At 37.6% G+C, this 108,769-nt stretch overlaps 1 protein-coding gene across 1 annotated transcript; it reads right to left on the reverse strand.

Moving 5' to 3' along the window:
• Positions 1-40,181: 40,181 nt before the first annotated feature.
• Pex5 (peroxisomal biogenesis factor 5) lies at positions 40,182-95,572 on the reverse strand. The gene is made up of 14 exons (XM_083135447.1): positions 95,461-95,572; positions 90,525-90,743; positions 88,792-88,998; positions 85,491-85,621; positions 82,146-82,281; positions 80,134-80,329; positions 77,183-77,337; positions 76,700-76,885; positions 74,646-74,774; positions 71,611-71,708; positions 67,801-67,969; positions 65,428-65,585; positions 63,708-63,872; positions 40,182-49,442 (listed from the first exon to the last, which is right to left on the reverse strand). The coding sequence occupies exons 2-14, from the start codon at positions 90,678-90,680 to the stop codon at positions 49,403-49,405; spliced, it is 1,926 nt and encodes a 641-aa protein (XP_082991573.1). The 5' UTR covers positions 90,681-90,743; positions 95,461-95,572; the 3' UTR covers positions 40,182-49,402.
• Between the last annotated feature and the right edge of the window lie 13,197 nt (positions 95,573-108,769).

Genomic DNA, 108,769 nt, shown 5'->3' on the forward strand with positions numbered 1-108,769 from the left:
TCGCTTGAACTTATTTCTACGCACAAAGACAAAAATCGGGAATATGTGTGGCATTTTCGCAAGCAAATTATGACAAAACACCATGGTTGACAGGAAGTATAAGTGTTAATAAGCTTTGCTTTTTTGTTGGCCGTGCTTACTTTTCGGGGCTGAAAAGAATGTATGGACGCGTGGCGGATACTGTAATCTTTGCAACGCTTGTGTCAAATATGAAAAATCCAAAAGTCACATAAGTTCCTTTGTTAAGCTGCAATCTTTCGCACAGACACGTATTGACGTGCAACTGGACAAACAGCATGCTTTGGATGTGGTACGGTACAAGTAATCGGGTCTTAGAGTAAGTTGAATTTTGCACTTAAATTAATATTGCGGGTTTTTATTTCACTAGTGCACGTCTTTCATTTTATATTTCACAAGTTGTTTTTTTATAGCTTTATAATACTGTCTTGTTTTATTATTTGAAATTCTACACGTATATTAAACTGCAATAACGAGAATTAATTGATTGTGGTCGTAGCAATAACAAACATTACGACACAACATTCCTAAATCCAATATGGATCCTGACATAAATTGCACGGAATTTTTAGGAGTTTGAGGATCAAGGGTCGGAGATTACCCACTCTTTAGAACCAGCATACGCCACTGTAAAAGAAAGAAAAAAAGTGCTACCCTGAGCAGTGCCCCACTTGCCAGGGCTCTAAGGGCGGCCCATCCACGACATGCTTTCACCTTGAAAGTTTGAATCTCCTTGAAACGGATGTTGCTTGCAGATGTTCTGTTCTCCCATGAATACCAAGCGACAGAGGAGCGGTAGGGAGGAACCTTGCTTCAGCAGGTGAGCAGTATCTAGGAAAACTCTGCCTAATTAACTCCCAGTACGGGTTGCTAATGAAGAAAAGGTAAGCTCCTGTGCTAATGCTTGCAGCGGAATTCTTCCCCACTTCCTGGATGCACGAGCAAGCAACGGACTGCTAACTCGTTCTTTCAAGTGGCTAAGCCAAATCATTTTTCCTGTCATGTCCAGCCTTTTTCGCTGATCAAGATATTGATTGCAGGAGTCCCAAACCAACATCGCTCTCTTGCATTGTCGAGCAGTAGTGCACGTTTTTATTTCTTGAGATTACTCAAGCTATTGTGTTTGTCATTGCATTTCTGTGATTGAGGACCACAATGGATGACAGGGTTCAGTCTACGGTGAATTGAGCCTTGTATTTTTGTATTTTCATTATTTAATGTATCTTTTCTGTCATTTTAGGCTGACAACCATGATGATAATAATACAAGATGTTCACAAAGATGCACAGATGCACATTTAAAATTTGATAGCACTGTCCTAAATACGTGGTGGGGGACACATTTCATGTTGTTTTGGTTCCGCTCAGTCTATTTGTGACAAAAAGTAAAATTTTATATGCACATTTCTAGAGGTTATAAAATCACAAAACAGATTAATGCATTGTCAAACATGTCATGTATGAAGATATATGGCGTCAGTTATCTGGCGAACAGCGTATCACGTTACATCAGAAGTTTCGGATTATAATCAGGGCCCTACGTAGAGGCAACTCGGGCGCTGCAAAGCCCCACTCTTCAGGGGGCCCAGTGCCAGATAAAAGTAATTGTTTTTCTATCGTATATTACGAGTTTATAGGGCACTGGTGCTTCCAATTAAGCAACTAATCTGATTTTTCATATATGCATGGATTGTTTTGACATACTTAAAAATATCAGAAATTAGTGAAAATCTAAACAAGATAATGCATAAAATAAAAATCATGTTCAAATATTTCAAGCAAGAATAATTAATATACACTATATATTTAGTTATAGAATGAAATCATGAATTGCATATACTTTAAACGATACAATGCGAATTCACCACAGCGTCAAGATTCAATAAATAGATAAAAGAGAATTGTGATTATAATAAAATAATTCGTCTTTGTAAGAGCGGCAGTGTTTCGGCCTCGAGAGCATGTTATTGGATACGATTTAAAATTCCCACTTGATAGGTGCAACAATAGTTTGATATTGAACACACTCAGTTTTGTAATACAATTTAATAAACGTCGTGCCAGTGGCACATCGGAAATGAAAAGAAACAATAATTTAGTAACTTTTATTAGCATCCCATAATTCTTGATTTTAATCTTCAAAGATATTTTTCTTGTTGCTTTAACACAATTAATTGTTTATTAAATGCAATAAAGTTTATATTGTGATTATATGGGTCACCTGTACTTCAGACTAAGCAACAAAAATCTATGATTTCTTCAGTTTCATGAAAAATTTTGCTTACAAGCTTATATTTTATGACCCAGATAGGGCCGACCCTGATTACAACCCTGAATAACCACGACAGTATTTTCATTTTGTTTTTGTTTCTTTTCACTATTCAATCATCCATTTCTATCGTCGCAGTACAGTTAGCAACCCTTGTAGAATTACCCACAATCCCCTGGGCACGTTACTATGCAGACTGTTATGTACCGTAAACCTGACCCCAGCACATACACAAATACTGTCTCTGTATGATCTATCATCATTCATCCATTCTTTCCGTCACAGCTGACCAAGTACAAATCGTGAATTAATAAGGATAGCCGGAATAAGAGTACCGTTGTCTTATTTATTCAGGATGTGGCTATTGGTAATAGTGGCAACACTGAAAGCAGTCGGTGCATAGATCAGGACAGAGAAAGAGAGAGTGAAGCATGACGTAACAGCTTTTGGCGCCGTTAAGTGAGTGATGTGTATGTATCCTTTAGCACACGCGCATGACTCACAATACGATATGTGTAATCTGGAAACTTCCTAAGTAAATTTAGTCAACGAAGAAGGACTTGACATGGAATAAGATGTATTGCCAGCTGTGCCATTGTGTATACGTATAAATAAGGCACTAGGCCCCAGAATGATGTTGGAAAATTAACTTTGCACTTTTCAGGACCTACAAAGGCTACCGAAGCCTGGTGCTGGCCACATAGCTATCGACTGTGTCTACAGAGAAATGGATCGAATCTTGTCTCCACACTACTACTTTGGCGACAGAAAACGTTGTTAGGATGTACACGTTCGTTTAGGACCAAAAGCATTCCTTGGGGAGCTTCCAGACCGAAGCGGCAAGCGACACGTGTCTGTTGGAAACAAAGCCTCAGTAATAAATACTACATTTCGAACCGAAGTGACACGACAAGCTGCACGTGTCGCTAGGAGTGGGCAATTTTCTCAACAGCGTACATCGTATCACCTTTGTCTGTTAATGGTTCGTGTCGCCCGTCGCTTCGGTCTGAAAGCTCCTTCAGGGAGCGACAAGCTATGCACGATGCACGATATTGAGGAAACAGCCCAGTCCGAGCGACACGTGCCGATTGTTGTGTTGCTACGATTCGAAAGGTAGCATTTATTTCTGATGGTTGGTTTCCAAGCGACACGTGTCACTTGCCGTCTGTCGCTTGGATCTAAAAGCTTCCTAAGAGCATATTACTGCTATGGTTTCTATGAAGCATACGTATATGCTTCTGTGTTTTCTCTATTTCTTTAAAATCTTCTAGGTGGTATCCCCATTAATTGACAGAAGCGGCGTCAAGATTGGACCAGAGTGGCCAGGTCTCATAATACCATCTAGTTAGAAAAACATTTTTGTCGCTGACTCAATAGTGGCCACCCTGAATCATCCAAACGCAAAGACGATGTAATAGAATATATAGAATATAACAGGTAAAACAGCGGAAGCGAAAAATCAGGCGAAGCCAGGCCGGCTCGGTAGCTCAGTGGTAGAGCAATGGCACGGAATGCCAGAGACACGGGTTCGAGTCCTGGTCGAGCCTACATTTTTTGCTAACAGTACCACGTAGTACATCTCCTGTGTGTGCCTAATTTAGTGAATAGAACACTTGGTTTGAGAGTAGGGAAAATACAGAGTGTGTAAAATAAAATTATGTAGCTAGTACTACAGCATGCCTCGAACAAGGAAAGTGCAAATAAAAATAAAATAAATATTGCCCTACTAGTTTTGCTATTAACTTATACGTTTTGTTCCCGTTAACTCAGGATAAATATACAGCGTAAAATAATGTAAGAACATACATTAGAACGTGAACGACTCGTCGCGAATCAGGTTATTCAATGTGATTTTTTGGTAATAGTGCAAGGATTCCGTACACTAAAGAAAATCTAATTTGGAGCAAGTTTTCCTTCGTAGAATTAAAAAAATGAGAGAGAGAGAAATTCGTGATTCTAGGAGTCCCAAAAGAGCCAGATTCGGTCTAAAAAAGGATCAAGTTGGCAACAATGACTACGTAATGAGGAAGACACGTACTTTTCGACTCCACCTCGTATGAAGGTCATTACTGTTCCATTTGCAAGTAAATTATTTTCTTGCACGCTATTCCCTGCGTAACAAGTGCCACTGTATTCCTTCTTTTCCAATGAAATAGTTATCTGGGGATGCAACGAAACTTTCCTGATGCCGTTTAGGAAACGTACTCAGAATCTTAACTACGTCTGGAAACAAACTGAAGAATCTTTAGGAAAAGATTTCTGGTTCGTCTTGTGAATAACTTCTGCGACGTTCAGGGAAAGTAACGGAAACCTCGTCCTTTTTTCTTCTTCACTCTCTCTTTTTCTAGCATGTTTTCCTCTGCAACCAATGATATTCCTCCTGGCTTCTTTGGCAGGTTTTCTCTTCAAGTGGAAGAGCTGCCAGCTGTTTGCTCTGACCGAAAACATAGCCTTTTCCCGCTGATGTAGTCTGTCTGGATGCGACGATGATTTCTTTACAGTCTGCATCTCTCAAATGTTCTGCGGATGTTTGTCAGGGAAATGACGTAATTTCTTCCTTGTACTATTTTACAATATTTTCCTCTTTCTAAATGTACTAAATGTATGTTAGATCTCAAGTACAGCCGAATAGTTAGATCTTTGTTACGAGCGAAAGAAAAAAAACCCTTTAATGTCTGTAAGTGCAAATTATTGCCTACCTGCTTTTGTTTTTCATATTTGATTTTTAAAAAGAAATCAGTTCCTCAAAGCGAAATGTTAATTAAGGTTGAAATATTTTATGTATCTTATTTCATTTTGCCTGTTTTCAGTTAATTTTTCCTTCTGTGCGTTTTAAAATGCTACCAAATCTTTACATGTCTGTTTTAGGTACACCTTCCCGACTCTTTTAGTACAATTAACGGCCTTCTTGCTGTAATTTTAGTACTTTTAAAGTTGTTTAGTCCATGAACCCTCTCCTTCATAATTATCTCTTCTACTAGCTAGGGATGGAAATTTGAAATCGCGATATATCGTCACAGACGATACGATACGATATTTTTTCCGTATCGTGATATCGACGATATACGTCTCCACGATATAGATTGCCAAAATATCGTGATGATATATCGCCGACAAGATATATATCGTCAAAATATTGTGACGCTATATCGTCGATACCATATATATCGTCAAAATATCGTGACAATATATCGTGTAGTTGAAATCGCCTGGTCGATATTTTTTTCAAAGACAATATATCGCCCAACACTACTACAGTACTAGCCCTTTGCTGAAAGCAGTACCTCAAATAAATGTGAGAACACAGGCTGATAATTTGATTAGAGAGAGAGAGAGTGTGTGTTTAACATTAGTTCTTTATTTTTATGTGCCAATTTAAACAATTATACTTTTTATTAGAGCATTGTCTGCGATGGTCAAGTCAGTAACCCGTCCGAAAGCAAGACGGAGAACTGGGTTCATTTCCCGGGGAAGAACATTTCCAGTTGGCGTCCCTGCATAAGCTGTTCGGGGGTTCATTCTGCATCTAGGCAATGACGGCCGGAGCATGGTGGTGATCACACCACTTCCGACACGGCTGTTCTTTCTATGTGCTTTCACGGTGCAGTGAAATGCGCGGAAGTTAACTTTTGTGCTGATGGTAAATTTGTTGCGAAAATTCGTATCAGGTTTACAGGGAAGTTTGGCTGACGCTCACATATTTGGGTTCCAACGGAAAGTTCGGACTCGTAGCCAAGTCGGCCACAGCTGACGGCGGCTGCAGGGAATGAATGGGAAACCCCGTCTCAGGACAAAAAAAAAACCTCACACACAATACTTCCTCGCAAAACGGAAATTCCCGTGGGTGATTGCGTGCATACGGAGACGTCACAGGAAGACAAGGACCATTCTGATCATGTAGAGGACGCGCGGTGCCTCTGAAGAAAGGATGAAACATCCCTTGATTTGCTTGGCCGCTCACGTCTTGTCGCGGATACGTAGCCAGCACCCATGTTCCCGCCGCCCCCCACCGACACACGTGACTGAAATGAAACTCCTCTTGCCGAAGCTGACATCAAGCTGTTACGAGTGTGGTCAGCAGCAATAAAACATTCATGTGTTCTAATATGCAAGCATTACGGTATGTACTACAACGGTAAGTAGGAATCTTGTATGTATCGCCAGGTCTCACGACGGTATTCAATGGGAAGGAATCCAGGGTTCGGATCTTCCCCAACAACAATGAATTAAATGGCTATCAATTGCATAGCATAACGCTTTACAATTTGTGAACGACTTATTTTAAAAATTAATTGTAACCTTCCCGGAGTATTTTGAACTGACCTCCGTGTTTGACGGTTTATAACTGTAACTACACGTACCAAACTAATCAGGAGTCCCAGTAGGACACCAGAAAGAAAATAGAAGGGCAGGAGGTGGCAGGGGGAGGGGTTGCAAAGTGGCAGATGGGGTACACAAAACTTTAAAGAAGTTCGGAAAGTTAATACAAATATACGTAGTTTGTTAATATAATGATGCCATTATATATCGACTGTCAAAATATGTTTCTACAAACTAGGGACCTCGACGGAGACAGCCGATTTACTGGGGAGCCTTAGCCCACCCTTGACCCCCTCTTTAGCATCGCCACTGAGGACTTCTATGTTTGTATACATTACACTACATTACACTGTACTTTGTTGTCTTATATATATTTTGTCTCCCATTCGTCTAGAGAGTCGTTTGTAATTTTGTTTTATTTGTTTTTGGTTCTCTTTGCTAATCGCGATGATTAGAATGAGTGATGACTTGAAAAAAATGTTGGAGGGACAAAGATAACTCAGGCTGAGACTCGAACCCGGAAACTTCTGTGGCGAGTTAGAAAGTGGTGTGGAAAGAAGCAATTGATGAAAGCAAAATGGATAACACAAGGGTGGAATAGGAGAGAAATCAGATATTTATGGATTTTAATGTAGGCTACGTACAGTCACCGGCAATATAAATGGGACATCTAGATCCTGATATGCTCGCTTCCCTGAAAGGCGTTATGTGTGTTGCCTAACTCTAGGGCGATAAGTGAATTTTAATAGCAAATTTCAATGGCAACCTCTACCTCCTCCACTGCACTCAAAAATACGTACATTTATCCACATGATGTTTCAAACATGAAATATTTAACTTTGACTTACACTTACTATAAATTCAGCGATTTCGATCTTATTTTCTCATTACTTTTGGGGGTGGGAGTCGGTACCTCCTTTGTTGTCCTCAAATTCCGTCCATGGAAAGGGGAGAATTTTCTTGGAATGAGAATGAGATTTGTTAGCGAGGGGTTCGTCACACTCAAAGGGATGTCAAGCCAAGGGGTTTACATCAGAGATTGAAATGAAACGTCAGTGGTTTCTCAGAATGGAGAAGTGGTTGGGTTGTAAGATCATGTCAACGTGAGTTCAATTCAAGCTTGCAGAGATGTCAGAAGGAGCTAGATTTCTGCTAAATTTCTCTGCTCCCTTGAGCACCACAATGTTAGAAATTGAGTATAAAATATCCCCTGAAGCAATAGTAGAATCTGCGCGTGTGTGCTGCATTCGTTGTTTACATATTTGCAGTGGACATGTTTATGAAGGTTCGAAAGTAACAGGATTGCACTCTACGTCACCAACAACCTTTCACACCGTGCTCGAATAACGGATTTTTCTATCCAGTGTGTATGCAACCAGAGACAGACAGATAGACAGACAGAAAGATAGAGAGTGAACGACAGAGAGAGAGAGAGAGAGAGAGGTTGTGGCGTCACCAAAGAATTTAGTTCGACTGAGCACAAGAGTGGACGAAATACTTTACGGTTAACTTGATTCGGCTAACTAAAAATTCCCCTTTCTTTCATCCGCTCTTCTCTTTCTTCTTATTTTCCATCTGTTTCGTTTCTTTTTCCTTATCCATTTCTCTCTCTTTCGTTCCTTCTCTTATTTTCTCTCTCTTTCCCTATGCTTTTCTTCCTCTGTTTTCTCTTTCCTTCGGTCTCTTCACTTCTTCCCTGTTTCTCTCCTTTTCCAGTTTCTCTCTTGATTTTCACCGTTTCACTCTTTTTTTATTTTTATTTTCTGTTTTCTTCTCCTCCTTTTCCTCTCTCTTCTTTGCTCGATTATCCGCTTCTATCTTTTTCTCTCCCTTTCATCTTCTGTTTCTCCGTCACTTCATTGTGTTTCTCTATTTCTCTCTATAAATTCTTGTCTTTCTCTTTTTGTATACCTCTGTGTGCGCGTTTGATTCTTGCTCTACTATAAATTATTCTGAATAAGTGTAGGGTGTTCGTAAAAAAGCATTTAACTCAAAAATGAAACTTTACAGCAGTCAGTTATTTATGTATATTATTTTAATATGAAACATTACAGACATACTATACATGTTGGATCATCACCATTTAGATGATTTACACATTATAAAATTGTACTTATAATATTTTCTTTAATTGATTCAATGTGACAAATGAAAGCAAAAGCAACAGAAAATCGGGGTTTGTGACTTCCCGAACCCCTAGAATTTTCCCACGTATGCTACATGGTTGGGTAGCCGGTGACGACGAACCTAATCCGCAGTCTGGAAACGAGGTCTGAAGATCAACGAACAAGACGTTAGATATCTACGATAGAAAATAGGCTTACGGTACCACAAAACTTTTGCAGATATCTAGACAACAACAAAAGCAAACCACACGAAGTTTCACTGGAATGTGTTCAAAGGAATTCTAAATAGATGCATTTTTTAGGACTTGTAGCATCATAGCGGTTTTTCGAAAGGAGAAGGATTTTCCAACTAGTTTTTGTTGACGCACGACAAAATGGTCCAGCGACGCCTTGATGTCTACACGCTGCGAAAGTTTTTAGGTGGTGTACACTACAACCCGCATACATGTGAAATCCATACTAGGATTCTTACTATACACACAGAAAACTAAATGCACCATATCGATCGATGTACTAATGTGTGTTTTATGGTTTCTTCAAAGAATCAGATTCACATTTGATGCATTTGGGTGCATTTTTGTATGTCGTGAAACAAACACAAAAGTGCATCATTTGATTCGGGTGGGGATTTCTTTCAGTCGAAATGCATTTCAGTGCATCAGTTGATGTTCCTTGATGCACCGTCCTGCATCTTTTTGGATGATGTACTTAAACGTTTGGTCTGAGCTACAGAGTTTATGTAGCTCAGACGAAACGTTTAAGTGCATCATCAAAAAAGGTGCATTCTGGTGTATCAAAGCGCATCAAGGTGCATCAAAACGCAACAACTGATGCATTGAAGTGCATCTCGACTGTAAGGAATCCTCACTTGAATCAAATGATGCACTTTGGTGTTTCTTTCACGACATACAAAAATGCATCCAAATGCATCAAATGTGAATCTGATTCTCTGAAGAAGTCATAAAACACACTTTAGTGCATCAATCGATGCATTCTGGTGCATCAATCGATATGATGCATTTAGTTTTCTGTGTGATGTCGCTTTTGGCCACTTCTAGCTAATGGTGATTACGAGAAGAAATAATCATTCCAAGGACAGGACTCGAACTTGAAACCTTGAGGTGGCGAGTCAACTGCTCAGGGCACTCAGCTACGAGGGCAACTGGGTTCTTTACGGGTCTGGTGCGGGGCACACCCAGCTTACAACAAACACCAAAACTAAATTTGGCCCTCCTAACCTAACAGTTCGTATCCTACAATGCCACTTAGGTATAATAATGCAGGACGGCCAGGAGAATTTAGTTTTGGCGTTGTTGCAAGCTGGGTGCCCCGTACCAGACCCGATTCTCTTTACACTTGGCTCACATTGGTGGCCGAGGTGAGTCGCGACGTGCCCAAAGGGGGGGGGGGTCATAACCACCTTTGGCCCAGTATTTCTAAAAAAAACTTCAAAGGCAGGAGAAGATGGCAGAATGAGGGCTGACTACTAAAAAAAAATATGCCTAACCACTTCCTTTCGAAAATCATGAGCACGCCACTGTTGAAATTAGACAGTAGGAAAACAGTGCCTATTGTGAAGAAAAAACCTCTTGGCATATGTTTAACTTCTCATTGGCATATTTGGTAGGAGAGATTATACGTTTCCAGTTCACGTGGAGGAGGACAGCGTCTGGGAGTTTAGCTTCCAGCGAGTCGCTCCACCGCATGTGCTGGACTTCCTTTTAAAGCACTGGACGCGTAACAGAAGGACTGATTAGGTCATCATTCCCTAAAATCGCTTCCAAGCACCGTGATGGACGCTTGAATGTCTATCGACATGTCTCAGATGAAAGCGTTGCGAATTGCATTGAGCGCACAGTCAGCGCACTTGAATTTCTGACGAGTGGATTTCGCGAACATGGCAGAAAGCTCTTTTCACTCTGTGTTTCTGGGAATTGCTGCGAAGCCGCAGGCTGTCGTTGCAGACCTACTTGGTGGCTTACAAGATTATGCCGAGTTCCACTTGGTGACCTAAGAGAGGCGGGAGGAGGGAGTTTCGGGCATAAACCTGTCTCTCAGGGTCAAACTGCGAGATTGGCGGGCAAGTGCAGTTGACTAACAAGTTGAAAAGAGAGTTGTTGCTTTCAGCTTTGCATCTGCGCAGCATCACGAACAGGTTCTGGCTCAAATGGCCTCCTTTCCTCTCTCTTTGTATTTGGTGTTGCTTGTGCGCAGGCGCCCTCAGGTAAATCAAAGAGGTGTAAGTAGAACATTCTGTACTTGCTAGCATCCTCTGGATTTATCTTCTTCAGGAGTAAAGTTGCTTCTTTGGCTGTGTTTGTTTCCATATGCTACAAGAACAAGGTCCTCATGGATGTCTGCAGGAGTTTTCCCAGAGAGGGACATGTAAGGTCATTTCTTCCCCGGACGGGGGCAAACGAAGCATATCCCCCCGTAGTAGTGTTGTCCTATCATAAAACACACATTCACTTTGAGGTTGTCATGTTTCCTGCAAGACCCTTCCAATAATTAACACAAATTACTGTGGCTGAAATGAAATATATGTGTGTAATATAACATTTTATGGAAACATTCATTTTCCGGGGGGCGTACCCCCTTGCCACCCTTCCGGACGTCCATGGATCCATACATTTTAATACATGAAATAGGCACGTGTGAGGGATGCATTTCAATTTCTTAGTTTACACAGAAAATAACTGCCCGATTCAAATTAACCAAAAATGTTGGGTGGAATGTATTTAGTAGCCACATAAACAACAGCAACAAAACTAAATTTCATAATTTTTATTGAATTTTTGTTATTTAGCCTCGCTTTTCTTCCAATTTTGGTTAATCGCGATGATGAGGATGAGAAGATGATGATGAAGGGGGGCTCACAAGAAACACCCATTTATGTGACACTAACTTTCTAAGGCGAAACGGGACATCCCATTTCGCCTTACACACAAAAAATTTCCCACCAGGGAATATTATCGACATGAAGGGTCATTATTATTAATGTAATAAAACACCATGCTACATTGATATAATGTAAATTTATCGCGTGTTTCTTGGACTCATACTACAAGTATAATTTATTTCAATTTTCTAGGTGGATGCAGTATGATGCAGCATCTAAATACGCCATTAGGTGTCTCCTCTTGTAAACAATTCTTTCAAACGCTGAAGTCTCTGGTTGAGACGCCTCCACTTCATCTTCTGTGTAGGTCGTGCATGTCCAATTTCCAGCATCACCATATGACTCTCATTTTCTTCCTGCTCTGATTTTATTAATTCAACAAAGGTAAAAACGTTTGGATGATCTTAACCTAACCTAACCTAAACTAACCTAACCGCACGGAGGGAGATTGGCCGTGGTAGGCAACATCACAAGCTCTGCGCTCCCATTATGAATTACCCTTCAAGTCGATGATATTCCCAGGTGGGAAATTTTTTTGTGCGTAAGGCGAAATGGGATGTCCCCAGGCACGTATTCAGAAATTTATTTCGGAGGGGGGGGGGTCCGAGCCAAGTGTCTCAGATATAATAATAATAATAATAACAACAACAACATTGCAATTACAATATAATTATATTAAATTAAAATAATATTGGGCCTGCCTGATGGCTCAGTGGTAGCGTTGTTGCCTTGTAATCAAGGGGTCCCGGGTTCGATTCCCGGTGGAGACACATAGTGGTTCGGATCCCACTTTAAACTGTATGTCCAGTCCCTATTAGCCTTACTGTGCATAAAGTGGACTTAAAACACTAACTCAAACAAAAACAAAATTAAAATAATATTAATTAATAAATATTAAATTCATATAGTATTGCTATTATTACATTAATAGGTAAAAACGGTATAAGAATAGATATAAAAGCATGTATTCATTATCTAGCATGTAGTTATGATCGTTAAAAATTGTATGAAAGCAACTGCCCTGGCAAGTATATCAGTGCCAAATAGATAAAGCATTGAATATTTATTAAATAACAAGAAAGAATGTTAGATCCAGTTGACGAAAATTAGTTTGATTAATATCTTTGGTACTGTCATTCAAAGTTCGCCGGAAATAAATAATCCTCGATTATACAGCAAATACTAAACACGTATACTTTCATTGTTCAACTAATGTTACCACTTAGTAAGTCTTTCAGGGGAAGGGAAGGGGGTCCGAATCCTTGGGCCTCGCCCCAAAATACGTCCCTGACAGTGCGGTAGGATAGTTTAGTCTCAAGCGTCTCCCAATAGAATAATTATGTTGTTGCTATGCACCAAAGGAGTGATTGTACTACGTTAGCTTTTGTTTAGACATACACATATATCAAATTATTGTTAAATAAAGCTATTATAATAACTAAATACTTACTGCCTTGAAATAAGTTGAAATAAAAAAAAACATCGATTATACAACAAAAACAAAGCATATATTTTTTAAATTTTTGTACTTGGTAAGTCTTTCGGGGGGAGGGGGGTCCGGACCCCCTGGTCCCCACCCAATTATATTCTTGGATGTCCCGTTTCGCCTTAGGAAGTTCGTGTCACATAAATCATTTAAAATTGTATTGGGGGAGTTGAAAACGCAATAAGGCGAAATGGGATAAGCCGAAACGGGAGGACACTGCCCTAGCCATGCAAGTTCAATTAAAACTTACGTATCTCTACATTGAATTCTTTGGCAAGAAGAATTGCTCCTTGTTTTTTATGTGATAGATTTGTTACCCACTATTTGGTCTATTCTTTTGCATGGATGTTTTTCGATCATTTAAACATGGCAACCTCTCATTGGCAACTGCAGCCCATACACCCCTCTAGATTCCAAATTCTGGCACAACACATGAATTCTAGACAAACTGCAAATTCTTCCTTCCTCCACCGTGACTGATGCTGCTTCAATCGACATCTCATACCGTCAATGACGTAAGGATCGCAAAGAAGAATTTTCTCGTTATATCTTTCGATGACATTATCTATTCTATTGCCGTTACTTTCGCTTTTGTTACATAGAAGAGGTCGCTGAAATGTGACCCAACTGAGTTATTATTTCGTTTGCTTCGTTGTTCTTCCGCCTCATCGACTGCGTCGCGTTTCATTTGTTCGTAATTATAATGGTAACATCGTTATCCATGGTCTAACGAACATCAAACGCCTCTGGCGGGCGGGATGTTTATTTCGTGCACCGCTTTGCGAAATGTTTGAAAAGAGCGACATAAAATGTTTGCGTAGCTGTCCGCGCTAATTGGAATGATTCAGCAACGTTTGTTGCAAAGTCATTGGGACTTTGTCCTTTTGCAGCGCAAGATGTAAAAAAAAAGTTAAAATGAACACCGCAGGGAAAGGAAGGATACTGAGACCTAATAGTGTACACGATCTGCCAACGCACACGGACCCCTGTATAAACCCTAAGAAAGCAATGAACAAAACACTTCCCAGCCCATTAATGTAGCACAGCATCGATGTGAGTTTAATCTTTTCAAAATAAATTATTGTGTGAACTGTAAGTTGGAGAGGCTTAATTTGATACAATGCCTGTCAAGTGCAGTAGGAGTTAATCTCTCTGACTAGAAAATGCTGATTTTGGGCCGAGCCCAAACTTAACATACCTATATCATATTTTCCCCTTTCTCGTGTAGAGTTTAATTATTGTTAATTGACACATGGGAACCTGCTGTAGTTTATATGATACTATAACTCAAAGCTTTTGCTATTGGGTTTAGTCAACTTCGACATTTACTAGCTAGCTAATGTTTCGTGGACTTTTGGTGAGGTTAATAAATCAAAGATCAAGTGTATTAAACTTGTACGAATAATATTGATGATTTGAAAACCAAAATAACGAATGCTATTTCCACTTTTGACGGGAATATGCCACGTCGAGTATGCACAGAGTTGAAATATTAATTAGATGATGTATGCGAAACCCCTTTTTGAGTTAGTGTATCACATAAGTCACAATATGTGTTTGTATTTCAATTACAAAAATAAATGTTATTATGTTGTGAAGTTGTGTAGACACCGTATACATTTCCTTCATTATTGATGTCCATCGCCAATGTGAACTTATATTTCTTTTCTAACAAAACTTGTAGAACCAATGGAATAAAATATATTATGGCATTTGACAAGGGATCATAAGCTTTGTATCGCAGAAAAAATAAAATAAAGCTGGAAGATGATATGTGATTTGTGTGAGAAGACTACAGAGACTGGCACTCTTTCAAGCACTCTTCCACGTAGTATACCCTGGACTGAATTTTGAAGACTAGCGAGGCCCTGGCGTCTGTACTCACATCCACAGTATAGTATTCTGTGGAGCTCGTGTTTTGTCGTTCATGTTTGTGATTGTCACTTTATCCATCTCATCTTTTCACTTTTCATCCTGTTCGTCATATTCTTATCGAGTGGCCCGATTTTAATCCAAACCTTGAACCTTCTCAACTGTTTATCTTCCATGTTGGCAGATGATGACAGTGTTTTAATAAATGTGTTTAGCTTTCTGAGAAGTACAGGCATTTTAAACTCTATCTGAGGATGTTTTTAGTAGTAGCTTATCTTTTTTAATGCACTTTTAACCCTTCTCAAGGGGCTCTTTACACCTCCCCCTCTTTTAACTCTAAGGTAACGATTTTAGATAAGGGTTCCCCCCCATATATTCTGAAGGGTGGGTGTGTCTGCACACTTGGCCATTTCGCAAAATCTTTAATTCATTCCTTTATTTATCTTCGCGATTAGCCAAAAGTGGCAGAAAATACAAGTAAAATTAAGCAAATGAATCAATCAATATTATCGATTTAAAATACGAAGAGGATGGAGTGAGTGTCTGTGAGATGGAAAGGAAAATTCTATTAAATAATTATTTGTGCCCTCAGAGAATTTATAGATGTGTGAACAAATCACGATTTTCAGCATCTCTTTATACGAGGGTTGGAAAGAATGTAGTGGCAACACTGTCGTCCCGTCGCACATGATCAAGAGAGGGCGTTGCTATTCTCAGTACGTCTAGAGGAAAGGCATAACTGTTCAACGCACTCATTGTCGCTATATAGTGCAGTGTGTGCAGACGGACGAATACGGAGCTGTGAAGTGGTGTTGTGAAATTGGACCGCTCTAAAGCGATATTTTCGAGGAATGAGCAGCGACCATGGATTATGATTGAAGAGGTCGTGGCAAAAAGCAACGGAATGTCATGCGAAGTTCACGCGTTTCTTTACAGAATCATACACAAAACGAAACGTTGGGTCGCTCCGACGCCTCACTGAACTGTGATCCTGAACTGAGACATCAGTTCATTGTCCCCGCAGCCCAAAACCGGGGAACGAGAAAGTGATGCTGATAGTGGCGTATGATGTGGAGGGTACTCCATCATGCAGTTCCTCTAGGCCAGACTGTGTATGTTGAGTACTACCACAGGTTGTTGGAACTGGAACATCATCTTCGTATTGCTCTGCGGAGGAAACGGCAGCATTTCCAAACACATCCTTCATGACAACGCTCGCTGTAACAATGCTGCTCGTGTAATAAGGGAATTTCTCCCATGGTGGGGGTGGGAGGTACTGGAACATCCTCCATATTCCTCCGACATGAACCCCTGCAACTTCGATCTCTTTCCCAATGTCAAGGAACTACTGAGAGGACAGCATTTCTTCATCAGGGACGCCATCTTGCAAGCAATAGGTCGCTCGTTCATGGACATGAGTAGAAACTTCACTGCTACTGGTGTTCAGCGTCTTCCAGCGATGTGCCAGAGTCATAAATATAGCTGGGGATTACATCGAGGCAATGTGAAATTCTGCAGGTTCTGCAATAAATCGTTTGTCATGTATGGATGTGTTTCCACTACTTTTTACCAACCCGTATTTTCAACAATAATCTGCAGTAATAAATAATAATAGTATAATTAAAATAAAAATGTAAATTTTCACTATTAAATTCACTTTTTCAAGCCTCTCCAAATATACACAGGGTACTGTTTATATAAAGGATAACGAGAAACTCTGCCAAAGGGTTTTGACTAGGTTCGTAATAGGGCTGACCCCAAAACAGAAAATGAGAAGAAGATCTATGAATAGACGCAGCTGTCTGGCACTTCCGCGTTGAAGCACGCACAGGGAAGATAGATGTGGCGCTTCGCCGCGTGTACGCCATTTGTCATGCACAGATCGAGAGTAGCGAAAAAGTGTTCTCGGAAATTTGAAAGGAGAATTTTCGTCTTACCTAAAATTTCCAGCAAATCAAAACCAACAGGTTTGTCTACTGGCAGAGTTTGTTTTAAGTCCACTTAATGTTAAGATAGGAACGCTAACTGCACGGAAATGTGCCCGCAACTGAAATCAAACCCATAACCCCTTCATTGCAAGCCGATAGCATTATCCAGTAACCTGTTTTGCGTCCTGGAATATACGTATTTCTTATACCGACGGTTCGGATTACTTATTCGAAAAAAAGTTGCCAGTTTGAAAATAAATTAAGTAATATTAAGAATAGCATTCCACATTAATTTTGATTTAAATTCAAAGTGAGTACGTGATGAGTTGGAAATGTCCAGGTTGGAATTTTAATATCTTCAGTAAAGAAGCTACTTACAAGTCGAAGAAAGATGAATTCAAAACTTCAAACATTTCATGGACCTTGAGTAAAGGATGCATGTGTGATGTGTGGAGCTGTTCGATTTGTATAGTTGAATTTACTCTCTCTCTCTCTCTCTCTCTCTCTCTCTCTCTCTCTCTTCCCTTTCTATCTGTTTCTCTCCTCCCCTCTGTAACTCTCATTCTTTGTCGATTCCTATCTCCTTCTAATCTAATTGTATTAGATTGTATTCCGCCTTACGCTTTATTTTTCTTTTGTTCTACATCTCCCTCTCTCAATTCTCTCTTTCATTTTGTTAATTCATATCCTGTTCTACCCCTCGATTTTGTACTCTCTCCTTATTTTCGTCAATTTCTCCTCGGTACAGGTAACTGTTCAGCATGTCAATTCATTAGTGATTGTGGACAACCTAAAGAAACATGTCCCTTGAAACTAATTCCTGCTGCGGGAGCAGCAGGTAGGTACTTGGAATCCAACTGTAAACTAGATTCAGTCCCGTTTAGCCTACATGCATAAACTTCACTTTTGTAAGAAGCTTTTGTCGGGACGTAATAAACTCATTAAAATAACTTCCTTTTGTATGTCGTAGTATCTGAATTATTAACGTTTCCCTCTGCTTTGCTCTTATTTTTTCTTGACAACCTCAAAAGTTTTTTTTTGAGTTCGTTTAAGTCTACTTTTATGCTCAGAGCCTACATCTGCAGTTTAAAGTGAAACCCGAAACACTTTGTTTTGTTTGCTTGATCGATTTTCTTTATTTTACATCGCTTTTCTGCCACTTTTGGCTAATCGCGACGATGAGGATGAGTGATGGTGTGATGAAGGAACAATTACAAAGAACACCCATGTCCAGACCGGGATTCCTGGTGTCTGCTAACCACCCGGAACACTTTGTAATGCGCCTCCACTACGAATCGAACTCGGGACCCTTTGATTACAAGGCGAATGAATTACCACTACGCTATGAGGGAGGCCGCAGCGTTCACTCACGGATGTAGCTTCTGTTATATAATTTTTTTACTCATAACTTTGCAGTTATGTCCCTTCCCCTTCAACGCCTTTTCCGAATATTGAATCTTTACCCAAAGTTCACCCTGCATTAGACGCTAAACCTTGTAGATATGCACGGAATAAGTTGTGTAAAATGAATATTTAATTAGTTTTCGGTCCCTACCATTACTCGAAGTGGAGGGGATGTTTTCCTACTAGTTAAGAAAATTTTAATAAAGCATCTTCCAGTTGGGATAATTTGCATAAGCATCCCTCACCCCACCCACTGCACTGCCTCCATGTTGATCCATACAAGGACCCCTTCCCGACATTCCCCAAACTCGACCAAGCTTCCTTCCAGCTAGGAATTTCTACTTCAAGCACAGGTCTCCATAAAATATTGGATATTGAAATCAGTTATTAAAGTACGAACCTATATCATAGTGGAGAGTGGAGACTGAAATAAGTTAATAAAGTATCAAACTGAAATAAGTTAGTACGTACAACCTTATAAAATATTGGACTGATTGATTGAGTTTTTTTAAGTCCACTTTATGCACATATAGTTTAATCGGGACTGGGCCTTACAGTTTAAAGTGAAATCCGAACCACTGTGCAATGTGCCTCCACCGTGTATCGAATCAAGGACCCCTTGATTATATGGCGACACGTTATCACTACGACATCAGGGAGGACCTATAACATATTGCAGATCGAAATAGGTTTTAAGTACAGCAAAATACTGACAACAGTGCCATTCGAATTACAAACGGTATTTTTTTCTTAAAAATGAACAATGATCTATTTTACCCCTTTCCGCAACAAACTGTTTTCCCACACTACTAGCATGTTCCCGTCATGTGAGAGCATTGGTATCGAGCATCCCCCCCCCTCACTCTCTCCCTCTGTGGTTATGTCGAACAGCCATGCGGAGGGCGCAGGCGACATGTTAAAAAAGACCCATCCCGCGTGCTTACGTCGACTGTCTCCACGCAACAAATGACGTACATTTGCTAGGCATGGGAAGGACGGAGCTGTGTGTTCGGGAAATTAGCGAGTTTTAGGTAAACACACGTCCGAGATTAATGCTAAGCGCAAACAGATGAGGAGTACAGTGACGTGCAAACCGCAGATTGAATTTGCGAAAGCCTCTTCCCTTTTTTCCTCCCGACAGCGTTGTTTATTTGCTTTCTACGTCGTGAATTTCTGCGTCGTACGTCGGGAAAAAGAGTCCGAGTGGATCAGCGCATCGGGATGACAGATTTAACGATACGCTCCATTTGAAAGTATAGAATTCCTGATACGTAACTGTAGTACACTTTTCGAAACTAGCTGAAACTAGAATGGATTTGCTGAAAAATTTACGTTTGGAAGTTCCTCAAAAAATTGAACATGTTCTAGTTCAAATTCATTCTCATGAAAAAGATACCAGTTCAAGCTCATGGTCCCTAAAAGAATGGATAAATCTAAATCCAGTTTTCTAGTTCAACACGTGTATTTATAGTACAGCAAAGTGGCAAAGATAATAGTAGGCAATTGTCCATTGCTATATTCATCCATTTATTGATCTTGTTGTTTTAAGCAATGTTGTCCTCTGCTTATTGACATATTGACGCTTTCATTACAATGCATGATCATCACATTGCGAAAAACAGATTGAATGTCGTTTGCTGTACGTCCCAAGGTGGTGGCATACTAATCTGTAACATTTGCTCACATTTTTCATTCCTTCACCACCTCAACTGTAAACGAAGTCACTCGGATGATGATAATAATAGTAATAATAACATTTTAAATAAATATAAATTGCAAATAAGAATGAGAAGAAATTGAAATTGCTTTCAATCAAACAAGTTCCATGTGTAACTTTATCTGCATACAAGCTTCCGTTGAAAGATAATATATCTGCACAGTCAACTCTTTCAAATTGCAGTTAGAAAACACTACACTACACTACACTACACTTCACATACACCTTGCCGTTCTTAAATATGTCCATAATATCACCCTATTTGTGTATTTTCTACAGGAAATCGAAAATACACTATTGAGGCAACCCAGGACCACGTTTTATGCACCGATCTCGAGTAACGATGTATGTTACGGTTACGTACATCCTATTTCGCCGGCAAGTACCGTGCTTCCAGCTGCTACACAGGCTGCGTTCGAACGGCACAATAACCAAATGAAAACACTGCACTTTTGCAACTTTTGGCCATTTTTGAAATATTTGAAGCTCTGAGTAGGATACGCTTTTTTAACTTGAGATTCGCAACTCATCGGGTTGCTACGTCATCAGTTACTACACAACTCGAAAACAAAAACTTAGAAATATTTAGGAGGGGCGGGGGACAAATGTTCTTAAACCGATAACTGCCATAAATGATGTGTGATTTAGCTGAAATTATCACTGGAGTCAGATATCGCGAATGACTGTAATGGCATTTCATTTGATGAAAATAGGATCGCTAGTTTTGAAATAGCGAACGAAAAACCTATTTTTTTCCTGTTCCGGGCACTCTACCGTGGTGTTGAATTTTCTTCAAAACTTCGTCGACAAAACATTTTTTACGTGAAGGGACCTAAACTCACAGTAATATTAGGGTATGTATTGCGACCATAGCAAAAGATAACATTTTACCAATATGTTACGTAATTTAGGAGGGGAGTGGGGGCTAAATTTTCAATTTTCAGTTGAGGTAAATTATTTAAACTGCTAGATATCATGGAATATTTATTTAATTTTGTACGTCAGTAAAACTGATGTACAGGTTTTTCCTAACTTGTGAAAGATTAGTATTTTTTCTCATATTTTTGTAGACTACCTTTCTACCGGTTACGGAACCAATAGCGTGCCCAAGGGGGTTGGTGGGGGTCATAACCCGACTTTGGTCCAGTATTGATGATATGATAGGATTTATTTGCATCCAAGGACTACAATTTTGTACAAGTAGGTCAAATAGAAATACATAATACTAAAGTTTGGTAATTTTAACATAAGATACACATAAAGTAGGTACATCTGTAGTATAGGACATGTCAAATAGAAATACATGATAATAAAGTTTGATAATGTTAACATAAGATACACATATATTAGTGTATCATAACCCTTGCATATTATACTTGACAATTTCAGTTTCATGTGCAACAGCAAGCTCTGCATGTATGGTAACTAACCATACCTTTTAACATTTATTCTGATTACACATACACAAGACGTCGAGTCCTTCACACCCACAATGAGAACGTCAAAGCCAGGAAAAGATAGCAAAACAAGGGATGACTACTAGAGAAAGCATACCGTAACCCCCCATTTCTTAAATCCTGGGCACGCCACTGTTCGGAGCTACTGTTGTAACGAAGATATTCGTCTGCTATAGTGGGACAATTTGTCCTTTAAAAGTTTACGTGCTTGTTCCTAGTTATACCGCGTTTGTTACAACCTGCCCCGGTTCCCGCGCTAGCTGGTCGCTGGCTTTTCTCCGTGCTGGGGAAAGTCAAAGCCAGGCAGCCAATTAAAATACGCAACGTCGCAACAGCGTCTACGTAAGCGCCTCTCTTGTGTCTCCCATTCGCTCCTCGCTGCCCAGCAGACGATTGTTTCCTCGTTTCTCATTGGCACCGAAACTGTCGAGCGATCGCTAGCGCGGGAAACGGGACAGGTTGTAACAAACGCGGTATAGGAAAATCCAAAACGATTCTTTTTCTGTATTGTGGATGTTCGCAGTTCATTAACCCTCAACCAATTAATTAGTTTCATCAAGGTCAAAGTGAAGTTCAATCGGAAATCTATCCTGTAACATTTTAAGGGATTCCGTAACGATCATGAAGCCATTGAAGAGGCAACTATTGTTCTTCCAATTTGTTTCGTGGAGAACAGAATGGTTGAAATCTCTCTCCATCACTCAACTGAACAATGAAGGACGCCAGGGGCACTGCTTTCCATAGCGACAATTTCGAATCTCGACAAACGCACGAGGAGAAAATGTCTCATCCGGAAATAACATTTTCCGGGAATCCATAGGGGGCGGATTTTAAATGTGGCGCCCTGGGACAATGTCAGAAAGCCACCACTCCAACAATTCCATTTGGTGGATTGTAATGTTCTGCATCACACTACTAACCCTCACTTTACCCATACTTACTACCAGATCTAAATGTACTTACTTCATAGGCATCGAATAATTTTCCAATCTGACGTCATTGTCAAAATTACAGTAACTCATTTTCTTTTTTTTACCTTGGTTCTTCACGCAATAATTTATTTTAAAATTATATTGAATACTTCTTACCGATTAGAAATTTCACTCCGAATAGCTAATATTGTTTTCTCTGCCGTTTACCTAGTTCGAACTCTGTGAACACACTCAACTCAATTGCACCGTGACGAAAAGACAGACATCTTATTTTCTGTTGTGTGTGTTAAAAAATTGAAAATCTCTACAGATCTTACATCTTTCTGTATTTTCGCGTCGAAAATTACTCGTACCAGTAGCGACAAGACTCATGGGACAGGATATTGAGTAAATAACACATTATGTAATATTATTATTTATAATGCTCCTATAAATTGTTTATTCCAAAGTATATACGTGGTGTTTCAATTTTCGTTAAAGTTTTTTTCGTCACCTTGTAATCAAGGGATCACTACTAATAGCTACTACTATTAGTATAGTGACTGTTCAAGCAAACTTCTTATCGTCTGAGTGTTGGATCTTGAACTTCTTAAATTTTTCTCGGCACTTCTTAATTTACTGCGGGGAAAGTCGTGCAGGGTCCCTCCCCGCTTAACCAAATAGTTAGCGTTTTCATTATTGACCCTGGGTTCTATCCCAGATATCCCAAATTGTCCGTGTTGACCATTGTTGCATTGTCATAAGGACAATTGGGATGAAACCTACTTGCAAGCGATAGTTGCGATCTTATCTTGAGAGACAGATATAGAGCGGCGGTGGACTCGATTCACTGACCACTGTCACTCAATGAGGATTGTTTGGAAAAATTTAGATCCCCATTCAGTGATTTATCCACACCCCCCTAACACCTCCCCAACACCCTCCCAAATTTTGGTGAACACCCCCCCAAGCAGAAAAGTGGAACACCCCCCTACAGGGGGGGTGTAAATATGGATGTTTATATCAACAATACAATGACAATACTTCAACATTAACAGAAATAAATCATTTGTAGCTGAAGAAGCGTAGTCCAATGGACTTTTCGATCAACTAAAACCAAAGTATCAAGGAAGGAGTGTGGAATGTGCAGCATGGCCATTTCTTGGAAACAGGAGCTCCCTTGACAAGACTTCGGTCAGCTCTAGGGAAGGGACATTGCCATCTGGAAAATGTCAAACTGACCTCTCGCCCTCCTTCCAGGGAGCACATTCCGCGCACAGTGTTGACAGTTCAGCGTTTGAATACCTTTATATTTCCTAAATACGTTACAGATTCATAAATTCAATTATTCAACCCCTGAGTCAATGAAATTTACATTTTGTTGCATTTTCCTTTCGATTCTTTCATGTGAAAAATGTACGATAAAAGTAAGGGAAGAAATTCAAAGATACAGGTTCGACTCCTTGTAGTGAATTCTGTTACTATGGTTAGCAACACTATTTTCTGTAACTTGGCGAGAAGAATGATTTTGGAGTAGTAGAGAAAAGAACAGATCAAATGCCTTAGGTCAGTCTCAGTGTAGCATCTCCGTTCGTGTGTTGTCGTTCTGTTTAGTGTATAACAATGTCTGAAACTTGACTGCAAAACTGTCGAAGAAGATAGAGAAAATGAAAAACCAGACAGAAAGAAACCGAAAGTGGTGAGTAGAAAAGCAGTGACACTATATGTAGGTATAATTTCTTCCAACGGATATTCATAAAGTACCAATATAAAATTTACTGACCGAGTATTCGATATAAAATGGCAAGTATTTCACGAAGAACCTAAGTGATTCATTCACGTCTATAGTTGATGACCATTTTTGTGGCTCCAAGAGTTCTTACCTTTGTAAAATAAATTATATACTATTAGAAAGAGAGTTGTAAAAGGGGGAGGGTCCACGTGGAGTGCTTGCCTGGGCGCTAAGTACAAATGGGGTGCCGAACAAGCAAAACGGATAAAAATAGAAAAACGTTAACATCGTGGTGCCCTGTGAAATTACTGGCACCCTATTAAATTAAAGTTATTGTCAGTTTGCAAAGATATAGCTTTAGTAAAAATTGTCCTTCTCTTTGTATCTAGTCGGTCCCTGACAGAATGACATGTTTAAGTTTATTCAACTTTTCAGAGGAAGCAAAGGAAGTGTAAGCAGGCCCGTAGCTAGAGGGGGCAGAGGACAACTGCCCGCCTGAGAGTTGCCCCCGCTGTGAAAAATACAGAACGCCTAGAATTCTCACTAATCTTTACAATTACTCTAGCAACATAACAAAGACACTTATTGATTTTGTGATTATTGAACGTGTGGGGGATTCAGTATAATGTCGTATCAGGATTGGGAGGGAAAAATTTCCTTTTTGGTAATAGTGATTCATGTGGTAGAGAGAGGGAGTAGATGTTTGATTTTTGTTACTTAACGTTGCTTTTCTGCCACTTATAGCTAATCGCAACAATGAATGATGCGTGAAATTGATGAAGAGACACTCATAAACAGTGCCGCAACCACAGGGTGGCAGGGGGCATTGTCCTGCCCCAACCCTCCCGACCTTGGACGGAAGTCCATTCTAGGGGAAGCAAACATTGAAGTAAAAAGAACAAGACTAGGAGAATCTAAGAATAGCAGGACAATTGGATACTCATGATGGAATTAGTTTTTACGAGATCCTTGCATTTTTCTTCGAGACGGCCAAGGGCACTTGCAAGGGGCAATTACCCCCTATAGATTTCAAATTTTATACAAATAAAACTACATTTTGTAAAATTTTCTTGCTCGCTTCGCTCGCAATGCCTTCTGTTCTTATAGTTCAAGTTCACAGCCATAGCTATATGGGGCGGCGGGAGTCGGCCCTGGGAGCTAAACGATCTATATGAAAAAAATGTCAAAGAGAATGCCATGGTGCCCCGTATAATTATTAGCGCCCTATTAAAACAATTTCTTTCTATGAAACTTAATATGAAATATTAATGATGACACTGTAATCCAAGAAGTCATTGATCAATCAAGGGATTCCCATTTGTTTGTCAGGTGTCAAAACATGTATTTCAACTATAATATAATACAATTCACACAATATTTTGCAAAATGGTTAACGTAACCAGTAGGCAAACATTGTCTGTAGTGATGCAAGAGTCTCTCCTTTGAAGGAAATAGAGTCCGTGGTGGACACCCATATTTTAGCAAGTACAAAAAAAAATGTATTACAAATTTTTACATAGTTCATAGTTCAAAGTGTAGATAATATGTAACCATTATTATTTAATTAATTCGATTTATCTTGCATAACAGAACACAATGGTGTTGTTGGATTCTCGTTAGATTCCTTTGATTCCTTTGTGCGGATAAATCTTGCATACCTGAAACTAGAGGGAATCATTATGAAGCATGATTTATAAAGGGCTCCCTTAATCAGTTCTTCAGAGAGGCCCATTAATCGTCTATTCCTATTAACATTATCAACTTGTAAATATCAAGTAGTTACAGTCCCTATTAGCCTATTTATGTTAAACTTTATATTCTTTGCAAATCTGGAAAGGTCATTATCGAAAAAAAGCCATTTGATGTTGCTCGAAGTTTTTTTTTTTGTCCGTTGCAGTTTCAAGATATCATCCCTTTTCTGTTACTTATCTCTTTTGGGGGAGGTGTCAAGTGTCTCTGTGTACCCTGCTATAGCTATCTGCCAATGCGACACAACATATTAAAAATTTGCCCCCTCTATGATTGACTTTGCCTCTCCCCCCTTACAAAGAATTCCTGGCTACGGGCCTGAGTGTAAGGAATTAAACATAAAAGAAATTTAATTTACATTAAGTCCCAAATTTATATCTGACCATAGGCGCACCAGTGAGGGCACGACGACACTTGCCACTGCCTGCTAAAAAACGTGGAGAGAGAAAATTTGTTTGGTTCATTGTGCTCTTTGTGTTGGATAGTGAAAGAAATGCTATTCAATTTTTAAATAATTGAAAATAAAATTAAGCAGTGCCTCCATTTAGAAGTGAAAATTCCTTGCCTTCCTTTTGCAGTTAACATGCCATGCGTTTATTTCTACATGTTATTTCGTTCTCTTTTAAGGCAAAGAGGCACGTTTCTCCTAATTCCCTAGAGTCTCTCATTTAGTATTTGAAAGATAAACTCTACTCTCAAAAGCACCAAGCGTATTTTCCAAAGTTTTGTAAGGGTATAATGCTTATGCATATTGTTAATTAAACATAGCGACAGTATCGCATGATGTTTACTCTATACAATCTTGCTTAGCTCGTTCGTCATCCTCTTTACCTCACCACATGCCCCCTCCCGCCTCCTGTTCTAACAGTTAGAAAATATGCATGTATAATTTTAATAGTTCTATGTAGTGAGTGAGTTCCAAATTCTGCTGGTGTTTTCAAATCTCTGTTTAAACGATGATTCACAAACTGAAATAAAGTAATGAAACTCGATATATTTAGAGCATAGCCATGAAGACGTTAAAATATAGTGGGAAGTTGGGATGCACGTTTGATGGATACCTGATATTTCTTTTGAATGAAATCGGTCAAGGAATTTCATATTGAAGTCTTCAACGAACGAGCAAGGCAAGATTGTAAAGAGTAAACATCATGGGATACTGTCGCTATGTTTAACTAATAATATGCATAATCAGTTTGCAAAGAAATTGTTCTAAAAATTTCTTTGCTCGTTTTGCTGGCAGTGTCATAATTTATTTAAGTCATATTATATCTGCATTTATTACTACTACTTCACCCCCAAGTTGAACTCCGAGTTACACCTACGGCAACAACGATACAAATACAGTTAAAATATTGCGCAAGTGTTCCTAATTTCTTCATAACTAGCTTAAGAATTGCATGAAATGATTCCTGGTAATAACATTTTAAAATTTTGTGTTTTTAATGTCATCCCTTGTTTTTTGTCCAACGATTGATTAAATGAAGTACTAAACATTATCGGAAGGAAAGCAATACTCGAAACGTTAAACTGCAATGTTAACATTAATCTATTTTCCATCTTTTCCTGTATTTGACATCTTTTTTCTTCTGAAATGTTACGTGAAGGGAAGGGGGCGTTAATCTCTAGAAACATCCTTGAAGAAATTGAATGAGGGCGAACATTTTTAAAAAAGGTCCAAAATATGCACTTAATTTCCCCAAACTTACACCCCCCCAAAATTTTCCAGCACCCCCCCAAGGAAAAAATCCTGGATAAACCCCTGTCCCCATTGTTGCGACACGGACACAGAGATAACTTTTATTTTTAGTAGACTTCGGTATATGCACAATGCACTTTCTTTTCGATATACCAACCAATACACTTATATTTTTCGGAACAAGGCCTTTTTTGGTAAAATAGATCGTGATCAAAACATTCATTATGACACACTGCAAATATAAAAACAGGCTTGATAGAATTGTCACTAATACTTCCATGCCGAAGAAAAGTTATTTCGGCATTGTATATGACCTATTTCCACGTCAACAACTTTACAAAATACACAGAAATAATGACGACAATTAACTCATACCAGACACCCATTTCTTCAGAGCAATTGCAGATTACACGACTTTATCGAGGACATAAGGCCCGGATTTATTTGTTTGGATGCATGGGGGTAACATTATCGTGAGCTAACCCCCCCCCCTCCCCTTTTGCAATTTAAGCTATAACATTCCGGCCAACGCCAAGTTATGTTAGATGGTTAGTTAAAGTTTTTAAAAATGTTTTACCACATTTCAAATATCTCACTTTTCCATTTTGTAACCTTTGCTGGATTTTCTGGAACTATGCAAAACTTCGGGAGGGCATAGAGAACACTGCTAGGTTTACGAGGGCGGACGCTACGCCACTGGCCATGATCGCCAATACATAGCCTAACATTCTCGGCCACACACACACACACACACGCACTCCATTATTATTATTATTATTATTATTATTATTTTCGGATTATTTTTCTGTTACATTGAAAAGAAATTGTATTCGCCAACAAAAGCAGACGAAAGTATATGTCTCATTCCTTTAAAAAGTAAATGATATAGTGTAAATAATACAAGTAAGCTAGCTTTCTTCATTATTTCTTACACTTCAATTCTTTTGTTTACAAAAATGTTTTCATATATCTGAATGTCGATAGCAGTGTTCATTTACTTAAGACGATTTAAACAACTTTGAAGCAATGAAACAACTCTTTCTGAATGAAACTGGTTTCCAATTAGAGTTGTGACTCACATTCAAGGTTCTTAGCTCATGTTCATGTAGAAAATTGTCTTTACAGTATCCGACAATAGCGGTTGCCTTTTTTATTTGTTTTGTTTTTGTGTCCTTCAGAGCGAGAAGTCACAAATACAACAAGCAGGGTTTTCCCCAAATTCTGAGAAACATTTTTTCATAAATCATCATTGGTTTAAGTTTTTGTACGGCTTCTCCACAGATATAAGTTCTATTTTGTAAAGACTCGCTCGTTCTCTGCCCTTGGAGAGTACAATTTGCTGATTTCATTTTTTTGAGTGCGTGAGAGTTCAAAGACAATGAACTGTGTGGTCTTGCATCCTGAAACCACGATTCTTACGCAAAGCATTATGATTGCCCATGTGCAATATTATCTTCTTTCCACGAAGTGACATTTGCAAAGCCATCTAGTTCTCAGAAAGGGTAAGCAGATGGCGGGCGAAACGTCGTTCCATTATGGAATTGCATCTTCTCTCGATAGATGTCAGCACCAACCAGCTCAACTCTTGCTTCGGCGCACGGCAGTCTACATGCGGTGTAGGAAATCTTCCATTCGAAAGAAATCGATAACAAGAAGACAAACATCAAATGCAGTGGGGGTATTATCGGATAGGCAGGCAGGGTGGGCGAAAACCCCCAAAGAATTTAAAATAAAATGAAAATAGTGTAAAATCTATTTTCTGAACTTGTAATCGTGTTCATTTCTTCGTAGGCGTATGAAATCAGTAGGAACATTTTTTTTAAAAAAATTCTTACTTTACATGGCGTTTCTGTCCCTTTAAGAGGAAGATGAATGATTCTTAAGTGACACTGACCAAGGGACACCATTACTAGGTCGAGACTCGAATGGGGAACCTTCGGTAGGAAAATGATGAATTAATGAAAGGAAAAACTGAGCTCTTTAATGCATAGTTACATACATATTATCGTTCCATTTTTTGATATCCAAAAAATGGATGACCATTTCTGGATAAAATGTGGCAATCCATGTTATATCCAGCATTGGAGGCGTCTTAAATATCCTCTTTAGAGATAGCCAATGAAATTGATACCACCTATCCAGGCACGTATCCAGAAATTATTTTCGGGGGGGGGGGGGCTAAACATCATTTTTTTTCCAGGGGTATAGATACAACCTCGCAAGGTTTAAGGTCGATGGTGGCGATTCAGTTCGAAAACGGAGGGGGGGGGGGAGGTCAAGAAAAGTTTACTTTCTCTTGGTAGACAAAGGTTAGCATTGAAAAGCCATAGTGCGGGGCCAAAAATGGAGAGCATCTGTCTCCTAAATCTGCCACTGTTTAAGCTGCTGTTTTTTCTTTTCTTTTTCTTTTCAGAACGTGATATCCAGATATTTTTTATCACTCGACTCCTCTGTTGCAATGTACGAACGTTGTGTTTGTGCCCAAACGATCCTTGTATGTGTATGTGTGTCCGTTTCACGAAGCTGTTATGCAATGGACAATCCATTCGAATGTGTTCTCCCAGGTTTTGGATATGATCCTTTATGGTGTTGTCGCCTGCCTACGAAAAGTAACCTTAACAAAAATCCTAATTTTCCATCCTTGTGACTTGGATCTTCAAGATTTAGGAAGAATTCAGACCGAAGGCACACACACGTCGTTTGTAATGAGTGAGCCAATTGACAGAAACTTTTCACACCGTAGTGTTCGATTTGTGAAATCCTCAAGCGACACGTATAGCTTGTAGCTTCGGTGTGAAACCTGGTGGGTCAATCTCATTGTCACCTTGAAACGGCAGCCCGTGTTGACCACAGAAGAAAACTATCTTGTCAACCGGTGGGAATGTCCCTTAGTTTTATTATTATCTCCTTTTTTGTGCTTGTCAATTAAACAGGCAACATCTTACGGTTGGGCATACACAAGAGATGTGCTATGCAGAAATTTTAGCGGAAAATGCAGGCTCCACTAGGCATACCGTGCCATTGCTCTACAGCGACAGCAAAAGATCAAGCGAAGCCAAGGCTGACTCGGTAGCTCACTTTGTAGAACAAAGAATGGTACGGTATATGCCAGAGACCCTGGTTTTGGAGTCATGATCGAGCTTACTCTTTCCGCTAAAATTTCCACATATGCAACATCTTGCTTTCTCTTCTCGACATTCATAAAATTTTCGGCCTTTATGGCTGCCCTTTGTGGTAGTTAGTGTTTGAGTGTTTTTCCAAAACAGTTGACTTAAAAGTCCTTTTTTAACCCACGAAACTCTCGGACTGCATACACGAAACTTGGTCCGGTCACTAATAAATCGTCACTCAAACTTAGTATTTCAGTCGATCTGTGCAGTTTATTTCTTTTTTTTTTTTAAAGAAAAATGATGCTCCAATTCCCATTACTGCTGAAATATTTACTTTAGACACCTTCGATCTCTTCGGCTCATGACCCGAAACTAGCACTACACTGTTGGCAATGTCTTCTGCTTTGGACCCGAACTTGTACTAGTGGTAGACTTCAGCACTTTCCAGGAAAATGTGTCACTAGTTCTCTTCCTCCCTCCCCCTCCCCTCCGAATATCTACAACTTATAAAACTGTCAATGGACACTGACTGATCACTAATCGACTGTCGCACTTACTCCTGAAGTCTTATTGAATTATTCTGTTGTACAGACCAACTGTGAAATTGAATCCGCGTATTTATATCCATATTATATTCTGGAACGTTCCGCACATAAAATGTTTTGTTAATACTGCCAGTAGTTCGACTCCACCTCCTATTCAAGAACGTTCCCTCTCGAGCTTTTCAGAGAATTAGTAATGCAACGAATCGCACGACTCATGGCACTACCTTCAACAGTGCTTTGTTGTCCAACTTCCAAATGCTGACAAATCTTTAAATAATGCTCAAGTTCGTTGCGACAACACCGAAAGAGCAAGAAAAGTTTACATACAATATTATCAATAACAGGATTATCCCTCAGGGTTCTAGAACATTCTCCACCTTTCCTCGATAATTATATCTCTCCTCAAATTATAATCACAATATTTTATTTCACACACACAAGCCAAAACCCTCATTTTATCTAGTGTAAATCGAAAAATTTCGGAGGGGGCTTGAGCCCCCTGAGCCCCTCCTCTGGATAAGTGCCTGCACCTATCTATAGCTATTCAATTGCTACCTCTGGTCAATCTCTCAGGCTTCGTGGAGTCCTATGGAGCGTAGAGATAAACAACTAATATTGCAATTTATTAATAAGACGTAGGGTTAAATAATTAATAAAATAAAGAATACACCTTATGGATTTGACCTTCATTAACAAATCACCTTAATAGATGTAATTTCAACACAGAAAAAATTCCAATTTCTGCGCTACATCTTATTTGCCTCATGGAAACCATGCAAGGTCACTGGAATGAGGATACGGTGCACTTTGGGTACTTCAAGGCAATTCTGGAAAGTCACTGGATCTGGATAAGGCATACTTTGGGGTGTTTCCTGAAAACCCCAGAAGGTCACTGGATACGCTGCACTTGGGTTGCTAGCAACCCTGGAAAGTCACTTTTTTTCCTGTCCTTTTCCATGACCCTTGGGATCCCACTTTAAACTCTACATACAGTACCAATTTGCCAATTACCCTGTGTGTATAAAGTGGACGTCAACTTTCGCGGCTCCTGGACATAACATGAAAAGTATTCCAAAATTCACTAATATAAGTCATATTACCTCAGGAGATGCATTTGAAATGCACTTTGGGGAGGGGTCATCTCTTGTAAACATTGCTCCGATTAGCCTACGTGAGCATAATGTGTTTGTATTGTATGTGAACCAACGAAGATAGCAGTGACCGAAATGCAAGTTGGTCAGCAGCGAGTCTCCCTGCTACATTAGTGGTCAATGTTGTTCCCATGTAAGCACGAGGACCCAGGCTAGCTAAGTTAATTGCACAAGGGGCCTCCCCGATAGCATAGTATTGATTATGACCTTTGGTGTATAAGCAGCATGGTGATGTCATTGGAGATGGAATCACAGTCTCTCTAGTCACTGTGTGAGCATGCGCATGTGTCTCGGCGATTCTGCCGTTAAATTTCAAACATACAGACGTGTGCTTTCAGTCTGAGTTCTTGGCCTTGATTATATTTTAAATTAGTGGGTGTTTAAGTTCGAATCTACGCTTAACATTATTAGGCACGGATGTTCACTTATGTTGTGATTGAATAAAAATAAAAGAAATAAATGTACCAAAACAATTAAGACATGGGATGGTACATCGCGTCGACGGTCCAGAGCTTGGCCAACATAGAAGGATGCATAGGTTCCTTATACGTTGGTCTTCATTCAAGAGCCAAGTTCATGCCAAAATTATTATTGCAAGAAGAAATCAGAACACTGAAACATATTATGACATAGTATTTAATAGACTGTGGTTGACATACTTACAACGCCTTGTCACTCATCTCCACACACACCATGCAGACAAAACACGATCACTGACCCATAAATCTCTGGGTAAAAAGAAGTTAGCAGCCGAGACCGCTGATCGCCAGCGTTGCATACAAACACTAGTCTTTACAAACGCATCATTCCTTAACAAGTTAAAAAATTAAAATTGTAAACTGAGTTCCAAAACCAAGAGTCTAAACTTCGTCGGGTGAGGATAAAATATTTTCCTCTCCGATACGTAAAGGTGCTGAAGCGAGTGTGTGTGTGTCCTTCTCAAGTTTCTACTTCCTCTTTTTCCTTCAAGTTCCTTCGATCCGGGAGGAATTGTCCCTTTTCTCTATTGGTCGTCGAACTTTTAACTCCTCCCACATGTGGTCATGTTTACACTGAAGGTGTGAGAATCGCGTAGCACAAACAGGGTGGCTACAAACAAGCAGAAATGAAATTCCCTGACTTTTCCAGGTTTTCCAGGACAAAATTTACATTTTTCCCTGACAATTACAAACTAAACTAAATCGATGTTTTTGTCAATAGAAACAAAAAACTCATACAGATCCACGCATGGTTTTGTTAAGTACCAATATTATCTTCTATGAAATTGACTTAATTTCTTCATTCTCTATGATTTGAATTCAAACTGCAAAATAGTGAATTTGGAAAATTATTACAATTCACAAGCTAGGGAAGGATTATGGAATTTTGTCATAAGCAGTAAGTTTAAAATAAAATACTTGATTATTTTTAAAGTTATGACTAAATGAAATAAGAGTGAAGAGTGAATGATTAAGAAATACAATTTGTAATTTATCAGTCTCCTTATACATTCTTGGTATTATATGTTGATATTTCCACTGAGGTTTGGAACCCTCTGCTTGCAAGAACCATGAGTGCGGACTCATTTTTCAATGCCTAAAGCTACTTCTTTCTTCTCTGTAAAGCAAACAACTTAACTCTTGCATATAAGTGAAACAATTGAATCGAACAAAATAAAGTGTCATATTTCCTTACATTATCAATGCGATTTCTGCTTCAGTACAGTATATCCAAGTGAAGTACTGTGAAACTGACAACATGCAGTTATATCATTAATGCTGACGAAAAGGGTATGTAGGTATTAGAAATTTAACGCAAGGAATTTATGGAATTGCATTGTATAGGTACCTGATTTAGCTAACCACACATTAAAGCAGAAACACTCTAATAATAAAAGCTTCTGAAAGTTCATATACGAGGGGCATCCTGAAAAAAGCTCCAATGGTGCATATACGCAGCACTAGTGGTCGGAGAGCAATACACACACATGCAGGCAGGAAGAAGTGGCATGTAGCTGTAATCTGGTACAGTTGCAATGCATCCGTTTTAGGACAGTTCTAGTTTAAAGATTGCAGCTCTCATACAGTCTCCCACCGACTGCGATGTAGCCTACATTACATGCTCAGAATTTGGCACAGAGCCACCAGCAATCGTGTGAGGTGTGCAGACCGGACGTCGTGAGTGATAGTATGGTCAGAAGATGGTGCAGACAATTCACGGAAGGCCAATCGAATGTGCACAACCCCATACAGCTGAGTACACACGGGCCCTTTGCATCACTTCAGGTGAGAGATCTTGGACTACTCCCTGTACAGCCCTGGCCTTGAATGTACCGACTTTCATCTCTTTGTTTAACTGAAGAGGTTTCTGGCAGGGCAAGGATTTGACAGCTACACTGCGATAGAAATAGTTCCAGTCTTTGCTGTCAGACACATATACCATGGGCATACAAAATTTAGTGCTATGCTACGACAAATGCCAGAACAACGGTGGTGATTATGCCGAAAATTAGGTTACGACTCACTGTTACTAATGCAATAAATTACAACTGATATTCTTGTTTTATTTATGCCTAATCGGTAAGGACCTTAATATATTTTTTTTCAAATTGGTGTATTTTCTTATTTTTTATTTACGGTGTTATTTTTCCCAAAATTCATATTTTCATTTTAGCGCATTTTCTGGCAAATATCTGAAATTATACTTTCATGGTGTTTTTAAACTACTGTTTCAAATTGTAAGTCACATGGCCTACGCCTCTTCGTGAGAGTTTGATATCTTGAAAGTTATTTTCCATATCCCTTTTTTAATATTAAGGTAAGGAATTAAGATAATGCAATTTTCCCCGTATATACTGAAGGGTGCATAATGGCCGTAAGTGGCGACGCACCCAAAAAATTAAAATCAATCAATCTCACGTGACAGATACCGATATATATGGCACCAAAAATTGGCATTATCTTTTTTTGACTTGTTAGTGTTACGTTTCCCAAAATTCGCGTTTTTGTTTTAAACCATTTATCTGCCAAATATACTGAAACTTAATACTCCATTGTGCTTTTAAACTATTTTTGAGGAAGTAAAAGTAAAGTGCTCCCCTGCACTTTCCCATGAAGGTGTATACTGTATAGGGGTGTGGAGTTAGGGCCCCACACTTTCTTGATCACGGCTGAAGGTAGGGGTGATGTGATCAGCACCAGGCTCCTCGCTACCGTTATCCCTCAAAGTTTCCTCAAGGTGCCAGCTTCATATGATGCTGGGTGGGCGTCGGACCAGTTTGAATAGGTGGTTCTCCCCCGCAGGGGATCGACCCCGGGTCTCTCGCATAGTAGTCAGACACCCTAATGACTGAGCTCCGTTATTACTCGCTCGACAAATGCCGATGGTGCGCACTTAGCTTGGTAATTCAAAACATATCCCGTGCGACAAATACGAAGATGTGGCTCCCGTGTGACGGTAGATACGATCTTGATCTCCTGTTAGAACCCTGCCACTTTGCTCTATGATGCAAATGGTTTTGATAGAAGTTGAAAAAATCGTGGGAAATACATGAGTTAATGTGACTGTCAGAATTATTCCATGTACGTATAACTCTATAGTTTACTCTTGAGTAAAATGTTGGAAAACTTGCATGTGTCATGTACACAAACATGGCCTAGAAAAGACAAGAATGTTGGATTTCATGAAATTTTTCGTTGTTTTAGGACATTTCTTTAAAAAAAATCGCTAAAAACGCCAACAATTCGCATTTTATGCCAAATTTGCATTATTCGATATTTCGAACGGGCGAAAAATGTGTCCAGACATCACTGCACATTCCTAAACATAACTTCGCAGCAATTAAAATTTTTCACGGTTTTGGCGTTTGCGAAAAATCAATGTCCCTACTAATTGGAAATTATTTTCTGGACACCCCTCGTATAAATCAGTAGATAGAAAGTGAAAATTCAGCAGGGCTGGCAGAGAAACGTCAATTTTTGAAGAAAGTGATTTGCTTTTATGATTGAATGATTCGAGCAAATATGATATTAAAATATTTACGTATTTATTATTAGTATTCTATTTCATAATATATAACGCGTCTGACTACCATGCTAAAGGTCCCGGGTTCGATCCTCGGTCGGTTCAAATCCGGGAACTTTTCTAACGTTGGAAGCGGCCCCTGCGCCCACCCAGCGTCGAATGACATGGGTATCTGGGGGAAACCCTGGGGGGGTAAAGACGGTCAGGGGCGTGATACTGATCACATCACCCCACTCACGACCAGATCAAGAAAGTGTGGGGCGATACCCCCACACCCCCTATACGCCTTCATGGCGTGGTGCTAAGCACAGGGGAGAACTTTACTTTACTTTATTTCATAATAATGGACATTAACCTTACTCAGTGAGAGATTAATGACCATCTCTCACGGAGTTTAAACAGACAGGACAGAGTGTGGCGTTGATTTCATTGCAATACTAGTGTTACAGTAAATTTGAGGTTGGGAGCATGCACTTGAAAATTTTTATAACGTTCACCAATGCAGCTTTTTGTTTAACTTTTTCGTGATAGTATTCAATATATATCCCGTCTGGGTGGATTCTTCTTGATATCTAAGAATAGTGCACTGTCATTGTAAACGTATGTTAACTTGTGCGAAACCAGTAATACGTCAGGATGATGAAAGAAAACCTTCGTAAGCACTGCTACATTAAATAAGGTGAAGTGAGCCAGAAGATTAATAAAATTCCAGGAGCATATTTGCAGTCTAAAGCTCTTCTTGTTTATGCATGCGATTTTTGTTGGATGTTGCAGTCCATGCAATTTCTGTCGCATGTTGTAGTGAGATACTTTGTCGGGCGGCGATATTCGACAAAAATCGTATATATCAATGGAACCTATTTGTTTCCATGTTCCTTCAGTTTGCCCAACAAAATGCCTTACTACGACGTTCGACGCGCCACCCGCTCTTATCCCCTCCATCTGTTGACAAGTCCCCTTACTACTCCAATACGGACAAGAAAAAAATGATAATTCAATGCATTTTCCACGTAACATTTAGAGGCTTAACCTTTACTCTCCCCATGATACCATATGGTATCATGGTGCTGATTACGAAATGAATGTGCTTTTTGGACCTTCATACTCTTATATTTGGGTGGAAACTCTGACACAGGTCTGCAACAAGCCTGGGAAATTCATATTGATGACCAACCTCCCGCCCCCTTACGCAACATATCCATGCCACATTTCCGAACAGAGTTTCATATTTTGGCTCATTATTCAACTTGTATGGCATCCAGGAACATGAAACATGTTTCAATCTCTTTGGAAACGTCCATTCTTTGAAGAGAATACTAAGGTTTGAGCCTTCTCCCCAAAATAGCGGGAGAAGAGGAGGCAAACTTCAGATTTCTATGGTTTTTTTTCATTGAAATTCGGTGATCGCGCCCCCAAACCAGCTTCCTCGGTTCTGAAATGTACACGGTTGCATGCTATGATGTTTTAGCTGCAAAACAAAACTTATCCGAAGTAGATTGCTCCCATAGTGCCCGAGTTATAACAATTTTTTTCCAAAAATGCAAATTACCTATTTTTCGTAAAAGAGAAAAATCACATTTTGGCTTATTATTCAACTTGTATGGCACCCAAGAACATGAAAAATGTTTCATTCTCTTGAGAAATGTCCATTCTTTGAAGAGAATACTACAGTTCGCGCCTTCTTCCCAAAAAGCGGGAGAAGAGGGTGCAAACTCCAGATTTTTGTTGTTTTTTCATTGAAATTCGGAGGTCACGACCCCAAAACCCCCTTCCTTAGTTCGGCGTTCTGAATTGTACACGGTTTCATGCGTTGATGTTTTAGCTGCAGAACAAAAGTTATCCGAAGTAGATTGCTCCCATAGTGCCTGAGTTATAATAATTTTCCTCCAAAGAGTGTTCGAATTTAAAATTTCTCTTTCTCTCCTCCTGCCATCACTGGTTTCTGGCGCCGTGGTTGTGTTGCGCATAAAAGGGTCCTAAAAGTTGAGGCCGAAACTTACGAACGAGATGTCCTGTTCCCGTGCAGAGTTCCATAACGGAAAAAAAAATATTCAATGAAGACGAAATTCCCTGACATTTCCCTGACTCTTTTTGACACCTCAAATTCCCTGACTTTTCCCGGTTTTCCAGGTTTTCCAGGTCTGTCGCCACCCTGACAAAAGCACAATAACACCTTGTTTGAGAGCTGATTTCGAGGACGAAAAGTACCTCGCTCCAATTAACTTTTACTGCTCATAGCTCGACACTTTGTTAAAGTTATGCATTCTGTGGCTGTCTAAACTTCACTGAGGCGAAGAGATATTTTCGGGCAGGGTTGTAGTTCAAGATTCCATATTATTTACCCTTGTCACTTCACTGTCACAGAGCCAGACTGGTTGGTGCGCTCGTAGAAATTATGTCAGCTTGTAGGGCCTGTTATGTGTAGGACGATTGTTTTGATTCGGGACTTGACCGGCTGCGTACTCCCGTGATAACAGAGGGTCCTGTTCAGGACGAGGGCGAGAGTCTCGTTGGGGGTTTTAAATTTTAAAATGCCTGAAGTTCCGCGATTAGCTGCATCTCTAAATTTCAACCATCATGCTGAACTTGAATTGATTGTGACGTGAGCCGAATGTGGACTGGATGGATACCAAAGTTTATTGTGGGAACACACTGGCTTCTATATCTCGAAGTAGGCGCGGTGATATATGCAGGGCTTCATGGAAAAGAATGCCGGTTTGTTCGAGATGGCTGTCCTTTTCTCAGAGAGCAGAAAAATGAAATCTTGGGGAGAAATGCATAGAAAGACCGATGGTAATGGTAACTGGTAATTGGTAATTGGTACATCGGTTATATGATGATGTGATGCATGCAAAATCTTCCATTCAATATTTGGTGAAGAAACTGGAAACATTGTTGGATGTGCATGAAGGAGGGTTGTAATATAATTAAGCCTTGTTTCCATATTAAAAACACTAAGATGCTGACCAAGGCAGTTTATTAAGATATAAAAACACTTAACATGTAACGTTTCAACCCTGTATCAGGGTCTTAGATGAAGAACTAATCTAAAATGATGAAATACACACACAGAAAGACTACACACACACAGCAGGGTAACTAGCCACACAAAAACAAATCAAGTTGACAGTCCTTATCTTGGACGATTTCTCCAAAGGAATTCAATGTATTTCATCATTTTAGTTTAGTTCTTCGTCTGAGGAAGACCCTGACACAGGATTGAAACGTTACATGTTAAGTGTTTTTATATCTTAATAAACTGCCTTGGTCAGCATCTTAGTGTTTTTTGAAGGAGGATGTCCAAAACTGCCAGAAGCAATGGTGCAGAAAGTTAAAACAGATTGCTGACCTCACCAAAGAAGTCATTGTGGTAGACTGTCACAAGAAAGTTTCCATAAGCACATGTCAACGATTTGCCAAAAAAGGCAATTCACACTAACTCTTGATGTGTTGGTGGCAAACTTCTGTAACATGGAGAGCCATGTGCAGGCATGCATTGATGCTAATGGCGACCACTTCCAACATTCACTGTGATGTCACCATGCTTCTCATACACCAAGGTATGTCCATAGCAAATTTCATTACATTATGACCAATAGTTTGATTTTTAAAAGCGAAAATCAGGGGCCAAGAATGAGTGAAACCCTGTATAACCATGGGCATTTCCGAGTTGTAAAGATTTCATTGAAATTTAACCCAGAAGTGACTACAACAAAAATGTAGCCACATGGAAAACACAGTTACATTTAAGAATAAAATACTAAAGGACTGAAATAAGGACTACAAGTACTGTGTTACTTTTTTAATTTGTGGTATCCAAAAACTTACATGCACTCATTACATGTGTAATTTTGAATATGGAAATTGATCCTCAAATTTGATAGAAATTTTCATGCTACTTTCAAATGAATTTCCATACCTTCTATAAGAATTCAAATACTATATACTCCCCACTACTTGGTCAATTAAATATTTGCATACCAAATTGCAAAAACAATATGACAAGTTTAAAAAGGTACAAAACCATATAAATGTAACAAGCAACTACATTAACATCATGAATCAATACTTGTGTTAGAAGCAATAAGACTATGCAATATGATTTTCGAGAATTTGCATCGAACCATGTAGTATATGCATTTGAATATGACATAAGATGGATGTTTTACACCTTTTCTTATTAATTTTAAAATGGATTACTTATTAATTTACCAATCAACAATTGGAAATTAGTAGACCATGTTTGTAGTTTGTTACTAGCAACTCGAACTATGTCACTCTGAAATTCTGCTTAAGAAAAGAACTTATTATGCATGCACAGACACTGTGCCATGGGAAACAAACCATATCACTGTCAATTTACATTCATTACAACTTTCAAGGTATATTTCTGTCACATGTCAAATGTCTTATTTTTTTAGGCAGATATTCCTTCAAATATATTTTGAAAATAATTCTCTTCTAATGCACCCACATGCTACTACATATTTACTTTTCATTTATTTGACAGTCATTTGCTTATACTGGTGTAATTTACTTACGATTATTCTTTTGCTTTGACAAGATGAAACAGTGTCTGTGTATGTATACATCATGTAACAATCCTAGCCTGCAATACTACCAATAATTTTTACAGGATAAATTTATATTTGTCAGAACCTGACCATTATTGAGCAAATAATTACACTTACATGTTCTTTTCTTTAAAGTGTTCTGGGGCAGCACAGCATTAAAAATTCATCAAACCTTCTATGCTACAACTCTTTGCATACCTCTACAATCATACTGTCTAAACTACCCATCTGGTTACTCAGAATTGCAACTTTTTGAGTGTGATTTCAAGATAACGAAACCCATTCACTATTATAAAAGCAATAAGTATTTCTTTTACAGGATGTACCTAAAGTTCATGTACTCTGGCTTCTAATTTTGTATCACAAAAGTTAGAAGTGGATACATGCCACATACCACATATGCACTATATCTAGCATCTGAAAAGAAGAGAAGGGTGCACTGATAATGTAAATAAAGCACTTTCAAATGAAACTTCTCAAAACAACATTATATCCTTGAATTTTCCTTGCTGTAACATGTTTTGTTTCTTAAAACAACCAATTTCCCATAATTGTGTACCTATTTTGAGAGAAAATTCGCTCACACTTTAAGCAGGTACAAGCTGATCTGTTCAAGTAACATTAAGCAATTTGCATAAACCATTTAGATATCAAGGTCCCGTTATTTTTTAATATTTACCTCTGCAAAATCTAGTGATAAAGAGTACAAAATCAAAATAATACAATAACTTTTAATATACAACAGTGATTATGGAAATTTCTAACATCAACATTGAATACAAATAAATACAAATGTGAACAAATTACTATGAGATTTTATGACATTTGCTTTCATATTAAATAAAAAATAGTCTACAAAATTGCAGAAGCAACAGACTATTTCTAGAATTATCAGCAATTTTACTGATATGCAATTTTTTGACAAAATTCATTGTCAATTTGTTCAATCCTTAATAGTAAAATATACGAAATGAAGGGAATTTATGAAGATACATAAACACAGCTGTCAGAAGATGACATCACTGTAGTAGATTCAAAACTATGAGTTCTTCATCCTCTATGATGCCCCGAGAAAGTAGCTAGGGAAGTAGACAGTCCTGCAAAAACTTCCTCAAACTGATTCAATTTTTTCTCAACGTAAAATTTATATCACATATTTAATAATGTGAAAGAAAGTGAACAACTTTTCTCTGGAGATTTTGGCCTGTGTATGGAACCAGTGGCCACCCACCATCATGAAGAAATTGGGGAGTTATGAAGGAGTAGTGTCACCTACAACAACTGGGGGTTCATCATGTCACCCCATAACCGGTTGGATATCTCCCACCTCAGATGAGCTACATGGGAGTGAGGCTGGCAGTCGGTAGGTAGGTTCTTATACTTACGGGCTGTTTGCATCATGGATTATTTAATTTAATAATGTATGTTAACTAAGGCAATAAGAATTATCTCATAATAGCAATGCAATAAGAATTTACTCCATCTCAAAATAGCAGCACAAATTATAATTGACTGTGATAATCTTCTATATATATAAAAATGGATGTGGGTGTGTATATTTTGTTTGTTCCGGCATAACTCTCGAATGCCTGGAGCAATTTCAACCAAACTTTGTACACGTATCACTTGCAACCTGGAAATAAATACTGTGGTAGGCAAGACACCCCTAGGGGTGGGGTGACATGTAAAAATAATAGAGAACCACCAATATTAAATTCCGCACAAACAGACATCCGTGACTCTATACAATCTGCACAACGATAGTGTTTCTCGGGTTGTCTAACATTCAGGCTATGTTGCGAATGGAATCCATAGTTTTCGTGACACTCCCAATGTGGTTCATCACCTATCAGCATGAGGGGTGAAAAATAAAATGCCACTACATTCGTGTCGAATCCATAGTTTTCGGAGTCGCTAAGCTAATTGGTGATATTCACGATCAATTTAAAATTAGTTACATTTTACACTAGTTAGAATACATTATTTTCCTGTCTAATACAAGATTGGGATAAATCAATACCCGGGAAATCAGCTAGTCATATATAAAGCTCAGCAGTTAAAATACAGACTTGTATGCTTTTATGATTGCCCTTCATGAAGTGGATGAACCCATGACTTATGTGGAAATTGATCTTAGGAACTTCGTGCTCAGAGTGCAATGCATTAACTTCCAGAGTATAAATGAATGTGGACATTTATTCAGATTCAACAAAACTAATTCTATGCTGTGAATCTTTTAGGAGAGCAATCTATTTTCTGCAATATATTCATTCTTATAACTGCTTTGAAATGAAGATGGGAGAAATATGCAAATATTGTAAAAATTATTCTTCATAGATAAAAGAGTTCTCTTTTTTAAGAGAGAGCATAAATTCCATTGAGAAATGTTTGACAGACACACGCGCACACAGAGACCTATCAAACATGGTATTCGAAAACCAATGCAAAGAGCTAGCAAGCAGATAACTTAATTCAAATGACTAATGACAATAAAATTTAAATTAAGCTTGGGACTACATACTATTTTTCTCACTTATCACTGAAAACTGTTTCCTATTCTTCTGAATATGTTTGTGAAACTTGGTCCCTTACATTCGGATACTGAAGAAACTTTAATAATAAAACTCTTTAATCCAAAAAGCATAAATGGAAAATACAACATAATAATAGAACTTCATGAGCTGTGTGTTACATAATATTACTGAATAATCTAATAAATTGTATAGGTGAATAGATCAAGGATGAAAAATTACAAAAAAACAAAACAAAAAAAAAACAAAACATGCAAAGTCCTTGTAGGGATTGGAAGGTAATGTTTGAAGGGAGGAAAATATTAAAAGTAATAAGAAGGAAAATCGAATAACAATGTCAAATGCTTACAATGCACAAAGAACGAAGCTTTGAGTATCTGCGGCACAAGAGTCTTAAGGTTTACGTATGGAAGAGAATCGTGTGCACATGACACTGATATTTCCTTAATTCCACAATTCCTCATAATTTGTAATTTTTCTAAGAATACAATGGAATTTCTACTATACATTTTTCAGGAACCTGCAACATTGTGAAACCTAATTATATGTATATATCACAAGTTAACAGCATAACATGGTGAAACTAGAAAACGGGACAAGCTATTTTTGTATCCACATGAACATCCTCCAGTAACCAGGGGTCCTAAGGCAATGTGCCTAATACAAAATATGCATAATTTTGAACGATAATATCATTTTGGTAATTCTCCCTGCATAATATTATTTATTAAATAAAGTTTTCTGCATATTTCTCTCAATAGTGCATATTGGATTCCTATATAAGAAATGTTAGCCTCCAAATCAACAAATTGCTCAACCAAACACAAGCTATAGCAAAGAGCTATGGAAAATGCTCATCGAGACTATCCAAAAAACACAAACTGCCTGCTTACTTGACAAGATCTTGTTTTGAAAAGGACACAGAAGTACAACATACATTCCTTTCCCCGTGAAACCTCATCCTAGCCTACAACAGTAGAAAACCTACTGTAGATTTTTAACAAAATCAACATATTTACATTTTTTTTTATTTTATTTTTTATTTTTTTAGAGCATTCATGCAAAGATACACTGATACATATTTTAGTTCCTTGCTATGTAGCTCCCGAGTTTTACATTATTAAACTGTTAATGGTTCATCTTCTCCATGAATCACCATTTCCTCAGCTTCCCTGCAGAGGACTTTTAGTTAATAACGAAAGTAAATCTTATTTTAAAAAAATGCTAATGCTGAATTCATAACTCAGAAACAACAACCGTACCACTGCACAATGCCTCTATATCATTTGAAGCAGAATACCCCGTGTCTTTTCCATGCAATGCATAATTGCAATTTATTAAAAATAAATTTGTTGCAACTTTATTTACTGTTTGGGTAACCAGAACTTTTAGCTAGAAAGGTCATGGTCTAAATTGTCGAATACCTTAAGCTTCATTTTCTGCAATTTTCCCCTCACTCGCGCAACATCTGCCGAGCCTTAATCATGTGGGGGTAAGAACAGATGCCATTCTTGCTGTGGCACTTTGGCTTGCTCTTTTATTTTCCTGAATTGTCAAGTGTTCCTGCTTCAACGAAGAACAACTTGATTAGTTAGGCAATGCATCACCTAATTCAACTATGGGGGGAGGGCATCACCTAACTGAACTACAGGAAAGAGAGGGGGGGCTCAGAGTTAAATTGAATTTTTGTCTGGGAGGGAAAAACATTGTGGCACTTTATAAATTCACAATGGGGATAATTTTTCTTCTACAGGGGATCCTGTTAAGTCAATAAAAGTGTCTACTGCTAGATAGCAATCACAATGGCTTTCAGGATAAGCGAAAATTCTTGGATTTTTTACACTTACACTTACAAAACTCTTACAATGGATTGCTTCTATCCATTAAATCGCTACGAGCTAAATTATAATTAACGATTCCCTCTATCATTAAAATAATTCTTGCTCCTCTGGTTATTGAAAACTACTGTAAGGAATGAAGCAACAGTTGCTTGCTGACAATGTGGGTTTACAAAAAAGTATCTATTACAAATAACAAAATTAATATTGTGAAACAAAATTCCTCACATGGAAGAAAGAAATAAAGAAATGACTTTCTTTTACTCTCATGTCATTTACTCGAGACACAAATTGAAATTAATATAAGCACACATGTGCACTATAAATGGCTTCAGTCCTTGGTATTTTTCAACAGCAGTATTTCCACACTTCTGAGATTCACCGTAAGACAATGCATAACTTTACATTTATTCCTTTTAAGCAATAGTTGTACCTTGTAATTGGAGAAAGGAGGAGAGAGGATATATTGCAAACTTACACATGCACAGTGTATATTTGGGTACACATCCATGTGATGCACCACGACATACCATATGCCAATTCTGTTGGCTAAAGCAATATTCCACTATTATCTACCTTCTATACCTACACAAACTATATGCCCACAATGTCTGTTTATCAAAATTTATAAATATCAATGGGAGAAAAGACTACAATGTGTACAGTCATGAGACTTCTGGATTGTAATGATTCCACTGAATGTAAATGGCATCATTATAATCCCAAAGTGTCCAAGACTGTACGTTACAATCTGGTAATGTAGTATTACAGACACTAAAAAAAGTTGGGATAAACCTAAAGTACATGCTTCACATTATATAAAATGTGCATTTAGTTTACGCAAAATGTAATACATAAATTACTAATCCAATACGATTCCAGCTAATGTACTTGAAATTAAAGTACTTAAAAAAACAGAATTCTTTACATACAATATTAACTTCTCCATTTCATTTTCACCATAATTATAACATTATGACACAATGATAAAATTATAAAGCTTGTCAATCACGAAATATAACAAACATAAATGCAGCTAGTTATGAAAAACTGCAACCTAACCAAAAAGAAAATGCACTGTAGTTTCAAGTGTAAATATATGTGGCAAATAACAGATAATAGTAACTAAACTCTATTGGATAAACTATAACAAAGTCATATTTCAAATCTATACTACATATTGTGAAAATCCAAACTATATCAGAATGTTTGAAAAAATATCGATAATATTCTGTAAGGGGAATAATATGATTACGCTTATATTTCCCAAGTCCCACATGTAAATAGAGAAGAAAAACACTATATACAAAGAGAAGCTAATTTGAATCGTTCAGAACATTTTGATACAAAACAAATATATATGTTGCCTCCTCATTACTTGAATATTTCAGTCAGAAGTGAAGAAAACTTACAAACCCATTCCAACACAGAATGAAATAATTCGAGCAACGTTGAGTAATAAATTATTTCTCCCTTAGTCTATGGCTGTTACAAGCATAAAAACAGAGTGGTGACATATATATATGCTATGGAGTTTTCTTTTTCACAAGTGGTTCAAACTACCATCTTTAAAAGTTAATGTAATGGAAGACATCAAGAATCTTTGTAAAGATCATGATTTTTAATTGCCTGATGATATTTGGGTTCTAAAATTGAAATTTGAAAAAAATCTTCATATAAAATAATAACAATAAACAAGCAGTCTGTTTTTGTTAAGTTCACTATGTTACAAAAATGTAACATTCACAAGATTCATTGTACAGTGCTTTTCACGGTCAAGTTGCCTAGCAGGCTGGGCAGTGATTGCACATCCGTTGGCATCTACACCCCCAGCTGTAGGCTGACCTTGACACTGGACGCGTCAGTGCTTCAGTATCCAGATAACTGGTGTCAAGTTTGTACGTGTTTGTGAAGTGTTAAGGTGTTCACAAGTATTTTAGATTATTTTGTTTTAGTTTACGTATTACTGGTGCTTTTCTGCATTCTAATAATGCCATAATAATAATACGCACGATTTAAAACAATGAATTTTTATGTACGACTCTTACGTCGTTACAAATTCCTGTAGGGAAGTTAGAAGACATTTTGCAGCAGAATTCCCAGATGTTCCTGCTCCACACAGAGTGTGTGTCCGAAAAGAAGCAAAGGGTAAAATGGCGTGTACTTACTGAGGATAAACTAGACGACGATGGAGAACGATTGGAAGATATTCTTCAAAAATCTCTCTGGTGCCTTGCTCAAGCAAATGAGACACTTCTATGACGTTTGTGTTTTTTATGCTTGTAAGAACCGTAAACTGCAAGAAAGATAATTCTACAATGAAAGCAATGTGTATATACAAGAAAGGAAAAAGTAAGTAAATTATTGCTGATAGCTTCCTTCTTTCAAAACACACACAATTATAACAACCAAGATTTAGAAGTAGAATAGCATTTAAGTTACTCGACAGCCGTAAAAGTAACCACAGGAATTGCAATCCTCATCTTTCAAAACAAAAGCTTGGTGAATGATTACAAATGAAACAGCAATGCCTGTCTAAATCTCCGAAACCTTCATGGTTCCAGGCAATTTTTAATCTTGTATAATATTAAACCATTAGAAGATTTGCATTTATTGTTACAGATTTTTCACAATCTGTATTATGCTTTATGATATTATCTTATCAATCAAAATATGTGTGAAGTATTAGATGGGCACAGTTACAAGTTTTCTTTTATACAAAAAGATCTGTTAGTTACTAACAGAGTAATTTTTATGTTTATCTTAGTAATTGTGTACTTACTTTATTATCATAATTTTCTCATGAAATATCTAACTGATTTGTACAATTTGGATATCATTCTGCGAAAATAATTGCAGCAGTGTGAACAATATCTTTTAATACTTTCTTTCCATTTTCAAAATAAATATGTCAATAGTTAGTTTTCCTTAAAAGGAAAACAAATTGCTTACTCTTCAACTGCAGAAGTGTTTTATATTTTTTTTTGCACAGGCTCAACATACACACATACAAACACATGCCTATGTTGACTGGTAGAATTATTCTAGTTAATAACACATGCGTAATGCAAATGCTACGATTACAAAAGAACATGGCTACAAATTTTCTTTTTCTTCAAAAAAATTAAAAAAAAATCTGCCATCAATATGACAGCTGCATGACAAATGATCCGGCATCTGCCTACCGAAGCTTGAAGAATCGACTTCTGTCCAGATGCAAGCCTCGGTGCAGCTCTTGGAAGCTGCAATTGCATGGCTCACTTGCAAGATAAAGCACAACCTTCTCTGCAAGTGTCTGCCATCTTGCAGCATAATTGGACCAGTTAAATTGCAAGCAGTCAATTCTTCCAAAACTGACTTCAGCATCACTCACTGCTTGTGAACGGAAAAGCATTCAAGACAGGGACAGTGTGTAAACTACTTAATGTATGGGCTGCATGTAAAATTACATAGGTTGATGTTACCAACCAAAATTTCCTGTGGAGAAATTCACTGGGTATTGCATGCAAAAGTAACCAACAAAAAGACATTATCTTGACACCTATGTATATCCTCTTATAAATAACTTTAACTTGAAAATTGTATTAAAACAATATAATTTTCCAACCATATAATAAGTATGGAAAATCACAAACTCCAGTTTCCCCACATAAAATTTACATATTTCATAGTTAAGTTAAACACGAGAGACACAAATATACATACAAATAATAAGATGCATATTCACGCATTAGCATGTTCATAAACTATATTCTTACATTCTCTGGATTACTTTCTATAAAAATATGAAAAAGGGATGAAGGTTTTAAAAATTAACTAATTGTCTCTAACACAGTGACTTAAAACAATTCACCGGGACTTTACTCCAGCTAACAAAAAAACAGGAGGGATAATGTTCAGGTGAGACAACTGTATGTCAGTGCCACATCTCGATTTCCATGCAGTAACAAATCCCCTCAATTCAACTGGTCATTACATGCTGATCTGTTGAATCCTCCAAAGGACTCACTATCCAATTGGGTTACAATTAAGCCTCGTTGATCTCAACGTCTTTTAACAATCCCTTTACTCTACACCAAATTCTTGATCTAATCTCCCTAGGTCCCTGAAAATAAAAGATGACCGTGAAAGAGAAAAATATAATATCAGGAGGAAACAATGGAAATACATTTTTAAGAATTCACCATGCAGTTCTCGACAAACTTACAGAAAGTCAGACTATTCCAGGTTTTGCAGAACTGTGGGAATCCTCTATGTGTGGAAATAATGGTAAAATTATCACCAATTTTCCAATAAATTGATATGTCTATATTGACCCATATGAACAAAATGAAGAGAATAATCTGTCCCATTTCTAATTTGTAACAACGCACATTATAAAATCCAGTGAAGAAATTCACTTTGATACAGAGCTTTTTTAAATTTTTTTTTTTTTGATTCTGGAACTACAAACATTATTTTTAGTTCTAAGAGTTATTTTTTTAAATAATAAAGAAAAAAGTTGTTTCCTAATGACCACATCCATGACAATTTGTTGTGGGGGGCTCAAACTATTAGGATTGAGTGTAATTTAATTGGTTCATTTTACTTTGCTAACTGCAAAGATGAGGATGAGTGATGATATAATGAAATTAGTAAAGGAACACTGTTATGTCCTAATTTTTATGACTAGGGACATGCATATTTCGTTTTTGACGAAAAAACGAAATTTGAAAAACACATTGTAGTGTTAATTTTTCATGTTTTTGAAAGGTGTGAGATGCATTTTGTGACCATGTTTTGTCATGAAATATTGCGAAATGAACTGCAAAAAGCAAAATGAACTCTTCAACACGAAATTTAGGGTTTATTCACCAACGTGGCACCTTCTGAGGTCTGAATTATCCTGAGTGTTATGCAATTCCCCGAAAATTTATTAATTCTGCTGTTAATATTGGAGAAACAAAAATCAACTCCTTTACACAGAAATAAACTTAATACTCGGATAACTACATAAATAGGCTATTAAAAGTGAAATGTTAATTCTGTGGAATAAGTGTAGTTTCTAAATCAAATTTAGGATTATATTCACAATTTTAAAACCAAAATGTCTTTTTATATACCACTTTTAATCCAATTTTTCACCGCTATAACACCGATATTTTATTTTATTTACCGCTTTTGAACCCGAAATTGACTCAGTTTTTATACCGAAATTTTGCTTTTTTATTTACCAAAAATATGTGCCTATTTATGACAAACAGAAATAAACATCTCAAGATTGGAACTTCATAATTAAATATATTAAAACTTGTAACAAGGTGGATTACATTATTAAAACTTCAATCATTCATAAGACGCTATGCACAGACTATGTACATTGGCCATAACTACTAATTCACCATATACAGTGTGATTCTTTATGTAGTTTACAACTTCAATAATTTATAATTATTTATTGGAACCACATACAGACTTGGTTTATATGTCATTATGCAGCAAAACACTTCAAGTTTTTTATTAGAAATCTGTTATGGTTCAATGTGTGCACCGTTGGTCATCCTGGACACATCCCAACGAAAATCAATTTCCTGCCAAACATTAACCAGCATTTCAGGGGTAACATTAGCGATGGCTGTTGTGATGCGATCTTGAAGTTCATGAAGATTATGAGGTAGGGGAGGGGTGTACAGTCATGGAAAGTAGTTCTTGGGCCACGAGACCTACGATATCGTAACATCTTAAAGCCTGTTGTCTATGCAACCCAAATAACAAAATTGTTGCTTGGGTTTGCCTGGCGGACCTGGATTCTCGGGAATGATTGAGTATTGACAGGAGCGTGAGTCATACCACCAGGCCCAGCCATAACAAACAACAGCTGGGTGCCGTGAGACTACCAGAAAAAGTTTCAGGAATTGGTTTCTTAACAACAGCTATTCGTAAGAAAATATTCTCTTTACTGATATTAGAGCCATTGTCAAGAAAGTTCACTGAAATGGTGGTTTTCGTCGAGTCATCATCGCGCAACACACATGCTGTCAACCCAGAAGTCCTTGAAAAATATTGGAATTAAAAACAACTACGTGGCTAATGATAAGACGAATCGCTATTCATTAGTCCCAACTTAGAATTTTGTGTAAGACATGGATCATCATGTCCTATCATCCATTTCATAACTTCATTAATCATCCTCATCGCCTTTGTTGACGCCAAGTGCTAGAGAAGCAATATAAAATAAGCAAAATTAAGAAATTAATAAATGACATTTTCAGCGATTTCACGCAGCGACGCAGTTGCATGTAGACAAAGTTTCATTAATTGGGAACCAAGGGCTTCCTCGTTGTGTTTCATTGTCATTTTCCCTCCACTTTGCCTGCCGCGATTAACCTGATGTTGATTAATGCACAATCCACAAAGTGTACCAAAGCGGCGCATATTATGATATGTGATATTATGCTAATTTAGAATGTAGTAATAAAAAGTGAATTTTGGGGAATTCAGTTAAGTGGCTGCACATCCATTACGTAATCGCGATATCATCAAATTGTACGAAGCGTGTCTACACCTACGTAAAGTGTCAGTCCCCGTCATAGGGTGATCAGACCCTCTGATTAGGGGGGATAGTCTTGATGATAGTTCAGGCCGGAAAAGAATAACGTAATTTCATCTCACTTGTTTACATTTTATTGCATTGTTGGGTGTGTTTATATATACACCCCTCCCCCCGCCCCACACACACATATAAATACATACATACATACATACATACATACATATATATATATATATATATATATATATATATATATATATATATATACATACAACACACACACACACACACACACACACACACACACACACACACAACATATACTTATATACCAACAGTAAAAATCATATAAATTGTCTCTCAAATCTTCGCGTTCCTTTTCCTCCAAACAATTGTTCATGCACTTAAGAGAAAACCTTTTAGCAGCAGTACTTCTCTCTTCGGTAATTTAAAATGCATTACAGAAAACAAATTGTGAGCGAAGCAACCAATAAATTTTCAGATCCAAATTTTTGCAAAATGAAAACAATGTCGATTTAATATGGGGGAAAAAAATCATGGAGCGCCATATTATTCTCTTTTACAATTTTTTTTTCATTTAGATCGTTTGGCGTCCAGGGTTAACTCCCGTCGACCCCTACCTACGGCTCTGAACTTGACTAGACTGCAAGAAAAGCAGACATTGCAAGCGAAGCGAGCAAGAACATTTTACAAAAGGTATTTATATTTGTATAAAATTTGAAATCAAGGGAGCAATTGCATCTCTGCCCCCCATCCCCCCGCAGGTGCTCTTGGCAGTCTGGAAGAAATAATGCAAGAAAGACGTGAAAACAAAATCCATCTTGAGTATCCTTTTGTCCTGCTACTCTTAGATTCTGCTACTCTTGCTTTCCTTTACTTCCATGTTCGCCCCCTAAAATTGATTTCAGTTCAAGGTTGTGGGGGGCTGTGGTTTCGCCACTGCACCCCCTTCCCCCGTAGTTGCTTTGAACTTTCATCGGCTTGAAAATACTTAATTTTCTTTAATAGTATAATATAGTTTAATAACGGCGATAGGATTCATCTATCCTAAATTTCTAGGTGAAAATATAATAATATAGGGGCATAGATGCCTGGAAGGGGGCCAAGTATTGCCACATCTTACCCTTAGAAAACGAATGTCAACCAAAAAGTACGTTTTCACATGTATAATTTGATTTCAGTCATAATAATTTACATTAATTATTATAATGAGGATGCAGGAATGCGATCATGCAACACTATTATCGGGGTAATATGCCCCATGGAAAAATACCTTGCTTGTCTCTTCATGGAAAAAATCTGCAGACGTCCATGATTAGGGGGGCATTTGCCCTCCCCCTGGCACCCTGGGCGCACGTCTATGATCCCCGTGATGGAAGATGTAGCGCAAAGCCAGGGCTTTAAGATCAAATTTGTTTTGTTATTGTTTTTATTAGTAATTACCTCAGTTTTCTTCCTCTGAAGTTAAATTATTCATGACGACGATTTATGATTACATTAAAGACAAGAATGAACATACACAAAATGAACCCATTTTGGTCGGAACTCGAACTCGGAACCTTGTTCGGCAAGAAATACAAATATCCATAAGGCATGAGTGTTTCATTGGAGATGTTCCTCTACTTCCGTCATTTTATCACTAATATATTTCTTTAATATACAATAATAATAAACAACTACCTAAAAATAAATATTATTTTGCATTTTCACATGCATATGTTTTATTACGGTTAGAGTGTGAACTGGCACCTGTTTATTTAGATTGTTCTTTATGTCTCGTGTGTAGTTAAAGATAGGAAAAATGCTTGAGGAACGATTAGGGCTATAAGAATTCCGTCCGTGACAGAGTGGTTAGCACAGTGCGCTACGATGTCTGATGTCCTGGGTTCGAATCCCGTCGTGCGTATGGGTGTTCTTCGTGAGTGCCCCTTCATCAATTTCATCATATCACTCATCCTCGTCGTCGCGATTAGCAAGAGGTGAAAGAAGAACGACGCTAAATAAGAAAATAAAAAGACTTATAAGAATCATTCTTATTTCCGGACGTGTCCTACATTTTATAATTGTGTCTGGCCTCCGGAAGGAATTTGAAAGAAATCTCAAATGTCTTATACGTATTTTGGGCATCACGTAACTTCAAATTAGATGGAGAAACAGAAAAACTGAGGGGAGTCTAAGATAACGTGGTTCCTTGGAGAAGTATGCTTAAATCAAAGAGTGTGCATGGTTGCTACTGGATGTTCGGAAAAGCTCAGAAATTACTTCATGATTTTCTAGATCCGGAAAAGTCCGGATATATGTATAAAAATGCTTACTTTGTGAAGTTCTATCGATATAATAATAATAATAATAATCCTTAGCGCGACAGCCCATGAAGGGCCTTGGCTTACCTACCGACTGCCCGTCTCCCTCCCACGCTTTCCTTCGTCACCTCTAAGTGTGGAGATCTTCAACCAGTAGTGGAATGGTCGGGGGGTCAGCCCGACGTATCCCCAGACGTTATAGTAGGTCTCCGTGACCGGATTACGCTTACTCACTCGGAGCTCCCCAATTTCCTCACGATGGTGGGTTGCCACCGGTCCTATACGCAGGCCGAATAAATTCCGACCAGAGCCGGATTCGAACCTACGCCGTCGCGCAGCGAACGATCTCAAGACGAGTGAACGCCTTAACCCGCTCGACTACGGAGGAGGACTCTATCGATATAAGTGTCGGTAATTTGTTCGAAGTAACAAGTAATTATTCTACTTATTGGAGAAATAAGGCACACAATTCTGTTTTTTTTCCCAGTGTATAGTAGTTTTTTACATATTAATAAACAAGAACTTCCAGACTTTGTTTACGAAATTGTGAATTTTTTCCTTCCCGAATTCATGGATTGTTTTCTCTTCCTGGCCCCACATCGACGAAAAACGTTCTGTCTTACATACACAAGTTGAAATCACATACAGCCGTGCTATTAATTAGCAGTTGAGGAATTTTGAACTCAACCGTTCACTTCAACATTAATTTTTCAGCTGACGATGTGTCATATTCTCGTTATATGCTAAGATGTCCTAGTAACCTATTATATTTACTGCAAATGCGTTCGTGTCCAACATTTTGAGATAATTTGTCCTACTTTCCGCTATTTGTGATGAAAACTGTTTTTACTCAATTTCTGATATAATGTATTCCAGCATTTCCTTCAACTTCTATTACCTTGTTAATACCTCCAATGATTACACAACTTTTCCTTCGTGCTCGACCTTTGGGTTCAGAAATGTTTACAACACCCCCATCTCCCGCGTGTAAATAGCAGGAGGCAACAACACTCTGGAAGACCATAATGTATACAACTTGTTTACTACATATTTTACGAAAATATTAGAATGTTAGCTTGATATAACTGTGGATTAGAACGAACGAAATAAAATACCTATTTTATAAGCACACTGGAACGAGCGCAGGCCAGCTGTGAGTCACTCTGGGAGTGAAGGTCAATGATCGAAGCAGTTGGTGCTTGCTTCCTACAAGCAGGCGCCTTATCTTTCCTCAAGGAAACACGGAAATCTTCCTTACTTTCTTTCGCCAGACTAATGGTGAACATTTACAAGAACGTAAGGAGTAGTATCGTATTCTATTAGAATTAGATTTCTCTTTTGTGACCTACACTGAACGTATTTTAAAGTTTCATTGACATGTGAAAGCGGAAATTTAGAGATCCTTCTTCCTTACGATTTCTAAACAACCGAAGAGTGTGGTGAACGTGAAACTACTTATTGTTCGCAACAACGATATGTATTATACAAATGGTCTGTAATCAAAAACCCTATTACATCACAGGAAGTAATACTTAAAACAATTCTACCACGTATCCAACGTAACCAATATTCAGATTGATTCCAAGCTTCTGTTTGGTTATTTTGTGTCGAATTTTTACCTCTTGCGATAATCGCGACCATGAAGATGATAGGTAATGATACGAATGCAATGCTACATCTAAGCCTCAACAGGTTTCAAAAATGGATCCTCTGGCTTTGTAGAGAGTTACGGTGATTTTGATTTTTATTTACATTTGGTATTTTAAGTCCACCTTATGCACACAAAGGCTAATCGAGACTGCATCTACAGTTTAAAGTGGGATCCTAACCACTGTGTCTCCACCGGGTATCGAACCGGTGACTCCTTGATTACAAGGCGACTCCTCTACTACAGCGCCATCGGGAAGGATGAGAGAGAGAGAGAGAGAGAGAGAGAGAGAGAGAGAGAGAGAGAGAGAGAGAGAGAGAGAGAGAGTTACGGTGACTACGATAATGAAGAATTGAAAGTAGCAGAACGACTAAGCTATTCTTTTGTCAATATTGGGATTGTTAATGAATGTTATGAATGTCAGTTCATATTGAAAAAAAATAAACTAAAAAATTTCCAGAGTGCCGTTACAAATCGTTAATTTTTCTCTTTCCACATATTACTTTGCTACTATGTAGATATTTGCATGCTAAGATGTAGAAAGTGCTGCATTTTCAGTGTGTTGAATTGAGATTTATTTCTGAGTAGTGGGAATAGGATCACCTCACATGTTTGGATTATACCCCCTTACACACACGCACACAAAATATATCGGCTGTTGTTCTTATAAGGAAATATAACTTGTATGAATTGTCTCAAGAAATATTGGAGCCTATTCACATCCCTACGGAACTTGGAAGAAAGCCCACGTAGGGATTGGGAAGTTCTGTTCCTACAAAAACGGGATGTATAGTAAATTAAAAAGCAAAGTGCTACCTTGTGCTTTGCACCAAGCCATGAAGGAGTATAGGGGGTGTGGAGTTAGTGGAGTTGGGGCCCCACGCTTTCTTCATCAGGCCAAAGGTGGGAATGATGTGATCAGCACCACGTCCCTGGCCGCCTTACCCCCCCCTTTCCCCAGAGTTTCCTCCAGGTACCCACTTTATACGATGCTGGGTTGCCACCGAAGCAGCTTGAACAGGTGGACAAAATCCCGATTATCCCCCGTCGGGGATCGAACCCAGATCTCTCGCATGATAATAAAACGCCCTAACGACTGTGCTACTGCGGCACATACAGTAATTAAGGCAAGAATTGTTTTAGCGTTTCGTTCAACGTTTTTAGGGGAATCATTTTCGGAGATATAACGTGTAGCTCTTGTCGGTTCTGCGACCTGGCTTGAGAAAAGGCGATTTTCTGACGAACAACATTCCACCTGACAAGTCACGTGACTTTCCTACATTTCCTGTGCCTGTTGGCTTTTGCATGAAAGACGAGTTTCTCTTGAGACAGACAGAATCACCCGATCACCTAATGGTGCAATGTGTGTTGCCTACCCTTCCGGTATTATTTACTGCCATTAAAGTCTTATGGGGAAGAACTTTTTTCCACCACTGTACACCCTATCTTTCACAAACCCCCACAAAAAAAGTCGAGTGGAGTGTAATCTGGAGACCGTGGCGGCCAGGCAATTGGTCCACCACGACCTATCCACTTGTCTGGGAACGCCCTGGAGACTTTGTGTGTCGCACAGAACAACCTGTTTCGATAAATGTCTGGTGCCATTTGTACACTGTTGGTCTGCTGGGCGGGTCCTTGCCATATTCTGTGCGAAACTTTCGCTGTACACTCGTTCCTGACTTGGTTTCTTCGAACCAGAACACGCACTTAGCTCTTTCCGCACCAGTGAAAGTCGCCATTTTCAATGATAGACCGGTGGCGCCGCATGTGATCAACTCCGCAACTACACACTACATGAGTCAAAACTTGAAGTGTTTTGCTGCATAATGACATATAAACCATCTGTATGTGGTTACAATAAATAATTATAATTTATTGAAGTTGTAAACTACATAAAGAATCACCCTGTATAATAATATATTTTATAATATATATCAATCTTCTCCCCTTCCTGAGAAAACAAACTTATGAGGGGTAAAACATTCTTGTCCTTTTTACTCTTTGAGATTTCCTTCTTCCCCTCGAACTACGTCCTAGACCAAAACTATTCCCTTGCTTTGAAGACGAACTGGTTCCAAGACCTAGATTAGTTCCTCCCTTCGAAGATGAGCTACTTTCTTGCTTCGGAGACTAACTGTGAGCATTATGTTCTTCACTGTCGCTTAGTTCCTGCCGATGCATTTAATTTTTAATTGGAGGATATAAATATGCATGACATGCACTATTGTCATATTCCTTAGGTCTTTCTGACTGATTTGATTCTCCTCCAGTTTCATGAAGAATCTTTAAAAATGAATAGTGTACATTTCTGTATCTGCCACTTTCCACATCTCTTACTCTATAAACAGCAAAACTGCATCTTTCAATAATTTCTCCTTTCCGATATACTTTCTTTCAGGGCATTAATAATATACTTTACTTACAATTGAAAAGCTCTCATATTCATAATGAACATTTTTAGTTCATCTTTAATGATTATATTACTTGCAGTGTCGTAAGAAAACATTGATGAACTTGAAGATGTTCCAGTTGATGGCAATGGAGTATTGTTATGCCAGTGTATTATTGTATGCAGCAATGATTCTACTTCAGTATTTAATTTTCTAACATCCCCTTTTGGAAAACCTCCTATGAGGGTTAGATACCTTTTCACGGTATTGACTGTTCTCTCAGCCAACCTGTTTCTCGAAGGTTTATATGGGCAGGAATGCTTTAGTTCAATGCCCAAGCTTTGGCAGAACATCTTAAATTGTTCACTTGCAAAGGGTTGTCCATTATCTGAGACTAACTCTTTTGGAGTGTCCATTATCTGAGACTAACTCTTTTGGAGAACCAAGTATGTAAAATTGGCTTTTTAAATGTCTAATTGCTTCCTGAGCCGTTAAATTAGAACATTGCCGAACATTCAAAAATTTTGTGTATCAACATACAACAGGAATAAATAAACTTTGAAATAGAAATGATCGACATGTACACATTCCATGGGTTGTGATGTCGGTGTCCATGATATAAATTGTCCTTTTGCTGGAGCTCTTGCATTCGTCTGACAAGCATCACATTTTGCAACAAAACTTTCAATGTCAGAAGTCATTTTAGGATACCAAACTAAGTCTCTGCAAATCTGTTTTAATCTCACTACGCCACTGTGCAGACCATGAATTTGAATAGAAACTTGCATCGCAGTGTCTCTGGCAATACAATTCTATTTCCCCACATCAACAATCAATCTTCTGTTGAAGAATCCATCTTTCCAGACGTTTCTTCCATAAAGCTACTGCTTCCTCATTGATTTGTGGATCAATTCCTCTTGGCCAACCATTCTTAACGTAAATTGTTATTTTAGACAACAATTCATCGTGTGTTGTATGTTCCTTGATCTCTGATATTCGTAACAGTTGTAACTTTTGTTCTAGATCTGCATACGCTGTCAAAAACAAATCTGATTGCAATTCTTCAGGTAGTGGTAATCTTGACAAAGCGTCTGCTATTGGAACCTTCTTAGAATACACTTTTTCGTAATTCAGAGATGCCATGAATATTTTCCACCTCTGCCAATGCGCATTGTGTTACATTGGCACTGGTGTATTCGAATCAAGTAATGATTTGGCAGTTGTTGAATCGGTGTATATTGTTAATTTTTGACCTGCCAGATGTAAGTAAAAATGTTTTTAACAGGCGAAACAATGGCTAATGCCTCTCTTTCTCAGACAGTAATTCTTCTGAGCAGGGGAAACTGTAGCTGAAAAACATGCCACTGTTCGATGTTCGCCATCTATCTTGTGCCCCAATCGACCTCCAACACCGTAGCAAGAACTATCCGTTTCTAGGATTATTTCTTTTGAAGGATCAAAAGGAATTATTGCAGGTGTCTGAACAATCTTATCTTTAACAGCCTTAAATTCCGATACACATTGATTAGACCACAACCATTTTTCGCCTTTCCTCAGAAGTCGATATAGGTGTGGTATTGTAGATGACAAGTTGTGTAGAAAACTGCTTTCAAATGCAACCATCCCTAAAAAACTTTGTAGTTGAACCTTATCCTTTGGTTCGGAACTTTCTAAAATAGCACACACACACACTTTTCAGTTGATGTGATTCCATTTGCCGTAAAACGTCTTCCTAAGTAAATCACTTCTTGCACTAGGAATTCAGATTTACTTAAATTGACTTTAACATTATAATCTTTAAAGCATTACAGAACTTGTATTGTTCTTAGAAAACATTCTTGTAGACTATCTAAAGAAATTATAACATAATCATTAAATGATGCAACTCTTTCCAATCCTGTTAAAATTGAATCAATTACCTGTTGGAAAAGCTGAGACGAAACATTTGTACCAAATGGTAAACATTGTAAACGTTGCATTCTGTACAAGTGAGAATCATAATTTAAACACAATATGTTTTGTGAGTTTGGATGCAAACTAACTTGTAAAAATGCTGAACGTAAATCAAGCCTGGTGTAGTTCTTTCCTATTTTAACTTTTTGTAAAATATCAGGAAAATCTGGTAGAGGATACACTAAACCATCGGTTTGAAAATTGACTGTTTTCAAGTAATCTACACAGATACGTATAGAATTATTTGATTTCTTAACTGGCACAATAGAACTAGCCCATTCTGAATGTTCTATAGGAGCTATAATATTCTGCTTACACATATTATCTATTTCTTGTTTTATTTGATCTCGTAATGAATATTCTGTACGCTTTCCTGAACACGGGCCTAGCATTCTTCTGTAAAGGTATTGATACCCTGAAATATTTAATGGGTGTACTAATATCCTCATTAAACAATTCTGCAAAAGATGTCAGCAATTGTGAATGACAGTCTTCAATGTTCATTTGTTTCATATTACTTGAATTATCTACGTCTGCTTTACGTTTGTTCAGAATCATTGCTTTGCTATTTTGCCCTTGCACATTTGATATTCGTGAACATTCACCGATCTCATCAATCTTCTGTTGATGTACCCTTGGAGTATCCATTAAGCCTGAACGCTGAATTTTCGAACAAGCATCTGGTAGCAAATTTTTTGATTCTAGACCTAAGCATGCATGTGTAGAATCTTCCTTTTGAACATAATCAGTTTCAGGAAACTCATTTAGAAGTTTGCTGCACCAATCAACAAATAATATGTTCATTCCAGCTCTACCAATTAATATATTTGTATTGATTTTGTCTCCAACAACAAAAGGCAACATGTACATTTTGCCATGATAGTAAAGTTGTAATCTTAATTGACCTAATAAACACAAGCTTTCACCTGATATCGACGTATATGAATTTAATAACTGACTCAGTGTGAAGTTGCCTATAAGATTAGTTAACAAATCTTTGGAAATGAAATTAGCAAAACTACCAGAATCGACAATAGCTTCTAACGACTGGTCTTGTATTATAATATTAATGTACAAAGGTAAACGTTCATTTCGCAATGAAATCTGATCATATGCATGTTGCAAATTAGAAATAGATTAGTTTGATTTTTATTGTACATTTGTCGCATGTTTGTAGTTAAAAAAGTATATGTACTAACTTCTTTCACAGATAATAAGCTATTTTTGAGAGTTGTATTCTCCATAACCATTAGCTTTGGTATCTAAATTACTGTTTCTCATTTCACAATTTCCTATATACATATTAGATAAATTGACTGCAGGTCAGTTCCATTGTTTATTTCTTTCAAAACATGCAGCCAAGAAATGTCCTTTTCGAATGTGCTGGGCATGTCTAGCAATAATCTGTCTTTTAGTATACTATCGGGTAGTCCGAACACTAGTTGTTCTCTAATGAGACTGTCTAATTCATATGTTGTAAACTCACAAGTTATTGCAGCAACTTTTAAACGATTTATGTACGATGTAGCTGTCTCACCTTGCTCTTGCTTTATTTGCATAAAAGCGAATCGTTGAATCCATTCAATAACTTGTGGTGCATATATTTTTCTCAATGTAGCAAAGAGTTCCTCCAAGGTGCAATCTTGTGGATCCTTTGGACTTAATCTGTGTTCCAGTTTTTGATATGGTAAACTACCGATTACAGAAATAAGAGTAAACACTTGTTTCCTTTCTTGTATATCGTTAGCCTCAAGAAAAGCCTTGAATCTTTTAATATACAAATTTATATCCTGGCTTGGGTCATAAGCTTCAAATGCAGGTATAAAACTTATGTGTTTTTTCATACTAGCTCACTTGGACTTAAAATAATTACTACTGTAAGTAGAATTATAGTAATTATCTTCTTTAATCCTATACGGCGCACGCTTTTAGAAGGAACATGAGTTCGGCCAATACCCAGCCAGTGCCACTGCGCTGTTGGCAAACTAACTGCTAGCGCAAGGGAAGAACAGCAAATTCGCGATGTGTCCATTATTTTGATAATGCATGCACAGTATATATGTGTACAGTGAAATAATATAGTGAATATTTCTACACAGGATTATAATATCACATCACTGTAGCTTATACGAGAAACCCATACCTGAAAGAAGCTTGAAGGTATTTATTTATTAATCACCGCTCTCGTCGTCTTCCTCGGTCTCCGTGTCACTGATTTCACTCATTTCCGAGTTACTCTCCTGGAGGTTAGGTTAATGATTAGATTTTGCACCCTTGGTGCCTGTACTACTGGTGCTAGGTTTTGAGAGTGACATTATTTAAAATAAAAAGAACACACACTATCGCATGAAAGGGCTGTATTTAATCTTTTCACAAACTGTTCTTTGTGGTGCACGAGTGAACGATAAGCGAATAATTTTACATCGGCCTTGCTACGAAAACGCTGAACTCAAACTGACCCAGACTTTCAATGTTCGAGAATGCCCAGAAAAATGAAGGGTCATTGTTTATATCGAGGCGAATTTAACACCCACAGTTTTCCCTAGACACAACAACTCAGCTGCGTCAACACAGTGGAAACGAAAAAAAAAAAAAAAAAAAAAAAAAAAACAGGCTGAAGGTAATGAAAGGTGTTGTTTCCCGTGTTTCTTCAAGTAACGATAACTCCGGCTGTAGGCGACTGAAATTCATGGGATTTGGACAGTCAGATTCAAAATGTCTTTCCCCATCTTATGATGAACCTTAAAGTGACGTGTTTTATGGAAACTTCTTGCGCGCAACAAAAATACAGAACACGGCGTTTAACTCGCACGCCGCGGTCTCCTAACTGTACAACGTTGCACTCCTGCCATTGGTTGATCGCCACGCACACCCTCTGCGTGACCCCACCCGATATCGCTTCTAAAAGCGTGCGTCGTATAGTCGCCATTTTGTTATGTCCTAATATTTATGACATAAACAGAAATAAACATCTCAAGATTGGAACTTCATAATTAAATATATTAAAACTTGTAACAAGGTGGATTACATTATTAAAACTTAAATCATTCATAAGATGCTATGAACAGACTATGTACATTGGCCATAACTGCTAATTCACCATATATAATAATATATTTTATAATATATATTAGACACTCGCAAAGAATACCCATGCCCAGGCTGTAATTTCTCAGATTTATGACAATAACACTGAAACAAAGTTAATAGATATGAACTAGTAACTGGAATTTTAAATAATCTAGGCTAGAAAAGGGAATAATGAATGAAACTACATTGTCTTCTGAGTAATAAAAGCAACATGACCATGAATTTTTATGCAATTAAACATCTTAAAAGTAAATTGATATAATCTGCACAATTAATGATTTATATATTGCCATCAAAATTAATAGACAAAAGAAATAAATACTGCATGGCTAACATGGATTTTGAACCAAATTTTATCTAAGAAGCAAATTTTTACCATATTGGTGTTGTGAATTTATGCTTACATCAAATGATTTTTGATTATAAAAGGTACCTGTTGTCTACAGCTCCATATAAATCCTGGCGGTCTAACAAAGACATCACCAATCGTAAAGTAGACCAAATGCTATCTGACATCGCACTCCATGATTTTCTACCTTGGAAACCCCTCCCTGCAGCCTGCTGGTTCAAAGCAGTCAAAAGATGCTCTGCTGCCTCCCTAGAACACAAAATAATATGCCACCATGATTAATGAAAAAAAAGGGCAGATTATATATGTGGAGCTCTAAGGAAGAAAACACAATGACCTTTCTCAGTTCAAAATGAAATAAAAAGATTCACTTCGGCCTTCTACTAGTGAAGTATGGTTTACATAACAACTGGAAACTGCCTTTTACAGAAAACTCTACGTGCTACTCTAGTTCCAGATGATAGAAAGGCATGTGTAACTAGATATCACTAATAATTCAAATCATTATTGCTGTTTTCATAATTTCTTTAAAGTCAAACACGACTGAACACATACAGCTACCTTAAGGAAAAAAAAATACAATATAATATAATTATTTCTTGTTTCTGATGAGTTTTGATTTCTTCTACCAGAACTGTAAACTCAGCTTTCTAAAGATGCAGTCAACTATGTTTTGTTAAGTTGTACAAAGCACAATACCATTTTCAATATGGGAAATAAACACACGCATGCATTATTTTCTTAATGCTGCAATTCATAACAGTATATTACAGTTACACAACAAAATATACAAATGGATTTTGCATCAAAATCTCAACAATGGAAAAATGTTACTTGAACATAACGGCCTTAATAAACTTTTACATCAGCATATGACAGATGTAAGTTACATAACCGTCAATTTACAAACTAATTACTAAGACTGTGATTACGACTGTGGAAGGGGGAAACAAAGGCATTTTACACACCAAAACAATCTGCTTAACTCCAAAAAATATTGGAGACAAATGGTAATCAGTTAACTGACCAGTTGCATGTGACCAGAACCAAACCTAAGTTAATACACAATTTGCGTAAAGCTACTTTATATGCCATACATATATTTTTAAATATATTACAAAAAAGGCAGTTTTTGAAAATATAAATGAAAATACTGGGCTTAATTTTTTGTTATCACATAGTAATACATGATAAAGGATATTTTCCCACCTACTTTTTAATCCTGCCTTTTTGCATATATTTTCCTTTGTGAAGGGGGTGTGTTCCCATTACATGCATAAAATGAAAAGACAATGAAGACTAGATGGCTGAATATATTCAGATTTGAAGCCAGATGGTCAGCAAATTACACTTACTTGGGAATGTTTGTACTTTTTAGCTCACTTTGTTGGGGGCTTTTGCCAACAGAAGAAGACAACGGGTTGCTGTAACAGATGAAGAAAATACCTTGTAGGAAGTGCTAAGTGTCATGACAAGATATGTATATCTTAGGGGTGAAATGATGCAAGAATTTAGAAGCCGTGGACTTTAATATGAAGAGAAGAATAGCTGCTGACTAATGCTTGCTTCAGCTCTTGCACAGAAAAAATATCTATGCTAATATCGAATGAGATCAGGAGTACTGGCAATGTACAGTAGTTGATGTATTATTGGCAACCGAAAGACGATGTAATTCATAATTGATAAAATAAAGTAACTTCTCACAGGTTAAATGATTTGATATTGATTATTTGTTGCTCAACTGCAGAAATAAATACTTTTAAGCAATGGTACATTATCACATTATGTGTCAATTGATACTTACTTGTATGCACCTAAGTTGACACATGTTATTCCTAGATTATAACGAGATCTTATGAAACCTGGAGACAGCTGTAGCGCATGGTGATAAGCATCTACTGCCTCTTCTGATCTATTTCCATTCGCTAGAGTAGCTCCAAGTCGATTCCATAGACGAGAATCCTGCAATCGAAAACAACACAATTCATTTAGAAAAAGTATTTAATGAACACCCTGACGCAAACAGGAAGTACACTGAAGAAAAAAATCATCAACAAGAGCATAGCAAAGTGTAAATATTATGTGGATATAGATGTTCATTTTGTACTTTCTTTTCTAGTGTAGAGTATATTATTTTTCAACGTAATTGGGATATTCTAGATTCTGTGAGTTACACACACAAGAGATGTACTACGTAGAAATTTTCAGCGAAAAATGAAGGCTCGACCAGGACTTGAACAGAAAATTTCTACGTAGTAATTGGGATATGTATGCTGTACTGAACTAATAAATATAATAATAATATTTACCTTCTATTTGTATTGTGACTTAGCACTGCTAATCATGATGATGAAGATGAATAATTATTACATGAAACTGACAAAGGGACAGTAAAAAATAAGCTCATGTCCAGGCAGGGACTCAAACCTGGAATCTCTGGTGGTGAGATTGAGTCAATCACTCAATGTGTTTGACCAGCGAGGCAGCATAAGCAATGAAACATTACACTGGCTTACAAATTAACAAACTGTTTGAAATGGAATAGATGAACCTTATATTAAACTAAAGGTCCTACATGTACATGGGGATGAAAATTGAGGCTGTAGAGGGGTATTTGAACAAATAAAAACATGGCAACATTCACCCTCACAGATCACGATGCAATGTGCCAGCACAATCGCAGTTCCAAGGTATGGAGATCCGAATTGGTAACACACCGCTCCTTGCTCTGGCTAGTCAATTGGAAGCACGAGTTCTCATCCAGGGATCGGGATTAAGGCAATCACAAATCTACAAGGAAGGTAACCACCGAGCAGCACATCACGTCAAATCAAACCAAATATTATAATAAAAATGTCCAAAAACTTAAATCACGAATCACACGCGTATTACTTATTTGCACAAATTAAAAATATATGTTAGGTCCTGCTTGCTTGTAGGCAGTGATTAGTACTTATTTAGCACGACAGAATTTGTGCACCGCCTTCACCGTTAACAGCAAGACTTCAACTGCTACCTCAGGTGCAAGGCACAACTTAACAGATTATTTTTTTACAATCCTACAAACTCATAACATAAAAATAACACAAGAAAAACTTATAATTTATATGTCAGATTAATGCTAATTAGCGATAGTAAGTTTTGGTTATGGTTGGCAACAATTAAGAATGCCAACGTGGAACTTTTGACGTCACCCTAAACACATAGCGTCATTCCCCATTCCTAACATAAACAGAATAACGCATTATTGAAAGCGAGAGAGAATTGTTTTGCTATAATGTTATAATATTGAACCAGATAGAAATAATGAAACTGATTTTATAAAATAATTTACCCTTGCACATAAAATGATTAAATGAAGATTTAGTTTACGGATTTATAACAAAGACTAAATTAAATTACTTTGATCTTGTCTATTGTTGAACAAATATCGATATTAGGTAGAAATGTGCTTAAACAACATCATTTGCATGAAAGATAGAAATAATCCTAGCCATCTTGGATTTGACAAATAATGAAAACGTTGCATAAACTAGGAAGAATAATTATTAGCCTATAAAATATGAATTAATGATGCAAAAATATGCGAATAATATAATAACAAGATAAAACACAAATATATACATGAATTATGAAAACAATTAAGTATAAATAATTTAAGTTTTTAACTTGAAAGCATACGAATAAGATAAATTCCATAATATAACTGAAATTTGCCTAACATGGCGGTCGTTACAATGACCGTGGGTACAGGTGCCAGAGCCATATATATACTACACACCTTGACAATTTTTCCTCATTTTAGGTTTTTATCAGGGCTTAGTAGATACCAGTGGTGTTGGTATCAGCTACTGGATTTAATCACTGCTGTCAAGCAATACTTTTCCCAGAGTCTGGACATTTCACAGAGAATGCAAATCACAATATCCTGGATTTTATTCAAAATGTATAACTTTCATTACTTTTTGCAGTAACACTGTGGATGAATATTTTAAAGCAATTGTATTGATTGGAATGATTACATATCAAAATTAATAAATATTCTGAACTACTTTAAATTTTTACAATATTCAAGTATTGGCACTTGTATCGGTTCAAACTGGTTTTTATGTTTTGCACAAAGAAATCTCTCTTTAATTTCACAAAATACGATTAAAAGCATAAAAGTACAACTTACATTTGGTCTTGCTTCTAGTGCTGCCTTAAAACAATCTACTGCCTTGTCATATTCGTTTGATAAATTAAATAATACACCCAAGCCACACTGGACATCGGGATCCATCGTGTCTGAAGGATTTCTACGTGCTGCTGCTATGTACAACTCCTGGACTTCTTGATGAATGCGGCTGTAAAAATGTTAACTATATTAATAGACTCATCTTGTTATTCAAATACATACCATCAATTTTCATACCAAGAGTTCAATGTTAGTTTCCTTGCTTCTACGTTGCATTTTTTTAGCAATAAAAACAGGCAAGTAAAAGGACAATCCAATGTGACAATTGAGGTTCAAACCAAAAAGGATATTACTATATCTCAACAATTTCACTGCCATAACAAATTTTTTTTAAAACCCTGTAAAGTTCTACACTCTATCTAAAGATATCCATTTGTTGGTTACATGGAGAGAGGTAACACATTCCAAACAACTTACAGTTCATTTTCCCATATAGTTTCTTGATCGTATCAATTTCGTTGTCGCCTTTGTGGTAGCTTCGTCAGGCATGGGTGGTGAGTGGTGGGTGTCCCTTGCAGCAAGCCACTACACGCTTGAGGAAGCTACCACAGAGGTGGCGAAATTGACAGAGATCAGGAACTGCACGAAAAAATAAATTGTATTCGAATAGGCATACAGTTATGTTTCAAGTAGCACACATGACAGAGGTAATTTGAACACAAGTGTACTTCACTTCCTTTATTACTGTTAATAAAAAAGGGGGTAAAATTCCTGGCATATTCAAGCTCAAAAGCCACATCCTCAAAAGATTTTTGTTTGTATTGATGCAACAGCCCAAGAGTATGTATGTGATGTCTGTTCATAGTTCTAGCCATTAATTTTACCTCTAAAACACAAGTGCCCCTTGGAAAACTTCTGAACTCCATGGCAGCATGGTGGTTCTTCACTAATTAAGAAGCTGACATTTCATAATGGTACAATTGCCTATGTGTGCAATTACATGTGTGTAAGAAAAAAAAAATCCATGAAATTTCATACAGTAGTCTAGTCTCTCACTCTCCCTTTCTTCATGGATTGTCTGATACTTCTAATTGATCGATTGATTTGCTTTATTTTACTTCGCTTTTTGTGCCACTTTTGGATAATTTGTGCAAAGATTGGGATGAGTGATGACATGATGAAATTGATGAATGGACACTCACAAACATCCATGCCCACGCCACCCCTGGCATCGTAGCACGATGTGCTAAACACTCCACCATGGGGGCCGGCTCTGATACTTATAAGAAAGATCAAAGGAAGTGATATATCATGTTACAGACTTCTTCACACTGTTGTTTCACCTCTCTTGTTCATTCTAGTATAATTGCAAATATGAGAATGATTGGTGAATAGATAAAAGTGACGAATAGGGTGCATAGTAAACATTCAACTTCATTCAATTTTGGCCATACCAGAAATTCAAATTTACAGTGTCATGGAGAGTACATTTTGGAAACAAACGTTATCTTCACTTAAAACTAGGAGTGTGACAGATTTATTGGTCCACTTAGTTTAAATTACAGTGAAATCTCAGGTATACGTTTTATGGGGGACAGAAGGGTAAAAACTTATAACTGAGAAAAACGTATTACTGAAATATAATTAAAATGGTAAAATTAAGTACACAAAGAAAGAAAATTAATACTACATATACACCAAAGTTTGCTGTATTGCACTAATCTGTTCTAAATCGTTATTGTAAATTCACAAATTCACGAGAAATAGACATTGAACGTGCCAGGGGGTGAAAGGGGTAAGAGCAAGGTTTACCCGCTTAATCCATTCAGCCCATTCCCTGCAAAAAAACATGCTGAACATTAGGACGTTTATCTCGATCTATTGTTTGCTGTAACTCTCGTTTCCCGCTTTATACGTTTTCCAAACCCCACCGATGACAAAAATTGCCGGAAGCCTGTGTCTTATGTCAGTCAACCTCTCCCTCCCCTCTTCCTTACTTTTGTAGCATCTTATTCATTCACATGTGACCTTGAACCCCTGCCTTACGAACAAGCAAACTATTGCCAAAACGATAGTCATTAAATGCTGCTTTCTCTAGCGTTTTAACACATTCTAAAAGCGTGACTCTGGTGTCTTTGTTGTGTTTCCCCCCCACAAAAACATACGTGGACAATTGAGAACATGGCTCAATCCCTATTCCCATTTCTTTATCTACATAATCCTTCCTAGTAGAAGGGGGAAGGAGAGAGGGAGAGGGGGGAACTTTCTTGGAAAACTTTCTTTTCTTTTGCCAGGAGAAAAGTAAGAAAAAATTGCCAATCTCTGTTATCTGATATTAGTTTAGGAACGAGTGAAAAAAGTCGCTAATCTCCTCTCACAAGAGATAATTAATTTGCAACTGCTGTGCAGGGCCAATGGCGTGCCCAGGATTTTGGAAAACGAGGGGTTAAAGTATACTTTTTTTTAGTAGTCAGCCCTAATTTTGCCATTTTTTCCTGTGTAGAACGTTCTTTTTTTAGGAATACTGGGCCAAGGGGGGGGGGGGTTGATCCCCATCAACTCCTCCTTAGGCATGCTATTCAGGGCTTCTGCAGGGCTATTCACGAAGGAGCCTTCTTTTTAATGCAGCTATCTGCATACAAAATATTGCTCGTGTCCCCCTTACAATACAACAGTGGCATGTGGTGACATTTTGCGTTGGGGAAGCAGATCCCAAAAAATTAAGAAAACCAAGAATTCATTCCTTCTACATGGTACAGTGAGAACCATTCTAATTCCCGGATGATGGGGAGGGAAGCTTCTCCTTCCAGACAGGCTGCGAGGCTGTCGCTGGGGACGAGCCAAGGCAGGTGGGCCACAATGGGCATCGCGCTATGCGGATCTCACAAGCCCCAACTGCGAAGGTTGCAGGTTTTTGCCATCATAGAAGTTCTAAAAAACCTTTTTGACGTTACGCAATGAATTTTAATTTCATAAAAAACGTAAGTTTCGTAGCACGTAGATCTAAAAAATTAACTTCCGCGCTATTTGCAAACACTGTTTGTTATGAGGAACTAAATATTTTCAAAAAAACACTAAGTTGCTGACCAAGGCAGTTTATTAAGATAAAAAAAACACTTAACAGGTAACGTTTCAACCCTGTATCAGGGTCTTCCTCAGACGAAGAACTAAACTAAAATGATGAAATATACTACACACAGAAAGATTACATACGCATAGCAGGGTCACTAGCCACACAACAACAAATCAAGTTGACAGTCCTTATCTAGGAAGATTTCTCCAAAGGAATTAAACATATCACCTCCTGCCAGTTGTTGACTAATGGGTCTACTACACTGACAGGTGACTGACAGGTCAATATTAGCAAGAGTCTTCATCTGAGGAAGACCCTGATACAGGGTTGAAAGGTTACCTGTTAAGTGTTTTTTTATCTTAATAAACTGCCTTGGTCAGCAACTTAGTGTTTTTAATATGGAAACAAGGTTTAATTATATTACAATAAATATTTTCACGAAAATATTTGAAATGTGCCTGAAATCGAGGGTGTAGAAAGGGGTACCGGAGCCAAATGGATGAAAATTTTATAACATTTTGCTATGTTGGGACTATCAAGACTGAATGTACCAAGCAGGAAAATGTAAATTCGAGGTTCCACTTTATTGGTTATCAGCATCATTAAATTCTGCCTTGGTTATCTTAGTTAAAATTGGATAATTCTCCTTCCCTGCCTAAAACTAAACATTTACAGTGAAGACAAGTATCTCGTAATTTGAAAGCCATTAAAACTTCCAAGTGTAAAGTTTTACTCACCTTGTCATTATTGAGGACATGGCTCCTAATTTATCGCCATCATCCAATGATTCGTTTGGCACTAAATCGCTGTACACTGGATTAGCCTTCAGCCACTCCTGAAACACAGAATTAGTTCGTGTTAGGGTTAATTTAAAATAACAGGTAATGCTTTAGTTGCTGCACTATCCATAACATTTTTTCTTTACTCAATGATGGCTTAAGTTGCAAATTATAACAATTTCTATCAAGGTTGTCTTATTTAAGAAAAAGATTTAATTTAAAAGATAGTAAGTATTGAGTTCATCTTTTCATTCACTAAGTTTGTATCTGTAGCAGTTGAGTAATAAAATCTAATATTTTTTTTCAAGCAGTATGTCTTATGTTTTTGTAATAATTTTGACAATTCTACATACTGTACGTAATTTTAATTCTGATATTTTAGTACTCTAACAATGAAGGTAATATCGAAGAAAACAACAAAGAAAGCAGTTAGTTGATTAAATTGTTAAGCTTTATTGCCTATACAGAAGGTTGTTCGCTTTATATCAGACCCTTTGTGATGGGTACTCACCTTAAGATACTGTGCCACCACCGATCATGTTCTATTGGACCCCCAGCATTGTGGACTATCTCCCGGCATCACAGTTTCCATTGCAGCAAGCTCCGGCGCAGGACAGGCATGGGAATTCTGTCCCACTCCTCCCTGCAAGCTTTCCACAGACCATCCAGGTTGCGTGGGCGGCGATGTTGAAGACGTCGTTTCAACAGTCCAAATGCGCAAAAATCCATTGGACTGGCATCTGGTCTTTTCACAGGAATGTCTTCAAATGGAATGACACGAATTCCTAATTCCTCTGCCATTTCCTGATAAAAACATAGTGATGTTCTGGCGGTATGACTCGAAGCCTTATCCATATGGATCATCACCTGGTTCGCGTCCATTCTATACAATTGTGGGATGTCTCTCCGAGAGATAGGTGTCAGAATGGAGTCTTGGAAGTATCTGGCATTCACCTTCACGTTTTTGTCCACCTTGCATATCATCAACTTACACTCCTATCCGAATCCCATCACAACCACAAAGCCACGAGGGAAACTTTCCCTGTACTGACGAACAAAGCTGCTGCGTCATTGCATAACGCAAAAAGGTTTTTCAGAACTTCTATGATGGCGAATGATGGATTCATGTCACAGGCGCAAGTCTGAAGATTTCGGATCATCGATTCATGTCACAGGCGCACGTCTGATTTTTTCTTTTTCTTCTTATGATTGACTTGTGCAATGGGAACATGGTATGTGACACTTTGCTTGCAGCCCTTCTCCTGGTGGTTTTTGTGGGTGAATGTTTTGCAAGGAGAGCCTGTTGTGTGTAACGGGCCACAATAGCTTTCGCAGTAGTCACCCCGAGTGTTTCACAATGCGTACGTATGAAAACTTAGCATGGAAAAGGGCTATTACGTAACCCTCCCAATACCGGTTGATTTTCGGTGCCATTTGATAACATTCACTACCAACACTCGCGCACCTACAAGGTCAGACACAACACTGCTCCCGCCAGCAGACCCATAGTTCCAGCATGATATGCCAGGTGGCAGCACCAAATGGACAATGGTCGGATATAAAGCGAACAACCTCTGTATTGCCTTCTGCTATTGTCTAGTTATCTTAGTTTGGTTTGATGTATAGTTAGTTCAATTGTTACATTTGTTTAGGAATTGGTTTCCTAATCTCACTGAAAGATTTCTTGATCAGAAGTCTTCCTTCTTGCTCACACAATGTACAGTAAATCGAAATGGGCAGAAAGCAGGGTGTTACAGATCTTAGTCCAAGAAAGCAAGGAAGGATACTTCAAATGCTAGAGGATGATGTGTCCAAGAAAGAAATTGCACAAAGACTTTATATTCATCCAAAAACTGTCAAAATGTTGTTCGGCGGAATACACAGACTGGGACTACAAACCGTAGAAAAGGCAGTGGAGGGAAACTAGTTACAACACCCACGGATGACAGAAAATTGAAAAGTCTAACAAAAGCTGACAAGCTTTCCCGTAAACTGTCTACCCGCCCATTAGCTGACATTTGGAGCGATGAAATCGGGAAAAAGGAATCTGAACGAACAATGAGAAGAAGGTGTGCCGAGATGATAATGTGCAGAAATGTAGGAAAATGTAAGAACTCCCTCCTTCATCTACATAGTATGTACTTTAAAATATCAAACACTAACTGTTGTAAATATTACATTGTTGAAATAAATCCGCAAATGAAGAAATACTGCTTCAAAGAAAATGTTTACACTTTATTACTAGCGGGCGATTCCTTTTGCTGCAGATTGTATTTCACGCTTGAATACTTTCAAAGATATAATAACATTAAAAATTAATCAGTTAATGATTTTCAATTCTGCACATGAACCAATCAAAGTAATATTTGTTGAGTGTTCAACCTCCATTTTTTTTAATTTTCAGATTTATTAGTTCCATAAATACAACATGTCATTTAAAAATGAACATTGGACCTAAAGCACAAACATACGGAAATATGTTGCTTTGCACGATTTTAGTTATTTGGCATTACTTTTGGCTAACTACGATCATGAGGATGTGTATAAAGAACATCCATGCCCAGGCTGGGATTCAAATCCCACTGTGCTAACCACTTAGAGAAAATATGTTGCTCTGATGTATTATTTTGTTGAGTCTATTAGTCCACCAAATACTTTGTCTGTGTGCCTCTAGTAGTTTCAGAGATATCGATAGTTGACATGGACAGATGGGTCGACATGACATTGCACAAGAGAATTGTTTTCCCCGAGATTTGCTGGTTAGTACCCTAAATATAATGACAATGATTGTCAACAGTGGGAAAAGTGTTATGTTGCTTTCCTACATAATTTTCTCACAGAGATAGGGAAAAAAAAAATCCCACACCTAACAAAAATCTGCATTGTATTGTGCTTTATGCCTGAAATGTAAAGTTTCTTCATTTTGGGAAGCAACAATATCTTGCAATGGATTGTTACAAAAAGGAAAAAAAATCAAGCAAAAGTGGACTTACCTTTAACGTGTGACATGCTTGATTCTGATAACATTCATTTGTATAGCTCACAGCCAGGGCCATCAGAGCAGCCAAATTCCCTGGTTGTAACTGCAGGCACTTCTTTAAGGCTGCAATAGCAGCTGGGTCCTGCAAAACAGGAACAATAATCTCAATTTATATTTTGGGCTTGTTCATACCATAAGGTTTTAACCATAGTGAAACAGATCTCCTTACACCTTGTTTTACACCAAGTTGACGTGACAAAATGCTATAGCGCTAGCCAAGAACAGAACCTGAAGAAGGGAGCAGTCGACTCCCGAAATGTTGTTTTATAAACGATTCATACTCACAAATCGTAAGTATACTGTTTTTGGTATTTTGTTAAATACGTAATTTTCAGGAACAATAATACCTTGTGAATAAATAATGAATGAGCAATAGAAAAAATACAAATAATGTCTAGCATAACTAAATATAGAAAGTCCACCAATGTTTCCTCTGCTCTAATTTACACACATTTAGTGATGTTAAATGTGAAGAATATTTGTGTATCCCATCCATGACAAATCTGGCTACAGCCATGTTGTTCTGTGTCAGCTTTCGCCTTCACCTTGGATGAGCTGAAGCAAGCACCTGTCACAAAATGTTCAGTGTTTCCTGTTTCAATATAAACCACTAATCAACTCCAATTCCAAATCTTCCATGAAGAGCCTGAATGGCATAAATAGGAACTTTGGATTTTGTATAAATTGCAGTATAATTAGAATCTGTGAAAGTGTTACGTGCCATATTTGCAGACCCTGCAAAGACCTGAACACTGGAAAAGTATTGGCCGGTATAAGTAAACAAATTTTAACCAATACATTCTGATACCAAAACCACTGGCATCAGCTCGGTCCTAGAAACTATCTAATTTACGAGGTGCACTTAAAAAATAAGATTATTTATAAAAAGTGACTGGCAACAGTGATTACATCGCGCCTATGCAGTAACATCAACGGGTCCATTGGGAACCCAGCAATCATATTTCGTTACTCAGCTATTGGTTAGCCTGCGAGTTACAGCGTGTTAAAATAGCTGCGCAATTACATAATCCCCTCAGTTGAGAAATACGGTCTGTGATTCAATTTCTTAGCGTCAAAGGTCATATAATGCGGCAAAATTTACTGAGAATTGTGTGAAGTGTATGGTCAGAGTAGTAATGAGTGAAGGAAAAAGTACAGCAATAGTGTCGTGTATTCAAGCAAACTCCATCTGCACGAAAAGTCATGGCAACCCTTTTCTGGGACCAACAAGGTGTGTTTTTGATGGATTTGATGGAGCCAGGGAAAATAATTACATTGTGGGTGTACTGTGAAATACTACAAAATTAAGATGTGCCATGGAAAACCAAAGATGTGGTATATTGCACTCAAGAAATTCTTTATCCATGACAGGGCCAGATTACACAGCGTTGCCCTCACTCTCCAGACGATTCAGAGGTTTGGATGGGAACTTTATGATCATCCCCATATAGTCTGGATCTTGCACCTAGTGACTATCACCCTTACTGCAACTCAAAAAGTGGTTTGCATCTCAACGATTTGAAGAAACTGAGGTGTTGGATTGGCTGAAATCCACGCAGATTATAAAAAAAGCATGTTCCACGGCACCACAGGTGCTTGGAAAATTACGGTGAGTATGTTGAAAAATGAAGTGGATATGTACATGTTTGTAACTTCTAATAAAGTGTTGCTACACTTCTTTTCTTGTATGACAATCAATTGGCCATTTTTTAATGAGTCTCATAAATTTAAATTTACAAACTCAAGATGCATGGATACATAAAAGCAATAACAAAATGGTAGAGCTGCGTTCCCAATTACAGGCTATTTGCAAAACAACACGCAATTTACCGATGAACAATTTATGAATCACTCTCTTCCCTAGTGTGTAGTGAGACAATGAAAATGTACTGGAAGTGTTACATTTATACAATATGATAAGGAAACCGGAAACATTCAAAAGACAAGACAAATATTGCATGGTGCTGATGCATCCACAGTATTAATAAATCAGTCCATGTAGCTTACCTGCTCATTCTCCGCCTGTGTTGTTCCCAAGTACTGCCAAACTTCAGCATTATCTGGATTTTGTTGGGCAGCTGCTTCAAAGAGCAACACGGCACTTGGCAGGTCCCCATCTTCCAACTTCTTCTTTCCTTCCTCAAATGGATTCAGATGATCCTTCAGTGGATTCTCTTTTTCGAAATTGTATTCCTACAAACACACAAGAAAATATATAGTTTACTTACTATTTCATTACATATGAGATTCTTAGGCAACAATAATAAAATCAAACTACTTCAAAAAACATTCAGATTTCTGAACTGATAAAAAAACAAACTAAAATGCTTTAAAATTATTACAAGAGGTAAATGCAACTTTCCCACACCCCCTATACGCCTTCATGGCGTGGTGCTAAGCACAGGGGAACACTTTACCTTTTTTAAATACTTTAATATATTTTTCAATTCTTTTGATAAAATTCAATATATCATAGATATGTTCCAATACCTTAAAAGGCTCATAATGTTCAGAAAATTCAGATATCCACGGGTGGTCACCCAGGTCCCCATCTTTAGCCAATTTCTCCCATTCTTCTTGTAACTTATTCCAGAAATGGGTGTCGTAATCATCATCTTTTGCGTCATTCTTCTCTTGACTTGTCTCTATGAAGTGAAATTTGGAGAACAGTAAGACATATTACAATTATAAGGTAGAAAGAATCAAACATTCATAATCAAAATGAGCAATTCAACAATATGCTTTTAAGAAAATAAATTGCATATTTGATATTTTTATTAGGAGGCTTACATCACAAACAGTTAAGACATTACCAAGTATGCGATGGAAGACTTCACTTTGTATCCATATTATTAACAAAATATATTAAAAAAAAAGAATGATAAGAGCAAATTGTAAGCAGCTTTATAAATATGTTAGATACAGGGTCCGGCAGAGGAGTTAAGACGGTTTTGAAATGTGAATAACACACTTAATTTTCAAAGGTACAGAAATGTATTACTACGGAAATACAGGTTATTTATTTTATGCCATTTTTATTGCCTTTAATTTACTTCTATACACATTCGAAGGCCTTTTTCCTTTCCTTTTAATTGACCTACATAAGATCTTGAGTCAGCGCTTTGTCCGTTTGAATAATTGAAAGAAATTCAAATCAACAATCACCGATCCGGTGAGAAGTTGGTGGCCTGCTTAACTGTTTGTCAGCCCAGTAAGCATGGGGCCCTGGAATGTGCAACATTGAGCGTTTGTTGTGGAGGGATTCTTCAAGACTGGAGAATCTGTATTAAAAACGCAGCATCTTTTACAACTTCATTTTCATGTGGCATGCCATGGGTTTGAACACGGCCAGGTGGTGACCTATTCATAGCTGATGCTGTCAATCTGAAGTTCTGCACCTACGCGAGGATAGTGTTGCAGCTTGGTACACACCCATGGCGTGCCACATGCAGGCCACCAACTTCTCACCGGATCGCCGATTGTTGATTTAAATTTCTTTCAATTGTTCAAACCGACAAAGTGCTGACTCAAGATCTTACGTAGGTCATTTAAATGGAAAGGAAAAAGGCCTTCGAATGTGTATAGAAGTAAATTGAAGGCATAATTTTTTTTTGAACGAACTGTCGTGGTAAATAAAAATAGCATACAATAACCTGTATTTCTGTAGTAATACATTTCTGTACCTTTGAAAATTAAGTGTGTTATTCACATTTCAAAACCATCTAACTCCTCTGCCAGACCCAGTATAAGCACTCTATAAAGGTTAGGAAACAGTCATTTTTTTCATATTTTGGGTGATTCCTTTAAGATAGTTAACTTTAATCCACTGCTGAAAATATGACTTAAGTTCTATGTAATTAATAGGGACATTGAATTTTCGCGATGCGTGATATCGCAAATTGTGAAAAAAAATGCAATTTTGAACGTTCTGCACGTAACTATACCCCCAATGATGAAATATGCATGAGTTTTATTCGCGAAGTAATGCGAAATGTGTGCTTTTCCACGAAATGAATGCTTTTTCGCGAAATAACCGTGAAATATCATCAAATTAAGTAGAAAACATGCAAAAATCGGCAATTGAGGTTGTGCGCGAAAACTGTTGATTTGTAACGAAACATTTGCCTAAAGTTTCCTACCACTTGCAGCTGAAGAACGTTTTATCTTTGATCATATCAGGAAGATGCTGGAAATTGGAATTTCCCATGCACATAATCTCAATTCGAAAACTTCGCTCCCTGTCAAGCTGCATTCCTTTCTTCCCCCAAATATCTATTCAACTTCCAGTTTCATCGAACTTGCTAGCTGTGCAGCGATAAGATTAGTCTGTTCCCGCACATCAAGGGAAACAATGGTGTCATTTGTGTTCAGTCATGAATGGATTTTGTTTATCATCATGTGATTTTCAACATGTGTTTGTGTATGTGCAGTAGTGATTATTTTATTTGTTGGACAGCGAGGATATCCTTTAAATACATACAATGAATAAATCACTTGAGATATGCAAATTAGAAATGAGGTGATTTTGTGTTGATGTTTTCTTTTTGGTTGGACAGCTAAGTACTTGTGTATGTGTACAGTATATAAAAACGAAGTAGTTTATCAATTTATAGCTCTTTTGTATGTTGTTTCCTCTCATGATGAAAAAGTGTGTGCCAATTTTTTTTTTCACCGCTGGTATATACCGTTGATCTAACATTTTATTTACCGCTCTCCTCAGTTTTTATTTACCATAAATTTGTCTCCCTAGTAATTAATACATTTTATGTCTAAACAGAATATTTTAAGCTAAGTCAAGTCATGAGCCAATGCATAAGTATATTCAAAGGTAAAGGTAATACTGGATACCAAATTTTATGATGCATCTAGGTAAATTTAATTTATTTACACACACACACACGCATACATACATACTTATATATATAAGGGATAGAATGAGAAAGATTGCCAGAAGGGTGGATTAACAAAAATGGTGAAGGAGAAAGTAAACACTTACCACGATAAAAGAAAATTCTTATATTTCAAGGCTCCTCATTGTCACATGAAGGTACAAAGAATGAAGTAAACAAAAGCGTGCCTCTATGCTTTTGTTTGCTTCCATTCTTTGTACCCACATGTGACAATGAGGAGCCTTGAGAAAATTCTTATATTTCAAGGCTCCTCATTGTCACATGAAGGTACAAAGAATGAAGTAAACAAAAGCGTGCCTCTATGCTTTTGTTTGCTTCCATTCTTTGTACCCACATGTGACAATGAGGAGCCTTGAAATATAAGAATTTTCTTCTAAGTGTTTACTGTCTCCTACATCATTTTTGTATATACACACACATCTTCAACAAAAATGCCAAAGTGGAACAAATTGAACTTATTTATTTCTTACCTAAAGTTTCAGATACAGAACTGAATAACCATTTTATACTGGAACAGCAAGAACAACTTACCACCAGCATTAGCCTGGGAAGCAAATTCCCCAGCCCAGTCGGCAGCTGTAGGCACAGCCTTAGTTTGATTCTGCTCTTTACTCAATTGAGCATACTGGTCCACCCAGCTCTCTGCCTCATCCTCAGTAGCTCCTATTACCTCACCAGATTCTATGGTGATCTCTCCATCACCAACTTTCTTCATGAATTTCATAAACTGAAAATAAAAGCAGAGATCAATTTATTGGAAATAAGAAAACCTGAATATATTCAACAGAAAGCAAATTAAAATTTATTGTTAATAAGTTAAATTAGAACAAACGAAAGTTGCAGAAAACTACAAAAAATAAAAAAATAGAAAAAATAATCTTAGCAATATTTTATTTAATATTGTTAACTGGTAATGGTTGGGTACATAAGCTGTCTAGTAGTGGGTGTTACCTCCCCTGCCATTAATTACATCTTCTAACCACTGTGGCATACTTCGAATAAGGTTGGCAATCACTTCTTGGTCCAATTGCTCCCATTCTTCTTGAATAGCACGTCTTAGCTCTTCAATTGTTTCTAGTTGTGCGGTTTCTGAAATGTCGTTTCAGTTGATCCCAGACGTGCTCTATCAGATTTAGTTCCGAACTTTGCGGTGGCCATTATAATTGTGTAATCCCAACTTCGTCCAGGTACTCCTTGACAATATTCGCAATGTGAGGACGTGCATTGTCATGCATAAAAACAAAATCTGGGCCTATGAATGGTGCATATGGTACTACATGATCTGTCAAACATTCTGTAATATACCTGCGAGCTGTCATTGCCCCATTCCCTACAAGAACCAACTCTGTATGTCCTTGTAAAGAAATACCTCCCCAGACCATGACTCCAAAGGGTGTTATTTCAACGAAACAACATTGTGCATAACGCTCATTAAGTCTTCTATACACATGTTCATGCCCGTCTGATGAACGTAGGTTGAATTTTGACTCATCAGAGAATAAAACCTTTTCCCACTGCTCCACATTCCAATGTAAGTGTTGTGTAGCAAATTCCAGTCTTCCCTTCCGGTGACGTGCTAACAACCTGGGACCTGTAGCCGGCCTCCGAGATAATAAACCACTTTCATTCAGTCTTCTACGAACTGTTCGTGAAGAAACCACAGCTCTATGAACATTTCTCAAATGCCGTGCCACAATATTTGAAGTCGTACGATGGTCTCTTAAGACTATGATATGCATGAAACAATCTTCCCGTGCTGTTGTGCATCGTTTCTGACCAGAATCCAGTCGTCTACCATAGAAACCAGTTGCATCATATCGTCTGAGAGCTTCATGGATAGTACTTCGTGCTATATTTAGCACCCTAGCAATATAGCACACACTACGACTATCAACACGAAGAGCTACTGCTTTTACTACCTCTTCACGTTTCATTTTCAAGCTAGAAAACTTACAATACACTTGCAAGAAAAACACCAACAATGACAATGTCAATAATATATGTTACTATGGTTACTATGTACCAAAATTTATGCCTCTAGACATTAAACAAAATAACATCAACAGGAATTGGAAATCAATAAATTAAAACAAAATTGCATGAAATTAATTTTGAGCCTACTAGGTGTTCCAAATAAGTAAATACGAGTAAATAAATAAATAAATAATAACGGAAAAACTATGGAAAATGTTCAATAATGAATGTTCAATTGTTCAATCTTAACTGAGAGTGTAATTCATAAGTAATTGCAATTCAGATGTCAAATATTAAGATGTCCGTTTTTTTTGTCCAGCAGTATATAATTTCATAGCATCATCGGTGTGAGAAGAAATAGACGGAACCAGTTCACACCGAAAATTTTGAATTTTTCTACTGTCCGGTGAGTGTTTCCTTTTACCTTCTTTGATTTTTACTTAGCCCTTTTGGCCCTCCTTGCTTTTATGCATATATATATATATATAAAATACTGAGTACTTTGCTTTTCACAATTTCATGAACATTGAAATTTTACAACTGTGAAATAAATTTTATTCAGTACATACCTTAGAATATGTAAACTTGGGATCATCTATATTATTTACTAATTCCTTTGCTTGTTCCCTAACAGGATTACTAGTTTCCTGAGCTTTGAATTCATCCTTCCAGTCATTTACATCAGCCTGTCTTGGAGATTCAGCTCTGCAATAAAACAACAAATGTCACAAGAACACACGAGGCAAATGAATATGTGAAGAAAAAGTTTCAGCTAATAATTGTTTTTCCAATTAATTTCGAAAAAGTACTGTCTTCATTAACAAAGGTTATGGAATCAAGAATGAAAATAATAGTGCATCACTACTTTATTTGTTGCCGATTCCTTCTGTCTGGTGGACTGCAGTGATGCAGTACACTCTCCATCCCAGACAGAACCTTTGTTAATGAAACCAGTGGTCCTTCAAAATTAAACGGAAAAAAGCAATTAAATTTGCAACTCTGAAATGTGGAACCAATATTAAAACCAGGTTTATTGTGCTCACCATAGTGGGCTAAGATCGGTGGCATATTCTCTAGGTTATCATGTTTACAACCAGTAAACCAACTTTTCTCATCTATTTTTTAATATATTTACTTATTTAGCTTTAATATACAGAAAATTGCTCATTATATATTATACAAGTTTTTGTAATCAGGAATTAAGGAAACCATTTAAAGAACTGGTTTACATACGCCACTGATTGTTGAATAATGCACCCTTCTGACGACCACATTTCCTACCTGATTGGGAGCCAAAAGGAGTGGCTGTTTAAAAACACGGGGCTTGCATGTGGTCAGTTCACCGCTGGAAACAGTATTGCCAGGAGAGAAGTGCTTGTTCCCTTGGTTTCTATGCTTCACTCTTTAGTGGTTTTTCCATGGTCATGCCTGGCAGAGGCAGTGTTGCTCCACTAATTTATGTAGATAGAGGGTGTATAGTAAATATATACAACAAATAAGAATTGTTGCAGTAAAACAGGTCGAATTTTCAGGATTTGCAACTGGCTAAGAGTATATTTTTTGTATTACTTGATAGGTCATGTACAAATATGCTGCACGATATTAAAATTAGAAATATTATATATATTGTGGATGGGCTAGCATAAAATTTTTTATTGATTTTGTGTTTTAAGTCCACCTTATGCACAGTAAGGCTAATTGGGACTGGATCACTATGAGCCTCCACCAGGTATCAAACCACTATGCCATTGGGGGAGACCTTTGAAATTTTTGAAATATACAATATAATTTTTTTATATACCAATAACCCATCTGATGCAAAATATTCCATGAAGAACCTGAATGGTTTGTTTATTCATGTTCTCAATTTACATAACAGTTGGGCTGAAAAGTTCGTAGGCTGACTCATAGATGGCGTTACTAGTTAATTCATGTGATTTTTACTTAGTACTAACCTTCAAAAGATACGTGTATAAATTTCACAGCTGCCGGATAATTAGTTCGTGAGATATAGCATTGTGAGTGAAGCAGCTTTTGTTATTGTGGAAAAATGGATAAAAAATAATTTTGTGTGTTAATAAAGCATTGCTTTTTGGCGAAAAAAAATACTGTTGAAGCCAAGGCTTGGCTTGATAAACATTATTCGGACTCTGCACCAGGAAAATCAACCGTTGAGAAGTGGTTTGCTAAATTTAAACGAGGCGAAATGAGCATCGAAGACGATGCACGCAGTGAACGCCCCAAAGAGGCTGTTACTGATGAAAACATCAAAAAAGTCCACAAAATAATTTTAAATGATCGTAAAGTGAAGTTGATCGAGATAGCTGAGACTTTAAAAATATCAAAGGAACGTGTTGGACATATTGTGCATGGATATTTGAACATGGGAAAGCTGTGTGCAAAATGGGTGCCGCACATGCTCACAATCGATCAAAAGCAACAACGTTTTGATGATTCGGAGCAATGTTTAGCGATATTCAACCGTAATAAAATTGCTTCCCCATCCACCATATTCTCCAGATCTGGCCCCCAGTGACTTTTTCCTGTTTGCAGACCTTAAAAGAATGCTCGCTGGAAAGAAATTTAGCACTGATGAAGAGGTAATCACCGAAACTGAGGCCTATTTTGAGGCTAAAGAGAAATCGTACTATAAAAATGGCATCGAAAAATTGTATGACCGCTATAATCGTTGTATCGCCCTCGAAGGCAACTATATTGAATAATAAAATCGAATTTTGTCAAAAAAATATTTTTACTATGTTAGCCTACGAACTTTTCAGCCCAACTGTTATGTTATCCGAGGCCTGTGCAATGGATTATAACTTGGGAAAAGACTAGTGGCATATTCTCCATGTTACCATGTTTACCGCTGGTAAAGCAACTAAGTAGGTATACATTATCCCATCGCAAATATACTACATACTGTATACCTGCTTTTGACCCAACCTGTATATTATTCAAGCTTTTAAACCAGAATTTACGAAAACTATTTAAAGAACTTAAAGATTGGTTTATGTACACCTCTGATCATTGTGTAATGCACCCATCTAATGAGTAAGCCGAAGAAAAAGTGGTTGGGTGGCTATTTAAGAACACGTGGTCTGCGTGGTCAGTTCACTTCTACAAATAGTGATGTCAGAAAAAAAATGTTCTGTGTAAGGCAGAGGCAATGCTGGTACATGAAGGAAATCTCTCTTCAAGGGAAATCCAGGGCCAATTTTAGGTTAAAAAAGGGAAATTTTATGAAAAATATAAAAATTCTCAGATAATATGAACTTGTCGGACTTCTGTATTTGCTTCAGTTGCATGCTTGCAATTGTATTTTATTTCTATTGCATCTAAATAATCTAGATGGGATGGTTGCGGTAAACCAGGTCAAATTTTCAGAATACGCCACTGGAAAAGACAAAACCAGACAAAAATTATAATGTGTGTTTTAAAAAAGCACTAAACTGCTGGCTATTTATAGAAATCTGAGATCAGTAAAATTATCAGAAAATCTGCAGATAAATATACACATATTGACTACTACCATTATAGTATCTGTCCCACCATTTATTGCATTCATAAAATATGCACCATCATTAGCTGAAATTGGTAATCAACTTTTGAGTTCAGGTTGATTGATTGATTGATTGATTTGGTGTTTTAAGTCCACTTTATGCACAGTAAGGCTAATCGGGACTGGACCTACAGTTTAAAGTGGGATCCGAACCACTTGTGCCTCCACCGGGTATCGAACCCGGGACCCCTTGATTACAAGGTGACGACGCTACCACTGCGCCATCGGGGAGGCCTTTTTGAGTTCAGGTAAACAACTGTTTGTTAACTTAGGTATTAAAGTGTGTCAGTTTTCAAAATTACCACATTTCATAAGAATATTAGATGTTGATTGAAGTAAAATGCATACTTACAGATAGTTTTCACTAGCTTCTAAATATTCTCTAGCCCATTTAGGACCTAGTCCCAATTCATACACTTCTTCTGAAGAAATGTCAGGTTCTTTCTGAAATTCATTTCCCCATATTGCTCCATCCTTGGGGTCCTGTAAGCAGGAAATCAAAGAATATCACACACCTTACAAAATGGGAAAGGTACGAGGGGCATGTCATGGCCGATTGGTTATTACAGAGAATAAAATCAAGCGAGAATTTTTTTTTATGCTATACAAGTGCATACCCTGGCTATTTTTCTACTTAGTCACCATGACGCTCCAAGCATTTTTGGTAACGTGGAACAAGTTTATTCATAATTGGGAAAAGAGAGACGCGGTAGTATATAAATATGGAGAAACTAGTACTCACTTTTATCTGCAAAGCTGTTTTTCTTCTTTTTCGATTAATTTCAGTGGCCACTGCCACTGTGGATGCGTTGATTGTGGTTGGTTAGGGTGTCTGACCTGTATTTCTGCTTTACTGCACCAAGTGGAAAGTTGTGATTCAGTGTAGCCATGTTTCAGGGCTATTTCAGTGGTGGTGGCTATCTCCTCTCGTAGATCCTCTTCTTTGCCACAGTAGGAGAAGGCTCTTCGATAAAAGTTTAGCCACACATTGGCTTTTTGCTTAGGGGGATGGCTAGAGAGAGCATGTATGTACAGGTTGCCTCCATCCGGTTTTCTGTAGACGGTGGTTGTGAATTTGTGAAGTGCACGGCTGATGGTGATGTCCAGGAAGTTGACTTTACCAAGTTTTTCTTGTTCTACGGTGAAGTTGAGCCTGGGGTGGATGCTATTTAGCTTGTTCACTAGGAGGTTGAATTCTGTATTTTTGTATACAACTATTGTGTTGTCCGCGTACCTTCCATATCGGATGTATTGTAGTTCTGGAGTGTGGAGTATCTCTTTTTCAGCCCGGAAATAGCAGACGACACACCAAGTCGCACAGCGCACCTAACGGCCGCCAGAGAACTACGAACAAAAGACGCACACCAAGCAACAGTGCAGCAAGTTCCAACAAGGATCGTGGCAGTGGCCACTGAAATTAATCGAAAAAGAAGAAAAAACAGCTTCACAGATAAAAGTGAGTACTAGTTTCTCCGTATTTAACAAGTTTATGTAGACCCTCTGCATAGAAATCTACCACCTGGGATCTCAGTCAGTCAAGAACTGATGTCTTGAGAACTTCACTATCATCGAAACGTTGTGAAGGAAGCCACTTTTTGAGATGAAGGAGAAAGTAATCACTTGGGGCAAGATCACGACTGTATGGTGGGTGATTAAAACTTTCCCATCAGAATTTTTGAATTGTCGCAACAGTATGGTCAGCTGTGTGTGGGTGGGTGTGGTCATGAATAAGCAGAATTCCAGACCGTAACATTCCTCTTCGCCAGTTTTGGATGGCACGTCGCAGATTAGACAGTGTTTGGCAATACATATCTGCTGTGATGGTTCGTCCAGGTTCCAGGAATTCCATGAGGATTACACCTTTTTGGTCCCAAAACACGGTTCCCTTGATTTTGCGATGTGATGGTGTTTGCTTGAATTTCTTCGGTTTTGGTGAACCGCAGTGACACCATTGCATGGATTGCTGAGTGAGAAAACAAGTCATCCCCATCCTTCTCCCAGTGGGCCAAAAAATCATGTGCTGGTTCCATTCTTTTATCTTTGCGAGTGTTTGTCAACACTTTTGGCACCCATCTCGCACAAAGTTTACGATAACCCAGATTGTCCGTTACAATTCGGTGCAATGTTTTATCAGACACTTCAGGAAACTCCTTGCCTAGATCAGTAATGGTGAAACGGTGATTGGATTGCACTTTCTCATCAACACGTTGCACAAGGTCGTCCGTTTGAACACTAGGCCTGCTGCTCCGCTTGTCATCATGAACATTTGAACGTCCTTCCCGAAAAGCACGGCACCACTGTCTTACCTTTCCTTCATTCATTACTGTTGGTCCGTAAATTGCACACAATTCCCGATGAATGAATGAATCTAATCACTAACCTCACCTCGCATTTGGCAGGATTTTCTATTACAGCAGCCATTTCAACTTCCCACTACTCTCACATGTGCCTCGTATTACAATGGAAAAATTAAGCTAAAATATGTCCATTTTAGAAATATGCACTTATGGACAAGGCTTCATGTGACAATTAGGTTTTCATTTCCTGTCGTCATTAATCTATGTGGCTATGCATGTAGCTACAAATTCAAGCATGTGTTCTCCTGAAAAGTTACATTAAAAAAAAAGTGTTTAAATATGTCTAACAACCATAAACTACAAGATCAATAACAAAATTACTGATTTACTTAAAAGTTTATCTATGGAACTCACTTTTGTTCACCTTTGTGTTCACTATATAAAAAAACTGAAATCACTGCAACTCTGAGGTTAATTCTACACTTTATTAGTATGCACATGGATAAATTTCCAATTATCTTCCACAACACATTTTCAGGAACAGGTACACTCGTCCAAGAGAAGGTATTAAAACCCACATATATAGTGAAGTGCACAAGTGAGATAAAGTGAAGCTGAGTGTAGCACCACTGGTATTAGAGCAGTGTGCTGATCATTAGACCATCAATGCCAGCTGCATAAATTATTTTTAAGAAATTCACATTCAACAAAAACAGTATATGGTAAAAAAAAAAAAAAAAAAAAGGAAGGAATTTCAACCCATCACATAAACATGAGTGGAAAATAGCCAAAGTGGTCAAAATTTCTGATTCAATTGACCAATTTATTAAGTTTATCAATAATGTAGAATTTTAAAAGTGAAAATGAGATTTAACTTAAAAAAATATATTATATGATATCCAACATCTCCATAGCCAGTCACGGCACATCTTTTTATTAAACACAAAACTAATATTGGGATGAAGGTAAGGTCATGTTTTCATGTACTAAAAACAATCAAGAGTAATGAAATGCAAACAAAGAGATTTACAAAGAGCTCAAGAAATGCTTTTGCGACAGCTACAATAACAGTTATTTCTGGAGTAGAATTTACACAGTTTATATCTTTAATTTAACTGAAAAAAAGCCAACTTATTGGGAAGTCATTGTGTATTCCCAAAGGAAGTGCAATAAAAAATCACAAATTGCAGTCACAAACACACAAAAAATGGACTTGTACTGACATCACTGACTATGTTTCACCCCATGCATAAAAAAATCAATGAAGCATGGTTAAGAATCAATTATAACTTTGTTTTTCATATATCTGTTCTATAACAAAGCAAAGATGCATATAGGGATATAAAATGTACTTACAGTGAACTGTTTTCCTGATTCCAAATATTGTTCAGCCCAACCACCTTCCTCTGTTGCTATGGCTGCAACTTTAGGAGCCTGAACTGGACCCTGATTTTGAGCTGACTCAATTTCTCTCATCTCTTCCAACAGAGAGTCCATTCTGAAGGACTGAGGTGCAGGGGTGACAGCATGATTGAAGGTTTCTTCTAAAAATTCTTGTACCAACTAAAATGAAATAGAAAAAACACAAACTCTCATTTTCCAAACTAATGTTTTTTGTTATTTTTTTAATAAATTTTAGTATGCGGGATCCTTACATGGTAAATTAGCCTACCATATTCAAATATTTTCAGGTACTAGAGGAGGGATAGGGAATACTTTTGTTGTGATTTTTCATCAAGACCATGTTATGTATTAGACAATATCCTCTTTCAGGAAAACATTGATAACAAATATGAATTATTTGATTATGTAATAATAATTAAACATTGATACAAGCTTTTAAGATCAATGGCAACACGTCAATGTGAGAGAGTGCCTAGCTAATAATGCTGGTTCTTATGATTTCCTTCTTTGCAAGCATGTGGCAAGTTAAAAAAATAAATAATAATAATTGAAAGTTTATAAAATTCTAAGGATTTCAAGTCTAGCAGCAATTACAATAAATCTGACAACTGACTAAGGTGCTTGCTGTCTACTATCTACATGGCGAGTTCATGGTCTCGCGTACTTTAAAATATTAGTGGGTTCAATTTACTAAAACAAAGCCCTGAATCCTCATCTTTATTGGATTCTCAGCACCCTCCTTGATACTGTGCAACACACATGTTAACATTTGATTATGCACATAAACTTTCAAGATGAAACATTAGGAAGATAGAGTGGTATGTTATTTTGTAGAAAGATGTTCACATCAATGGATTTTACTGCATTAGTTTTGAAGATAGTATCCATAACTGAATAATCCATTTTAAGAAACTGGTTCCTTTTTGTTCTTAAAAAAATATATATATCTTTGTCAACACTGATATTGCTCTCTCCCCCCCCTCTCATTAGAGCATGGGGTTCCCTGTAGCATATGATTTTAGCATGGAAGAGGAAAGCATTTTAAGATTGCAATTTTTTGCGTAATGTCTCTATACTAGGGCTGCGTCAATACCGATACTAGTGGTATCGGTTACAATTCATCTACTGATACTGGCTGATACTTTTCCGGCATTTTGGTCTTTCACGGGGTCTGCAAAAATGCCGTACAACACTTTCTTGGAGTCTAATTATTTTGTACCAATTTTGCATGAAAAACTACAGGGTGGTCCAAAAGTGTGGAAACACCTGAATAAAAATTGAAAGCATTATATTTCTAAAAACTAACATTGCAGGTTTGTAATAGGGGTGGGGGAAAATGTTATAGGGCATATGACGATGACAGCCGCCATCTTGAATGCAATTTTAAAAGTTCAAATGGAAACCATGTCGTGTGATACCTCATTTCAATAGGAAATTTTCTCACGAGTTCAACGATGTGCATAATTTTGCTCTAGCACCAACAGGGACGAAGTTATTAACGTTTTTATGCTTGCTTTATCGTTGCAGGTGACGTAACACAGCATGGGTCTCACGCAGGCAGAACACATTGAGATCGTGTTGATCTTTGGCAGTCTTTATCTCCAGAATTTTAACAGCATGACTATACCATAGACAAAGTCTCTACTCTCTTCACTTCAGACTTAACTTTTAAGAGTTTGCCTTACCTGCTCTGCATTGACATCAGAATATCCTTCATCAACTGTATATGGATGCTTAATGCCTTCGTCTTTCAATCCCCTGTCCTGTACAAAATGCGAGGTCAAACGAATAAGGGAATTAGCACCCCCACACTCTCCTTCAACTAAGTCTCGCAGTGCCATGGTTACTTAGTTTACTTCGTTTAACAAATTAGAAGTTTTATCACAGCAGACTTATAACAAAATCTGAAAATAAAAGAAAAAAAATGTTATAATACTTGTACTGAATAATCAGTTAGAAAACACGAACTTGTTACCTGCAGCACTTGCTTACACTAATCTGAACAAATGGGAGATGCTTATAACACTTGTTAATCCAAAACTTACAAATTGCTTTTACAACACTGTTTTACCCGACTGCCAAGACTTGTAGACTTTTTCTTACTTAATTTTTCCCATATCTTCATTTTGGTAAATACAAATTTGATTTAATTTGTTATTTAGCATAACTTTTCTGCCAACTTTGGCTATTCACAATGATGAGGATGAGTGATGATATCATGAAATTGATGAAGGAACACAAATAACACCCATGCCATGGCCAGGATTTGAACCTGGGACCCTTGGGTAAATGTTAAGACAAGTACAAAACAATCAAATTTCATTTTTTTCCCAAATGGTACAATATCCTAATTTTATAACCAAGGTTATACTGAGAGGAATTATGGTAGTATTTTGCAATTATTTAGTGAATAATAAATTAATATCCACCCGATAATTAAGTATGTTAAGATATAAATTACATCTGTCTCACAGATATTTGGAGTGTTGAAATATATATTTACAAAGTCATGCAGGCTTGAATGTATTCCAAAACAATATGTAATTTTTGCTCACAGGAAAATAAAATTCTACTTTTTAAAGACAATTGCCACATCATTTCTTCACTTGTCATTTAATTGTAAGTGAGCTCACTTTCATGCTATATACAATGAGACATCAATGATTTTCAGATAGGGTCTCAATGTAGCTGCCTATCTACTTAAACAACTTCACGGATGAATATACTGCATCTAACTGCCTAGTATAACAGGCACAAAAAGGGGTTGAAAGTATTTTCCAACTCTTCCCTAGATACTATTAAGTGTTGAAGTAGTATGTAAAATGTGAGGGAGCATTTGGTATATCTTAGCTTAAAAATAATAATGTGTGTGAAGTTTAATATCCAATGATATAGACAAAAACATATAAAGTTTCCAAAACTTTAATGATTTTAGCGTGTTATGCAGAAGAATCTGAAAGTTCGAAGCTTGGAGAAACTGATTAGCACAGTTAAAAAACTTCATTAAGTATTATTTACTGGAGAAATTATGATTTGAAACAAAATCTATGGAAGCATCCAAACTACCTTGTCAAGCCGCTGTTCTTGGAATGAAGGTCCTCTCAGATAAGGAGTATGGGTGGATTTTCACACAAGGCTCTGAGGCTAGGGAAATTTGGTGGGTACTAATTTACCATTCCCCGAACAGATTTCTTCATTTTTACACAAGAAACTACTTACGGTAATAAGTTCCTGTAGCATTGTCTAACATCTGGAAGGTGTTTTCTGTTATTTGGGAATGTATCATACCGGAAATTCATGTTTTTTGATGAAAATTAATTCTCCAACGGACAATAGCCTTTGGCATGTATACCTTGGTAGATCATCACGCGTCGTGCTTGTGTTTTGTTGATGTTCATTGGGATGAAGTGTTGCAGCCTTCTGTGTTTCCAACCAAAAATACAAACATGACGTGACGTGGATGCATGGTGAAATTCGTACCGGGAGTTCCACAAACCATTGACAGATAGCTTCAGGAACCATCTTCGGCAAGGTTAGGTTAGGATAGGCAAGCATAGTAAAAATTTTGTTCGTAAAACAATGGGAAAAAGTTTTTTTAAAAAATGGACTTAGTATTTTTCGGTTATGAAGATTGAAACACTGCATAGTGGATGAAAATCAACAAAACACAAGCACGCCGCACGATGAGGCACGAAGGTGTATGCGCCATATTGTGTTTTCCGCAAGCGAAAACTACAAGAAAGAAGTACCCGTAATGTGAAAAATTGTAATTACTTTCATCAAAAAAATGTGAATACACCTTAAACAATGTTCCACGAAGCAGATGACGAAACAAAGTTACAGGTGTTCGGAGAATAGTAGGTTGAGACACATTGGGAGGATATTTTAATACCCTTTTGCACAGAAAGGAAAAGTAAGCAACCAGAACCTGGTCCAAAACATATCTTACTATCGAGTATAATTGTAATAGTCATTGAATTCAATAAACACACTGAAAACCACAAGTGGATGACAGCAAGGCTAATCCTACAAATTACAGTAAGTCTTCGAAAATGTAACCATGTATACAATATCACATATACATATTCCAGATATTAACCCGTTAACTGCAGCGGAGCTATATATAAACTCTCTACAATTGGGACTTTATCTATACATAGATGATATTTCAAAATTCCCCCTTTTTTTTTATTGGGCCCAAGTTCCTTTTGTTTTATTGAGACTTCATCATGCTACGAATGCAATTTTCACATGGTTTGATTTCAATGTACGTCTGTTAACGCATACTGCGGAGTTTTAGCGATTACTTAAGATTTTGTTCAATATATGCTTTCGTGGTTAGGTTAGGCAGGTTAGGTTTGGTTCCCTTAGAATTAAAGTAAAGTCCCTAAATGCATTCCGCTAAGGTTCCGATTTACCTCTACAGTACTAGTTTACTATTCTTCGGACAGATTTCTTCCTTTCTTCAGAAGAAACTACTTAACATAATACGTTCCTGTGGTATTGTCTAACATTGGGAAGGTGTTTTGTGTGAAATTCAGGTAAGTTTTCCGTATCCTGGAAACAGATTTCTTCAAATTTAAAAGTTTGGGGTTCATTTGGAGGCAGGTGACTCCGGCCAATTTCTAAGATGCCTTTAACAGGGAGTCTATAGAGAAAGTCAGGGAGCCGGAGCGGAAGCGGGGCCACATTAGCGGTTGGGAGCAGTAGGTCAATTACCCCAGGGAGGAGCCCAGAATCGGTGGGAAATTTGGACTCAAAAATTTCAAACGAAAATAATTTTTTAGTTTAAATTTCCCACCGATTCAGGGATGGATAGCCCCAAAAACCATTCACGGAATGTTTCGCGAAGCAGATAGGTAAGTATGAATTTCAAAATTTGACGAAACTAAGAAGTTATAGGTGTCCGAAGGATAGTAAACTGTTACCCATAAAACAATTGGAACCTTTACCTTTTATTGCGGCAAGTCATTTTTACAGACACCACATCTCTGTGATATTATTAGTCTATGTGGGCTATTGGCAATCAAAAAATCCATTGTTGATGCTTTGTCAGTTCCTGAAAAATATTTCTTTGCAATATGGAATTAGAGCTGGGGTGTTGTAGTTGGTAGGGTGTCTGACTGCAATGCAGGAGACCCGGGTTCGATTCCTGGGGTGGATGTTCTGAGGTCAGAATTTTACAGGCCTAGTCCCTGCATAAAGTGGCTCTGGGGCTCACACAGCCTCAAATCAATGTGTACATAGGGGCAACCCTGGAGGGTAAAGATGGCGGGAGGGTGGTGGTGATCACATCACCTCCAAAATGCCCCGAGATCGAGAATATGTAGAGGGGGTGTTGGAGCCTGCCCTCACATATCCGGATGGGAGCAATTGAAGGTGACGGGAGTGTTCTCCGATTTATTTACTAGAGAATATACTAACCAAATAAGTTTTCCAGATGAAGTATCAGAGGTTCTGATGTCCCGGTCACTGTTTGAAATTTGGTTATTACGTGTGTAAGGTGTAATATATTGCTTTTCATAATGGCGACATTTCTCCGGAAAGCCTAACCTAACGTTACATGAAATTTTCAAGTTACAGACGTGACCGGGAAATTGTATGTCAGATTCGTGTTCAGGAGGCTTCATGCAGAGAGTATACAAAATTTTAAACAAATTGGGGAACACTCCCGTCATATTCAATTAAGGCCCGAAATGTGCCTTCAAGGCATGGTGTTGTATGCAGGGGGAATCTTACCTAGTATGGAATGTTTATTTACGGCAGAGTCTATAGGCTAGATTGTTTTCCTTAGCTTCATTTTGCAGCAAGTCTTGTTATAGTTAGTTTTTGCATTATTTACGATGATACGAATTTGCAGTTGCATCTATATATATACGATTTTCTTTTTGGTCGCACTTCTCTCCATCATCGCCGCAGGGAGGAGTTAAGTCTGAATAATGTTATACCGCCCATAATTGGTTTCATCATTTGCTTTGGTGCAACTGCATATATCTCCAATAATGTACAGAGATTTTTTTACTGTTTAAAATAAATAATATGCATAGTCTAAAGGAATAGGCTTTTAAACATTACTCAGAGGCAACTTATCCTGTTCGTGTAATTCATTCATTATTAGAATAAATAATGAGGTACCGATTATCAGGATGACTAAGCTACCACTGAAATCATATCACTTGTACCCACTGACCTGTCATTTCATCATGTCATGCTGAATTAAGTGTCTGTAATGAATCAAAGTGAATACTTTTAGCATACTATCTCAGAAGACACATAATTGGGTCTTCTAATGTATTTTAAATTTCAATTCGTCAGAACGTAGTAACAGGACATATCACACCCACCATAAAAAAACCTCCACAAACTTACGGGAATTCATAGATAATACGCATAGTTTAAAAATTAATATTCATGCAATACAAATTAAACAACATTACCATTATATTACGATATAAACAAAACTATCTCTGCAAACGCCTTTTCTATATCATACTCGTTGCAACATAACCTCACCTTTCCATCACATGTCCATGCATATCACACGTGATTTCGTTCTTGGTTCAGGTAAAAATAACAGTATGTAATTTGGAGAGACAACGTGATAACAAACAATAAACTCACCTTTAATATTTGTTTCGTTCCTTCAATAGCTCAAAATTAGGGTACTTGACAAAAGACTACATGCAACCATGATAGACTTAATTTGGTTCTTTGGAAAGCCTATCAGCAGGACAGTATTGCACAAAATCTCTGAACACCAGATTCTATACCTGGTTTGAGGCCCCATCCCTTGACGTCATACGAGTTAATTATGGTATTTGCTCGGTAGATGGTGTGTCCAAATCTCATTGGATATTTAATTCTTAAAAGACAGATCATTTGGTATTATTTATTTCATTCATTCATCGTTCTCTGCTTTAATAAGCAGTTTGTTTTATTGCAACCTCCAAGCTTTTCGATCTTGCGTCCTAGGCACGTCCGTAGCCAGGATTTTATTTCGGGGGGGCTCATCCCTTATCAGCACAGGCGTTGCCAGAAATATTTATATTAAAAATAAAACAATTATAATTTCAAATTTATTGTTATTTTTATTATTATATAAATGGAGAGACTTTTTTACTCGATCCTCCATATGAGTGAATAGTAAACACTGTTGTCCATTCAGTGTACTGAAATTCATAGTTATTGTATTGTATTTTGTTATTAACTTTTACATATTCGGTTAAAAAAAAACACGTTTAATAGTTAGGGCCATATTTTGTGACCTCACACAAATAAAACTATACATTTTGAGAGTTCTGGATCCATTTATTATTTGGATTAAATAACAGAAAATAAAAATATAACCTAGGTCCTCTGTTAAACACTAAACTTTTTTCGTTCTAATGTTTATTCCTGCTAAGGAAGTAAAATTAATTACAACTACACACTATTTAAATTAGATACTTGCGAGATCTTGGGAGGGGGCACACCCCTAGTCCTCCCCCTGGCTATGTGCCTAGTCCTACGTGGTAGTTAGCTGGTAGAGCAGCCCTAGGCTAAACCTTGCTCAGTAGAAAATAAAAATACTATTCTATCCTATTCTGCCGAGAGTATTAGAACAAGCCCCACATTTCATGTTAGCATAGGATCCATGTAATATCATCTCATATCTTCTTACCCAGATCCTATCCTTTCCATATTTAAACCATTTCTTCCAGTGTGTCTTTTATCAGGCAGTTTCTTCTAAGGTCACTGGCGTATGCAGAATTTTTTTGGACGAAGAGATCCATATCTTTGTTGGGGGGGGGGGAAACACAAAATTTGGATCTTTCAACTCTATTACTCGAAGACAAAAATGGTAATTGAGGGTTGTGTTTACACCTTTGGTTTTTCAAAATTTCTGGAGGGGCAGCCCAGCCCCTTCCTGCACACGTCAGTGCTCTTAACCAATATATTTTTCTATTTTTTATTACTTTCAGCAACTCTTTTCAACACACTTTTATTTGCTGCCTGTTCACATGCTCTATTCTTCGTCATAGTCTCATTTCTAAAGCTTCTAGTTGATTTTCCTTACTTCTGTTAATACCAGTGACGTGCACTGAGGAGTAGCTAGTCTAGCAGAGATAGATCAATCAATCTCACAGCTATAATTATTTTCAAATCACAATATTTATTGTCTTGTTGAAGCCACAGTTCACACACAACACTTCTTTTTTCATGCGCTTCTCATCCCTTTGTGCGATCAGTGGGCAAGGCTTTCCTCTGTCTCACCAGTTCCAGGTAGAAACAAACGGCTACCAGAAAGGAAGGGGAAGATTTCTTCCTCTACCTCCCTTGCCTCTCGCCTGCCACTGTAATGGTTAAAAGGTCGTGGTTTATGGTACCCCATTCTATCTCCTATAGGAACAGATAGGGGATTGGTTTCCCCTCGCTGCCATTATTAATACTCTGAAGAACTCAGGGGAGAAATTTCAGTAGTACTTATGTTCTACGCATTTACACCACAACTATATACATGTTGTATAATATGTATGCATAATGTGGGATGTAAAAATATAGTTTTATTTTTTATGAAATGGGAAAGTATGATGTGCAGACAAAAATACTTGGAAATGTTATGCTTTCTTTTATTTTTGTTCAAATATGGAAGATATAATGATTAAATGACAAATATTTGCTCACGCTCTCTCTCTCGTCTTAGTAGGGTTTCATTTAAATATACTAATCTCTTAGCCTCCAATAAAAAAGGGGGGTTAAGCTAAATGGTCATAAATACGCAGTGACGTGCACTGAGGAGTAGCTAGTCTAGCAGAGATACATTAATCAATCTCACATCTCTAATTATTTTCAAATCACAATATTTATTGTCTTGTTAAAGCCACAGTTCATATGCAACACTTTATTTTTCATGCGCTTCTCGTCCCTCGGTGTGATCCGCGGATAAAACTGGCCTAGCTCGCTCTTCTTCAGCCTTAGCAGTTCCTAAGGAAAAGGGAAGATTTCTGCCTCTACCTCCCTTGCCCCCCGCTACAATGGTTGAAAGCCCGTGCTTTCAAGTCCCTCAGTCTATCTCCTATAGGACAGATAGGGGATTGGTTTCTATTCCATTCCTTTGTAAATCCTCTAAAGAACTCAAGGGAAAATTTTCTGCAGTACTTATGTTCTCTGTATTTACACAACATTTTACACGTTGTACAATATGTATGTATAATATGGGATGTAGTTTTATTATTTATGAAATGGGAACGTGTTATGTGCAGACAATAATGTTATGCTTTCTTTCTTTTTTTTTCAAATATGGAATATAAAATGATTAAATTACAGGCTCAGGCTCTCTCTCGCTCTCGTTTTAGTAGTTTTTTTAAAAATATACTAATCTCTTGGTCTCCAACGGATGTATTTATTTGGGCAAGAGAACGCACATTATTGTTGTTGGTTTGGTTTATTTTACTTCGCTTTCTGCCACATTTGGTTATCGTGAAAATGAGGATGTGATGAAATTAATGAAGAAACCTCGAACAATCCAGGCTGGGATTCAAACCCGAGATGAGCATGCATTCTTGTTCCTGTGTTGTACTCTGCAGTGAATAATGAAATAATTTGAAATGAAAAATGTATCTCAGAACTCAAGAAGCCAAATTAATATTATTGAAGAAACTACAAAAAAAAGTGTGTTTTGTTACCTGTTTTGTTTCTGTGCATAAAGTGGACTTAAAACACCAAATCAACCAACCAGGAGGGAGTGGTTATCACAGAATGCTAGAACACCAGGAGTTCCGGGTTCGAACCCTTACCTGGGTATAGATGTTATTTGTGTTTGCCTCTTTTTTCATTTATCGTAACATCTTCGCAATTAACCAAATGTGAGAAAAAAGCGATGCTAAATAACAATAATCAAGTCAAATCATTGATTGATTGCTTGATTTGGTTTATTTTACTTCGCTTTTCCTCCACTTTTGGCTAATCGCGAAGATGATACAATATAATTGATGAAGGGACACATTCAAAGAATACCCATGGCCAAGCCGAGATTCAAACCCAGGATCTCTGGCTTAGTAGTCAAATCAAATCTCTTTTCTTTTGGACTGGGGTGGGGGTTACATGTACTTCTTTTTAGTACTCCTTCATCATTTTGCAATCTTTTCCTGTTATTGACGTTCTATTTTTAGGAATACTGGGTCCTAAAGGGAGGAGGGGTATGAGCCACACCAACCAACCCTTGAGCACGCCACTGATTGCTACCCCAAGTGTCGACATCACCGCACATCACTGTAAATACGAATGTATTTATTTGGGAAAGATAAGGTGCGTTCTTATTGTTGTTGTTGTTGGTTTGGTTTTTTTAACTTCAGTTTTCTGCAATATTTTGTTATAGCGGAAATGAGGATGAGTGATGACAGGTACATAGCCAGGGGGAGGGCTAAGGGGGCTGTAGCCCGCTCAGAAATCCTATAAATATCTAATTTAAATAGTGTATAGTGGTAATTAATTTTACTTCCTTAGCAGGATTCAACATCTTGTATAATAAGTTGTAATCTACTGAGAATTTCATATTCAGGGCTTCTACCTCCCACTTTTTTACCTTTAGATGGTGGCTGGTGATAAGGGATGAGCCCCTCCCAAAAATGCAATCCTGGCTACAGGCCTGGGTGATATGAAATTGATGAAGGGACCTCACAAAAAACATCCATGTCCAGGCCGGGATTCGAACCCATGACAAGAGCGAATTCTTGTTCCTGTGTGAATAATGAAATAATTTGGAATGAAAAATGTATACCAGAAGTTAAGAAGCCAAATGAATATTATTGAAGAAACTACAAAAAGGTGTATTTTGTTACCAGTTTATCCCCCTTTAATATATTGAATTTTTGCCAGCTCGCATCAGTTTTTTTTTCTAGCTATATAAATTTAATCACAACAATAAGTAGCTAATGAGCTTATGGAAGTCATGAGGGACAATCATGAAGAGAGAACTCTGGACTTCTAATTTTGTAATGCCCTGCAGATGCACTGGGAAGAAATTATTTGCATTTTTTTAACGTTGTTCTTCCATCACTTTACTTAATTTCTGCCATGACGATGAATGTAGATTCAATTAAACGGGTGAAGGGTGGTTACAAAGAAACACTCTGCACAGGGCAGGGCTCGAACCCGGATCATTCAGTAATGACATCGTGAGATGGAGAATTAGGGAAATCGAGTAAAGCAATTTGTTTAAAAAAAAAAACATTAATCATATATACAGATAGTGTTTCAAAAATCCAATTGAAAAATATCACTGAGGAAAAATGCAGTTTCCTTTACCGATACCCACATGTCCGAATGGTTAGCGCTTTTCTCTCGTGTCTGTTGTCTGCAGACATCTGTGGGAGAGTGGTTATCACAGCGTGCTTCGACAGCACAGGTTCTGGTTTGAACCCTGACCGCATGAATGTTCTTTGTGTATTTAATCAATTTTATCGCATCATCTTTGCGATTAACCAAATGTGGCAAGTAAAGTTAAGTAACAAAAATCAAATCATTGATTTACTGATTGTTTGATTTGGATTATTTTACTTTGCTTTTCTGCCACTTTTGGTTAATCATGAAGATGATACGATAAAACTGATGAAGGGACATGACACACACAAAGAACACCCACAGCCAGGTTGGGATTTCTGGCTTAGTAGTCAAATCATAATCTTTTTTATTTTCGAAAGGGGGTGAGTTACATGTACTTTTTCTAGTAGTCATTTCTAAATCAGCAATCTTTTCCCACCTTTGACGTTCTTTTTATAAAGGAATACTGGCCCTTAAGGGTAGGGGGGGGGGGTTACCCCATCACCTCACTGATTGCTACCCCAAGTGTTGATGTCACCAATTAATACATATCATTTTGCACAGGGGTTCATCCTGAATTTTCCATGGGGAGGTTAATGGTAAATTTAGAGCCAAATGACCATAAATTGGGCCACTGTGAAAAATGTTAATGTGGTGTTGAGGAAATGTTGGGTGTGGGGGTAAATTGTTTCTGCACTATACAAGGCTAGAGTCCACACAAAACACTTCATTAGCCTCTTGGCTGTTTTTCCACAGGTGAACAAAACACACTTCTGTTCTATTAAGGTATTTTGGCTCTGCTACACTTTGACATCTGACTGCAGCCTAGCATTGCCTGAACAAATATAAACCTTTGTTTCCAGTTAAGGAGTGATTAGAATGAAAGGTAGATAAAACTTCAAATTCTTATTAAAAAATAAACAACTGAGTTTCCTCATCTTTGAAAGGGTACAAGGTAACATTATCTTGTAGTCAAATTCTCCATTCTTCTTTAATTTTGCCTTTTTACAATTAAGAATAATGCTAAGATATTTTTCAAAAAGAATAGCATCTCGTCGATTTCCAAGTTGGTTCGACTCCGAAGTGCGTGCTGTACTGGCTAACAAGAATCGAGCCTGGCAAGTTTGGAAGGACTTCCCGAGTGAACACACTTACAATACTTTCGCTGTTCTTCGACGGCACTCAAAGTACCTTCTCCGAAACAAATACAAAGAATACATAAACAGTATCAATGCAACAATCCAGGAAAATCCAAAGAACTTCTTCAGTCTAATAAACTCGAGAAGAAACAACAGCAGAATTTCTCTTGAAATTACACACAATAGTGAAAGTGCGAAAGGTGACCGAAGGGCTGAACTCTTAAATGCTTATTTCCACGGCAACTTCTGTCCGCCTGCCCCCCTTGCAACGTTGCGAAACGTAAGATCAGTCTGTTCTTCCTCTCTAACAAAGCTTGCCACTACAACCGATGAAGTGAAAAGTCTATTGTCGTCTCTCCTAGCTCACCGTGCCCTAGCGCCGGACAATATCACCACCATGTTCCTGAAGAAAACTGGGGAATCCCTTTCTTATCCCCTCTGCATTCTTCTGAATAGATGTTTCTCGGAGGGCGTCTTTCCTCACGCTTGGAAGCAAGCTAACATCACTCCCATTCACAAAAATGGCAACAAAAACCGTGCTTCTTCCTATAGGCCAATCTCGTTACTCTCTCCTCTGTCCATCATTTGTGAAAAAATCATCAAAGACAGGCTATATAAATTTGTTTCTCCGTACCTTAGCTCAAATCAACATGGTTTTCTTTCTGGTAGTTCCTGTCTTACGAACCTGTCTGTTTTTCTCTCATATGCTATGAAATGTATTTCAAACAATTCACAACTGGACGTTATATATTTTGATCTAGCCAAAGCTTTCGATACTGTCCGTCATCGTCTTTTGATTCATAAATTATGCAATAGATTCAACATTCATGGTAACTTTCTTAACTTGCTCACAGATTACCTTAGCGATCGCCAACAACGTGTAGTCCTTCCAGGAACTCTATCTAACTTTCTTCCCGTCCTTTCTGGAGTACCACAGGGCAGTGTTCTAGGACCCCTATTGTTCATATTATTCGTCGATGACCTTACCGACCATCTCACAGCCGCCTCTAGTAATTACCTTCTCTTCGCAGATGACTGTAAGATCTTCAGAGAAATCTCCACTTCCAACGATGCTCATCTTCTCCAGAATGACATAACAACGTTTTTTTCATGGTGCCTGACATGGAAACTTACTTTAAATCCTAAAAAATGTACTACTCTCACCATCTCTCTCAAAAAGAACCTGTTAAAGTCATCTTACTCCATCTTTGGCAATAACATCAAAGCAGTATCCTCTCATAAAGACCTAGGCATTGTTTTCGACCAAAAGCTCACATTTGACGAACATATTACAGGCACGACAAAAAAGGCTATGCGTCTCTTAGGTTTACTCTACCGTTTCACCGAAATTAGTGACATCTCAGCCCTCACCTTGTACTATAAATCATTCATCTCCCCAATAATAGAATACTGCTCTCCCGTCTGGTCCATGGCATGTCCCACTCAGCTCTCCAGAATTGATTCTGTTCTTAACTTTTTCCTGGCTATAGTTCGTTATAGGGTTCCCTCATTACGCAACTTTCCAACACCACATCTCCTGGCCTTTCTAAACCTACAGACTCCCTATCAGCGCCGTTTACTGAACGATTTCAGGTATCTTTACAAAATTGTCAATGGCAAAATCCGTTGCAACACACTCCTCCAGGAATTCCACTTTCGAGTGCCTATGCGCTCAACACGCAACACAAATCTATTTTACACAAAAAAGCCAAGACTGGAAATTCAAAAAAGATCGCTCTTCCACAGACTTCCCACTCAATATAACGACCTCCCATCAAGTGCTGATGTATTTTCCACAGAATATGCCTTTCGGTCAACCATCAGAAGATATGTTGCTAAATAATATTTAATTGTGCTATCTTGACTTATTTATATTAATATTTTGTCTTATTTTGCTATTTTTATTTTTGTTCTTTTTTGTTATTTTCATTGTTACTGATTTCAGTGTAAAATGGCTACGTGCTGTATCTGAAATTTTCTCAATAAATAAATAAATAAATAAAAAGAACATGCTGTTAGGAAGGTATAAGAAACTAAGGAAGGACTAAAATTAAATGGTGTGACTCAGTTGTTAGCATATGCAGATGATGTAGACTTATTAGGGGATGATATAAATACAATTAAGAATAATGCTAAGATATTTTTCAAAACTGTTAGAGATAGGTTTGAAAGTTAACAAAGAGAAAACTAAATATATGCTTACAGGCTGAAACCAAGTGTTAGGTAATAATCAAAATCTAATTATTGATAACTACTCGTTTGAACAAGTTTCCAAATTCAAATACTTAGGAGTAATATTAACAAATGAAAATTATATTCAAGAGGAAATAAAAAGCAGGCTTAATTCAGGAAATGCATGTTACTTCTCTCTTCATAAACTTTTGTCTTCTCGTTTAATATCTAAGAAACTAAACGTTAAAATATACAAAATAGTAATTTTACCTGTAGTATTATATGGGTGTGCAACTCAGTCCCTTACATTGAAAGAGGAACATAAATTGAGAGTATTTGAAAATAAAATGCTTAGGAAAATATTTGGACCTAAAAGCGATGAGGAGACAGGTGAGTGGAGAAGGTTACATAATTTGCATTCATGTCCAGATATTATTAGAATAATTAAATCAAGAAGACTTAGGTGGGCAGGCCATGTGACACGAATGGGAGAGGAAAGAGGAGTTTACAGGATTCTTGTTGGGAAACCTGATGGTAAGAGACCTGTAGGAAGGCCAAGACGAAGATGGAGGGACAACATTGAGATAGACCTAAAGGATATCGGTAGGGATGGAAAAGAGTATATAGATCTTGCTCAAGATAGGGACGGATGGAAAGCCTGTGTTGCTGCAGTCATGAACCTTCGGGTTTAAGAAGGCTAGAGAGTTAGTTATGTCAAATTTCAGTCTTTGCAATTATTGCACTTTTGGGAGGCCAGAGGATGGCAACTTGGGCAGTCACCCAAGGTCCTGCACTAGATAAAATTAATTGTTTGTGTATGGTTTTTTACGAGTTTATAGGATGCTTAAGTAACTAATTTGATATAGCCTGTATTCATGGATTATTTTGACATACTTAAACATGTACTAAATTGCAGAAAAATCATAATCTAAACAGAGTAGACAACTGCATTAAAATCATGTTTAAAAAAAGTTATGTATTGTTCGTTTACTTATAGAATGAAATCATCTGAAAATATTATTTTATGTGAAACAATGTAAATTCACTAGTGTCAAAATCAATGAAAAGTAAAAAAAAAAAGAAGAAAAAAACAGAATTATGTTATTGGATATGATTGAATATTGCCACTTTTATAGTTTAAGTAACAATTTGATACTGGACACAACCAGTTTTGTAATTAAATATTAGGGTTGATGCAAAAATAATGTCCGATTATAAATGACAACTTTGAAATGCTATAATGTGGTTCAAAATTACTGTAATTAATCAAAATAAATACCAACACACTTTTGAAAATGAGATATAAGTCAGTTTATTCCGGCAGCATAAAATTCCAGGCTTCTGCCGGCAAAGAACTCTCGTAAAGCGTTCTCGGTAGCATCCTGGTTGTTGAAGGGTTTTTATTGTAGAAAGTTGTCGAGACGGTTGAAGAAGTGTTAGTCGGTTAGCGAGAGGTGCGGTGATTATGGTGGGTGAGGCAGAGTTTCATAGCCAAATTCATTCTGCTTCTGCATGGTTAATTGTACGACATGTGGTCGAGCATTATCCTGCTGAGGGATTGGATCTTTTCTGTTGACCAATGATGGACACAAACATTGAATTTTCCGGTGCATTTAATCAATTTCTTGACAATACTTCTCTGGTGTGATGGTCTTGCTGGGATTCAGATCATTGTAGTGGATGGTCCCGGCAGCAGAGCACCAAACAGCAACCATGACCTTTTTTTGATGCAAATATCAGCTTTGGGGAGTGTTTAGGAGTTTCGTCGTGGTCCAACCATTGTCGTCGATTGTCTTATAAGATACACTTTTCATCGGATGTCACAATGCGTTTGAGAAATTGGACGATATTGTTGAGAAAAAGAAGCACAGAGCAAACTTCAAAATGGCGTTTTTTTAATTCTCATTCAATTCGTGCCACAAATAATTTTTTTCACCCTCTCAATTTGCTTCAAATGCCAAACAATGGTCAATTGATTAACATAGAGTTCTTCTGCAACCTCTCCTGTTGTTTTGAGTGGGTCACTTTACCTTTATTTGTTTGTTGTGATCTTCCAACGGACGCGCACAATCCTCCTCATCTTCGAGATGGCCGGTATGGAATTTTTTGAACCATCTGCGCACTATATGATTAAAAACGCTTCCTCCACCCTATGCTTTAGTAACATTTCAAGTTGCTTCCGCAGGTCTGCGACAAAGTTTGAACTCGTGAAGCAAAATGATGCACACTTTTTCCTTTGACAGTGTCATGGTAACTAGCCTAGAATCGAGGTAAATCAAGTGTTAGGAAAATTATTTTAAGGCAGATAGATTAAGCAATAAATAAGCTTTAAAATTACATGTAACATGCAATATAAACAATGAGATGTATCAGGAAAAATTATACACAAAGTGAAACAATTCACTCATTTTTTTTCATCAGTCTGACATAATGAATGTCACACCAGGAGTACATCAGAATTGTAACAAAATAATAATTTTGAAACTTTTATTAGCCTCACATAATTCTCACTTTCCGCATGTTCTGCTTATTGCTCTTAGATATATATTATGAAATATACATAAATTAAATATAATCATCTTCATACTATGACTATATAGGACACTTTTACTTCACACTGAGGAACAAACCTAGCTGCGCAAGCTTACCGCATGCACACTGTACTTCAAGACCAGTAAGAAGCACAATGGGGAAGCAGCTTGCATTAAGACGTAATAAATACTGAGGGGAAGGGGTGTTCTTTTCACCTCTTGGGTACAAGAGCACTACCAAGTATGGCATGTTGGCCTGTGGTACTTCACTCCATGGCACAACAGCTCCTTGAGTGATATACTGCTCAACAGCCTTTCATTGGATGTACTTTATTACTGCTATTATCTGGTTTCTTAGATTGGAGTCCGCTACTTCTTAGTTTCACATAGTTCCACAATTGTCCTCACAATGCTGGGTCAACAATAAACTCCTGTTCTGAAACCACTTGTAGAGAAAACCAGAGCCTTTGCTCAAAGAAGTTTACACCCAATATGCTCTAGACCAGTGTTTCTCAACCTTCATGAGCCGGTGGGCCAGTTCATTTGTTTCTTAAAAGACGATGGACTGATCCCAAAAATTTTACTCGTAATTAGCTTTGATTTTTTTAAATAAACATTACTCGTTAATTAATATGTACCCTTCAAATTTAATATTAATAAATACATTATGCCATAATCATAGAGTATTAGTTCACTTATGTCTACACATATAAAATTTGGTTTAAATTAGATAACAGCTGAATTGAATAGAATTTTTAAGTGTCCTCTGGCCAATATAATTCATTTTGCAAGGGCTGATTTTCATTGGAATGTTCCAATTCAGACACAAAAAAATTGAAATTCATGGGAATATTTCCACTTCAATATATTAATTGAATGAAAATTGCTGTGCTAACTAAATTGACCGTGGTGCCCATCCATCAACCTTCAAATTTGGAGGCAGGAAGCAACGTTAGATTGCTCACCGCCACGGTCGTGATAGGATTTTCTGTAGGGATGGGACCGATTAATCGGTACTCTATCGGTATCGGCCGATATAGGCATATCGGTATATCGGTAAAATTACCGATTATTTTACCGATCCGATATATTGATAAATATCTTATAATTTAGTGCAAAATTCTGCCATTTTGTTGTAATTTTTATGGATAATCTCCATGCCCGTCTTCCTAAAAAAATAAATTTGTAAATATTCAACTTATTTTGCACTGCAGTCACCTTGAAACACACATTTATTAAGGAGATCAATGATCATTTCAGGTTCTTCAAGGACCATTTCTAATTTTATATCGGATCGGTAGAATATCGGTTATCGGTATCGGCAAATTTTATATCGGTACTTTATCGGTATCGGCCAAAATTTCATATCGGCCCATCCCTAATTTTCTGTTATCGCAGTCTAACTCAAACCTGAGAGAAAGGCCATCTTTCAAGGTGGTTGCCAGCTCAGACTGTAAGTAGCTTCACCATTGTGGCTCTAACTCGAGAAAGCCCCAACTCTTACATTTCAAATTTGGAGGCTGCACAAGTGACAGTCCCCTCTAAGAAGCTTTGATTTCTCACCAGCACCGACTACAAAAGATTTCTTATCATCACTGGTGAACTCTGAATGAAAGGCCATCTACCCAGGTGGTTGCCAGCTTGGACTGCAAGTCGCAAACTTCAGGAGAAACTCTCACGGCCAAGAGAGTTGAGAAACACTGGTCTAGAGTACTTTTCACTCTTGAACATAACATATAAATACAGGGCATGGTGAAAAAACACACAGGTAATATGAGAGATTGTAATCCTCCGTAGCCGTGCAGTCTAAGGCACTGTGCTTTGACTCAGACTGCGGGATGGATGGGTTCACTCTCTCTGTTTTCAGCCTGTGTATAGGACCGGTGGCAACCCACCATCGTGAGAAAATTGGTGGTGGTGGTGGGGGGGGGGGTATGGGTAACGTAACCAGGTCTGGGAAATCTCCTATTAACGGCTGAGGGTTTGATGTGCTGACCCCACGTCACTCCAATACTGGTTGAAGATCTCCACACCTCTAAGCCTAGCGTCAGGTTAAGTTTGCAGCAGGTTTTATGTATTAATCCGCGCAAGAACGGAGCTCAGAATCATCCGTGCCAGTCTTGTGTGAACCGCTGAGCTCTTCGTATCGCAGACAATGAGAGAATCAGCAGTATTGCCAACCCCTTAACACATCAAAATCCATACATGCATGTCAAGCGGAATGCATTTTTGCTTCTTTTTGTCTCCTGAACCATACAATTTTTAAAGTACTTTCTGCGCATAGATTATGTAATAAATGTGTCCTTACTTAATATAAATCGCGAAATATCTTCGAAACATGAGAACATGTGTGTATATGTCGAGCATGCACAAAAGAAAAAAAATCAAAGGTAAAAGTAAATGACATGCCCCTTTTGAATTTAATGCCGAGTTATTGTTTCTCGTCTAGAAAGAAATAAATTTATGAAAAATCTTGGTTGCTTCGTTCGCAATACATACGTTACTATAAGATACATGCCCTTCAAGTTTATACTACCCAAAAAGCATGATTTGTTATTGGTGATATATACAATGTAGTGAATTGTCTGCTTCTATTACTCTGTTTGCTTTCAATTTATGAATCACTTCACTAAACCAGGAACCAAATGTTGGCCTGTCAATTTCTTCCCTTCCTTTGCACGGAACAGTAAACATGCATCTTCAACAAAGCCTTCATTGCCGTCAGTGGGTGAAACAATAAGCCTCCCCCTCCCCCATTGATTGCTTCAGCCCTGGCGGTGATTTTGC

This window comes from Lepisma saccharinum, chromosome 14 (assembly GCF_977018435.1).
Source record: "Lepisma saccharinum chromosome 14, izLepSacc3.1, whole genome shotgun sequence".
NCBI classification, from domain to species: domain Eukaryota; kingdom Metazoa; phylum Arthropoda; class Insecta; order Zygentoma; family Lepismatidae; genus Lepisma; species Lepisma saccharinum.

Coding starts and splice junctions, on each gene's coding strand:
- Pex5 (XM_083135447.1), bottom strand. CDS start 90,680: ATGGCACTGCGAGACTTAGTTGAAGGAGAGTGTGGGGGTGCTAATTCC. Junction 85,622..88,791: donor AATCAGGAAAACAGTTCACT/GTAAGTACATTT, acceptor TCCTGCTTACAG/GACCCCAAGGATGGAGCAAT. Junction 76,886..77,182: donor AACATTATGAGCCTTTTAAG/GTATTGGAACAT, acceptor GTGTGTTTGTAG/GAATACAATTTCGAAAAAGA.